Below are 144,179 nucleotides of genomic sequence, written 5' to 3' on the forward strand. Positions count from 1 at the left end.
TCAACTTTTTTTTCGATATTTATTGATCTAGAGAGTCCAGAGAAATGTCCTAGACTGGTTTGGTTCCGATCTGGTGAAAAACCTAGGACTAGTTTGCAAAAGTAGGTTTCGGACAAAATTCGACATAGCAGAAAATTTTTCTGGCCTAAATCGAAATTGGAGATAGCCATTTTGTCCGCCTTGAGCCAGGGATCACAGTGGTGTGAGACACTTGAGTCTAGGACAAACGGACTCTAGGAGTTATGGGCGATGTAGTACTTTTGCACTAAATCTGTAGCTGTAGCACAACGTAAAATTTGTTTGCGCGGTATTTGAGAACGGTTTGACGAATCAACACGAATTCCATAACTTTTTGTCGGTACAGTGTGGAGATGATACGATTCGATTTTGGTGAAAATCGGACAAACGGTCTAGGAGGAGTTCGACAAAGTAGGTTTTGACTGAAAATCAAGATGGCGGACAGGAAGTTCGGCCAAATATGGCAAACTTGGTATCTATGTTCTCAGCGTGACCCAGCGAATCTATTGAGACCAGTGGCATTTCAATAGGCAGATGTATTCAAAGGTTATTAGCCTTTTTGGAAATGTTGTTATAACTTTTGACCACAAGGTGGCGCTGTTTCGAAACTTCTCACGCTCCTTCAGGGCATCGTGCTGATGACCCATACCATGTTTCGTAACAATCCATTCATGCGTTCTTAAAATACAGCATTTTAGCACAAAATTCAAAATGGCCGACAGCCAAAATGGCCGACATGGTAAAATTGGATATCAGTCGACTCAGCATGTTGGCCTGAATCTAACGAGACCAATTTGATGATTTTTGGGCAAACTGTTCAGAAGTTATAAGCAAAAATAGCCATTTTTCATATCTCCGGACCAGTAGGTGGCGCTGCGCCGAAACGCAGCATGTAGCCTCAAGTCATGCTTGTGATGACATGTGGCAAATTTGGTCTGAATCCAACAAAGCGTTGCGGAGATACAGCCTTACGTCTGTTTTCGCAAGCGCTACGTAAAATTTGTTTGTGGGTTTTTTCGAAAATTGCTAAGCGAATCAACTTGAATTCCATAACTTTTTGTCGGCATGGTCTGTAGATGATCTGATTCAATTTTCATGGAAATTGGAGCAACGGCCTAGGAGGAGTTCGAAAAAGTAGCTTTTTCGGAAAATTCAAAATGGCGGAAAACTTTTCATGGCGCAAAATGACGTCATTGGGTGCAATCGAATCGTCACGAGGTCAGGAATCAGAGGAAAAAAGAATTTTGTTTCTAGCCCTTGTGGTTCAAAAGTTATTAGAATAAACATGAGTGAAACTTTGGACAGTTGGTGGCGCTAGAGGGAATGACTTAGACACACCAAAATTGGTGTATTTAATGTTGGGACTGTCCTCTATCCGAATGTCAAACCATTACAACTTTCCCGCGATCGGTTCTATGGGCTGCCATAGACTCCCAGAGCGGAAGAAGAAGAAGAATTATTTTTGGTACGGGAACAGATACAATAGGTGCCCGCACCTTCAGTGCTTGGCCCCTAATAATAATAAGAACCGGAACGAAAACAATAGGTGCCTCCGCACTTTCAGTGCTTGGCCCCTAATAAGAACGCCAACAAAAACAATAGGTGCCTCCGCACTTTCAGTGCTTGGCCCCTAATAAAATTTAATTGATAAAAGCATCATTGCACTCCGTGTTAAAAATAAGTATTATCTCTGTAAACACTGCTGGGTCATCTGACCAATCAACGCAGATTAGCGTCGCGCAAAGGAGGGGTTTGAAAAACGAGTCGTTGAACGATTCATTTGGGAGTCGGTGAGCAAATCAGGTAAAAATAAATGCATATTATACGAAAACAAAAGTGTTTTTTGTCATTGCATGCATGTAAAACTGTTATTGGGGACTCCCACAACAACATTAGGAACATTTTAAATGTCATAATAGGTGCCCTTTAAGATGATTTTTAAACCTGTTTAGTTGCAACTAACTTGGAACAGCTTATAATGTCCTTTGTATCTAAAATAAGTGTCTAAACTCTTATACATATTTATAATACACTTTACCCCGGTTTCACAGACAAGGCTTAAGCCTAGTCCCAGACTAAAATGCATGTTTGAGCTGTTTTAACTAAACGCAAGTTGCACTGACATAGGCTATCTTAAATATATCATGGCCATTGTTTTGTCTCAAGATGCACACCAGTAATGTTTTTTTTTTTTCTAAGCCACATTAATAAAAGCTACGTAAATGTCATAATTGAACTAAGGCCTAATGATGACTTTATCTAAGCCCTGTCTGTGAAACTGGGCCTTTAAGTCACAATAATATGAATTAAAATTGATGAATGGCATTAGGCTACATAAAATATTACTTAGCATTTATGTTTAAAAAGCATGCCAAACATTTCACACAAAAAAAAATGGTGTATTGTTTTATGTGATAAAACATTAAATATACAATTCAAAACTGAGCCAAAAGGCATTTGAACTTTTGGACGAAAGTGAAACGTGATGAACTACACGTGATTAGCACACCTGTGGGAATTTAAACGGAACTGACATCTAGGCGTAAAAAGTCGCCTTGAAACTACATACATTCACTGAAAATGCCTGAAAACGTTATTTCTGATAAAAGCTATAGCAAAAACTGTTTGCAGATGGGAACTGATTAGGTGTTTAATATAATACAGTGACATTCAGACGTGTATTTAAATGTGAAATACTGTATAAATAAGCAATAGTATCGTATTTATTAGCTTATTATTTCTACTTTATTAGATAATTCGTTCGCCCTCTGTCAGTGGCCCCAGTGAACTCTGAATCTGTCTCCGAGTTAAAATTAAACTGCATTGCCCAAGAGCGCGCGCCGCTCACACACACCGACTCCCTCTCGCGCGCCAGGAGTCAAGACGCCGCGTGTCAGAACAGCGCTGCATCTCCGTAACGCGAGGAACTACAATAAACAATCTTTCCTGATATCCCAAACTAAAGTAAGGTTTAAACACACACATGTGTAGTCCGCAGCACTATAAGATGCGGAGTATGACCACATTAACGTACTAACTAATTCCTATAGGCCTTTTCAATTTAATTACGCATTACATTTCACTGAGAAACTCTTAATAATGATACAATAACAATTCGGTTTAAAATGCGGCAACGCTGCTATAACATTTTTTTCCTTCTCGACATAGGCCCGGAAACAGAAAATGACATCTAAAAAGCAAAGTTTATTGAGAGAGGCGTCTCATCAGATCATTGCGGGTGGATCAGCAGGTAAGACGCCCTTCAACTTATATTTCACACAATCCGCAACTTTGTGTTTACCAACTCGTTCAGTCTCGCGCGCGGCTCGTGCACATTCGGCTGTTAGCAGACACTCCAAACCGCCATGAGGTGCGTGTGAAAGACTTTTCGTCAGGCATTTTGTAGTATAAATCTGTTTACGTTAAATAAATGTGTTTTGATTTGTAATTTTAAAGTTGACTAACGGACGAATCCTTCAACCGGATGTCTGTCTGGAGATGTACGCGGGATACACGCGCACTTCAGTTAGTTCCGTTTACAAATCGTTCCCTCAGTTTAAGACGCTTTCTCCACGGATTTATCTGTGCAATAATAACATATTTAGTTCAACAGCCAACAATGCCCAAATGACTCTTGCGTACATAGAACACAAATTGTTTTATTGATTGTTTTATGTAATATACATAGAGCAGACGGAAGGTCTGCACATTTGTAAAAAGCAATGATGCCAACTAGCCTTCTTTGCAAAAGGCTTCATTATTTTGAGCTGGTCAAATGTATTGGCAGAGAAATAGGAAAATCTACTCATTAGCTAACTTAACTTCTTTAATAAGAAAGAACCGGTGTAGTGGCGCATTATTTTGTGTGCCATAATTTGCCATTGCAGAAATTAAGTTTGTGTTCATCAAATTCTTGATGTCACAAGGTTTAAATAATCTCAATTGTGGAATAATTGTACTCTCTGGAATCTGGCAGACTGCAAAGTTTGAGCTTATATTGCTTGTATGATGATCTACCAGGCTATCTTAGCAGTGACAATGAAGGATTTACTTAAGGTACCGGGTTCTAAAATTAATCAATAACAACTTGCCCTTTTCATTTAATGAACTTTGCTTCATATTTAGCAAAACTCTTTCTTTCTTTCTTTCTTTCTTTCTTTCTTTCTTTCTTTCTTTCTTTCTTTCTTTCTTTCTTTCTTTCTTTCTTTCTTTCTTTCTTTCTTTCTTTCTTTCTTTCTTTCTTTCTTTCTTTCTTTTCTTTCACAGTGTTATAATAACCCAGTGTTATATTAGCTCGCACCTCCGGCACTTGTCATATTCCCTCCAGCTCCCTGTTAACGAGGCTGGGGAGCGAGAAAAGTTAATTTGTGTGTGACCTGGTCACAGGGATTGGGTCTGTGCTTGGCTTCTCTCAGACTTGGACTGACTCTCCAAAATTGCTTTTTTCCCCCCTTAAGGACACAAGAGTTAATGTCACTGCAGTGCGTTTTATATATCCTACCAGGACTCATTTTACAGCCTTTCCATCCAAGCATATATGGAGAAATTGGGGCATGTGTTAAAGTCTGAAATTGGGGAGAGTTAGGCTGTATTTAATAATAACCCAGTAATCCTGATGTCAAGTTTTTAATCTACCACAAGGGGGAAGCATTGTACTTGGCATTGATTGTAGTCTCAGAGCATTTCAAAATTTTTGCTTGTTTTTCATGGCTTATGGAAATGTAGCAAATGTGACTATCATTCTGTGACAGTCCATCTGTTGTAAAACCGACACATAAAAAATAATAATACACAAAAGCATGTGAGAGAAGGTCATTATGCGACAGAATTAATTGAAAATGTGTATACCATTTCATCAATTTGACTCAGATTTGAGTCTTTAAAAACACACATTTTAAATATCCACTCCGTCCTTTAAGTTTTGCCTCTTTAATGAGTCAATTAATTAATCAAATCTGTGTTTTACTAAATCAGGTTTTGTTTCTTGCAGTATATGACAGTATATTTATAAGTACATTACTGACGTGCCTTTTATTTAGGAAATATTCCATCTATATGGAGCTATTCATAAGACAATACACAGTGCACAGTTCAATCCAGCTTTAATTGTGAAAAATGGACCTGAATTAGTTTAGCCGGATATTGCGATCTTTGCATTTGCCCAATTATATAAAAAATTCTCTTTCATAAGTGTTCTTAATGGGAACTTATTTTCCTTTCATCATTTATCTTAGTATTATCCAGAAGGTCCGGAAGAACGGTCAGATGTTACCTTAAGTGTTTTTGGTATTGATTTCCTCTCCCTGCCCCTGTTATGCAGAGTAATTTGGTAAGATTTACACAAAAATGTTTTAGTTATGATTAGTTTCTGTGTAAACGTATCCGCCGACTGCAAATGGAGTGTGACGGGAAAAGACAGACAGCCTAAGTATAATTGAACTCAGTCCACAGCAGACCCTCACTTAAAACACACTCAGACCTCTACGGTTTTAACTGGTGCATAAGTGTGAAATAAAGTCTAGGAGCATCAGACGAATCAATCCATGTAGCCTCAATCGAGAAGAAGAAAGGAGTAAAGCGAGATCAAATAAATACAGGTAATTAAAATGAGGACTCTGGGAGAGATATTCACATTAGATCGTTTCCTCTCCGGCCCCACGACTGGCCGCTACAATCAGAGCTGAATTAGGCCTAATATTTATTTCCAGAAACAATTGTACATGCCTCAGCAGGGCAATGATTGGACATGTTGTGGACAGATGTTTAGATGAGCTCATGTTTGAATGTTGATTTTGGAGGGTTCTTCTAGTCTCCAAATCGCCGCCTTACACCCACTTCTGTGTCGTTTTAAGACGTTTGTCTTTTTGTCACTGGACACAGTGAATTCTGTGAGCAAGCCATATAATCAGAGTTCTAATGATATTTGTGTAATTATGCAGAAAGTTTGACTGCATTTTGTAGTTCGCTCCTCGATGTGTAGAAAACCGTTTTTGAAATGGGGCAAAAACGCAATTAAACCATAATAAACATTACAAAAACAAACAGAGGAGATTTATTGACTGCTACGACTAATTACCTCTAGAGGAAATGTGCAGGATCATAATGTCACAAGAAATCAGTTGACTGCAACCAGGCATGAAGTATAATGGTAACATATGCAGCAAGGAGCTCAGACTCTCCAAACAGATCATATACCTCCCACAGGTACCCGAAGTAGATGGGAGCAAGCCTTAAAAGAGCAAACACCACAAATGTGCGCAATATGCGTTTGTTTACATCGTGGATTACTTTCCACTGGTGATAAAACATCACTCCCTCTAAGTCTGACCCATACGCCTGCAAGAACTACTGTCGAACTACTGTTTGCATGAGCCGCATGTGGGTTGTCGCTGTTGTGTCAGCTGTTTATCAGAGAGCCGGGTCTTGAACGGATGGAGTTTAGTCTGCCGGGGTAATGTACGAGCCAGCCAGGGGCCGCCGACGTTATCTTAATGGTATGATTTATGGAGGTCGCGCGCTGAACTGAGCAGAGGATCCGCGACAGATGGGGACGTGCGTGGGAGACGTTTCTACTGTAGACGCGCACACACATACGCTCATCCATCATGCATTTTGTGTTGCTGTAAGCAATGAGGATAATTGCGGTGTTATGGTAAGAGTAGCGTGATTATGATTGTTCGACATGGGAGGCTGTGTCTGGGCGAGCGCTCGTGCTCGTGCTCGTGCTCGCGCTCGTGCTTTTTTTCCGGGGGGACATTTTTCAAATGAGGCCTTTGGAGCGAACTGAAAAGACTGAAAGGAACTGGCTGGCTACAATAAGTTCTATCGCCCGATAACGATGGTGATCTAATCAGTGATGTTAATGTTAACCACAATAATCTTTGATAAAACATAGGCCTATCCTTGGTGTTTGAATGACGTATGTGCCATTGGCATTTGAAATGCCTTTAAATGTTCTGAAATGATTTTTCTATGAAGAAATCTTGGCATATCTCTCGTGAGTGGGTAAACGCTGCATGTAAAGTCTGTTTACGGTTTAAGAATTGTTTTTTCTTTTGTGTTATTTTATTAAATGGTAACTAGCCTACTTCTGGCTCGGAGCTATTATTAATCAGTAGTGAATAAAGCTATTAAGGCAGTGTTTAAGATTAATGTTGTAGATAATTCAGCCTTTCTGAAATCTTGACCATAGTTAATGAAGTAATTGGATGCCTGTAAATGTAATAAAGTTTACAGCAATAATTGCAACTAATGATAACAACTAAAAAGAAGTGTTTCCATTGGGATACATCAAGATGCTCAGGGTGAACTTGACCTTCACCCTTCATGTTTATGGTCAAAAAAATTCATCAACAGTGTTTGAGGAGGGGAATGGTTTTCCACAATCCAATGCAAACTTGTATTCAATCAATTTTGGTAGGCTACGAATACAGTAACACCCACTTTTCTCAATGTAGTCTATTTCCAATGTATAACGCACAACATTTTTCATCAAATTTGCTGTCACTGTGTCACCTGAAAATATGTCATATTGCGGAAGTAAAATGGGTTGCGAAAACAATCATGTTGATTTTTTAAACCTTTTACACAGTCCCTCAAACAACCAAAAACAGGTGGTCTGACATAACATGAGAGTCAAGGGAGGAAAAAAAAGAGTCTGAGATGTCAGAGATTTCCAAAGGAATGAATATATTAGAACATGCAGTCATATTGGCCGAACACACTGTATTACATACAGTACCGTAATACAGCACATGGCAGCAATAACATAGCTGGAAAGGAAACTGGCTAACAAGCTATGCTTAATTGAGCACTTAGTCTAAGTAGTCAAGGGCCATAGTTTGAATGACCCTGTAGGAAAATGAAACTGCACGGTAGATGATACACTGTGTGTGTGCATGCATTTGCGTGTAAGCATTCACTTTTTCTTGGACCGCTGTCCAGTTGGCTGTTGTTCTACCTTGTAATTAGCACAGAATGCTGATATGTCTTTTGGCTGGAGAAGAGCTTTTGATGGAGCGATCACAACATTGCATTGATCGTAAAGTCTTGTATGAACGTATTCCCATAAAGGCTAAAAATAATCTTCTAAGGAGCTCTCCTTAAATTCACTTTAAATTCGTAATTGTTTCTCAATTTACCATGCTGTAATTTGCAATGACTTAACTGTGGTGAAAAACTTGTGTTTTGCTCTGTTTGAGAGACAAATCATTGTCCCGTTTCAGCTTTATATTGTCTGGAAACGTCGGGTGAATCTCTGCCCAGAGTTACAGTTCTGTTGTCGGCCTAGTTTGTCATTTGAAGGAGAACCAAACATGTCAGAATTTTTGGTCAAGTACAAATGTCAGATGAAACAAGGTCAAAAAGTAATGTATACATCTTAACTGAATCTAATTTGAGAAGCTAAATTGTAGAGAATTACAAACCTAGTCTTTTTATAGTAGAAATGTATGACTTATAATTAAACACATGTACGGTCAAAAACAACAAAAGCCCAAAAAGATTTAAGAACCGTTTTCTTGATTGTTGGTGTTTATGAATGTTTAGGTTCTTTGCACTTGTGTACAGTGGCTAAATATTAATGTCAATGCATTACATTATAATTACATCTTTAAAATAAATTATATTTGTAATGTATTATTTACACTACCATATAAAAGTGGGGTCAATATGATTTTTTTTTTTTTTTTTTTTAAGAACTTGGGCTAATAGTTTTATTAATTTCTGGAAGCATGAAATTGATAAAAAATGACAGTCAAGACAGTTAAATTATTGCTGTTCTTTTAAACATTCTTCATCAGAGAATCCTGAAAGAAATGTATCACGATTTCCACAAAAAATATTAAATAGTACAGTTGGTTTCAGCATTGATATTAATAAAAAATTATTTTTGGCCACCAATTCCGCATATTACAACGATTTCTGAAGGATCATGTGACACTGAAGTAATGATGCTGAAAATTCAGCTTTAGATATTTTTTTAAATAAATTATTATAAATGATTCAAATAGTTATTTTACTGTTTTTTCTGTATTTATGTTAACTGTATTTTTGATAAAAGAAATGCAATAGTAAGCATAAGACATTTTTCAAAAACACAAACCTTAGTGTTCAAAGTAAATGCAGAAATTACTAGGGAAGTTACTTCTGATTAAAAGTCTGATGTCATTTGATGCAGATGACACTTGCTTAATATTTTTAATGTAATGCAATGACATTACATTTTAAGTGCAGCGACGTATAAGTGTCCAAAATGTCCAAATCGTTTGGGGGAGCCGATATAAATATGAAGTTATGTGGACATCAATGTGTTTATATATATGTGTGTGTGTGTGTGAGAGAGAGAGTGTTAATGTTAATAGTTTCTAGAGTCAGAGCACAGGTCTTCAGCAGGGAGATGGCCTCTTCTGCTGGGTTAACCGACTCAAGATGAGCGCTGTGCGGGCAAGAGCTCAAATCATAATGTGATTTGTTGTGCTTGGGAGCCAATTTGAGTCTTTTCGGGAGAGATCCCTGCCCGGTCGCCGCTTGTGCGCTTGGCGAGGAGACTTTAATTAGAGAAGCTCAAATTTATAGACACTTTTGATTATGGCTGATCTTGAGTTGTAAAAGGATGACATTGCCTAGGAGGGGGAAGTTGGCAAAGGAAGCCGCACAATTTGATAATGAGAACCAAAGCTTAGGAGAAAGGCTTGTTTTGAATTTGTTTACACATTTATTATCCTTTCAAAAGGAGCGCTTCATCCAATAAAATCAGGACAGACACAGATGTCACAATCAAGAGGCAATAAGAAGGGATGGGGGGAGAAATGAAGCGGTTTCCATTATTATGTTTGAAATAAGGGCAATTATACAATGGAATAAAGATATAAAAAATGATGTTGGGTCATGGAAAAGTGCCCCTAGTTTTACGTTTTGAATTCCTGTTTTCTCATGTTACCAAGTGGCACTGGGTGGGCAATGGCAAGAAAGAAGGAGGGATTATTGCACAATTGTGATGCTGACTGGTTTATAAATTAGTTCTGAATGATTGACAGGATCTTAATCCAATAGGGGATTTGGCCAGAGAAGCTGTTTAAGGCCGAATCATAAAACAGTGCTGCAAGTGTTGTTTCAGAATGATCTGATCTGTGATTATATCCTCACTTTGATTGGGGTAATTTTTTTCCAGTCTGTGAAAAAGGCTGCATCATACCCAAATAACATGTCCACTAACATTTTTGGTCAGCCTCTAAATCTTAAGCTGTCATAATGTTGCAATAATCACTTCACTCTTCTGGTTTGTCTCCCCCTGTTTTCTGTCATCATGGAACTGTTGTAGTCGGCTGTCTTGCTTGCAGTTGCCAAACTTTGTGATAGGTGGCAGTAAAGAGCTATTTTGAAGTTTCACTTCCAGCCTTTATACATTTTTCACCAAGTGATGACGTTCAATGTTAAAGTTCAAGCTGAAAATGTAAAGCTTTTTATAGTCATAGAGAAGATTTATTCAGTTATAATTATGTAGGAGAATCGTATTGAACGAATGATAGTAAACCCTTTAATCTAGAAGCTGTTTGCATTGTGTACAATTGAGGAAAAATCCACATATAGGTTTTTTTTCCATCCAATGCAATGGACTGATTTTCTCTAGTGCTGTTATGAATTTTCAGTCACCTCACAAAAATGAAGCACAACTTCCTGTTTCGTTTTTCCTCTCTCTCCTGCTGTGATTCCTACGATGGTTTTAGCCTCATCAGTAATGAGTCTCAGGACTTCAAAGTCCCTCTGGACTTCATATGACGTGATCAAATAGTGCCGATTTCATTTCCCACAAAAGCAATGGCTACTAGCCAGTGGCTTAGCTAACATTCCAAGAACACTGCAATCTGTCATTTGCCCATCACTGTCCAACGCTCGGGCAACTCCACGGCAGGTGGCACTGCTCACCCTGACCGCGGCCTGACGTAGTTGACCAGCTCGTTCTCTTCCAGACGCTGAAGTCCTGAGAACATGTTCGTACCAACGTCAAGACGCTGGATGTTTGATAGAGAAATAAATGAGCTCAGAAGGGAAAAGGCATCTTCATCCTCGAGCGGTGTCTCGTACAGAATGAGACGTGCATGCAGAAGTCAGTGGAGCAGAGAGAAGACCACACATTCTGAGGGATCCTAGGGGCTCTCTGCTCGTTTTGAAGTGCAGTATGGTGGAAAGGTTAAGCTATCAGTCTGCCGACTGTGGCAGCAGCCTCTGATGAGAGATGACAGATGCTTTCTCCAGATAAAACCTTCCGGAAGGACACAACGACTGCTTTGCCGTAGAGGGTTGTGGATTAGGATCATATACGCATATGTAAAAGCAATCCACAGAAATTGTGCACTTTTTGTTGTTGTTGTTATTTGTGTTTTATACCATGGCCATTTATTCATAGATGCAGTGGACACATCACACTTAAATTTGTCATTCCTATAACAAAATGTCAAACCACGTTGAGTGCATGTCAGTGTACTCATTTTAATCAAAAGTTTTAAGAATACTTTATGGATTTTTTTTTTGATGATGATGATTTGCACGATTTTGAATGATTCTTTTTAAAAATATCACGTTTGGAGGTTGTTACAGCATGATATTTGACAAATCTTGCCTAATTAAAAAGTTTGAACTTAAAAGCAAACATTTTAAGAAACTTGCACCGCATAACTTTTTCAAAAGTTTTGTAAAAATATATATAATAATGTTATTATTTTATTAATAAATATAATATATATCAAATATAAAAAAGCAGTGAAGCAGTTTTGTGAAAATATTTTCAGAATAATAATAATTATAATAAAGGTTTATGCCAAACTACTTAAGCTTTTCTTTATTTCATTCAAAATATAATTTCTTAGAAATTAAAAAGTTCATAATTGAAAAGGTGTAAAAAAAAACAGTTCATTGACCCCAAGGTGTAAAAAAGATGAAAAATTCTGATTAAAGCTCTAGAATAATTTGTTTGCAAATGCCACTTAATGTTTTATGTAATAAATTATGTAATTTTGAGGCCACTGTAAATTCGACTAAAAGGATACATTTAAAACTCATATTTGATTCTTTATTCTACCTAACTGCATGAGCAGTATATTATACAGAAGCGTGTAATGTTCATAATCGGATGGCTCAGCAGGTGTGTGTTAGTATGAGGGTAGAAGCAAAGCTGATGAGATGGGAGATATATCTCCTCTGTAAGCACTTGTTCCTTCCCAGGAGCCCATTGCCGCCCATGTAGAAAGGAATCTAGTATGGCTCTGGTGTCAGGCTCTGTCATGCATGGCCAGGCTCTGGGGTGCTTTTGAAAACGGCCCTTTCCGCCTCAGTCGGCTGAATAGATGGAGCCCAAGGGGCACTTTCTCCACAGCCACCAATTTATCAGCTCATATCCAGACCGATATGGCCTGTCATTGCCTGCGCTTTCCCTGTTTGTCCCTCTCAATGTTTATAAATGGCAGTGAGTGAATGGCAATGCCTGGCGTAGAGGAAATGTCTCACTGTGATTATGTGCAGGTCGCTGCCGTTTTTGTGGGTCTGTTTGTGTTTTGATTGCTTAGGGAAATGTTTTGTTTGGTAATTTTTTTCCAACCCACCCGTGCATTCTCAGATTGAATTACATTTATGATACGTACTTGTAAGTATCCTGAAAGAAACGGGCACATTACACACACTACTAACACTAATAGTTATGAAAAATATGTAATGCAATCCACAGTTACATTATGGCTTTAATTTAAAATGTTCCCCCAAAATGGCTGGTCAGAGGGCTACAATAATTGTCCCGGGGGCAATTAGGTAGAATGGCTGCGGGAGCTGCAAAGTCATTTTGTAAGCCAAACATCCTGGTGCTGGGCTGCAGAATCCAGTCAGCTTGCGGGAAGCTGTTTGTGGGGAAGTGGATCAGGGTTTGTTTTCTTTCTCTGAGAACTCTGCCAGATGAGCAGCACCTGAATTTCAGCACCATTCTTTTCTCCTTCATCTTCATGTGACCAAAGCGATAAATTATGGGAAAACCATGTCTAATTTTAATCTGAATCCCACAAATTATTTTATGGTGAAATAAAATAACATTAAACATATTATGACTTTAAAACCCGATTGAATGAGCCACATTTGAAGCCTTTATAATGCAACAGTCGGGTTCCAGAAGATTAATTCCAGATTAATTTTCTACCTAATGGAATTTATTTAAAAAAAATAACAATGTATAAACCTTTATAGACAGACCTACTGTGAGCTACGAGATTGTTGATTGGTGGTACAGTATATGCTTTTGTTAAAGCCATCAGCCTGCTTATTTGTTTAAATAACTGTTAAAATTATTTAGCATTCTTTAGTGGTCTTTTGTTCTCACAAAGCAATGCGAATGACATAATAGAGTCAGTCTTTCTACGGTCTCAAAATATTTAGATATTTGCAATAAACTTGCAATAAATTTGTTGTTTGAATGTATTTACACAGTAAACAGTGTTTACCTTTTGTCTTTTTGTCAGATTTTTAAATACTGGTAAAAATGAACGGATATAAATAGTTCCACAACCAAGACTGGTGAAAAAGTGGGTGGACACTGTTTCACTCAATCGACCTAAATTATGATGTGATGAATGTGAGATGGACTGAGACTCTTAACTCTGCATTTAACTTTAAAATGTACAAAATCTAGTGGTAAACATTGAATTCTATATATATTCTATATTAATGCAAACATATGTGATTGCTGTAATTATTGGCCTAAAATATTAGTGCCATATTATTATTATCTTAAATTGTTTTTATCAGTTATATTTATAGGCTACCTTTTTTTTCTCCACAACATTACCAGAAAAAAATACCAGAAATATGTAAATAATAATAATAATATTACAATAGATTAATCTATTGCTTAAATGTGTCCCTGTACCTATACACATTACTATATCTATATATGTATGTATTTGACTGCCCCCCCCCCCCCCCCCCCCCACACACACACACACAATGTGTGTATATGTCATTGGTTCCTTCCTTTGTATAAGCTATTATGTCATGTTGTCATGCTTTGTTCAATAAAAAAGTTTAAATGTTGCTTAGCAACAGAAAATACATTTATTTCGATTTTTTATGTACTTATTTATTTATGTGGTAAAAAAAAAAACTAATGTTACCATGGCTGACATTGTGTAAATGCTTGAACTGTGATAAAATGCACAGTTATTGCTTCATTGCAGGGTTCCTCAAATCCAGCCATGGAGGGCCAATACCCAGCAGAGTTTTGCTCCATCCCTAATCAAAGACACATGAAGCTAATAATCAAGGTCTTCAGAGTTACTAGAAAAATTGCAGGTAGGTGAGTTTGATAAGTTTTTGGGCTAAACTCTGCAGGACAGCTGGATTTGAGAAACCCTCCTTTATTTGCAATGATATTGAGTAAACGTAAGAGTGGAAAATGTGATGAACGCATTCAATTAGTGATGCTGAAAATCTCAAGAAAACAATGCAGAAAAATGTGACCTGGTCAGACAGAAAGCAGGCACAAATGTGGAAATTTGTTGTATCTCAGCGCTCTGTTAGGTCACACACCTGATATAAAGCGGGCCAGCTTTAGCAGTCTGAATAAGTCTATGCTTTATAAACCAGAAGCTGAGCAGCTCATAAGTGATATCCATCATCACAAGGGGCAGAGCCGACAGACCTGTCTTTGAAAATGGAAAAAAAAAAACAGTGGTGTGGGAAAAATGAGTGTAATGTGCATTTTGCATGTGGATAAATTAAGTGTCATTCTGTCATAGGCACTGAGCTGCCTGAATGGAAGACACAGTCCATTTATTAGTCATGCTAGAGGACCTTATTATTTTCCTTAACTTCACTTAAAAACTAAAATATGAGAAAATGAGCAAAAGAACAAGGCTTATAATTGCCTTCACAAATGAACAAAAATTAGTTTAGGCCCAGATCCAGGAATTGCTAATGAACAAACCATGACATCATTCTAGTGTTGTCAGAGAATTAACTTGTTTAGTATAACCCCTCTCTGTCACCTTGGCAAGGAATCTCACTTTTGCATAAAACGGCCATTTTTCCAACTTAAAGTGGTATGTTTAATGTGGAATAAAGGCACTTTAAGAAGCGCATGAAAAATGAACAGCACTCTGTCATTTTGTTTGGTTCTCTTGAATTTTTGTTTAGTTTTCTTACATTTGGGGGAGGAGCAATGGGATATTTGTCACTCTTGAGTTAGCACAGTCTCTTTTGGCCGAGATGAGTGAGGTTTGCCATCGCTCCCCTAAAAACAACAAGGCACTCCTGCCAAGCTTCCTAGTTAATTAGCGAAGCATTTCACACGCTGCATAACATCAAAAAGGAAATGGAAAAGTGACAAATTTGGAGAGTTTGGCAGGGTGTGAGAGAGTGTCAGGCTGAGCTTGGGAGCTTGAGGTTTCCCAAGCAGTCCTGTTACCTGGACAGGTTCTACACTGTTCGGGTCTTTTGCTCATTATATTCAGAGCGTATCAGAGGCATTTGTTTCCATCAGAAATATTTCCCCCTAAAGTCATCATTAGCCTTGATTAGTTTTGTTTTATTTACAAGCTCTTCCCCAAACTGAATTTGAAAGCTAAGAGAAGAACAAAAGGAATGTGTCGAATTAAAGTTTAATGTACCCACGGAGTGAAGTCTGTGCGGAAAGACGAGTTGAAATATTTTGTTTTTAGCTTTTTTTTCCCAGCTATACGTAGATCGGATTGTGTTTTATGTTGAATTAAATCGTTCTGGCTAGAAAACAGTTGCCGACTCATTAAAGGATGATTAGTTTGTTCATTTGCAATTTTTTTTAAATGAGGTGAAAGCTAGTACATTCATATTGTGCTATTGTCTGTATTGCAACGACACTTGTTTTATTAATCTCCTCCAATCAAATATTCACTAAGAGCCTCACTTCTTTGCAGAAAATTATAAGAGCTATCCTATAAATTACAGAATGTTAAAAAAGAAAAACTGATCCCTCTATTCCATGCCTGACTTTTATAGGCTGGTAGGCGTCCATATCCATGTAATGATAACTGCCAAATGTTACAAGAAAAAAATAGCAATGCTTTATTTCCCAGCACTCTCAGCATTTTCAAAAATGTCAACCAGAGAATTCTACAGCTTGAAACGGCAGCTCACATAAAGCATGATTGACATACATCACACCTGTTCTTAACCTGATCATATCTTCATCCAGAATCTTCCCTCCTGCAACAGACTGCTCAATCCCCACCCAACTCCGCTATAAGCCTGGGCAAACTGTCACCGCATCAGCCGCAACAGTCTGGGGAGTTGAACTTGACTGGAACATATGTCTTCAATTTTAATAGCCCTTCATTCCCCCAGATGGCCTGGAGGGGGGAAGGTTGCCTGAGAAGCTGCGTTTCATGTAAGAATAATTTGTGTTAAGTAGCTGGGCGATCTGTTTGTTACGCTAGAGCTGACAGTTTGTTTATGTTTCTTGAGGAGTATGATGGATGGGGCAGGAGTTGATGCTAATTAGGCTAAATTGTTGCTAAGAATGCAGTGGGCCTGCGCCACACTGCATAGGCCAGCTCCCATTGTTCCTGTCTCTTCGCACTCGAGGCGTAATTGAATGGAGCTTGCAGCCATTCATCATTGTAGCGAGAGGCAGGAACAGGAAGTTAGAGTCTGAGGCACTATGGACAGGGAGGGCTGGGGTACGAACTGGTTGGGCATGGGTGACGGTGATGGGACACGTCACAGCGATCTCTCATGTTGTCTTTAAATCTGTATTGACAGACACACTCAGAGTCTGTTCCAAAACCCTAGGGAGCTACCTCGCTGCCTAATAATGCTTACATTGCCAAATTGTATCATCCTAACAGAGATGGAACCTCATAGATGGGCTATTTCAAACACTACGCTCCACATTGATTAAAGGTGCAATAGGTGATCTGGGAAATGCTAACTTTAGCCTGCTAGCATTGAAAGCATACGATCCGTGCAAATCACCATCCGAAGAAACGCCTCCTCCAAAACAGGAACGCGCACGGACCAGAAGAGAGACGACCAGAGACAACGTTATTGGATTACATCATGTGTCATTCACCGTTGAGAAAACTTTACGTCGTTATTGTGTTTCTCACTGGACTGTAAACAACAAATTGCCATTCTCGCTCTGTCCGCACAGCATACGTGAACGAGCTGATGATGTATGATGTCTGCGTGAACCGGCTGCACAGTGGTATACAAACACACATAGTGATTGCTATCAGGATATGAGGAGACTTTCAACCAGCATTACAAAAATTCTGTAGAGAATCACCTATTGCACCTTTAAATGGTATAATTTATTATGAATTATTTTAACTTTTTTTAAATCAATTGTTGTTGGTATATAATGAATTCTAAGTACATGTTTGACTAAATGGTAAGTTGGCATACATTCTGGTTAATCCTCCATCTTGAATTTACTTTTTTCACTGAGCTTGTTGCAGTTTATTCTTGGATTACATTGTCTTTGAAGAATACATGCCATTCTGCCTGAAAACAAATTATCTTAAGAGGCAGCTTCTTTTTTTTTATCTTTTGGAATAGACTTTGCATTGGGAGCGTTCCTGTGATGCTTTAAATGTCTCACTAAAAAACCCACTAGGTTTTGAAACGGCTGAATTCTCACAGTCTGTAAATTGAATGTGTCCTAAGTGAATAAGCAGTAAGCAGAGGAATATTTGCATTAATAATGCTAATAACGTAATGCTGGATCTCTAGAAATGATTTCTTTACATAGAATGGTGGCTTCAACTTTCTTGCATCATATAATGTGAGACACTTCCTCTGTACCACTTCCTCTGTTCTTATACCTATCCCTCCATGCGTCCTGTTCCTTAATTTCACCCATACATTGCTAGTGGCACCTTCTCAATGTTCACCTTAATTTGTTTTCTCCCCTTTCCCCCTTCATTTATTTTCTTTGGTCTGCCCTTTTCCTGAAGCAGGAAAGTGAGGAAATGACCATTACAAATCTGTAGACTTGTGGTCCACAGCCCAGCAGGCCAAGACCCCCAATCATCCACCCCATCCACACGTGCCCCTGACAGCCATGGTAATGACCTCCACTCAGATTGCCGTGCCTCTCACTGTAAGGGTGTTACAGGGTGACTTCCGCCTTACTGTAACTTTGCTAAACGAAGACACGTGAGGACCACACTCAGAACCCTCGTCTCACATCAGCTCTGTATTACGTTGCAAACGGACAGAACCTGGCACCAGTCAGCACCCTTGACCTTCCAAGTCCGATCTCCTTAAGTCGGAGAAAGCATTGTTTACTGTGCCCTACAAATGTTTGTGTAGAAACGTGTGTTAGCAATTAGCCTCAAATACGTACATTCACCATACAGCAATGCCATCTGCAAACAACAGCATTATGACAGGGTGGAGGGGATGGGTTGGCTTGTGAAAGAGAGCAGAGCATGCTCAAGATGGGTTCAACTTCAGAGAGGTACACTTAAATTGTTCTGGATGACTGTTACTTAACTAGCTCCTAGCTAGCATGGGATAGGTTAGCATTGTCTCTAGTCATGAGCTAAACAAACAATGTCCTTTCAACAGTGCTTCAATCGACTAATTATGTTGGCAAATGTAAGACAACCTCTTGACATGTTAGAGATCTTGCAAACCTACAACAAAATGTCTGAACAAAGGCCTAGCATCAAATATGCTTTGACACTTCGATGTTCCCTTGTGTGCTTGATGTGCTTGAAGTTTGATTGAGCTAGGGTTGCCAACTTTCACTTTCTTTCTTTTAGAGAAATAGGGGGCACTCTTCATTTCTTTGTACCACATATGCACTTTGAGATTTCAATCAGATTAATACTACATGCAAAACTCAACAAATAAAAGTTATTTTGATCCTTCCCCTTGTTAGCACTCTTCCACCATTCACAAAGTGTTTTGTGTTTCACATCCATCTTTTATGATTTGGTTTCCATTTTTGCATGTTAAATCAAATTTCAATTTCACCCTTTCATGTCAATAAAGAATCTCTAGTCTCACTAATACGATACTCCTTACTAACACGTGTTGCTACTAATTATACAACTCTGTCCAGAGTTGTACATCCAATATTGTTATAATAACCCATGACCAAGCTTTTCTGGCAAACACAAATGCTTTCAACCTGAGCAGTTTATTCGTGACCTTGCTAGATACTCTGGGCAAAGTCTTATTATCATATAATCCATCTATCAAGGTATGTGTCAGATGATTGGTGGGACACATTTCTGCAGGCTTAAAAGCTGCATATACATGTTTGGTTGTAGGTTACGGACTTGATGGGGGAGGTCAGAAGAAGGAAGTGAGTGTGTTCGGATGGGCGAGAGTGAAACCTGAGCATGATTGAGTTAGGGAAAGGAGAAGAAGCCCTCCGGCTCAGAGTCGGATGTTGTGTGTATACATAGGAGTCCTGTCATGCTACCCTTTACGCAAGCGGAGACCGACTTACAAATTGCAATGGGACTTTTTTGAATGCCAGAGGTAGTTTTGCGTCCATTGCGGTGCACATAAGGAGGTCGTGTAAGTGTGTGTGGTAGTGTGCAATTGTACCTGTACATCCTCATTTTGTATGAGCACTGACAATGCAAATGCACACAGATGTTTGCATTCGTTATTTAAGGCCGTTCTTGATCCGAGATCACACAAGACCACATAAATGGATTCTGATTCTTTATATTTTTCCCAAATTATCTGCACTTTCTTGTGGATTTTGTAAAACGCAAATAATGAAGAATCGATTCAATTAACTAATCAAATTCTCAGCCTCCACAAAAAAATCTTGTGCTTCCTTTTCTTGTTTTCCTTGCTTGTTTTTTTTAACTAGGAATTTGTTCTTGCTGCTTGCTCCACCGTTCTTTGTCTTTGATTTGGCACAGCTTGTGAGGTGCTTTTTTAACTGTGGGAAAAAATGTCCCGAACGAAGAGCGGAGTGGAGGCGCCGTTCAGCGCTGAAGAAACGTTAAGCAAAAGCAGATGTTATAAAGTTTACAGAAATCAGAACATTATTTTCCTGTTTCCATCGCATTCTTCTAAACACTTAGTGAACAAGCTTTGAAGTCACCCAAGAAATCTAGTCTGCGGGAGGAACGATAGTATCTCGTAGGGGAACAGCATGAGGGAGGGGCAGAGGCGTCTCTCCTCCAGCATTGCTCTGTCAGAACCAGTTTTGCACTGATGCAGACAGAGCCATTCAAGGCCATGGCAGACACCGCCCCCTGCACACGCCAACACCACTGTGGTCCTCGACGTAGATGGCTGTGTGTATAGGTCCATGTATCCAAGAGAGATCAGAAAAATCCCGAATCTCTTAGAGGCACACCACAGGACGTGAGCAATAGGGCAAGGGACCACTTTGCTTTTATTTCAGTGAAGCAAGGCAATCAAAGAGTCTTCGAGTGTCTCTAACCTGAAGCAGCTTGTTGGCCTCTACTCTATTGTTTCAAAGTCGAAATTCATTTCATGTACACTTGTTTTTGATTTAGCAAGGCAAATCACTCTTATTATCTTGAATTAGGAGGAAAGGAGACAAACAAGTGTGTTTTCCTGTTTCAGCTCTGCAAGTTGAGCTCTGGGTCAGCTCAGCGCTTGTAGCATGGTGATTTGTTGTGGCATGGGAATGGGACAGATGGCCATGTGTCTCTGACACACAAAAAGATCTCAGTGTCACCGTCACTTCCTGCAGTCAGGATGCCTTCAAACCTCATCATAATATATACTGTACATAGATGTTGTTTCTGATCTTAATTCAGCCCTCCCAACCCTACATATATTGCATTCAGTCTTTTCCCCCTTCTCTATGTTTATTGTGAGCCTTTGTTTATGTTTGGATAAGGGACTGGTACAGGCCCAAAGCGAGGTGAGCTGTTTCTCTTCTCTTCTTTGTATATCCTTTGTGGTCAATGTTAATGTTTAGGTGAATTCTTTCTTTTAAGGGATGGCATCTGCGCCCAAGGTTATTTTTTCAAATGTTTCCTTCAATTTTCTTTTTTCAAAAAGTCAGAACCTTGCTCAACTAAACAAGACCTACTGTAGTATAAACCCCACAAAAGATGGCGTGAAAGCTTTAGTTACTGTTAGACTTTTCAATTTCTGTAGAAAACACGAATGGTACCCACCACCATCATTCTGGCCATTTTGGGTGGTTTTCAAGTTGTTTCTAGGATGTTCTGGCTGTGAGTTAAATTACCACTTAAAATTCACAGAGCTTCCTCCTAAAAGGGTAGCCATCCTTGCTTCTGGAGGGTTTCCTTCCTGCAGACATCAGTTACATCCTTGCTCCAATGCACCTTCTGTTCCTGAAGATCTTATTAGTTGTGTTTCAGGTGTGTTTGGCTGTGTCTGAATCACCACCTATACCCTTAAATAGGGAACTATTTGAACGGACAGCCATTTGTAGTGGTGTCCAAAACCATTGTGGACATTATCGAGTGCAGTCATTCAATCCCACAATGCACCGCAACAACGAGTGTACAACCATTTACACTCAATGGCTAGAGTATACCCTTAATGCACTGTGACGGTCATGCCGAATTCATTTCTGTTTCTCACAAATATTGCAGGACTAGTTCCACACTAAAGTTCAATACTTAGGTTTGAGTTGTTTTTTTTAAAAACGACAACTCATGTATGAGCAATATTAATTGAGATGGTTCCCGTAGGAAACACCACGAATTAGTGCTGTAAGTCATTAGTGGATAGCTCAGGGGTTCCTTGAGTGTGAGTTAATGTCCAAGTCCTGGAAGGCCCCTGGAAAGAAATGACGTTGAGGAAAGATGGCTGCAGGCATTTCTGCAGCAGAGAGCTTCTCCTTATGTGTTTAGATTGCTTCTCCACGCACATCAAACTGTTATCATTGGCTGGACGGCTGGTGATGCTGCTCCACTGGAAAGGCTCTGGTGTGAATTTTACTGGAGGACAGGGAACACAGATCATAAAAGCTGCCTGAGTTTGAGTCGTGAGCCCAGACGAGCTGATGTGGCCCTTGCCTTCACTTCCCACCATCTGCTCAAGCGCCCACAAACTGGAATGGAATCGGAGTGTGTGAATGGAAGACCAGAGGGAGCCAAATAGAGAGAAGCTGAGTGAGAGAAGGAGAATCTTACCTCACACATGTGGGCACAGGGCTGTATTTTGACAGTAAGTGCCATAAAAGCAAAACCAAAAAAAGTGTTTTTCCCTACCTGTGGCTCATGACATCATGAGCCAAATATGTTTTGAGTGAAATCCATTTATTGCCCAGTGTAAACGGCCGGTGGGGGAATCACAGGGGAAGATAAAACAACAGCCTGTCTTTGCTCTTTAATGGAAGCACTGCTCATTGCCTCCCCTTGCGCCATGGCATTAGGGCTCCAGATGCATTGGCCACCCTGCAAGCTCATCCATCTATCTAGTTTTTTCCGTAGCTCCTTTCTTTCCCATCACATGCTTTTTCCAGCGTGCAGACCTGCAGCAATGCTGCCTGGCTGAACAACAGAGGCCCAAGGTAGATGGACGTTCCTGTCCACCGTCCCAACCTCTAACCTCCTCTGGACTCTGAGACTGTCCATGGTGCCCAGGAGGGGTCAGGACCCCGATGTGACCGAGGGCCTGGGGTCAGCTGGAGGAAGAGGCTTCCGCTGCCCGCTGGCTTTGGGTGTGAAAGAGCAGAAAACAAGGAGTGAAAGATGGCCCAGGAGAGCATGAGCCAAGCCATGAAAGTTTAAACAAATACAAGGAGGAAAAAAGTTACCTTGGTGGTCTTGCACTCTTTCCCCAGCTGATGTTTTGTTTTTTTGACAGGCCTTATTTTGAGAATCAGAATTGAGCCAGAGACAGTACTCTTCGTTGCCAGTGTGGGGCGTAATTAGTGATGTTCAGAGACATCATTAATATGTCTCTAGGTCTTCTGCCGTACCCAATTAGTTTATTACTATAATTGCAAATTGTTGTAAATAATAACAAATAGTAGTCATGATTAAGATTTTAAATAATATATAATGATAATAAGTACTTTTTCCCCAAAAAAATTACCATTACATTTCATGCAGGATCGTGTGGGGAAAGCATGTTGCCCAAGCTTTTTCTTTGTTTATGAGAGTGTAGGGCATATAATATTTATCTCAGGGAGAATGTTTATATGTATTTTTGATCACAGAGGATTATACGGATGTAGCTCTGATATTTTGTGCGTGCGTGTGTGTGTGCACGTTCGTGTTCGTGTTCTTACATACCATATGGTTTGTGTGATGTTATTAATTTGACACAATAATTTTAGAAACACTGATAGAAGGTGTTTATGAAATTTACAAAATCTGAAATAGAAATATGATAATATTATAGCTTTATGGTTTAGATTTTATATATTGCGTTCTATCACAACATTCTGGTTGGTCAAATACTGTATTTCTGAATATTGACTTGTGAATAATATGGGCCGTTTAGTCTATTGGTGGCCTTAACAAGAATGCTCATAGAATTATTTGAACTCAAATTAATATTTCTTGTCCAAGTATTTTTTTTTTTTTATTTGATATCATAAAAATTGCAGTAAAATACATGGGATTAGCAGGTATTAACACAAAATAAACTATTCAAGGTGATACAAGCCATGATCAATCTGTCAAGATTGCATTCAGAGATTTACAGATTTGTATGACTTTTTTTATTTTTATTTATTCTTTAGAGACTGTATAACTGTAATATAAAAAAAATAGTGCTGGTCTCCAAACCCTTGAAATGAAAACAATATGAACTAACAAAACATGGCACATCTCCTCTGCAGGTTATCAAAGAAAGGTTATCAAAGCCTTTTTTCCTTGATATTTTCAGTCATTTGCCTTTTGCAAATAAAAAGATAACACTTAATGAAATGTATTTCTTTTTTCAAATTCGGGCCAATTAAGCAAATTAACAAAGTAATTCAGTAATGTGAGGTATACAAATTAATGTAATATTTTCTTTCTGTATGCTGTGTGTTTGCTGTGTTTGCCTTAAGGCAATGTGGTACTGCCAATAGTCTAATTTGCAGACACTGTATTTCTTTATGTCACTTACCCATAAATAACACTGTAAATGATTTGAGAAGTAGTTTGTGTGACCTTAGTCGTCACTAGATAAACTCCCTCTGGCTTCAGGCAAGTTAATTTATGTCTGTATCAAACTGAGGTGAGTCACGTGAAGAAATCAGCTGTCCTACTAAGAAATTGTTTGAGCAGAAAATACGTTTATTGGTTTGCAGTGAACTGTGTTGTATCTTTTTGGGGGACTCTGCTGGGCTGAAGTCGAGGTGTTTCTTACATGCCTCCCTATGGAAGCGATGAAATGTGTGCTTTAAATCTACTCAGTTTATCTATGGAGTGGAGGATGGAAGAATAACACATCATGCACTTTGTTCACCCCAGCCTGCAGTAAAAAATTAAGAATTACACAGTGAAAGACAGTTTAACTTGTGGTCGTAAATAACTTTTACTCTTCTCTGGCTCAGTGATAGTGACTTTGGTGACGAAGAAGCTGCTCTGGTCAAGTCCCGTCATTACCAACACAATAGTTGGTATAAAAGATTATTTTATGGGAAACGCACCCCAGAGCGGTATAAAGCCATCACAGGCAGCACTGTCTCGGGTTTAACGTGTACAGTAGATTTGACTAAAGATACACACCCTCTGAGGATCTGTGCAGTTATCCTCAGAGTTTTGCTAACGTCTGACCACAAATACAGTAAATGAAAGAAGAAACACAAGCATCTGCATGCAATTTTCATTTTTTTTATTAAAGTGAACTAATATTTAATAATCAGCAGCAGGTCTACTACCTTGTTTATTCATCTGCATGTTAATAGTGTTGTGCAATTTATTTTCTGCTTTAATGTTTATTTACTTTGGCAAAGACTACTTTCACTATGAACAGTTCATTAATGATCATCCAACTAAAAACTTTGGCTTTCTCAGTGAATGTTCTTTTATCATACTTTCTGAAGTACATATGTTGTATGATAAGCTTAATATCATAAATTAAGCTTGAATATTTTGAGGATTTAGAAATACTCAATATACTATTTTTTTGTATACTCTGTTTGACAAATGTGTGTAAACGGGAGTTGTCAAAAGTTTGTATAGTATATTATATTATATTATATTATATTATATTATATTATATATTATTTTTCCACATTTCACTATTATAGTTAAGTCAACAAAACACAAATGGAGTATGGGAATTATGCATTGGCCAAATGTATCTTTTAATTTTAGCTTTTTTAAAGTAGCCAACTTTTGTCTAATTTAGGGGTTTCCAAAGCTTGGAAAGGTGCTGTGAAAAGTAATTTAAAGCTAGGGTAGGTAATCCTGTTCAGAAACTTTTTTTTTTATACTGGGTGAAATGGTCCTTCCATCCTGATAGTAGTCAATACATTATGTGTTCAGAAAAAGGAATGAAAAAAATCTGACCTCTGTAGCAGCTGTAGGACAGTAAAAACTCTGACCAATCACTGCCATTCGGTGCGAATGTAAAGTAAAGAACCAATTAGATGCCTTCATGTCTCGTGCCCGAGCACCACTGCGTGCACAGCAGTGATGCGCGGGTCAATAAACAACCCACACCCGACCGACGTTTTCAACTAACCCGCCCGCAACTCGGACCGCAAAAAAAAAGAAAGAAAATATTGTACCCGACCCGCTTCCTGACCCGCGTTTTTTAAAAGTAGCTATAGTAAATGCTCATCGTAGCGTCATTGGGCCATAGACGGAGGAACTAGGGGTGCGCATTTTTCAGAATGCTGTATGATATAGCCTAGTGTTATGTAATAAAGGCTTGATTTATTCATTTATTTCGTTTCATTTTCTTAACAATTAAAATGCTGCATGTGTTTATCCAGTCTAATCGAAGTGTGTGTCTCTCCCCGACTTTCCCAACAAAAATCCCCCCTGCCCCCTCTCAGCAAATACATAAAACTGACATTACTGAGCTATATGCGTTTAAAAGTAGCCTATTAAAATGGCACAATGGCATGGCTCAGTTCAACGTGTTGGGAAATCGAGCATTTTGTCCCACGTCAGCTTTTATTCAAAAGTTAATAACGCGCTCAACATTCAGGTAAATAAGGATTTCCCACTGCCATCTGCAGACTGAGCTCGTGCGTCATCCTCGCGCAGTTATTCAGCCAATAAAGCGTAGGCCTATGTATTTCATAGAACATTGTCTAGTACTAGGCTATATAAATTTGCAAAGGTTTAATTGGCATCTTTATTTCAAACGACCCGACCGACCGCGACCCGAATATCATTAAAAATATTTTTTGGATGACTCGTAACCGCAGGTAACCGCTCATTTTGGATCAACCTGCGCATCACTGGTAGGTACATGCAGCTGACTCCAAATGTGGATGTGCGTTCATGTTTGTGGGGGGGCGTAGCTTTGGACGGAGCACTGACAGGAGGGGGCGGAGCTTAGAAGAGGTGCCACTTTCAAATCTGGCTAGCTCTCCAACATTACCTACCCTAGCTTTAAGTAGACATAAAAAATGAACACGCTTTCACAAAATTATATACATACGAGTAGTTTGTATTTGTGTTGTATCTTTCTTTTGCACAGTTTTCTGTAAAGCTGCTTTATAATTATATGTAATAATGAAAAGTGTCATACAAATTAATTTAAACGGAATTGAAAATGCTTTTTTTGATGTAATGGGTAGAAAAAAGATTAGCTGTTAATACTTGCTCTTAACTGTCAAAGTAAATATTTTCCATATAATATTGTAATAATTGACAAATTGATGTAAACATGTTGTTTTTAATATAATGATTAGTATTAATCGCATATTAAAAACATAAAGTTATCGTAATATAAACGTAAATATAAAATTAGGCATATATTAAATTTATGCCTAATTTAATATTTTAAGAAGGGGGTCCCTCATTAGTGGATTGTCATTTATCATATAAAGAATTTTGTAAACCCATATACATAACACTGGGAATTCATAGAAACAACTTAATGAGGTGCTTAAATTAATGTTAGTTTTGTATATAAATAAATACTTTTGATTCTGAATACTATTGATTTTTTCTATATAAACGCTTAAATTCTTGAAGGTCATGAATATGTTTTAATTTCCTTAAAGATTTCATTGCTAATTGGCATTTATTATTCCACCACTGAAAATGGCTAAAATACCGCTGCTCAAATATAGTAACAGGTTTAGCCCTGTATTAGCCCAAAACATTCAGATGGTTGCTGTATTTGACTACACTCGTTTGAAGCAGAGAAAGAAGGTTTGTTTCCAGCCTGTAGACTGTCCCCTCCCATACCACAGGGGGGTAATAATCACTTAACCCAAATCAGAGGCAATCAGACCATGGTCCACAGCTGGGAGAACACACATCCCTGGTTGGGAGGAGAGCCACAGGAAGGAGAAATGAGAGGGGGACGAAGATGAAGATGAGGGTCGGAAAAGAAAATAGCTTTTTGAGACTGCTGGGTCTGCTTCACATGAAATAGTTTGGCACATTTGGGCTTACACATGCATGTCTTGCTTGAAACGGCATGAGTTGCATTACATTACACTTTACATTCCCGGTCTTTGTAATTGGTATAGATCTGTTTTACTAGAACTAACTAAACATACATTTGTACTATTAATATTTGAAGGATGTTTATATAGGCCTATATAATTTTTTAGAGTCAAAATTCACAACTGCAACAGATAATGATCAATATTAATTGAGTTGGGTCATGAAAGATTATTTAGTTGATGCACTCCCAATTTACAAAGTTACACCCAAAGAAAATCCTGAGATTTCCTAGAGTTCACTCATCTCGCAAATATGATAATTCCTATGTGACCTGAAAGCAGCCCCCCCACACACACACACACACACAAGTGGTTCCTAGCTCTACTCCAATACAAGATTGATATTTTGGTCCCTTACATGAATTCGCTTCCCAAGCCCTCATTGCTTTCGTTTATCCCGGACGAGCCCCCAACAACCCGTATCTGTGGGTAGTGACGTGCCATGGTCTTCTCTGTACTGTACTGTGATGTTCTGTAGTGATCATGTCGAGGCAGAGATTCTCTCTACGTCCAGAGTTAACACATGCCCCTGTGGCAGCGTTCTTTCACCGGGCTTTGCCACAGCCAAGACCTCCAGCGTTTCAGCTCGACTCAGGAGTCTGAGTCCTTCCGCTCTGCACGGCTTATCTTAGCGCACTCGCCGCTTAGCAGCCTGGTCTGCTCTTAATCAACTGGAGATTGCAGCAATAAGATATCAGGAACATAAATCTGTGTGTGTGAGAGTGTGTATGTGTGTGTTCTCTCTACTGCCATCATCTCAGGGCCATTCAGAAAGGCCTCGCTGTTGCTCACAGCATCTGCCATTCATTTGGAGAGGAAGACAAACACACTGATGAAAATGTAAGGGAGCGCAACATTGCCTCTACTTTCTCTCTTTGTGTCGCTTTTTGGTGTGGAGAGCAAGAGGTATTTCCACTCATTTGTGCACATTTATGCTAACCTACAGATGGGCCACATTTTAAATTAAATATAGTGAATTGAATTTTAGGTTGTTTAAATACAAGCTCATGAGAACGTGGAGTTTAGTCTCCGCTTGGATCCCGAGTCCTGTGTGTGTTTAAGGACATCTATGCATGTTAATTCCTCCTGATGATCTGTGATTGAGATGATGATATTGAGTTGGGATGAGGTTCATAAAATGTTTAGACCGCTTGGAACGAAACACTGACAGCATGTTGTGAAATGTTGTCAACCATCAAGATTACATGACGGATCATGGAGATATGGTGCTCTACTTTTTCCATCCAAACCTTGCATTTTTTCTGAACTTCTCATCTCTCAACGTAGAGTTTGCTGTTATTCACCAGGGCTGTCATGAACTTATTTTCTTGTGCTTTTTGCCTTCTTGACAGGACAAAGCTATGGCTTCGAACACATTTTGACTTTTTAACTAAATGTATAATATATAGTTTTTTTTCCACCTGGCCCATTAAATAAACCCAACCAAAGAGGAGAGATGTTGACTTCTGGAATATTATGAAAGATAATGTTTAACTCCCTTTGTTAATTTTATGTTTACTACTACAAGAAGCAACGGCACAATCACAGACAATTAGGAGATATTTGGTGTTTATAATATAGGCTATTTATATTATATTACTTTTAATACTTCAGTATTAATTAAAGTCGGTGCCTATCATATTAAGATTTATCATTAGCAATTCCTGAAGGATAAAATCAGGTATTGGCCTATTTTTATATCCCATTTAATTTGGAAACGCATCATATTATGGAAGTAAAATGGGTTGTGGATGCTATATCATATTGACTTTAATCTCATGAATGTTAGTGCACACATATGGACAAACACACTCTCATAGTGGCCGCTAAAGTTACGCCGTAATTTTCTCCAGTTAAATGAACATGTGGGATTCCTTCCTCAACCTCCTCAACGTTGTTATTGTAGGTGCTTGTAATAGCTATTCATGTTTGTTAGGATTTTCTTTCTAAAAAAAAAAAAAAGTAGCTACGGCAGAATCTTCAAGGCAGAACATAAAACATGTTAGTTGAGTTGGGGGACGGTGCATGTGCGTGCGTGTCTGTTTAATGATGAGGTGTTGAAGTGGAACTGCACATAGATCAGTGAGGGACACCTGCTTCCCGCTCTCTGTGACCCAGAACCCCCTAAATCGTCTCACACACACGTTAATGCCCGGCTAATGGGTGAGCACCCCCCCCCCACACACACACACACACACACACATTCAATATAGGTGTGTGTCTCATTCTCTTTCGTTCATCTGACAGGCATGTGTTGTGCACACCGTCTAGACTGAGAGCGAGTGACACGACAACAACACTAAAATACCCCTGAAACCAAGCTTTATAGAATTATTGTTTTGATAATTTTGATAAAACACCAATGTTCAATAAATACATTTATTAATAGTAATCATCTCAACCGTTAATTTAACTCAAATATATTTGAATGCTGTCAAAATTAAATTGCTATTAATATTGTTATATTATTATTATTTATTATCTTGAAAGTTATTGAATTATTCATAAGTTAACTTATTAGTTCTACATTTTTAAAATAATTATTAGAAAACATGGTGTGTTTTTTATTATATTGCTTTTATTAAAGGGAAAGTTCATCCAAAAATGAAGAACTGTCATCGTTCACTCACCCTCATTTTGTTCCAAACCAGTATTACTGTCTTTCTTCTGTGTAACATAAAAGAATATATTTTGAGAAGTGCATTCAGTGGATGTAAGTTGTAAAACTGGTTACCAAAATTCTTCAAAATATAATCTTTTGTGTTCTGCAGAAAGTCATACAGGTTTGGAAGGCTTAAAACTATCCCTTTAAGCTTTCACCATGCACGTTCTAACCACATGTCACATGACACATTTCTAACTGCTAAAACTACAGCATAATGTGACAAAATCACACAGCCAATCAGTAAATATTTGATGTTACATTTTGATATTTGATATGGATGGTTGATGGTTTACACTTTTAGATGTTTGCGTTGCTTTTAAGCAACAAACTTCTCAAATATGTCATGTATTTTACATCTGCATCGCTGGGCGTCTTGTGTCAGCCAAGGAACTACCATTGAGATGAATGATAACAGCTTTATGTAGACCTCCTTGGTGTAGAGCTCACATGATCCACCTCATGAAACAGTGGATACTGCAACGCCTACTAGCAACCAACAGTTCTGGAGCGACTGGAAGGCCTCTAGTCATTTTTGTCACAACGCATTGTGTCGTTCGCTTGTAGCGCAGAGTTTCTCCAGCACACTGCTCTGCTGCGAGGTGTTTTTGATAAGATAATGGTGAGGGCTGTCATTCCTCTGAGACTGCTGACCTCTAAATGGGTGCTGAGTGGAGTCTCGGTGTGGTTTCATTTGCTCGGGACAGCCTGGACGTGCTCATGCACTGTTGACTTAAGCGTTCCGCCTGAGCCATCAATCATCGGCCGGGTGACAGGCGGCTTCTGAACCCTGCAGAACTTCTGCCAGCAAATATTCCCTTCTCTCCCCATTCCCTGCATGTAGCAACCAGCTCTCTGAAACAACAATGAAAACAGCCCTGTTTCTCTCACACGCACATTACAGCACACACACACACCGTATTTAACCTCACGGACCCCCACCACCACACATACAGCTCGCCCCACTCTTTCAAAGACTAAGAATTGCTCCTAAATCCTTCCTTCCCATTTTTTTCAAAACCGCCAAGGCATTTGGAAGAGGTTTTTTTGCAATTATATTTAATCATACGCGGCCGCCCCAATCAGTGGGAGCGGGAGTGATCACATTTGCATGGGTTTCAGGTTCTACCCCTCACGTCAGATCACTGCCCAGCGGCCACAGTACACAGGACCACCTGGGCGATCTTTCTCTCGGTCTCGCTCTCGTTCTTTCTATCTCTCCGACGGTCACTCTTTCCATCCCGTTCCCTCGCTCTCTCACTGTTTCCTGACTTCAAATGTTTAGTGACTGGGTAATGTGGATGTGTACACACACACACACACACACACACACACACACACACACACACACACACACACACACACACATGCTGTGGTGTGAACTGTGGTTGATCTGACTGGAAAATCTGCATCAAAGTTACATGTGGTCAGTCTGAAATTGGTCAAGTTATATTTTTACTTGGATTTATTTCAATTCTTTCTGTCAGAATCTATATTTAAGGGGTAGTTCACCCAAAAATTAAAATGTTATCATTATCAAATTCTAAATCACTTTCAAATCAAATTTTGGTTTTGACCAAGTTTGATGTCAATGACATTTTTTAAATAATTAAAATTACATTTATGTAAATAAATCAATAATGGAAACAATGGTTCCAAGTGCATCACAACAATTGCAATGTACAGTATAAAAAATGTAATATTAATTTTGACATTTACTAAAGATTACATTTAACAGTGTTATTAAATTGGTGTTTTTGAAGACAAACTTTAAGTGAGCCTTAAATGGTGGCAAAGATAGTAATATAAATGTAAAAATGTAGAAAAATATTGGTATTTACGTATACATTTTTTTAAATATATAGTTTATTTAATTATTTATTAGGAAAGTATAAAATCTCGTTATCCCTGAAATATTTCCATTTTATAAGCGGTCTAATTATACATTTTATAAAAATGAAATTAAAATGATCTAAATAAATTAATAACTTAAAAACTAAAATAAATGGTTTCAAATGGTACAAGTGAATCACATTATGATGTATGATGGAAAAAAAAGCATATTCATTTTGAGGTTTGCTAAAGATACCATTTAACAGTTTTAAGTATAATATAAACAACAACAAAAAATAGAGAATTAGCATGCATATCAGCAAAATATATATACTGTAGTGTATATATATATATATATTTAGAAAACTCAGTATATCAATACCAATATAGTGCATCCCTAGAACGTTTTTGGTGATTATTTAAAAAAATTTTAAGCTTGACAGTAGAGGTCATTAGTGACTGTTGTTTTATGTGAAACCGTGAAAGAGCTGTGCAGTGTACTTTTTGTGCTGCACAGAAAAAAAAAATTACAGCATGCGGATTTGGAATGACATAGTCAATCAATAATGATAAATGGCCCCTTTAAATGGAGACAGTTGAAGTCATGAATATGCTTTACGGTTAATTATGAGTCTCTTTGCTATGTCTGTGTGTGATTGTCAGTTTTGTCTGTAGGGTTAATTTTTAAACTCCCTGATTCTCATCACAGAGCACAACAGTCAATCGGCCCACCCAGTCTGTGTGAGAGCATTCCATCATTCCTACAGATGTGCGTCCGTGTTTGTGTGTATGGACATTCTGACCATTGTATGCATGAGTGTGCATTTGTACATATGTGTGTGCGCGAGGAAAGCCGGTCCTCCTCTAATTTTCCCCAGTGAAAGGCTGCATTATAACCCATTTCCATGACCTCAAGCCAAGCCCTTCCAGTCTTCTCCGTGGCCTCCGTGTGTGTGTGTGTGTGTGTGTTTGTGTATCTGTTGCGCATGTGCACGTGGACGTCCTCTATAACTGCTTTCCATGTCCTGGAGCCAGGGCTCTCCTCTGTAGCCTGCCTTACAGCGCTTGTTTAGACAACAGTGGCGCACATGTTGGCTGAAATACGGCCGCTGAGCTCCTTCGCTCGGGTGAATTAAGCTACGGCATGTGTGCTTAAATCCAGACAGCTCGCTGATTTAGCCATAGATTTAAATGATTGATTTAAGAACCCAACAGCCCACACTTGTTGAAGCGATGACCTTTCGGAGCTTAGGTGGGTCTCGGCGATGGGAAATAAGGGGGGATGAGGGTGAATTTACAGCTGAAAACATACAGCTTCCTTACAGGCCGATATGTTTACATTGTCCACGCAATAATATTTGTTTTACATTTTATGATATATGAAAAAGAAATTAGGTGTCGCTTCTATTCCCTTTACCCAACTAAAAAGATGGACTCTTAATGTTATTTATTAATTAGATATATCAAAGTGGGTCTAAAGTGGTGGCCAAAATTATTAGATCATGAGTGTGCATAAGATTTTTTAATGTTTTAAAAGTAGTCTCTTCTGCTCACCAAAGCTTCATTTATTTGATCCAAAAACAGTAATATTGTGAAATATTTGACAATTTAAAATAACTGTTTTCTATTTGAATATATATTTAATTTATTCCTGTGATCAAAGCTGAATTTTCTGCATCATTACTCCAGTCTTCAGTGTCACATGATCCTTTAGAAATCATTCTAATATGTGATTTGCTGCTCAAGAAACATTTTGGCTTTTGCAACATAATAGATGTCTATACTGTCACTTATACTATGTAAGTGACATTATACTATAATAAATGTCTATACGGTCAAATCATCATATCAGAATGATTTCTAAAGGATCATGTGACACTGAAGACTGGAGTAATGATGCAAAAAAATTCACCTTTGCCAACACAGAAATAAATTACATTTTAAAATATATTCTAATAGAAAACAGTTATTTTAAATTGTAAAAAAATCACACTATTACTGTTTTTGCTGTTTTTTGGGTCAAATGAATGAAGCCTTGGTGAGCAGGAGAATTATTTTTCTTTATTCTTTTGTTCATGTTCTTTTAAAACATCACTATTCATCACTATTCTAATAATAATAATAACTCTTTAAATTTAAAGCGTTCTGCATACAGAATAAAGTGGATTGATTGCTTAACCAGTGAAATGCTGACTCAACTGCCTTCAAATATGTGAAATCTGGACTAAGTAACATGTTATTTCCTAATTCTGTCAATGAAGAAATGACTAAAAGAGGAAAACATTTAATTCAGTGAAAAAGGCAGTCTAGTCATAAATACTCTCTCTCTCTATCTCTCTCTCTCTCTCTCTCTCTCTCCCTCTCTCCCTCTCTCCCGCTCTCTCTCTCTCTCTCTCTCTCCTCTGTGTCAGCGTACGGGACTAAGTTAGGCATAAGCGAATAATTAGGTAATTGCCCTCCTGATTGAGCCCAATAGGAAACGTTTCAATTAGGCTAAAACTGCACGAGGAGGAAGTAGGCTCTTACAAAGGGAAACATTTCTTGTCATGCAACTGTCAGCTCCTCAAGCCCACACCACAAGCAAGGATTTACTGGATACGAGGAGGAAACGCTCAGAACGAAGGGAGCTCGCTTTTTAAAAAGCAAGGAAGAGAAATGGGGAGGGGGAGTGAGGGCTAGAGGAAGAGAGAAAAAAGGACAGCAACAAATGATTGCAGTAATTAGGGCTATATTTAAACAGGCCTCTTCTCTGATATGATTTGCCAGTGATCCTCTGTCCAGATAAGAGGAGGGTTTCTCAGCCCGCTGAGTCGCCGGTTACAAATTACAACCTTCCAGCCATGGAAGAGACATAGTTCCTGGAAAGAGAAAAAAAGAGTTGGGGGAGCGAAAGGGCTTCGGCTATAGACTGAGAGAAAGATATCAGAGCACAAGTGGCAAGAGAACGCAGATGGGATTGCATCCTGGTGGACATTATCAGATGTTAGCTGTATAATTTGTTATCTTGCCTCAGCTCATCTCAATAGCACCATAGTTGCATCTCTTTTTTTGTGATTTCTCTTATTCTATGTTATTTTTATTAGCTATATTTACTGTTTTAGTGGTACCTTATCTTCTTTTTAAAACTAGTCACGCTAATTAGAATTATTATAACAGTAATTGTTTGGCTGCAAGAGTGAGGTTCATTTTGATTAAAGATTAAGAGCACATGAATTTAAAAAAGAAAATCGTGATGTGCACGAATAAATCAATTATAATAAATACTGCAATATTCCATAAAAAAGCAAGAATTGCCCATTTTGATTTCATGGTGACTTTGAAAGCATTAACACTACCATTCCAAAGTTTAAGGGTTGATGTTTTTAAGTCTCTTATATAATTTATTTGAGTAATAAAACAGTAATATTTTAAATTATTATTACAGTTTACAATAACTGTTTTCTATTCTATTTCTTCCTCTTCCTCCTCAGCTTCCAGGAAAAGGATTAAATTTGGCACAGAAATAGAGGACAGTCTAAGCATTAACCACAGCAATTTTGCAATCTCTAACTCAATCCCTCTAGCGCCACCAACTGTCCAAATTTGCACTCATGTTTATGCTAATAACAATAACTGTAGGCTCGAGGGCTCGAAACTTTTTTTTTCTTCTGATGTTTTTTCTTTCTTTTTCTAAACAACTTTTTTTAACTTGTCCTGGACCAGGGATAGGCAAGTTCCGTCCTAGAGAGCAACTGTCCTGCAGAGTCCAGCTCCCCTCACCTGCCTGCAGCCTCAGTAATCCTGAAGACTTTGATTAGCTTGTTCAGGTGTGTTTGATTAGGGTTGAAGGTAAACTCTGCAGGACAGCGGCTCGACTGAACTTGACTGTTCTAGACTGTTCGTCTGATTTTAACCGGCTTGCATATTCAGACCATGCTGGGGAAAAAAAAGTTATTAAAAGCTATAAAACTATTATCACAAGCATGACCTGAGGCCATTTGCAGCTGATTCTGAGTCGGTAACTCTGCAACACTTTGGCATATTGACCCCAAACTTGTCATTGTCACCTCACACTGATCACACAACATAAATCCAGTAACCACTATTAGCCAAAAGTGGTCAAAAGTGATAAGCAATTAAATCATATTATCATCTGTTTAAAATAATCTAAAAACAAGTCTTTAATTACTCATTGTTGGTCTGATGTTCCCAGCGATGCTTGCATAACCTTTTGTGTGTGTGTGTGTGTGTGTGTGTGTGTGTGTGCTTGGCCCCTGTATTGCTGCTTCCAGCTATATGTTATTATGGTTTAAACCATTTAAATATACACTACTACTTATGGAAAAACTCTTTATAATAAAGTGACTCTTTTTACATTACAAAACAATAGTCAGAGCCATCAAATAATGAAATCCAGTACCCTGTTAATGATGTCAGAAGTGTAAGCGGACACACAGCACACACATGGCATTTTTTGTTTTACTCCTGTCATAGTTATTGATGGTGAGAACTACCTGTCCTGATGTGTAAATAAACGAGACCTCATACAGTGGCTCAAACTGTACCCTCAGCAGAGGAATGTGCCTGTGCTCGATGTTTGCACAGGCTTGAATCCTTTCGGTGGGAAGCCAGTCAGACTGTGTGCTCACTGCAAGCTCTCTCTGAAATATGAACTCACACAGAGCATATATTTGACGGCCACGTTCCACAAATAATTGTTTACGACCAGCCATAGGCAAGGCAGCGGTTTATCGGGGTGTTAATTGATCGTCTATGGATGTTTACATGAATAAAAACTGATGTACGAGAAGTTGGGTAGTGTTCTGGGGTGTGTGCGCTCTTGTGTTTTTTGTATATGTAAACAGACGCTGCCCTGCAGGCATGTCCCACAGGGCCACAGTGTGGTTAACAGAGTAAACTGTGGTCAATGTTAATACATTTCCTGTGTCTGACGGACTTACCTGAACGCTTCACACACGCTGCTTAAAGAGAGTTTCAGTCTGATTTTCTCGTTCTGTTAGTCACTCGTTCCATCTCCTTCTCGTTCACTCTCAAAATCACTTTTTCTTACTCTCAAAATATGAATGTGCATCTACGGGCAGTGGTCTGTCAATTGTGGCCAACCGTGGTGTTCCTGTGGTCAGGCTTGGCACTTCACTGTTCGTTGCTGGGCTCCCAAAGTGGGCTGAATTGGGCACATGCTTATACATCTCTCTCGTTCATTCATTTGTGTTGGGCTTCACGTGACAGCTGTGATGAATGAGAGCCCTGCAGTCACATGCCAGCCTGAGTCCTCTTGCTGCCTCTTGCTCAAGTGGATTCTGTGGATTTATAACCAGCTTATACTTGCTTTATCATGTATACCTCTGGATTTAAAGGGTTAGTTTAGTCTTTTTATTTTTTTTGTGGGACACAGAAGATGTTTATCAGAGTGGGATTTTTTCTTTAAAAGTAAATTGGGACAGACATTGTTAAACTCGAAAAATTACAAAATGACAAAAAAAAAGTACAATAGGGAACACAAAAGATTATATATTTTTTAAATAATATATTGGCTGCTCTATTTAATATGATTGAAGTGAATGAGATATTGGGAGACTGTCAATAACTGCAAATGTCTCAGAAAAACACTATGATTGTGCGCTATATTTCAAGTCTTCTGATTCAATTTGATAGCTTTAGAAGACACATAGTTATATTTGGAGATCGGCATCATCTGCCCTCATTCAATTTCATTTGATGGAATATATTGCACAAGTTCACATATACAGCAACCATTTAAAAGTTTGCTAACAGTATTTGAGTTCTTTTTTACTGTATTTTTTTATGAATTACTGTAATACTTTTATTTTGCATGAAATTGACTAAACGTGATGAAGACATTTCTAGTGTTATAAAAGATTTATATTGAAAATAAATTCCGTGCTTTTGAACTGTCTATCCATCAAAATATATCACATTTACACAAAAAAATTAAGCATCACAACGGTTTTCAACATTGAATGTTTTAAATGAATGTCATTTCATGATTTCTGAAAGATCATGTGATGCTGAAGACTGGAGTAATGATGCTCAAAATTTAGCTTTGATTCAAAGGACTAGATTACATTTTATATATAATTTTTTTTTACATAAAATATATTCAAATAGAAAACAGTAATTTTTAAATTGTACTAATATTTCACAATTGTTACTGTATTTTTGATAAAATAATGCCTCGGTGGGCATAAGAGACTTCTTTTTAAAATAGTTAAAAAATCTAACCACCTCAAATTTTTTGAATGGTTTTTGTATGCATGTATATAATGTGAATGTGTCTAAAATGTCCTTGTTTAATGGAAGATAGAAAACACGATTTTGGAACTACATGAGTCAATTACAATGAGACAAATGATGACATGCCTAAATGGCAAACATGCAGTTTTCCCAGCTTTCACAGCAAAGATAGTGCCATGGCACTAATGTCCGCACACGTTCACTGCCACAATTTCTGCATTTTCCAACCTTGACCTTAACATCCTCCTGGGCATTTTTCATCTTAAGCGTATTCTGTCGTCAGGGTGGGGGAGGGAGTGAAGGGCAGCGAGCTCATTACCGGGATGGGAGAGGAGCAGCGCTGGTAATGTTGTAACCCCAAAATGAGTTCCATTCCTGAGGAGTCCCGTGTGGAGTCAGGGATGTAATGCTCATATGGAGCAGTTTATGAGGATTAAGAGCTTTTATTTAGTCTACAGGGCCAGGCCTGCTCTCAGCGTCTCTCTCTCCTCTGACTGTAGGCTCAGGCTGTGGGTATTGTGTGGCTGAGCTTGGGGGCAAAGACTCTAATTTTAATCATTCATGCACAACACGATCCCCATTTATGTAACACGCCACACTAGTAATAGGCACAAATCTATTCAGCATTTAACAACCATCACCATATTATATATGATAATGTAGAAGGATGTTCTGTATTGTATTGTTTGTGCGTGAATATACACTGTTCAAAGGTTTAAGTTATTGTTTTTTTTATCAAAAGTGACTGTCAGTGAAAATATTTTGATCACACTTTAGTTTAGGGTCCAATTCTCACTTATTAACTACGAGTTTTGCCTCAAACTCCTAATTAAAGTTTTAAACAGTTTATTAATAGTTGGTAAAGTAGTTATTACGTTTAAGGATGTAGAATATGGTCATGCAGAATAAGGCATTAATACTGTGCTTTTATAAGTACAAATAAACAGCCAATGTCCTAGTAATATGCATGCTAAGCAACTAGTTAATAGTGAGAATTGGACCCTTAACTAATGTTACCAATCCTTTTTATAATAATATAATATAAATAATGCTGTTCTTTTGAACTTTCTATTCAAGGATTCCTGAACCAAAATCACAGTTTGAAATTCACAATTTGTTTTCATGACTGGTCAACCTTTAATATGAACTTTATTGAAACTTTCTATAATATTTATAATAATGTTATTATGCATATATGTTCTTATATTTAGGTTAGTATAATTGTATCATGATTTGTTAATGGAAGTTCTAACGTGTGCAAAACATGTAATAAGGTTTTTTTGGGTGTTGATAGAGATTTAATTATGTTTGGCCAGAATTTTTCTGTTAAGTTTCACAAATTTAAGTGATTCAGATAATTCAAATAACCCCAATCTTTCCATATACAGTACATCAACCTTTCATTACCTGCTAGGGTTTCCAATGTTCTATAGTGTTAAATGTCTGACAGGATTATGTGTTTACTGTGGGTTACTGTGATTTCACCACATCCAGTGCCGTTTACTGTGTGTGAGTTTTATGTTCTCTCCTGGTAGTGGCCTCTCTTGTAACGGCAAAGGCAAAATAGGCTTCTTGTGATGATAACTTCCAAAGATTTGCCACCGTTTACAGCTGAAAAATTATTGCACATTCTAATACAAACTTCATGTTTATTAAAATGATCTGTGTTCATATAGTTCTCTGGTAGCTTGATGTCTATGCTTCTTCTCTGTGATGTTATTTAGTGCGTGTGTGTAGTTTTTGTTTGTGGGGGTCTGTTTCCTCATTTGCATGTGTGCTTGCGTGTTTGAGCTTGCAGTATGTGTGTGGCTTTCCCCTCCTTCTCTCTCCCAAAAGGAAAAGTTTCATGTTCGCTCACTAACTCGTCCCTGTAGAGGGTCAATTGCAACCAGTTGGCCACCAGTCTGGTCCAAAATAAACATTTGGAGAGAGGAGACTATATAGGCAGGTACCGGGGGCCTCTCTCTCTCTCTCTCTCTCTCTCTCTCTCTCTCTCTCTCTCTCTCTCTCTCTCTCTCTCTCTCTCTCTCTCTCTCTCTATCTCTCTATCTCTCTATCTCTCTATCTCTCTATCTCTCTCTCTCTCTCTCTCTCTCTCTCTCTCTCTCTCTCTCTCTCTCTCTCTCTCTCTCTCTCTTCAGCTGTGTTTCCTTGGGAAACTCTCTCTCTATGCATGTATATATATATATATATATGTGTGTGACTGTGCTATACTAGATGGCATTATATAGTGCTCTGCAACCTTTGATATGCCTATCATTTGATTTGCACAAAGAAAACAAAAGCTTTCCTCCTTTTAATCATCTTGTGAAATGTGCTTTTTATTTCTCAGGCTCTCCCGTGTGTGACGCATTCATTATAAACGCAAAGCTGTAGGGTGTCGCATGGCTCGACGTCATGTATGTGATGCTTGATGTGGGCAGGTGTGTGTAATTCATGGGTACAGTGTGGCGGTTTGAGGCTGATGACCAGGGACTGGTTTAACTGGGACGGGGGCTCAGCAAACGTGGCTCAATTTAGGCCACATTAATCACACTGCCATTTCCTCACATCAGCCGGTGTGTGTTTGGCCAGCGAGTGCTTTCAGCGTAATGAGCTCCGGTGACTGAGCAGAGAGGGCCGCTCTGTTCTCCTCTTCTCTAGAGGACTGCAGCGACTCACTGCCACAGACAAACACTGAGGTTATAATTCAGGAACAGTGTTAAAAATACATTTTGGCAGCCCAGTTTCCAAGGTTTGTGATGTCACCAACTCGGGAAGAAGCTCGTTGTAGTCCCTACCAGCCGTTTGTTGTAGTCCTTAAAAAAGCGATTTCTGTAAAAGAAAATATCTCCCTTTGCATTAAACTTTAAACGTCGTAACTTTGCAGATCTTGTTAATGCTTAAACGGCAACATTACATAACAAAGTTAAAAAAGTGAAACCATAATCAATGACCCCTTTAAATTGAACAAATCCTTTATAGGCATGATTGTATTCCTTTTTATATTTAAATTCCATATCATTTTTATAGTTATTTCAGTATTTATAACTTGTATTGTCTTCATCATTTATTGCGTTAAATTCATGTTTTAAGCTCTTGAAGTACTTTTTGTATTTTATACTATACACAAACTCTTACTTTTTATTATATTTAATGAATTACTATAGTAATTGTTGGGTTAACCTAGACTATAATTACAACATTATTAGGATTTTAACATTTCTTATATTGTCAAAAACAGGCATTGTAAAATAGTATATTCAAAAACATGGTTTAAATACTAACAGAAATACATTTAAGCTGGATATTGTCAATAACCTGCTAACAAAGATACATGACATAATGAGTTTACAAAAAAGTCGGTCATGTTTTTTATGGTTTTGATTTATTTACTTTCCCTTCCCTTCCCTGAGGATTTTTCCTCTTTGCTCAGTCGCCGCACTAATTCTTTGCTTATACGTTCTTGTTCTGAACTTGACATTTTCTTTTGCTGAAAGAAATTTTGATTTGAGAATTGCAGTCAGTTTGGCTGAGAGATAATGAATGTGAAATGGCTCATAATGTCCAAAAAAGAAGATTAGTGTTCAAATCTGAATGGAGAATGATATTTAAAAAGCAGAACAGAAGTTTTATGCAGATTGGACATTCGTGATGAAATCAGCTAATACTCCCACAACATGCTATGTTTAGTTTTACACGAATGATGAGGGTTAGACTTCTGTTCTATGAGTTTCTCATTTTATTTGGTGTAAAATGAAATGCATATTGATACGGATTAAGAAATAATGATGATTCAGTATTTACACAAAAACAACTATTTAATAGTGGTATAAAAGCAAAACTCACTTCTTGACCTTCAGATGTTGTTTAAAGATCTATTTTTCGTTGCTGACCCGCTTCTTTAAAACAAAACAAAAACAGTTTTCTCTTAAAACAAGAATGAAATTAATCAAATTACATTTTTGAAACAAAATATTTTTTTAAATACATAATTAAAAGTTAGAAATAAGTAGTAAAAAAAGATTTGCTTAGTTTGAAGAGAGAAACATGTCAGACCATAATTTTGAGTTATTAGATGCTTTATGGCTGAATGGAATTACAGTGTAACAATATTTAATTAAAGACCCGTTCACACCTAGAACAATAACTGTAAAGATAACTATAACAATATCAGCGTCCACATTGAAGCACAATATCGTTCTGTTTCTTCTAAGCTCGTGCTGCAGTTTTGTCCTCTGCAACTTTAAATGCTTGAGCTCTTAAAAGCTGGATTCTGATTGGCTGTTTTTATCATTCATTCGCTCAAAACAAATATCGTCCTGAAAGTGATTCAAACAATATTGTTTCTCTGTGCCGTTATAGTTAACGTTGTGGTGTGAAACATTTTTAGAACTATCGTTATCTTTATAGTTATGGTCCTTGGTGTGAACTGGTATCATGTAAATGATTTGGTTTTTGCATATCATGGCATCATGGACAGATATACAGAGATTTTAACTATGTGAAGTATTTAAAGATCATTTACATTTCAACCACTTAAAAAAAACTAGCATTAAAAAACCCTGTGTAAACTATTGGCACTATTAGATGGCTATATGTACGTTGTTATGTACGTGTGTCGTCAGCCGAAAGAGAGACGCAGTGGAGTGTGTGTGGAAGGCGATCTGTAGCCTGTCGTACAGGTGCTTATAATTTGCAGTGATTAATCATTGTTGTGTTTGGGGGTGACATGTTGTTTAATACATCTGTCTGTCTTCCCTCTCTCCATCCTGGGCCAGCAGGCCACGGCATGCTGGGTGTCACTGAGGGGTTAATGTGCAGAAACACACCAACACACTCTGATTTACACATCTCACATTTAGCATTGTAATAGAGACGCAGAGTAGCAGAGTAAGCAGAATCCCAGTTTAATGTATGCTTTCTCAAAGCCTTTGGTAACACTTTATTTTACAGTGTGCTTGTTACATGTTACATGTACTTACTACAGTAAATTATGCATAATTACATGCAACTAACCCTCAACCAAATCCTACCCTAATCCTATAGTAAGTACATGTAGTTCATTAATATAACTCAGTACTTAAATATATAATTACAATGTAACAATGACACCTTAAAGTGTCAAATAAAGTGTAAACAAACCTTTATACAAAGTGTGTGTGTGTGTCCGTGTGTGTGTCCGTGTGTGTGTCCGTGTGTGTGTCCGTGTGTGTGTCCCCGTGTGTGTCCCCGTGTGTGTCCCCGTGTGTGTCCCCGTGTGTGTCCCCGTGTGTGTCCCCGTGTGTGTGTGTCTGTCCGTGTGTGTGTGCATGTGCGTGTGTGTGTGTGTGTCCGTCCGTGTGTGTGTGTGTGTCCGTCCGTGTGTGTGTGTGTGTGTGTGTGTCCGTCCGTGTGTGTGTGTGTGTGTGTGTGTGTGTGTTTGCTTTGGGTACAGGGCAGGCAGCCTGGTCAGCGCAGGCTGTAAATCAGCTGGTCTCTGATGGAATTCTGACAGACAGGAAGCTAATCTGTCCCTCGTGTGTCATTACGGCCAACCTCCCAGATTGCCACATATCCTGCTGCTACGCTCATCTTCTGCGCACACACACACACACACACACACACACACACATTCAGCCCGGCTGCCAGAGACAGTAACAAACACACATGTTGAACATAAAGTGGCTTTGGCTGTGTCAAGAGTTCATTGTCCACATCTGCCAGAGGCTGAAACAAGCGTTCTCTCTCTCTCTGGCTCCATCCACATCTCCAAACCCGCTTTCCCTCATTTATTGTTGATGGTCATCATTCATTCATTTTAGAGATGTTACAGTACGTTCAGCGTGTTGCTTCTCCTCCTGCCTAAAGGGATGGTTCACCCAAACGAACATTCTGTCATACTAATCCAACCTCATATCGTTTCAAACCTGTATGACTGCCTTCTGTGCGAGATATGTTTTGAAGAATGTCCGGCCTGCTTTTTTATATAACGAAAGCAAATCGGGACTAGAGACGCACACACACACACAAAAAAAACTTAAAAGCACCATAAAAGTAGTTAATTTGACTTCTGTGCTATATTTGAAGCCTGTGTGAAGTCATACAGATTTGTATGAGGAACGGATTAATAACCTTTTCTTTGCTAATCTTTCTGTAACTATCAAGTATGAATATACAGAAGTTAAATTGAGATTTAAGAGCGTATAGCAACTTCACTTGTGATCTGTTACTCATTTAAGATTATCTTCAGAAGACTTCTAAAACACATAATTGGTATGGACCAGTTATGGTGCTTTTTTGTCATTTAGTAAGCTTTGGTTATGTGGAAAAGAGCAGCTTAGCAATTCTTTAAAATATATACCGGTATTTTAATATTTTGTTAAATATATTCTACCACTCAAAAGTGTGGATCTGTACGTTTTTTTTATACTTTATGCTTTTAAGAAATTAATACTTTTAATCAGCCAGGAAACATTACATTGATTGAAAGTGAAAGATTTTTACACAATTTCTCATACTTAATTCCTACTTCAAATAATTCTCGTTCTTTTGAACTTTCTTATCAAAGAATGCTGAGAGAAAATATCACGGTTTCCACCAAAATATTAAAATATACCACCCCATCTTCACGTTTCATATCTCAACCCACCGCTTGCTTTACAGCTCTGCTATAATACCACAAGCTCATGAGCAATTTCAGTCTGACAGTTTGAAATATTTTTTTTAATACTTTGACAAATTGCTGTATGAAAAAAGCCCAAAGCATAATCGGCTGGTTTGGAAAGTGTCCAGTATTAGGATCCTGACCCTTCAATTATGGAGTTATGGTGCTTGTTTTCATGCATGGTGCTGAATTTCATTAGTGGTTATAGCACTTTTCTGTAGCATGAATACTGCTGCTCAGCAATAACAATGCTACAGTATATGAAAGTCAGCTATGTTTTAGTCTTTATGTATATGAAATATTATTGAGGCTGTTTTAAGGGAAATCTTTAGAATTGTGTTTCTCCTCCTTGTCATGTTAATGGAGTCAATTCTTAAGTATGTTGACTTATTCAACAATACATTTTTAAAATGCACTTTATACAAACAGTGGAATAGATACCTCTTCTATGATGAGTATATTTTTAATTTCGAAATTAGTTAAAAAAAAATGCAGGTTTATATAAATATGTCTGATGAAGCTTGCTCGAAACATCACCTTTGTAAGAGTCTGTCAATACATTTAATATTTTTGGAGTTATGCTGTGGCAACATTTTTTTTGATATATATATATATATATATATCATAATTTGTATTATTGTTATTGATTTATTGATTTTTTGTGGAATGAATAAAAAAAAATGTCCGGTTGATACAACTGTCCTGATATCATAATGAAAAGGTATTACGTAGTTTGGCATCTTATATTATTTCCTAAAATATTTTTGGAAAAAAACTGCTTCATTGTTTAAAATAAAATTAATAAAAAAAATAAAAAAAGCTTAACATTTGGAAAAACCTTTGTATGCCAAATCATGTCATGAGATGTTACCAATATCCTTATTTGTATCCGGAGAAATTCTTTAAAATGTAACGCTATTTATAAATTAATAATTTAAGATATTGGGAAAAAAAGTGTTTTTTAATGAAAAATATTTATAAAACCTTAAATAGCCTAAATAAGGAAATAAATTAATAACAAAAAATAACTGATTAGTATGTATACATTCACATGAATTAAAGGTGTAATGAAAATGTAAAGTTTTACTTGATGGTTATACCACAAGACATTTTTAGTCATTCAATTTAAACTTTTCTTGAAAACGGTATAAAAGTTTTTCAAAACCATATGAAACCAACATGAATACAAAGAGTACGTTTCAACTTGGCACATTAAACGATTTTTCTTTTCTTTTTTAGTCACAGACATCATTTTTCCTTACCTTTAATGCATTTTCTGTGTATGTGTACCTGTGTGCACACACATGTGTAATAGTGTGCATTTATATGCCAACCACGGTTTATGATGACAAGTTAGATTTTCCCCAGTGCGCGTGGAATCACTCGCGTCGCTCTTGCCAGGTTACCCGGTGCCAGCCGCTGTCAGGGCTGCCATGTCATCAGATCGGACAGGTTACTCGCTCTACGGATCAGGATCATTCATTGCACCGCCTCCAATAATGACAATACATCACACAACACACAAAAAAGCATGGCTGATTTCATAATTACTGCCGTATGTAACACAATCACACGCTCTCATCAGACCCAAACCGCCACCATGGCTGGCCAGCACCGCTTATGTAACGTTTGGAAAGAAAGAGTCCGTGTGAGATTGTATGAACTTTATAAAAGCGAGACTTTTAGAGACAGTTTAGAGATGCTTCATGTGTTTTTACTTGTGTGTGTGTGTGTGTGTGTTTCTGTCGTTGGTTTTCTCTGAGGCTGGGTGGTGAAACATGTTTCTCTTGTGTTTGGCCAGTGCTGGCTGAGTGCGTTTACACTTCAGTAATGGCTTCCTGCTTCAGTCTCTCACGCTAAACTCGAGGAGGGGACACACACATTACAGCACACACACATTTTTAATCTACAAGGCAGACAAACACACTCACACAAACACACATACTGTAAACCCTAAATTGGCAGAATTAAAAAAAATTGAGGTAATCATTTATCAAATTTAAGACTCAAAGTTTCAAATGATTTTGTACAACACAAGCATGTTCATTGTGATATAATTAAAATATTGTCTAAACAGTTTGATACCATTAATGTCGTATCGTTTGCGGTTAGCCACAAAAAACAGCAACATAAGAAAAAACCCTGGTGTCCTTGTTACTGTGTAATTATGGATTTAAGTACTGAGTGATATTCATTTACATGTAATTACTATATGGTTAGGATTAGAGTTTGGTTTAGGGTTAGTTGCATGTAATTATGCATAATTTATTGTTATTATTACAATACATGTAACATATATCAAGGACACTGTTAAATAAAGTTTCCGAAACCCCTATAACTCCCAACATAACATAACAACTAAGACATCTTAAGCTTGTGCAAAATGACACAAAATAACACCTACTTTTAACATTTATTCTGACGCAAAGTATGCTGGGATCTACAAACCTGCTGCAACTTATTCAGTTTAAGTTCATCTTAATTAGTTATTGAATTCTTGTAACTTTTTCAGTAACACTTTACAATAAGGTCCCATTAGTTAACAGTAGTTAATGTTTTAAAAGGGCTATATAGAATTCAGAAAACCGTGTTATTAGTGGCTATTAAGGGGATACTTCACCCAAAAATCATCATTTACTCGCCCTCAAGTTAGTCCAAACCTGTATGAGTTTCTCTTCTGCTGAACACAAATCAAGATATTTTGGAGAATGTTGGTAAACAAGCAGTTGACTTCCATAGTATTTCTTTTTTTTTTTTTTGAGGTAATTGAATTACACTATTATGATAGTTTGATTATTAAGTTTGAGACTGTAGTACAGATCTGGCTATATTCGAATGAATCCCTTTTCTTTGCAGGACACATTGACTGTACAGAATATCTCCTTTGGCATTATTCTGAACATAAGCATTGGTTTCATGTGTCATGAAGTCATGTGGCTCTCGTAAACGTCACATCCTTTTGTTTTTCCCGGTAAAACGAGTCCATTTTTCGAAAAATCAGTCTACAGGCTTTCATAGACAACCTAGGAAATCTGGGAAGTTTTTTTTAATTTTCAAAACAGGCTGTTCATACATTGGCAATAAAAATGCTATTAATGCATGTAAATTCGTACACAGCCCTTTTATAGCATTAACTAACAATGAATTAGCATGTTACATTTGTTAATGTATGTATAGATCTGTTAAAGTAATAGTTCATATAAAATGTTCATTGTTAGTTCATGTTAGCTCAGGTCCATTCAATAAAATGAACAGATGTAACTTTTGATTTTAATAATGTATTAGTTAATGTTGAAATTAACATGAACTAAAATTAATGAATGATTTAGAAGTATTTTTCATTGTTAGTTCATGTTAACTAATGCAGTAAACTAATCTTAACAAATACAACCTTATTGTAAAGTGTTTTTGTCTATTAAGTTCAATGAGCTTTAAGTAATATTTCAGTGAAATGAACTCATTTGGTTTTGTAGTGGAACTTGGCAGCTCTACCTTACTAACATCAGCTGTGTTGGATATATTTAATATGCAAGCACACAAATGTGTTTGTTATAGATCTTTATTTCACTCGAATATTTTCATTGTTTCCTTAAAAAGACCTTCTGGGGAAAGGAAAGATCATATCACTCCCTAAGAATGTCCGTTGTTCTTTCCCATAATTTTCTGCTTGTGCACCTTGCAGGCAGAGGGCTGTTTTTCGACCTATCTTGCTCCTCCGTCTGTCTGTTCGTTTAGTGAGGAACATCAAGCTTATTATTGAGTGATGGGACGGCAGAGATGAGTCTTCACTCACAGAAACTCCCCCCTGCGGCGCCTCTGGCCGACACAGATCCAGGGCCCCCTTTCCTGCACTTGTCCAAAGAGACACAGGGTGTTAACAGGTAATTAAAGAATTTACTGCCCCACTAAAACTCTATTATTGCTGTTCCCGGCCCATAATTGGGTTCATTATCAGCTTTTATGGACTATAGGTGAGCGTTTCTGAAGCAGTGGACAAAGCGCCCTGCAGCCGCTGTCCTGGTCATACACGGTGCGTGAGTTTGAAGAGGTCACATGTTGTCTGCAGCTCTCGTGTTTTCACGACCAGAGACAATCTTACCGAAAATAATGCAATTTCACATTAGGTAATCAATAATTACTGAATGAGTTTAGCCTCATTTAGAACTATTAACTAACTAAAACATATTAAATAATAATTATAACATGTGAAGCCCTCACTTTTCAAGTGCTACTAGTCACTCTTCAGGTCTGGTCCATTATTTGAAAGTGAGTGGCCCTGATAGTAGTTCACACAGAGTAACTAGGTAACACTTATTAGCGATGCATTTTATTACCATGTTCATTAATGTTGTGATTAGTAGTTAATTGGTCATCCTTTATAATTTGTTACCAATAGTTCAATTTGTTAATAGTATAATTTGTTAATAGTTCCAAATAAGGCTAATCTCATTCAGTAATTATTGATTACCTAATAAGGAACTATTTCCGTTCTAAATTTCCTATTACTTGGTGATTAGTTCATCTTGTTTCCATATTAGTTATTAGCAAATGACAGTGTTACTGTAGTATTAACGTTTTTTTGTTATCTATCTAAATAATAAAAAGGTATTTTGAACAACCATGCGTGGAAAACCATTTCAGAAACGTTTGAGTTTGATTGATGAATTGTGATAATCGTTCATTGTGTGATGTATTATTTATTTTATTTATTGTATTATTTTTATTGAACATATTAAAATATTTATACCACCAAATCTTGTGGTAGAAATAGGGCAAATCTATTTCCACCAAATTGTTTTGTTTTTGTAACTTTTTAGTTGCAAGAGAACTGATTTCTTGTCAAAAATCTAATTTATTATGGCAGTACATCTAATTTATAATCGGATTATCAACTATGGCCAGTTGTGCAGCCCACCAGTAATGTTTAGACAATCTAGCGGCACAAACAGTACAGCAAGTTGGAACATGAAACTGGTAGTTAGAACTTTTAAAAAAAAATCTGTATTGCTATGTTAACACTATTTATAAAAGTTTTACTGCAACATAGGCTACTGTAATTGAACAAACAGTTCTTTAAGTTTCTTTTTTCGCCCAATTAAAGCAGATTCAAGGCGCTTTACTTGATTGCATAGAAATTAGCTGTGTGGAGACGTTATCAAGATGGCCACCGAGTGCACTCGCTTTCTTTTTAAGGGACTTTGGTGAACGCCCATTGGGAGTGCAGAACTAATATAGCGTGAAGCGTGTCATTTGTATTCTCTTTCATTCTTCAAACTCTCATTTGTTTGTCTCCATGCCACCGTAACTTCCCAAAACACTTTCACGTCTCTCTAGCTTTCATGGTAGGTGAAGATGGCCAAGGTTGTTTTGCAAAATATAGCAACTCCTGGATGTGTATGTGCGTACACTATCACAAGTCGTGTGTGCGTGTGTGCGTGTGTGTGTGTGTGTGTGTGTGTGTGTGTGTGTGTGTGTGTGTGTGTGTGTGTGTGTGTGTGTGTGTGTGTGTGTGTGTGTGTGTGTGTGTGTGTGTCCATCTCTCTCCTTCCTCTCACTCTCTCATGACTGTCCACTAGGTGACAGTAATGACACAGCTCATCCTCTGGGGTGATTGACATGGGAAATATCATGTTTTACACATAATACGGGGCACAGCTTGACTAGTGTGCCAATAGCCCGTTTGTGCGCTTAATTTGATGGACATTATTTACAGATAAACACTAACTACCTTAGACATATCACATGTTAAATTGGCTACATGACATCAGCTACATTAGTTTAAAATATCACTAGACTGTTTGTACTTGACTTTGTATTGAGAGATGAACACATTAAAGTGTGTTCTTTGAGGCTGCAACTGCACGCCCAACTAACATGAAAAACAGCGAACTGGCTTAAATAAACAAAAACCCAGACAAACAGTTCAAACACATAAAAGAGCCATGAAACTGACACCCACACACACACAGGGCCGTGTAGCCGGCGGCCCCAACCACCCTTATTTGACGGTGATGGGTTTATCAGATTGCACCGAGATTGTGCGTGGCTAGGCTAGTTTGAGGAAACGGTGCATTAATTTCAACAGCTCCTTCCGTGTATTTTCTGTGGAAATGTTAATGTAAATGTGGGCAGCGTTTTTTGCATATGTTGGTTTTAGTTTTGTGTTAACTTATTCAGGTGTTGGAGTTCTCTGGAGTGCAGAAACAAAGTGAGCTGTTTGTCTGTTCAGCTACAGTGATCTAAGAAGGAAATCTTTCAGCAACAAAGTTTCGTTTGGGATTAGGGTTAATTGTATTGGTTTCACTTTTGCTGTATTGTTTATGTTCCACATTTGTTAGCAGAATATGCTGCCATTGTTCAATGGAGCGCTGCAGTGTTGACGTATTTTTAAGGCCAACCCGGAAGTTTGCATCACCCTGTTTCCCTCGACAAAAACCCAAGGTTTTTTCCATTGGCTTTTGGATGAATGCAGAAAATGAGCTCTGTGACCAACAAAAGTTTATGATTCTTACACATTTTGTTTTATCATGATAACAAAAGGATCAGTACCGTAAGGTGTCTTAGTGATAACGCTGAAGATGAGGTCGTTCGCCAGCTTAGTGGAATGCAATGCACTAGTTTATGATCGAATCAGAAAAAAAAATTAACAAGCATGGTTTATTGAGAGAGAAATTGCAAGATCATAAACAAACTTAAGATGCTGCAGACACACACATTACACATCACATCAATGTCAGGTGTCTTTACAGGATCTTTACGAGATGTGTGTGAACGCATGCACAGATTTCAGAAAATCACCAGCAGTGTGAATGAACCAAAATCATCGATCAACGATTGTCCTAGGACAAATCCTAATTTTAGGCATTTAACCAAAAAACCCATTGACTTTCTGTCTTCTGAACTTGTTCTTATGAGTTTTATTCTACCACCAAGACCTTTGTGGTTCCCTTATTTGCTTATAACTTTTCCAGAGAATGGACTACAACTCCAAATATATTTCCAGTATCCTGGTTTTCATCAGTTAACGCAAGATTTGCATTTAATATCCAGCCTTTCGGCTGTATCTCTTGTATGTTTATATGTAGTCCTCAGGGTATTTGCATAATGTCTTACAAATGTTATCATCTGTGAAATTCGATCTCAGGTATTTTTCATCTGCAGGAACTTAAATGCATGATTGTGTAAGGTCGTGTCAGGTCAAGAAGCTTGTCAATGACAAATAGGAATGTGATGATAAATCATTTTTTAAAATCTAGTTCTGAAAGGAAATGAAAGTTTATGTGTTTTTAATAGTATTATTTTTTATAACTCCAGAAATGCCAAGTGATGTAAAAGTACAAAGTATAAAGTTCAGAAAATGTTTTACACATTTGGATAATGTGCACTCTCTATATATATTTGTGATTATTATTATAATTTTATAATTTTTTTGCTTTTAACATTTTTGGCATTGAAAAGGTGCATTAACTGTCTCTATGAATTGGATTTTTTTAATGTATGTTTTTAAATAACACAAGATTTTCCAAGGAAAAAAAGTGTCAACTCATTGACCCATTTGTAACCTCTGTTAGCCTACCTTAAAGAAAGGTACTGTGGCAGGACCATGTTACAGTGATTATCAGATGGTAAAACAATAGGCTATTACTTTGACGTTCACTGTGTTACTAAATGATTTCCATATTCATGTTCCATGGTATTACCAGAACGCCTTTGGTGTAATAGCATATTTTGAGACTAACTTCCATAAAACCTCACTAACCATGATTTGAATAGATGCAGGACAATAATGTAATTTCTCCATGAAGAAATGTTTCAGAAGTGCTAAAAAAATCTTTAGACCTGTGCAGTAGTAGACAGATAAAAGCTGTCCATTGAAAGAAAAAAAATAACTAGGGAGTGAATATGTTTGACAAATTACTTACACTTTCATTCTTCCTCCTATTACCGGTAAACAATTTCACCCCAGGTTACCATATTTGAACAGTGTTGATCATTTTGTTCTGTTTGTTTTCTGTTTGATGTTCTCATTCATGTTTTTAATTGCTTTCCATATTTAGGCATATATATTTGTACAGCTTTCCTTCTAAAATGATTTTTTTAAGCTATAAAACGAAACTTCTACATTATGAATATAGTCCCGACTAAGGGCCGTACACATAATAAAAATACACATTTTATCATAAAAGCCCAGAAATGTTAATTAAAACATTTTGTTAGGCAAAAGTATGAGAAAAAAGTTATACTACAACATATAGTCCATGGCATGCAAACTAGGTTAAAAGTGAAACGCACACTGGCAACGTGTTTTGTGTAAGAGCTATTGACCAATTAGAATCCAGGAGCAAAACTATACATTTTATTACTTGCTTTATGGTGATCCCTACATGAGAATTATCATTTAAAATAATTTGAATCATAAGTCAGGTTTGGCTAAATGTGTACATACTTGTATGCATATAAGCACAGACAGATAGTAGTGAATGACTTATCTGCTCAGTGAGCCAGCGGTGGAATCTGGTGCTGGTGTGAGGTTTCGAGCCTCTGATGGCTAATCAGATGTTCATTGTTAGTCAGGATGACAAATAGTGCAATGCGGTCGTGCCGCCTGTATGTTTGGCATTCCTGTGTCTGTGTGTTTTGAGAAGCCGTATTCACAAGGTTTAGTGTGGAGGTGTCACCGATGATGAGGGTGTGCTCGATTAGCTACTGGTGGAAGCGGGAACGAGGCCAAACCTGGCTTTCACAGACTCATGTGAAAAGGAATGCCTGATACGCTTCTCCCTGATTGCCAACCTATAAAGAACGCTCGAAAGCCATCTCAGGGAAAAAAGGTTCAGAGGTGTCCTAATATTGTTGTCAACAAGATTTATACCCGGCAAGGAAACATTTAGTGAATTATCTGCTGAGAGAATTTTTGAGAAGTGTCATGAACGGCGATATGTCGAAACCATCACTACTATTTCACGCATGGTTGCACAACTTGACTTTTCCACCATGTCAAGCCAGACCATTTCAAATGATTGATGTGTCAACAAGAAGGATTAGCACTTGTGAAATTATTTAGATATGTAAAAGAACTATAATACAAAGTAACGGGGAGTGCTTTATCTCAGTAACACTTAGACAGAGCCAAGAGCATTTTCTGCCTTGTTTGAAGTAACTCAAGTGTGACTGTAACCCATGTAGCTGAAGAGCCAATGCCAACAGCTGTCTTACTCAGCTAACACTATAGTTATAGTGCTGGTAGTTAGCTTCAGTTACAACCACAACTTCAGACAGTCCAGCCCCTCGACACTGTACTTCCCTCACCCGCTAACCTTTTCTTATAGGCTTTTAGGGGAAATCTGCTCACTCAGTCACTGTCTCTTGATGATTGATGACACCTGTGCATGTTGAGCAATCATTTACTGTCACTGCGCTATTTTCCTTTGCGTGGGAGCAAGACTCGGGTACTTGCCTGAGCCAAGACCAACTGCAAGATAGCGATCTCAACTGTGGTGATGAATGGCCTTCTATCAGGGAAGATATCAGACTATTATGAATGCATGCTGAGGAACAGTTGCCTGGAGTCCATGTGTTATCACCTCCATGGACTGTTCTTATCTTACTCTTAACTGTTCTATTAACATTTCCTAGTTAGGCGACAAAAGATCAATGCTTGAGGCAACGCGTAATATAACAGTGCCTATTTTAAGGTGTGTGCTATAGGGTGACGCTGACCGTCTAGTCATCCAGCTGTGAGATTGTGTAATATATATATCTATATCTATATATATATATATTCTCTGTATGTGCCATATCTCACATTTCTCTCTGACTGAGAATGTTACCCACCGGCCTCGTGTGACTTCCTATACAGTTCGGTTTTACCACTCTTCATTTGGGAAAGCCTTACGTCAGACTTTCCATGTATGAAAAAAGTTCACCATGAAACAGGCATATTGTTAAAATGGATAAAGCCACCAATGATAAACTCACAAACATGCATTGGTTTCATTGTTGCAGAGTGTAATTTGAGAAAACGTCTTGAGGGCAATGGCCTCTCCTTGTCAGTCTGTTTCAGTGCGCGTGTGGCTGTTCTCTCGCATGTAACTGCGGGTGTAGACGCCTCAGTTGACAGAAACTGTCAGTGCTATTGTGATTCAGAGACAAAAGACACGGCAAATAATGGAACTCAATGATATGTCACTCACTAAGGCGGAACTAAGCCTAAAACACCAACCAGATGGCAGGTCAATTTCTGCCTGAACTTTGACTAAATGACAATTTTACATTGGGGTTCAGAGAGAGACTTTCTATTTCTCCACTTTCTCCATGCACTTAAAGCACATGATCAAACAGTAGCATGTGCTGACAGCTACAGAAATCCCATAGTGCAACTCAACATTTGGATGGGAAAGCCTAGAGTTTAGGATCAGAATGGAGCAGACTCTTGATCATGTTTGATTATGCTCCTCTTGATGGATTACCTGAGACTTAGACGTCGTTGTCTCCAGCTGATCATATCGATTCTGTGGTTGCATTTAAAGGTTGTCATTTGCATTGCTTTTTTAGGTATAGTGGATAATTCCTTCACCAGGAAGTACTGTAAAAAAAACAAAACCTGGATCATGTTTTCTATCCAATTGAATTCAGTAAATATTCCTCAATCGTGAAGCTATGCCTGGCTTAAGATCTGATAAGGTGTCTAATCATATGCCTTGCATACATAATAAGAGTTTGTTCGTTTGTATTCAGCTGTCAAGGAAAGCATGCAAATAGTGAACACATGCCCTCCTCCACAACCCCCACACATGGCTGTCTTATTCTGTTCTTATGCCCCAGTGAAAATTATTTTGTTGGGTAAACAACATTATTGAACCTTGCAATGAAGTAGGAACACAGAAGAGAGTAGAAACTGCTGAGTTTAACTTTATCCAATAGGACTTTTTTCATATAATATTATTTTTTTATATTGGCTTTATTTTAATGAACAAAAACGATTTTTAATAGTTTTAGTTAATAAAACGACAATACACATTTCCTTTTTTATTATAATTATTTATTTATATTTATTTGTTTACAAATTTCCTGATAAATTTTTTGAATGGGATTTGATTCAATTTCAGTTTATTAAAGTATTAATTTATGATGTCCATTTTGCTTACATTTGATGCTCTCTAAATTGTACTGGTAATGTAACATTGTGTGTATATACCAGTTTATACAGTTTATGTGAATATACACACGAGTGTGTAATATACAGTATATATATATATATATATATATATATATATATATATATATATAATATACCTTAGCTTTATATTCAGTCAAACAATTCAACATAAAGTTTTCTTATTTTTATTATTTTGCGTTATGTTCCCTTTTTATCTCATTAGATTACTTTCGGACAGCAAACTGTGGTAAAATATGGATCATTTGACTTCAGACTATAGATTTAGCGGTGCAGGATACACTGGCAAAGAGTAAAACAATGACATTTAAAAGTTCGATATCGAGAGCAAAGGATGTTTTCAATTAATCGGCTACTACCCAGCCCTAGATTTTTACAAAAAAAGATATTGTTCCCATCCAGGGTCGTCGTAAAATTCACAGAACCAGGGACAAATGTTTTATGGGTGGATCATCTCTCCTCTGGGTCCAATGAGTAAGCTGCATGGGCCCACTGACAACAGCCCTGTTCCCTTCATGGTCCCCATTTCTACCAATACGTTCTTGGCAACATCACCATTATGCAACTTCTTCATGTAGTGGCTTTCTTTTTTCAAGAGCACAGATTGCATCCGCCTTAACCCTTTTAGGTACTTGCTAGTGTTGTGTAGAGAAAGTTTTGCTTACCCTTTCAGTCCCTCCATCTCTTGCCTCCCTCCTGGCGTCTTTTTCCTGCTCCCTTAAATCCCCCCATATGGAATATGGCAACGATGGATGTGGTTTATTCTTTGGCCCTCTCACCTTGTTTGTGCATTTTCCCCTCTTTGGAAGCTCTTAGACGATAACTCTTAAGTGTTGCTGCTTAACTAGGGTGTTCTTTTCTTTTCCGCCAAACATGGAGTTCATTAGACTCAAATGAGTGACAGGCTTTCTCAACTACTCACTGCTTCCTACCTTTGATCCTCTACGAGCCCCTCTTGTACAGTCCAGAGTAGCAACAGGGTTCACACGGATCCAGGCTTCCTCCACGTTTACCTCAACTTTTGAAACTGCTTGTTTCATAAATGCACATAGGGCTACATTAATTATTCTGTTAAAACTTGATGTAAAGTCAGTTTTGTCATTTGTCGTATTAGCTGTTTTAGTTGTTTTATTGTCATGGCAAAAAAGTTAAGCACTTATTTTAAAAGAAAAATGTAAAAAAAAACAAAAAAAACATTTGTCAACAACAGATTTTTTTTCCCGATTGACTATTTTAACATTTGTGGATTTGACCCCATATGTGCCTCACTGTATTTGTTTTCTTTTCTTTTTTTTAAGAGAAAAGGAAGGACAAATGGAAATTAATTTGTGGTAATATTATGCCACAAGTGTTGTCAATTGAGCTTAACTTGTGCTGAACCCTGCTAATATTCCTGTAATAAAAATTATTCCTATTTATTCATCAGTTGGAGTTTGAATTGAACTGGCCGAACCCACCGGAACTTGAAATGGAATTACAGGAAGTAGGAGAAATTCAACAGTTACTGGCATTCTGGAAAATGAAATGTTATTTTACCTTGGTTTGAAATGTGTGCTTAATATACATTTATACTTATTTGTATTTAACAAATATATATAGGTTGCATTTTAAACAGATCAATCTGTTTGTCTAGGCCTAAAACCTTTTACTTTCAAACATAGCTTTGTCATGCATTCAAAGTTTGTTTATACAAACCTTCCTATAGTTGAAAAAAAATTTAATTAATTTATTTTCTGCCTAAATTCCAATTTGAAGTGCAGTTTTTCATTCTATATCCTTCCACACATTAATTTCAAAATCAGGAATTAAATTGAAATTTGAAACACACTCAATTCAATTATGAACAATAAACTATACTTATAAAATATGAAGCAAATAATAGCTTGATAACAATGTTGTTGGCACGCTTTAAAGTCCAATGAAGATGAAAAGAGTCCAAAATGATTCTTATAACAAAAGGTATTCTATAAAAAAAAAAAAAGGTTCTAATCCACAGAAGAAAGGCAACAAAACAAAACTGAAAAAACTGTGGGGCTTAATACACATGGTTCATACAGACAGGTGTGTTTGTTAAATGAATGTCTCTGGCAACTAATGACTGGCGGGAAACTAGAACAAAGGAAACGATGATGAGCAAATTAAAAGTCCATGAAAATGAAACAAAGACAAACTGAACTGAATGTTATTGTGACAGCTGTTACAGGACCATGTGCTACTTGATAAAATTACTGTAATTAATTCCCTGAAATGAAAACGTTTATCAAGTGGTGTGGAATTTTAAGAAGACACATCCCTTTACATGACTTTACCGCTCCACCTCCGCGTCAAGTATAGATGTGTCTATTCCTCCAGCTGTCTCTCTGCTGAGATGACTCTCCCAGGCCTCCTTCTCTTTTATTTCCTCAGGATGGATAGAGTGCTGAAATGGAAAACATATGTCTCCTGAGTACGTAACATTATTTTCCCCTGTGATGCCCTGGCAGCCGTGATTAATTAATGATAAACGTTATTGCGTTATAACACCTTGGGCGACAGGGAGACTATGACATGCCTAATTTCTGCATTTTCGTCTGACTGATGCATCTTCCACAAACTCATATCTGACATGAAATGAATCAGCATGTCCTACTGCTAGTATTTGTTTATGAATATGCCACATTCTCTGTTCAAAAGACTTTTGTTTTCTGACAGGTAACATGCAAAAAGACAACACAAGCCTGTTTCCATCACCTTTGTATGTATCTTTTGCTAAGTCACAATGGTGGACTGCAATCCCTCTGTTGGAATTTCTCTTGATTATTACTTTCCTGGAAAATCCCCAAGGAGGCAATGTCTTGTTTATTATGGACAATACTTTTAATGGAAGAAATTAGAATAGGACCATATTTCTCAACAGCTGTGTACACAAAGAGGAATCTGTGAGGGAAACCATTAAAGTAAACGCCCAAACGGAGCTGAGAATTGCGATAAAGATGCATAATTGCGCAAAAGTGCCTCTAAGATCACGTTCACTGTAAAAAATGATTTTCATAATTTGTTATCACAACTTTTTATCTTATATCTTACGTAGATAATAAATGTGGTTCAGATAACATCATATTTTGAGTTTCTATTTATTAAACCAATCTCCCTCGTTGTATTCACTAAAATTTTTAATTTCAATTAACTCAAAACTTTAATGCAACTTTTAAGTTAAATCAACGATCATTTTTAGTTTTGCGACAAATTTCACTCGTAAGACACCCCATCAATATGTTTATTTACAGCAACCTTGAATTTAAAAAAATTGTTCTGTGAACTGTCTAGCGCGAAACAGATGCTGAATTGTGCTGTTAACTATTTACATAACTTGTAGCCCAACACAGATAAGGTTTCAGCTGTTGTTCACGGTCTCTGTTAAATGGAACCCAATCTGTGTGGTAACAACATACAAACTATTCGGCATGTTTTGTGGTGTGAAATCACCTATATTCAGCATGTTAAACAGCCCTCACCCTTTCTGTCATGGCTCGAGCGCATATGAACTGGAATCCTGGCATTAGGAAGGCCATTACGGCAGCCTTACTGTGGGCCGGTCCAGATAAAATAGGATTCGAAAATACTTTGGGATTTTACGTCCATCAGCACATTGGAACCGAATAAAATGGATGATGGTAATGACTTGCAGGCCAGGCGAGCGCAAGGTCCCACATCTCTGCATGGAGGCCATTTTGTTGCCAGATCCCTTACCGCACGCTTGTCAGTTGCAGTGGAGTGCCAAGGAGGCAAAAACAAGATCAGAGTGACGAATGTGGCTGCTGGCCAAGCAGCTCCTGTCGGATGCGAGTTCAGGGGACTGTTACATAGGGATTTTGAGGGGAAAACCCTCTGTCTACCAAATACAGACACGCAAACCACACGCATGCACCCAGACAGACAGTGAACGGAATCACACAAACATCTGTCTTTTTATTTGTATTTACAAATATATGGATCGTGGTGTATAATACATTGCCATTTTAACGTGGTGAAATATTTGTGGATTAGGTCTCGAGAGACTTTGCACTTGGCAGGATCCTGAAGTGTTTGAAATGAAGCTGTGTTTGGGATGATTATGCAGTTAAAAAATCACTGTACAATGCAATAAGGCTTGAATGGTCTTGAATGAAATCGGATTATACTGAAATATTTCTTAAAAAGCTCAGTGAAATATGACAAGAGAGAGTGGAAGAGAAGGAAAGAAAGCTTGGCATTTGGTAATGACAGCTTAATGGCCTGTGAGCGAATAATAACATGTTCAGTTGTGCTCGTGTCCTGTTTTAATGACTGATTTATGTCGGTTTAGCAGGGCAGTGTTATAATTACTTGTGATTTTTTTTTTGTCCTCTGGTAGGTCTTGTGGAGATTTGCTTGATGCACCCATTGGATGTTATGAAGACCAGGTAAAAAATTATTCATCATGTAATTGTCTTTCCTTTCTGTTCTTAATACCGGACTAGGAATTCTCTGGCAGTAGCGTAATATTTCTGTGGAAAATGAAATGCATCATTTACTTATTCTCCCATAATGTTTAAGTAATACTTTTTAATGTTCTCAAATTGCTCACATAGTTACCTCATTATTTCACTTAATTACATCCATTGTTTTGATGTGGTTCTGAAACTGAAGTAGTATATGTGAATACCAATTGTGAGTTGTGAACCAAGGTTGCACTAACAAAATGGTGTTCGTTTCCAGTAACGGCTCTTGCATGTTCATTCTACTACATACTATGACAGTTTTCTTGACCTTAAGAAGCCTAATATTTTATGTCTACAGCCTCTAAATTATCAACATGATCAACTTGTTGCACACAATCTACTTCATGCCTCTTGCCCTCTGGTTGATATTCATAATGTGTTAGTAAAGTAAAAGGCCTTATGGCATAGTTCTAAAAATCAATTAATGATTTTCATAAAGTAAACATAAGTATAACTTTTAGATTGTTTCAAAATGAACATTTACTGGCCTGTGACAACTTGGGTTTACTTGATTATTCACACATAATTTTATTAGGGCTGTTAAACGAATAATCGCGATTAATCGCATCCAAAATAAAAGTTTGTGTTTACATAATAAATGTGTGTGTACTGTGTATAATTATTTTGTATATATAAAAACACACACGTGCATGTATATATTTAAGAAAATGTTGTTATTTATATATAAAATATACATTTTTATATATAATATAAATTATGTATAAATCTATATACAGTATACATGCAAATATTTCTTAAATGTATACAAGCATGTGTGTGTATTTATATATATACAAAATAATTATATACAGTACACACACATTTATTATGTAAACACAAACTTTTATTTTGGATGCGATTAATCGCGATTATTCGTTTCACAGCCCTAATAAAATTATGTGTGGATAATCAAGTAAACCCAAGTTGTCACAGTTTTTATACATTTTATAGAAATATCATGTTAAAATGTACGTTTCAAATATGATACAATTACAAGAAAATGTTTCACTCAGTCATCATTGCAGTGCACTATAATATGTTTTGCCCTCCACAATTAAAACTACAGAGCTTTGATCATATAAATAAGCATTTAAAAATCATCTTACTAAGATATCTGTTACAATATGTAAATAACATGCTATAGTGTTACAAACAGAAATACTTTTTGGCCATATAAATAACAGAAACTGCACTGAATATATTTGCTGTGTTTGGCTCTGACAAAAATGTGTGCCCCCTCCTCCAGTGCGAGCACAATATTCTCACTATTTTATATAATACAAAACATAAAACACTTTAAATCAATAAAAAAGAGATAGATTTCATATGTCTGTCTTTACAGGGTTAAACACTTTTTCAGTGACACTGCAACACCTCTTTTGAAGTTACATGTAGTGTGACCAGTGTAGTCTGATTCCCGAACGAATGACTCTAATGAGCTGGTTCTTTTTATTGAATCAAATAACTGAAAGTTAAATTTGGGGTTCCTTACTGTTTGTTCATGTCACAACAACATTATGCGTTTGTTTGGAGTATTTTATGAAAATAAGTTAATGAATGTTTTGTTCTTTTTTAGTATTGTTGTTTAATATTTAGTCATGGCCAATTATTGGATTGTATTTATGCACTAATAATAAAAATGTTAAAAAAAAAGAACTATGAATATATTTTAAAAAATCATTATATTTTAGAATTGGTTTAAATATATTTATTATTTAAATCAAATTTTTTGGCAACTTAATCAAATTTTTCCACCATTTTTTTTTCTTTATTATTAAAAGAAACGTTCATGGAATCATTACCAGGAACTAGAATGATTAAATTATTTAAATTTCTCATTCCTAATACCAATCAATTGTGAATATTTTGGGCAGCAGTACCTCTTTTCCTCAGTCATGCAAGAAAAAAAGGAATGTTGAAGAGAGGAAAAGAGCAAATGAATCAGGGCCCTCCCTCAGTGGAGTCGCTCAGTATGGAGTAAGCAGGTTGTGGGCCGGTACTAAACCTTTACAGCTTCTGGGTGCCCTGCCAAGACCTCTGGCTCTGTGACTAACACCCCTCACACATACACTATGAAGTTTCACATTTTCCGCTACCGTTTTCTGGTAAATAAACTTCTTGAGATGATAATTAGATATTTGTACTTTAAGGAGGAAGTGTTTCAATGTGGCTTGTTTGTGTTTCTTTGTGTCTATTTGCATGCGTTTGTTTGCGGCTGTGTGTCGGTGTGTACACTTGTATGAAGCGACACTCGATACTCTAGAGTCATGTAGAGTGATTTAAGATCTAGTGCTGCTAGAGGGTTTATTACAGGTAAGGCCACAGTTAGGCCGCTCTCTCCTCACACAGGGTCAGGGTTAAAAGTGCACTCTCTATTTTCTTTGTAATGCTCTTCCTCAAGAAGTGATAAAAGCCCCTGTGTAAAGAGTGCCAGTTTTATTTATTTGTTTTCTGTGGGTTTTTCTGTTAGTGTGAGTGCAAACAGTCAACTGCTTAACGTATGTGAGTGTGGCTCACATATGTGCCCTGTTTTTTCATGGGCTCAGATTGAGAGATTCGGTCAATCAGATGTCTGCTCAATTTCTGTTCAAATTCTATAACCCATAATGCAATAGCATAATAGCTACTTTCTTTGATATCCATCCATCCATCCATCCATCCATCCATCCATCCATCCATCCATCCATCCATCCATCCATCCATCCATCCATCCATCCATCCATCCATCCATCCATCCATCCATCCATCCATCCATCCATCCATCCATCCATCCATCCATCCATCCATCCATCTACTGTATCGTTCTGTCTTACTTTCATTCTACCAATTGCCAATCTGTGATTCTCTTTCTGTCATTCTATCATTCTGTTGATCTGCAGGTCTATCCATCTACAAACTTTGAAACTTTTTTTTATTTATTTATTGTTTTTGAACTTTGAAATAAAGCTTTTGTAGAGGTTGCGTGTTTCGAACAGGCCAGCACTACTAACTAGTTGTTGTACTTGTGTACCGCTTTCTCCCTCCCTCTTTCTTTCTTTCTCTCTCTCTCTTGGACTTTCAGTCACACTAAAGCAGGCTAATTGGGAGAATGAAGGGTTAGTAGAGCTGAAATCTATTAGCATAGGTCTCAGAGAGTTGCTAAAGCACAAATGCCCAGCACACCTCCTCTCTGACGCTAGCTGCAGGAATGGCTCCTATTAGTGACTGGCTGCCGCTTTAATGTCCGCTGCTCCAAATTAGATGCCAACTGGAGAGAACAGTTTTTTTTTTCCTCTCTCTTTTTCAACAAGCCGCCTTAGTTGAATCAAAGGCTTTTTTTCTGAGTGGAACCTGACAAAAATGTATAGTTGGGAATACATATTTACCCTGTGCAAATGAGGGTACTGGAGCCATGTAGAGGCGGAGACAGGAATTAGACGACTGAGGGGGCCGTCGATCTCAGACACACACACACACAAACTCACAAACAAACATCTGGAAGCAGATCAGGAGAACATTAAGAGGATGTATTTCAAGGCCATGCTTGTTTGTAAGGTTAAATCAATGTTTACTTTAAACTCTTACTACCATTCTTCATACGTGTTTATATTCAAGATCAAGCACTTCCAGCTGAAAGCAAAATTATGGGTCCTCCTCTGACCGTCATAAGTCTCCGCCGTATATTCAGATGTGAACAGTCCTTCACAAATAAATGTCTCTTAGAAGAGGACAGGTCTATGTGCCACTTATATTCATTTGCGTTCAACGGTGCTCATTTCTTGGTTGGAATGTTGACGTTTTTTTCAAAGGGGGCTTGCTAGGGTGAAAGTAGGGGGATTGGGGGGTTAGTTAGACTTCTAAGGAGACAGTGAGACTGGAGTTACAGCTTTTCATTAACCTGGAAACCACCTAGTTACATGGTTCATGGGCTGGTCTCAGCTCACTTGGAGGTAACAAAGGGTGTCAGGCGGCACTTTCGGCAGGGGGCGGCTGCTCGGGGCACCCCATCTGACTCTGATCATCATGCCGGCCGCCCTGCCGCACTCATTAGAGACCAGAAATGAGCTCGCATTGCTCTTGTTGAAGAGCTCCGGTTACGCCTCCTCACCCCACCCCGAACACGCCCTTAGCCCCTCCTACAGTCTCCGCTGTTGTTCTTTTTTGAAAGGGGGAGGAAAGTGGAAAGTTTGTTTTGAAAAATAAAATGTAATACGTGTTTGCTGTATTGATTTAGGACTGTACATACTGGAAAACTAATAAATTTGTAATATTGTGTAATAATTTAAATAGTTATATTGAAAAGTAGTTCTTTGCATGATATATTTGAATAGTGCCATTTTAATGATTGATTAATTGACCCTAGTATATTTACCTAGGCATATATATACAAAAATCAATAATTATTATTTTTTCTTTTTTTAAAACCTTTCATATTTTAATTTCAAGATAATATGAACATTATGAATTAACTATAAACATAATATAAATTAATGTAAACAATATTTCATATTAGATGTTTTATTTTATATAAATATAAGAAGGAAATGTTGGGGTAAGACAGTTTTTCAAACATTCAAAAATAAAGTTAAATGTATTGTTTCATGTCTGTATAAATGGATTCAGATTTAAATATCTATAATAAGTAATTAATATTCTTTTGATATAATATTAAAATATAACAACTATAATATTAAATAGAAATTTAAAGACCTATTTCAGTAAAATAATACACCAGCACTGAGCCTGTCACTGCATCTGTCCATGTTGAGCGATCTAACATGACACTTGGCCATCAGTCCACATGCTTATCTATGTACCTCCACTACTGGTGATTAAGAAATCCTGGAGTTTCCTCCTCATGGGAGTCGCTATGATGAGACGACCTTCGTCAGGTCCCAGCATGCTTGAAAGCGAGCTTCGCCAAGGAGGGGGGCTGGAAAGGGATGTTTGACGAGGACAGTGAGAGATGACGTCCTGTCCCAACACACGGGTGACGCTGAGAGAGGAGCCCACAAGCTTCCACCCCCGACTGGTGGCTGAACCCTGGTGCACTCTTCATGGAATCCCTCAAGCAGCCCTTAAACAGCAGGGCTCAAAGCTCAGAGGACTAAGAGCCGATCCGGCCCAGTAAAGCAGCACGTCGCTCAGCTGTGCTCCAGTGATCTCTTAATCCTACCCTGCCTTGGCTGACGGCCCTGGCGACGTAAACTGAACGCAGGTATCCGACTGGGGCTATCTGTGCTTAGTAAGCCGGGAGTCCAATCACATCAGTGGTCGGACAGTAACTACTCACAATTCCAGTGAAAGAAGTCAGCAGAACATTGGTTGTGGCATGTTTCATTATAAAGGGGAAATCTGAAGCCAGTCCACAATAACTCAAGGCACTACTATTTGTGGTTTAGAAAGGGAATTAAAAAGCTTTTATATTCGTGGCTTACCACTGACATATTTTGGCCAAAGTCTTCACCACGGTGTATAGAGCACAATATTGACTGCTAAACAAATACACAGGAAATCAGGAGTAAGTCATTGGTATTGGTATTTATGGAGGAGTATAGATACTAACAGTAACGATTAGCTTGAGGTAATTAATGAAGACGTCATATCAAAAGTTCTGGCACCATATAATACAAACCACCAAAGTCCATTCCTTGACCGTGATCTCAAGTTCACTGAGACTAAATTACATTAAATGTGTGTTTATGTGGAATGAATGAAACTTGGCACCGACAAATTTTCATGAGAGAAAAGTTTACAAACCTTAACAAAAGCAAAATTCCCTCTGTTCATTTGTGGGCTTAAATATTTAAGGGATGTTTTTACTTTCCTGGAATGGAACAATGAAAGAATAGGAGTGTGATAGCGTGACATATTACAGTATGATGGTAATATTCTACTGTTAGTGATAATAATAATAGTTGTAATAGTAGAGCTTTTATAATACTTCTGCTGTTTGGTAGGTATAGTATGCCTATAATAAACACATTCTTGTTTTGTTAGCATATCACGTTTCATCCAAAAAATCAAAACCTATATGACTATATTTTTTCTTTTCTTTTTTGTGTACAGTGAAAGTGGGATACAGTGTTGTTTTAGACCCCTTTGGCTTTCATTGCACATAAATATTGTACAAAATATCTTTGTGTTCAGAAGAAAGTAAGTAATAGAGATTAAATTTTTACTAAACCTTTAAAGGAGGAACAAGAGTCATATAGAGACCAGTATATATACGGTATATATTTTTTTTGTACAGGCAAGCTCCACTCGCACCTCCTTCAGAAAATGCTTGACATCAGACTCTAGAATTGAACAACTAATGTGCTCATAGAACAAGTACCGGAGGTGTGACCTCCCGCTGATGTGACTGCCATTGCACATTATTACCTGGTATTAAACAGGTCTGCTTGAAGGAGTTGTCACAAACACCCAAATGCATTATGTTACAAACATACTAAATAAAGACAAAAATGTCCCAGTGTGCTGAAATGACCCGTTTTAGAGAAGCAGTAAAGTGCCCTGATGAAAACTCATTTGTCTCCTGTGTCTGTCAGACGCCTCGCAGCATCTGTGACCCACTCCTTCAGAGTTTGGTTTTGCAGCGGCCGTGTTCCTACGAGGCAGGGGGCGAGAGGCGCAAATGCAGAGTTGTAATTCAGAGACTCGGGTTTCTGTCGCTGAAGAGCCAGCGACTGCAGTATTGATGACCTCGCTCTGCACTGTCCTGATCGTCTGTGTAATACCTGCCAGTCTCCTGCTGTCTAAAGAGTCTCTACTGTCCTCAGCCAGCCATTTCCTTACTTCTAAGTAACCAAGAAACCTGACTGAGAAAGATTATACAATATCCCTATCTGATATTTCCAGTTCAGCGATGTTTGTTTGGATGACCAGAAATAGTAAACCTTAAATTTAAATCATTGCACTCAATAGGACTGACTAACCTATTGACTATTTTTTACACTAACACTTTAAAAAGGTTAACATTATGTTAATGTTATATTAACATAAGATAATGAAACTAACATAAACTTACAATGAGCAGCACTTTTAGACAATTTCAAGATTTATAAATCAATTAAAACATGAACAATGAATAATAGCTCAGTAATAAATTAAAGGGTTACTTCTCCCCAAATTGAAAATAAAAACAGAATTTCATCATTCTCATGTCGTTCAAAACTTGTATGCATTTCTTTCCTCTTTGAAACACAAAAGAACAGTGTACAAGAGGAGAAAAACAGAAAAGGTGATTTTCTGTCAGGACCTTTCCTTCAACTCTAAAACACAACACATTGAAACACGTGAAACATCAATACAGAAAATAATTTCATATTAACAATACATTGGTCTGTATTTTTACTTTTATTGGAGTGAAAATATTCTGAGGAATGTTGGTAACCAAACAGTTTTGGTTACCATTGAAACATTATTTTATAAAGTCATTCAAGTTTGGAATGGCATGGAGGTAAATAAATGATGACAGAAGTTAAATTCTTTAGGGTGAACTATCCTGTAAAAATTGCACAATGGTTTTTATTCTGATACCTAATATAATAACTAATGTTAGTGAAAAAATAGAGTTGACATTTTTAGTAGTGGTGCTTTACTAAGCTTTTACAGTAAATGCAGTACAGTGAACTTTTTTATACCGTGAACTTTAAAACACCGCTACAATTGGACATATTTGGCCATTGCATCATGTTTGGCCATCTCATCATTGAAGCATGTCAAGCTAGAAATAATGCAACTTTTATAAACACATTCTGTTCCATCTGTTGTACTCCATCTATCTGATGTCGTTTGAGATTATGTTTTATGGAAAAGCTTTGTAAGGTGTCCAATTGGGACAGTTGAACCCGAAACCTGAATCTTTATACAGAGCTTCCTTAGGACCATTCAGCTAACTAATTATGCAGATAACCAATTGTTTTTTTGTTGTTGTCGGTTTACACATTGTTGATCAATGCTTATTTTTGCTTGGAATGTCTTAAAATGTTGTGTCTCACTTTGTTCACAAGAGGTCAGCCAGAGTTTGGCAACCTGAGGGGCAAATCAGACTATGAGAGGAAAGCATTTGTGGGATGTCTAACTCGTCATCTTGAGGACGTGATCCCCCCCTTCCCGCCTCTCTCTCTCCTTGGGCCCCAGTCACAGTGGGTCCAGTTGGCCTGTGGTGCCGCTGAAACCCAAGCTGTCCTATCCCAGACTGAGACCTGGAAACATGTGGTGTCACAAGCGCCATGACTTTATCACTTCCCCTTTGCCCCATCTTCCATTTTCTCTTCTGCTTTATCTCCTTCCCTCCAAAGGCTCAGCTTTATAGGCCACCTCCAGTCACGGGCCCAGCGGTATTAGCCTGAAAAGCCAAAAGAACAGAGGAAAGTTGCTATGTATGTCTATCGAGAATTTAAGAGAGAAATGTTCCTGTGGTTTCCCAAAAGTATTGCATTTCATTGGTTTTACATTTATATTCACCCCGCTGCTCAAGTATGTGATGTTTTGCTTGCATTCAATCCGATTAATGTAGTCCCACAGATTTGTTTGATATTCATGAGTAGCTTGATCACAGACGGTCGATTGGTCCTTGCTGTTTGATTGGATGTCGGCATCTGCCATATTGGAGCATTTAGGTTAGAGAGGTTTTACCTCACGTACCATTGCAATGGACGTCTGCCATCTTTATGATCCTGCTCATTAAAATTAACTGTCTGGCTGTAAAAAATAGATTTCCTTTTAATGCTGCCTTCTGGATTCTCTTATGCACCACTGATTGTGTGTAAAAGAAACCTTGCTCACGTGCGTGTTTCGCTTTTTCTAATTTTTCTTTCATTTCAGCTCTTGATGAAAGTGTTGTTGGTTCAGAGGCAGCAAATGGAAAACATATTAACATGGCTAAGAATTAAAGACTGAATAATTGAAAGCAATAAATACCATTATTAAGAGATTAGCTATAGTGATATTTGTTCTACTACTATTCTTGTAATTGAAAAACAGTTAATTGTTCATTCGTTCGGTGATTTAAGCAAATATATTGCCAAAAATGTACTATTAAATGTAAAATCATTTTAGAGGTAATTTTTTGCCTTGCGTATACCACACAATTTTTGGTTATCATTGTACCAGACTGGAAACATAGACGTCAATATCAAATGCCAACCGTTTAAAATTGTCCCTGCCACAACTGCAGTCACACAGTTTCAGTTGTAAAAAAGAAAAGGAAGTCCTGCAAAAGTTATAAATTGCACATTTGCAGGATGGTTTTTCGCTTATGGGACCTTGTTTATCATAGGGTTGATATTCTAGTCATAAATGAAATAATGCAGTTCCCACTCCATGCTCCATTCTTTGGGGGAATACCCCTATATTTAACAAGGCAAATTTAAGAGACCTTTTTAAAAGTTTGGCCTGGCCCTTTAAAGGCAAACCCATCAGACTCAAGTCTTTTGATCAACCCAGTAACCTCCCGCCCTTCCCACAGGGCTTTTTTTAACACCATCATTATTAGGCCTCAACCCATCAAGCTTGTCTTCCAGCGGGGCACAGCCCCCCCTGTCGGACCTGGTGCGGGCCCATTCCATACGGGGTCTGAGAGGGGACAAGGCCCTAGCGCTCGGCCTGGACCTGAAACACTTCACTCCTCTCTATAAAAATACAAAGAGGAGGTGTTCTCCTGCTCTCTATTTTCATTTACCTTCCTGTCAGAGCGTTCAGAGTTCGCATTTTACGGGGAGTTTGGGGTCAGGTGGAGATGGTAGGGTTATTTACCCCCTGGTGCTCATTTCACCCGTAGAAGCTCCATGTTGGCCTTACCTTCACCCTCACCTGGCTATCCAAGATGGTGCTCTGGTCCTATTAAAACAGTACAGAAGGTCATTGGAGGTTTTTGATGAACTCACAGATATCGTCACCTGCAAGTATATCTTTACTTTAAGGTTTACTTTAAAAGGGATTCTTAGAGCTGGATCTTTTAACAAAACCCTTGGGCTTTTCGCAGTTCCTCTGTTTGTTGACTTTACACCCGGGAGCCTGGCTCCAAGGCCGACTGAATTAGCCCTTGACTCTTCTTCTCTAGCCTGTGAACTCTTTCGATATAGGTCTCCAAATATGTCTCTAATGTGCACTCCTAATTTTCTGGGTAGAGAGCTCATTCAAAGACAGGAAGGTTTACCTTATCTACAGCTCTTTTTCCATTCCAAACTTCTTTCAGAATCCGGTGACTCTTTCTGAGAATAGAGAGGCATCTTCTGCTGCCAAATCTTCCCCATTATCTCTCACTCCCCAGGCCGTGATGTTAGGTCCAAGGCTTTTATGGCAGGGTAGGCAAGGGGCATGAGGAAATGAGGTGACCCCAAGGTCAACAGCGGAGTCAGGCAGCTGAAAGCGGACCGTGGCCCTGCCACCTCTGGGCTAGCGTGGGTTGGGCCGTCCCAGTGTACTGCAGAAATTGAAACTCTGGCATTGGTGGGACAAGCCTGTATTCATTCCTTGACCTTACTCTCATGTGCCTTTAATTAAGACTGATTTAAATTTGTTTACAAGCTCCACTGATCTTAAATCTTTTGGTTCGGTGCCCCATCCTTTTGCGTGCCCCAATCCCTGCATTCTCCCTCACTTGACTGCCTGCCGTTTCAGAGACCCTCTTTTCTTCTTTCTCTTTAATATGGTGTTGGACGTTCATTTATGATGCTTTTTTAACTGGTTCTTAGGCACGGGTTACAAGCTATTTGGGAATCTACAAAATTGGATGCTGGGGACACCCCTCTAAGATGTTAATCTGTTGCCGATATGAAAGGCTGCTCACCTCAGTAAACCCCCTCATCCGATGGAACCAGGGCACTTTTATGGTCCCATCAGGCACCCGCCTGGATGACTTACTGCTGACCTCTTGACCTGGCAGTCAAAGCCATATGAGGAGAATCTTTCTCATTCTGTGTCTTCCACTCTGAGTTTGGTCTGGGTTCATCTATTTACACTTGGAGGGCAAAGGTTGGTTTATTTATCGTCTCCGTGTGCCCAAAAAGATACCCAACCTGAAACACTGTAAATTGTCGTGGCATGTCGGCCTATAAACAAATAATAGTATGTGGTGTCAAAGTACCAAATGTCCTACAGTTGCTTTGTCCATTTCTTCCCGCTAAAACATCTATATTGCATGGAGGGGGGGCGGGGGGCGGGGGGGTACTGCTGCATTTACTGAAGCAGTAAATCCTTTTTTCCCCCAAACTTACGCTCAGCGCTGGTACCGCGTTAAACATTTACATGGTTCAGTATGGCCTTTATTAGGGTGTTACTAGCATGCTTGTTGCTACAAAAACATCTTTTGACCATTTGTATCGTATAAAACATTTACACAGAACTGCAGAACTGTTACCAGCAGGTTACTAGCATGTTAGCGACAAAGTTAGCACCTACAAGGTCTATGGCTATAGAAGAAGCAAAGCTAATTGGTAAGGATGGGTTAAGTAAATGTTTGACTTCTCCGCTGTGCTAAAGGGACCGAGAAAGTCAGTTCCGCCTCTGAAAGAACAGAAGGTAAGAGCAGGAGAAAGGAGCGGTTTGGATTTTGACAGACGTCTGAGACTTGTGTCGACACTTTGCGCAGATTTGCCAGTGTCCCACATTTCTTGCACACAGATAATTGATAGCATATGGTGGTCATGCTCTATGATCTCTGTTATTTAAGCAGAGGAATGTTGAACATAATGTATGTGTGGTAGTGATGTTTTCCAGAATTTATGAATTCTTAATCATTATTTTCCTTGTGGACATTATTTTGGACAATCTCAAATGTGATGTGTAGCCATTAAAAACATGAAATATATTTTGTTTAGAGGGAGAATATGGTAAAATTATGTTTTGAAAAATAAGTTAAAAGACTTCTGATGTCCTAAAATGATGTCGATATTTATTGTTACTTATTTCATGGATGGATGGATGGAGATATTTAAATATATATATTTATAATTTTATTGTGCTGTCCTTGGAACAGTGCTCACTGGTTGGAAAAGTTAGTTTAATATTTCTGAATTAAATATTTATTGTGAATCTTGTCGTGGTTTTCAGGTTTCAAATCCAAAGAGGGAAGGGTGACCCAAATAGCTATAAAGGCCTTGGAGACTGTTTCAGAACTATATTTCGCACTGAGGGGTAAGTTATAAATGTCTGTCTGTCTGTCCATTTATCTTTCTGTATTGTATTGCCATCCCATTCAAATATCTGTCGTTCTCTGACGTCAACAATTTCATGTATAATTTCAATTTATATATATTCTATCAGCAGTAGCATGCACCAGTCCTGCCGCAATAATTTCAATGTGAAATAAAACATGACCAAAACAAAATATATATGTTTAGGAATATTTAGGAAGATGGTATAGTCTGAAAATGCATATTTTACTTCAAACTTGTAACTTTTAAAATGTTAAATTATTCCTATTACCGTTTTTAGCACATGGCACTTCTGGTTTGTAATGTTTTCTTTTCAGTAGGCTACTTGTCATCTACTGTTTTCAGCATTTATTTAGTGTAAACTATACGACTGTTGTATGCATGGTAACAACATACACCAGGTGACAGGGAATGTTTTGAGCTGTGTAAAATGAATAAACCTGGTGTACAAAAATCACAAACTTTAAACCTGCCCGGGAATACGCAGTATGTAAATCTCGGACAAGCAAGTGAAGTCATATTTTATAGGTTTATATATGCATTTGCAGTGGCATGCTCCACATGTGTCGTGTTAACTAGGAAATCACACATATGACGTAGTGTGCTTGAGGCAGAGATTTATCTTTTTCTGTCTGTCTCCTCTTTTTTTGTCTCTACCATCCAGACCCATCCCCCCCCCCCCACCCCCTCCTTTTAGTTTTTCCTCCGCTCCCTCCAGCACACAACATGAGGCACGTGTTAGATCCTAGACAGTGTGCAGACTTGAAAGAAAGCTCTGTTTATGGCTAGATGACAGCTTTACAGTGGATCTAAAGCTGATCCGCAGCAAGGTGTGAAAATATATCCGCGCGTGCGGTCCTAGGTGACGCTGACAGTGTGAGATCCTACACCAGCTTTCGCTCTCGGCGGAGCTGTCATCGGCTGCATCCCGCAGGCCTTCCCAGCAGATTATGGCTCTTCTTTCTTCTAAACCAATTATCACCCTCCGTCTGTTTGTGCTGTGGCTGGAATCGCCACACAGTAGCCGGTAGCATGATCAGCCCCAGGCTGAACCACTTAGTTTTAATTTACACAAATGGTGGTGGGAGTTACTGTTGTGGAATTATTATTGAAAATAAACATGCTCTTGCTGTATGGGCCAGCATTGCACTTTCACTCTCGGCCCGTATTTTACTTTGGTCTTCCCCTCTGTGCGGTAGAAACCCGAGCCCTTCGGCTTCCACACACCAATTAGTTCAGAGCTGGAGATCCATCTGTGAATTGGCTCGGAGTCTATTTGAAATGTTATGAACGTTCACTTGCGTCATAATGTAGCATGTGTGAATCATCATGGAAAGACAGTACTAATAGTTTTAGATCACATATTTAACTAGCTTGATTGTGCAGAATTATTTTACAGTATGTTTTGGTCAGCGATTTATAGATTATTTTAGCAGGCCTCTTAAGTAAGTTTACACTATCGTTATGTAAGATTTTTGAAAGAAATCTCATTCTCACCTCGGCTGTATTTATTAAAAAACAATACAGTAAAAACATTAATATTGTGAAATATTATTACAATTTTACATTTAAATATATTATAAAATTTAATTTATTCCTGTGATGGCAGAGCTGAATTTTCAGCATCATTACTCCATAGTGTCACATGATCCTTCAGAAAGGATTCTAATATCCTGATTTGTTGCTGCTTTTAATATTTCACATTGTTATTGTCATTGTTGAAAACAGTTATGCTGTTTAATGTGTTTGTGGAAACAATGATACATGGGTGATTTTCAGGATTCTTTGATGAATAGAAAGTTTTTTGTCTGCTTAATCTATTAAAAATACAATACGTGTACATGAAATGCATAAAATATATATCTGGTGATTAATACATAGTCTTTATAGTATATCTGGTTATGTTCATACAGTTTCCAAACAGAAATGTTGTATCGAGGTTTCCTGTAAATGTAAAAAATAAAAGTAAAAGGCTTTTGTTCCTTTACATTACATTTCTCTTACAGTACCGGTCAAATAATGTCTGAAGGATCATGTGACACCGAAGACTGGAGTAATGGCTGATGAAAATTCAGCTTTGCATCACAGAAATAAATTATATTTTAAAGTATATTAGAATAGAAAACCATTTTTTAAAATTGTAATACTAGTTCACAATATTACAGTTTTTTTCTGTATTTTTGATCAAATAAATGCAGGCTTGATTAGCATTAGATAATTATTTTAAAAACATAAAAAATGTCTCAAAACGTTTATATGATTCATACAGACCAATATTTATCTTATGGTTTTAAGCATACCCTGAAATGATGCACATTCACTTGACAAAAACAGTAACGTATGGCAGATTTGATATCCATTTTGTATTGATACTTTTGTGTATCAGACATAATGATGAACCCCTGTAAGAAACCAATATAGTCATTTTAAATAGTTCAGTGTTATTAGTCAGTAATCACTGGATCACTGGAGGCCATTTGCTGATTGTGGTCCTTTTACTCTGTCTGTCTTGTTCGGTTTCAAGCAAAAGCACTAGAAACATTCCCGCTTCTCATCTCCTCACTCATTGATTTACGACCCTGGATTTGTTGTGCCTTCCCGAACCAATGTCATGGGTAAAGTCTCGAGAGGCAAGTGACAATATTTGCAGATCAAGCATCAGGCTGTTGACAAGGGACAGAACCAGGAAGAGCTCAAAGTCACCCGGGCCACCGTATCCTCATCAGTATAAGATTACAACTGTGCACATTCTTAGACGGAAAAGTAAAGATTCCACACGTTTCCCCGTCAGCCCTGTGATTCATTGACGGTCGGCCCTATAACAGGGATGAAACATTTTGCCTCATTATCCAATTTGGTTAATGTATCATTTCCTTCCGCTCCTTTTGTTATGTTGAAGGATGTGGCTATGAGTTGAATGGAAGAAATGGGGTTTGATGCAAATAAAAGACAAATCACACCTATACAAACTCCAGCAGCTGGACCCACACGTACCTAAATGTGTGAGCATTTGCTTATGAGGTCCAACTGCGTGCTTACATTTAGAGTCAAATTGGTTATTCAGGCATAGTCAAACCAGGCGTAGTCAAATGGGGTCTTAAGTGCGTGTGTAACAAATTGGAGCTTTATCTCACCACCTGATGTTTCTTAGACTGACCACACCCGGAAAACACGCGGCCGGCCTTTGCATGCGACGGGAGGGGGGCTTCCGTTTCGGCCAGACAAAAGCCCACTCTGCCAGACACTTTCATTTGACACAATGCCTCTCTGTTGCCGTTTCACCCGACAAGTGAGGCTTGTGACACCTGACTCATCGTGATGCTGGTGAAATCGAGATTGTTTGTCATCCGATGAGATGTGTCGTAGTAATTAGCCGTGGGTCAGAGGTTTTGGAGTGGCGGTCACGGCGTGGGCAAATTTGCTCGCGCTAATCGCACCATCTCTGTTCGCAGAAACGATAATATTTACACCCCAACTAAATCAGCCGAGGACATCTCTGTTGACTACTGGGGCATGTTTTCACAATACAACGACAGAAGTTCGCATGCAGCTGTCACGCGACTCTGTCCACCCTGTCCACACACACGTGTGTTCAATATCAATACATGCTAGAACTGATACTGAGAAATCGGTTTCATTCTCGCCACCCCCTCTCGGGATGTATCAACACTCTTATACACACACACACACACACACACACACACACACACACACACACACACACACACCCATTTAATCTGTTTTTAGCAGCTTATATGTAATGACTTATTGTTTCAAAAAAGCTACAGTTAATTAATCCATTAAGTATCATGAACTAACATTCAACAACAATTTTTGCTGCATGTATTAATCTACACCAAAATGTTTGTTCAAATGTTTGCAGTCAGTAAAATTTGTTTTTGAAAATAATTTATTTTTGAAAGAAGTCTCTTATGCTCACCAAGGCTGCATTTATTTGAGCAATAATACAGTAAAAACAGTAATATTGTAAATATTACTACAATATAAAATAACTGTTTTCTGTTTTAATTATATTTATAAAATAGTTTATAGATTTAAGTTCAAGAGAAAAGTATTTATTTTAAATAAAAAAGCTTTACTGACACATTTGATCAATTTCTGATACATTTGATGGATCAATCCATCTTTGCTGAATAAAAGTATACATTTTTTAAACAAACAGAAACTTTTGAAACCCCAAACTTTTGAACTGTTTTGTAGATTCATTTATAATTGTTCAGTGTTTGTTTATTTTCATTCACAATATAGTAATGCCTTGTACTGTACTTTAAGCTTGAAATGTCAAAAATGAATTTGTACACGTAGAAATAAAATGAACAATAACCTAGATTAATAATTGCTGTTAAAGTATTGTTCATTATTAGTTTCTGGTTTCTGATGCATTGTTATTAATGTTAACAAACCGAACTGTGTTGTGGCTTAAGTGTTTCCAAATTATTGACATTGATAGCAGTTTAACTGGATTCATTTGAATGTTAAGCGTATCATGTTATTAATTTATTTAAAAAAATGTGACAGCCCTAAACATTGGATAAATGTGAGATATTGTATAGAATGTTTTCTAAATTATTAGTAAAAAAAAAATGTATACCATATTTAATCCTTCTTTTTTATGTTTCCAAGTTCTAAACAAAAGAGTATAGTCCTTATTCTTAATTTTAGTTCTTAAATGGACACTGTGTGGACTTCAAAGCATAAAAGCAAGTCTTTAATAACCAATACAGCTCTAAAAAGAGTGACCTGATGATTTCCAGCATCAACATTTACCGTCCTACTAACCTATTGTATCACCACACAATAAATCCAATGACTGACCTTTTCTTTTTGACATATACTGAAACTACACGCACAATTCTAGGTAAATGTTAGCTCTTTACCATACTGCAGAGTTTTTGTATGAGAGAATGAGAAGGGAAAAGAAAAGCTCAGGTGTTTCGCCTGCTCGGGCTTGTCCTGACTTTCAGATTGACAGAGAGCAAAACAGAGTCAGGTTTCAGCTTCAGAAAAAGTGCATGTGCTCTCCAAACAATGTCTGCTTCTCAAAGTGCACATGTCTGCGTTTAAGGGTGGTGAGAATGGCCCGAAGCATTGATCAGACTGGAATCTCAAAATACGGACTCTTCACTTGGACAGCGTTGGCTTCAGCAGGATGTCAATGTCCATCACATACTATATATTTAAAATAAAATATTGGATTGTCACACATAAAAAGTCATTTTATTCAAATTACACCATGGTTGGCCAACACATTTGGATCATCTTATATTTTATATACAATTGACCCTTCGCAGGGAGCTTGATTGACAGGTGATCTGACCAATTCTACATCGCCATCCGCCATTTTGTCCGACAAAGCAGTCAGGAGAGTTAGTAGATTAACATGGGAGGATTTGAACTTGAAAAACGGAGTGTACTGATGCCTTTCCGCGGTTAAAACAACATTCCTTCTTATGTTCATTCATGTTTATTTGATGCTATAAATTAACTAGAAGAAAGAGATGATCAGTTCACGAGCAGCTTTAACTGATGCTCTACAGCGATCTGTCACGACACATTAAAGAGCCACAAAACGGTATTTATTGTTTAAATTTATTTTTAAAAATTACCAAATTTGAAAGGTGAGACTTTGTTTAATGTTTAATTACAAAAGTAACCGAAAAGTAACCTGGTCTGTCAGCGTGTTGTCAGTCTCCTGTCAGTGTATTTTTCACTGCGTGAGAACATGGTGTGGTCGTGTGAGAGCGGCGTAGCTTGTCGGACATAGCGACAGTAACTAAGGGGGGTCTTTGCGAACGGTCAATTTGTTCCGTTAAAAAGGTGAACCTGTATCACGACAGTTATGCAAGTCTTGATATAAGTTATAGAGTAGATTCAAATGAGAAAAGATATTAGTGATGATGCTGTTGAAAGACAAAGACTGTTAATTTGCTTATCGTACAGAGACCTGTCGAGGGTTACAGTTCTATTTGCAGTTCTAACTCTAAAATCTGATAAGTATGCCTTTACGTTTTTTTTCTTTTTTCTTTTTTTTTTCTTTTTTTAAGCAATACTGTGACAGTTACACTTTCTTATGAACTCATTGTTAATTATATAGTACAAGCTAAAGAATCGCACCCATTTTGACACAATCACCTAAAGAGGATTTGACTGTCTCCAGCTTTTTAGACATTTGAAACCTAGAAATGTTGTTCCTTTGGTTCCTTTTGTTTTTCATTTATAAATGCTTGTTTGTGTGTTTAGACCAGTTTAACCTGTTCTGGTTTGGAAACAGTAGTGCATTACAACCGAAGCTGAGCTCAATACATGATAATGGGGGTGGATTTCCATAGAATTGGCACATCAAAGATTCAGCATTCCTATGTGTGGCACCATGGGTCAGGATGGGAAATAGTTGTAAATATAGTATTAGTCACATCTCTGTAACAGATTTAGGCTACTTGGGGTCAGTATCATGATGGTAGTTGGACAAGCTGGTTATGGGATCAGTTTTGAGCGCATGCACGTGAAAGTGTGACATCAGTGGCGAACAGCCAATCACATGCACTTCTCGCTAGAGAGACTCAAGCGATTCAATCTTCTCTTCTGCTGAAGATTAAGAAATTTAAAAATGTAAAGTATATAAATGCATTTACACAGCAAGAAGAAAAGTATATTGCTATCAATGCAGAGTTGTGTTTGAGATCTATTTTTTACATATTATGTATTATTCATGTTTTTTATTCCTCTATCTGCCTAGTCGTATTATATCTTGTTGCCTCTATTTTGGGTTTTACATAAAAAAACAGCATGTTGTGTCAACTAGGTAGGCTACTTTTATTTTTTATTGACATTCCCACAGATTGTAGGAAAAATTACAGTGCTCTACAGGACAGTTGTTAGCTGAATACATTAATAAATAACAATTGACATTGAACACGATATATGTAATGAAGACCAAGTTCCAGTAAAATATCTTCACAATCCTCTATGAAATATTTACGTCAATAAATATGAGTGGCAGTTTCTCGCTGCAGATGATGAGGTTATGGTACGTGACAGAATCTGAAATACACAGTTTAGAGTTACATCGTGTCTCTTCCATTTGATTACGGAAAAACAATTAGGCCTATGTTCATGAAGGCCAAAATTAGCAACAATTTACAGTATGAGCCCATGTTAAAAGGAAAAAGTGACAAAGTTATGGGATAGCTTTAATGTTTTTTGTGACTGGGTATGTTTAGGCATAAAGTCATAATAAATAAATAAACAATCTAACAAAATGGATCATAAATTCCATGTATGTTACTTTGTGGAGCAGAGAAGATGAGTATCCTTAACTGAACAGAGCTGCTCACACATATTTGTTAAACTAAAAAGAGAAATCATTTACCTGTTGAGATGTTGACAGTCTGTGTCGTTGCTGAGCTCCAGTAATGTCAGTAATGAAGAGGCTTTGACAGTTACAGATTTGAAAAACAAAAAGGCGGGAATAAAGAACCCTGAACTCTAACACACAGAACCATTTCAGCACGGGCTCTTCAGGATGATACGGTTCTAAATAGAACTGTTACTTCGAGTAAAGAACTTTTAAAGAAACATCTTTTTTTAGAGTTAAACCTATATTTAATTTAATCTCAGTTAGGGATTCATTTTTTTATGGACATGGGAAAAATATTCAATATTATTATTATAATAAAAATATTTGACCTACAATTACACACTGTGAGCATTATCTGTCCCACTGTCTTAATTACGCTTTCATATTGCTCCATTAATTAATGCAAACATTTTAAAGCAAACATGTTTCATTACTTTTAATGAAACTTGAAATTTAAACTGCGAACGCACTGCTCCAACATTTTTCACAGTGAGCTTTGTCAGCCTGTTATGCCAACGGTGAAAGTGAAAGTAGGTGCTTAACCTTTTCATTTTCTGTTCTTTTTATATGAGGTGACCATTTTTTGCTGACCTATTACCAACATGTCTAAATGTAGTTTGATTCTTTGTTTTGTTTGATTCAGTTTTTTTCATTGGTTAAAATGTAGTTAAGTTTGATGAATGCAGTCAGCACAACAATATTTGTAAAAAAAAAAAAAACACACACAAAAAATCCATTTGTTTCTTTACTCCATACATAATTAGACATTGAAATGTTGCTTGTCCATAAATGTTTATTTATTTATCATGTCTCAAACTCCAAAAGTGACGTCTTTTCCTCAACAGAGTGTATGGCTTCTACAAGGGAATCCTTCCCCCAATTTTGGCCGAGACCCCAAAGAGAGCAGTGAAGGTAACAGGAACCACATTTGACTCCGAGCTTAAACTCATCAGTTAAACCATACATGCTCTGATCTTTGCAACCTGGCCTTCCGAGTGTAAACATATACACACAGACCACATACGTTTGCCCTCAATGTACCGGCTCTATCCAGGAGGATCAAAAACACTCATCCCCTCTCTATGTTTGTATTCATGCCACATGTGTTTGCTGTTGAGAACTCCCAATATTGACCTACATGGCCAGAGATTGCTACCGGCCTCACTTTAGTATCATGTATAAACAGTACATATATACACACTTTGAGTAGATGAGTTCTTACTGTGGCTTTAGGCTGTTGCTGCACTCTTGAGTTTATATGAACACTTACTGTGGCTTTAGGCCGTTGGTTATGGGTGTCTGAAAGGAGGGCGAGCACATTAATGTCTCACTTTTCTAATCTAAAACAACATCTGGAAGGGGTTTAATTCCATTATTGGAAAGTCCTGGATTTGTAGACTCAACAAGCTTTAACAGTTTACGGGTTTGTCAACCTTAAAATTCACATGAAAATGTGAATGTCATCATGTAATCATTCTCATGTCATTTAACTCATTTGACTTTCTTTTATACGTGAAACACATAAAGAGACATTTTGAATAATATACTGGTAAAAAGCATCATAAAGGTAGACCATACAATTCACCTGGCTTCTGAGGCCATAGACCGAAATGTAAGCTGTTATCCACTGAAAATCTTTTCTCTTATACTGTAACTGCTACAGATCATTGACTCGGCTGACTCAACTTGTGAACAAATGATTCTGAGTGAACCATATCAACCTATTCAGGGAAAAAACCTTGGTCTGGTCTTCGCACAGAGCTATTGTATAACATGGGAAGATTTTTACGGTTTTTTTTAATGCTACATTTGTCATTTTGGAGCTTGACGGCCCCGTCCTCATTCACTTTATATTGAAAGAGTGGCCAGGATATTTTTCAAAAATCCTTTTGTGAGACGGATTTGTAACGACATGAGGGTGAGTAAATGATGACAGAATTTTCAATTCCTTGAACGCTGATCAATGAATTTACTTGACGCTCCACATTTGTTGATTTAAAGCTACCAAACAGGCTTGGTGTACTATACAGGCCCTGGCATCCATCAGTCTTACTCGATGTTTTATTATCTAATATCTGTCAAGCTGAGCAAAGCTTTACTAATATAAAGAATTATACGCCATCGTCTGTGTGTGCATTTATATTTGCGCAGTGTCATGTTGACAGCTTGAGTGTTCTCATTCACTACAGTTGAGCTGTGTTTGCTTTGGGTGTGAGCATTCATCTTGTCTGCGACTGCGTGCATGTTTGTGAATGCATGTAGCGTCTGAAAACACTTCCTGACAGGTTGTCCTGATCTTCTTTGCAGTTTTTTACCTTTGAGCAGTACAAGAAGCTGTTGGGCTTTACTCCTTTATCACCCGGCCTGGTAAGTCATCTGATACAACAAGCGAGATACACACACACACAGTCATTGATACTATACACACAATCACATTCACAGTCAAGCGAAGCGCTCTCCTCATTACATGGCGTGCTGGCAGCGGGAACGAGGTGTAATCGAGACAAATGCTGCTCAGCGAGGCGTATGAGAGATAGCCCATTACTTTGACAGCAGTCTATCAGTGTGGCAGCAGGCTTGACTACTGAGCCCGGGGGTTGAATCCCGAATCCACAGCCTCGTCGAGCAAAACATTCACCTGCCTTATCAATCACACCGGTCTCCGCCCACTAGCTAGAGATGTCAATCGACACAGAGCCCACAGGCGCTGAGAAGAGTGATGTATGGAGTGTGTGAGAGGCGGAGAGCATGAGTGAGAGCGTCTGCACACCTGTAAGTGAATTCAAGAAAGCGATTGAGCTGTGGCTACACCCCCCCCCCCCCCCCCCCCCCGACCGGGCCCAGGTGAAATGACTCGTATGATTGATTCAGATGTATGCAGCAATATGACAAATAAGAATCGAAAGAGCGGATGGCTGGCTCTGTAAACACGGTCAAGGAGATGTCCGGTTTTGAGACAGAAGTGAGTAATGAAGCTCTCACACCGTCTTGCAGTGTATGTATGCAGTGGCATATATACATGGCTACGCATACACAAACACAAAAAGACAAAATGTGCGAGTGTAATCATCACACACACATTTTAGAGGTATTAATCGAGGGTGTGGGTGTGTACTATCCCCAGCTCACCTTATACAAACACACTCAAAGATCTCCTTTGTCACTCTTAAAGTAGGCCTGAAGCCTGCTGACATACAGGTCAAGTGCTTGAATGGAAATCATAAGAGTAAAACACAACCGCACATTTATTATTTTTTTATAGCGACATTAATCTCTTCGATTTAATGATTATGTGTATCTGCATAAAACATATCTGCATGATTAATTATAATTAATTGCAAATTGATTCTATGATTCATTCAAACATTTATTTAAATTGATTTAGTTGATTAAATTGATTCAGATATTATATATAATATAAATAGAAAATGATATAATATATATATATTGTGTGTGTATTATTATATTGTATATTATTATTATTTTCAGAAATAAATTTTCCCCTCATTATCAATTCTTTTACCTACATTTTTTCAATTTCTTTTTACTAAAGATCAAAAGGATAAACAATGCAGATTTATTTTTACTGCCATATATGGTCATATTTACCAATAACTATGGCCATGTGTGTGCGTGTGTGTGTGTGTGTGTGTGTGTGTGTGTGTGTGTGTGTGTGTATATATACGATCAGAAATATTTTACATGTCTGATATGCCGACTAAAACGTTATTTTCATACATAAAAATTGTTCCATTTTAGTATAGATGGATGGATGGATGGATGGATGGATGGATGGATGGATGGATGGATGGATGGATGGATGGATGGATGGATGGATGGATGGATGGATGGATGGATGGATGGATGGATGGATGGATGGATGGATGGATGTGTGGGTGGTGTGGCAAAATATCGACTAAACTAAAATTACATTTTCATCAAAGTAGAAAATGTATGACTAAATCAAAACTATTTAAAAGTGAACACTGCTGTTAATTTTGGGTAGAGTCGATGCCTCTTAATTTTTGTATGAAAATATGAAACCATCTGCTCCATCATATAGTTGAGGTGATCTGTTATTGCAACATATGAAGTAATTTATCTTTGTCTCAGTCATTTTGTCTGAGCCGGTTCATTCATCTTTGATTCCTGTCTGCGTTTCCTTCCTAACCCCTTCGAATGATTGACGCTGGCAGTTTCATTCATTTATTTGTAGGTTAAAGTCGAGCTCTGCGTCTGGACAAACACGTTTCTGAAAGGCTAAGTGTCACAGTAGCATTGTTCCTTTGAGTTATGAGACTTGTGTGACATACCTTTCGTCTGTTCTGAATTAAACGCAAAACGACTTTCGCTATAGTCTTTGTGTCTTTCTCGTTTGTCATGTGGCGTCATGTTCTCTTGTGATGTAATTCTGCCTGCTTCAATATGCTAGGCTCTCTCTGTGGCTGGCCTGGGGTCAGGGTTAACCGAGGCACTGGTTGTAAATCCATTTGAAGTAGTGAAAGTGAGCCTACAGGCCAACAGGGATTCATTCAAAGTGGTAAGAGGCTACAGCTGTTAATTGTCGTTTTGGTATTGTTTTTGCCTTTGTCTTGACACAAAAGGTCTTGGTCATTCATTTTGAGGGTGCTAATGTTTTTGCTCTCTGTGTTTCTCCATGCAGCAACCCTCTACGTTTGAACAGGCCAGAACTATTATAAACGCAGACGGCTTTGGCCTCCGTGGACTTAATAAGGGCCTGACCTCCACGCTTGGACGGCATGGCATTTTCAACATGATCTACTTTGGTTTCTACTTCAACGTTAAAGATGCCATACCTGCCAGTCAGGTAAACAAAGTCAGATACAGTGTCCCCAAAAAACTATTTAGACACTTAAAGGGACAGTCCTCCCAAAAATGAAAAGTATGTCATTATTTACTGATCTTCATGTTGTTCCAAACCTGTGTAACTTTCTTTCTTCTGCACAACCTAAAAAAATATATGAAGACTTCAGATGCAGAAAATTCTGGAATTTTCTTCTAGAATGATAATTTTTGTCAAGCTTGTATGTTTATGTTCAGTTATTTCACTTTAATGGCAATGAAACTTACCTATTAATTGTCATTAAAGAGAATTTACTGAACTTAAATATACAAGCTTAATAAAAATGCTAATTTTAGAAGAAAATTTCAGATGAAGATGAAAGTCTTCATATATTGAGGAATGTTTCAATTATTTTTGCTCATACGGTGAAAGTCAATGGGGTCCAAAACAACTGATGTTAACTGTATTGACAAAAAATCAAAATCAAGTGGCATCTGCAGAGCTTTCCTTACAACAAAGAATGAGATATATGTTTGACCATATATTTTTGTAATACTGTGAAAGCAGCTTTTTACAAGTGACATGACAAAAGATAAATGCAGGCATATCTATTAAAAGAAATATGGATGTGATACAAAAGAAAATACATTTTTCCCTAAATGTGAAACATGCACACATTCATACAACATGCAAAAGTCCTGTTTGGCTACAAGTTGCCCTGCACATTATAAGTACAACATATTAAGGGGCGGTCACAATATTTGTGTAAATTAACTACAATTGATATGAATGCAAATTATCAAGTCTGGGAACGTAAGTTTACCTGAACTTTTGCATTTCGCTGCATTCCAAAAATCAAGTTTGGTGAACTCTGAGCTGTAAATTCATGTCAAGTTAAGACTTGTGATCATTAGAAGATTGATACATCACGATGTAAACTCTTAGCTGAATTAAAATAACAAAGTTTACATTTTTAAGTTATTTTAAATAAGTTAAACTTTATATTATATGCATATTATTACATATAGGCTACATAATAAATAAAGACCCATATTTATCTTTCTTGTGTGTTCACGTCACATGAATAAGTTGTTTTCATAGCTCGAAAACTACAGTGAGTGTAAATATGTTAATCTCAGAACTATTTAATTTAAGATTCAAGTCTAAAAGTAAGAGCTTTTTTTTATCACGCATCCACAGGCTGAAGACTGAACGTGTAGCTTGGCGAATTTAAGGAGGGATCAGTCATGCACATTAACAGAGTGAGAGGGAGGAGGAGAGAAGCTGCTAAGATAAACCTCACTAATACCTTCCCTGTTTGCTCTCCATCACATCCTCAAAGGTTCAGATTACACATCCGGCAGGGCTCAACTCCCAAACAAAAGTTAATTTTGTTTAATGGAAACGTTACCATACGCCTGCTCCACATGTATAAACTGGAGCATTAGATTTACTCAAATGAACTAATTGGAAGCAGACTGAGGTATTTGTTGGGGGGGAGAGTTACAGTTGAAGTCCTACTGAAGATTTGTATTCCCCCTTCGTCTGGTGCTAAGATCGTCATTGCCTGAGAAGCCAGAAACCTCCAGCGCTCAATCATGCGAGAGGGCAGAGCTCACCAACCCTGATTTGACTGTCTATTGCAAATAATCTCAGGGAAGCGTATGGCTTTTGGTATGAGCATCTACTTTTCCTATCTATTTTCAAAGAAGCCAGTCATTCTATTGGGATTAGGATCCAAATCAATGGTCCTTCTCCAGGGGTATCAATCCATCAACCCTCACAGACTTCAAGATTGAAGCAGCATTTGCTATGAAACCGACGACTCCTTTCTGTGAGCATTCGGGACAGTGTGCCGCAAATCTAATGTCGTTGAAGGGAGTGTTTGGTGTGAAGCTATACTTAAGGCGGAGCTCTGTTGTTGCACAGCCATGCTCCTCCCCTACAATGCGATGTTCGGGTTTAGTTGTCGATCTTGCGTGTCGCTGCTGGGCTTCTGTCATTTGTAAAAAATATCCTGGCCAATTAGATGTCAGAGCTGCGCTGGTTCGGGCTTCTTTTGGTACAGTAATACGCCGGTGTCGAGTCGCAGCCCAATTACCCAAATTGTCCCCATATGCCTCCCAGTCTGCCTGCATGAACTCTGTTTATAAATCCTCTCCCAAAGTTTGCCTTGGGTCACATGACCCACTTCAGCCAATTGTAGAGCCTCGCTCTTCTAATGAAACGCTAATCTGCGCCCCGCTACCATTAAATGGTCCGAGCTTATATTTCAGCTCTCGTATTCTCTCGCTGCTTTTTTTTTTTTTACACCTTCCTCGCTCGTTTTTTTTCCATCTCCATTTTCATATCTCTCTTTATTAGCTCTTTTATCTGCTTTACGTTTGTCTCTGTGTTTGTTCATTTGCATTTTCGTATCAACTGGAGTGTTATCTCAAAATTTTGAATTTTATGTCTCTACCTATAAAACTGTCATCAAACAGTTACTGTTTTATTTGTCATTAAAGGCAATTGACAACTCTTGTGGCATAATGTTGATACCACAAACACTTATTTTGACTTATACCTCGTCCCTTTCTTTAATAAAAGCAAACATTTTAGATACAGTGAGGCAATGGACAATGGAAGTCAATAGGGCCAATTTGGAGATGTTAAAAATACTCACTGTTTCAATAATATAGTGACAAGATGAAAACAATATGAATGTTAAAATAATTTAGTGTCAAAATCATGTATTAGCCTTTCTTGTGTAGTTATATCCAATTTTACAACCCTTTTTTAAGGGTCGAGTCCTTTTTTTGTGGTAATCAACATCGTCCCACAAGTGCAGTTTTAACTTGTAGAGTATTCCTCAAACTTTACTTCTAAAAGTCAACTTTTAGACCACAAAATGTGTGTTGATCATCATTATTCATTGAATTTATCTCTCTCTTTACCTTGAATTCATCTCTCTGTCCATATGCCAGGACCCTCGACTGGAATTCATGAGGAAATTTGCCATCGGTTTGGTTTCAGGAACAGTCTCGTCCTGTGTGAACATTCCTTTTGATGTCGCTAAAAGCCGTATACAGGGTCCTCAGCCTGTTCCAGGGGAGATCAAGTACCGTAGCTGCTTTCAGACCATGGGCCTTGTGTACCGTGAAGAAGGGTAAGGCCTGAGTCTACACCATCACCCAACAACTACAGGTGTCAGAATTACACCCGACAGGAGATACTGCTACGAGGTTCACATACAAGAAACATTACACAACATTTTGTGTTTATCCTCTGCCTACAGGGGACAAGAGGGCAAGTTTTGACAACCGGCATATTTAAGCACCCTGTAAATCTCAGTGTAATTATGTTGTCTTTTATTCTGAGATCGATGCAGGAAATAGACAAAATGTACTTTGTCACTTCTTTTGTCTATATGTATTTATATTACATAAACTTCTTTTTTTAGTGGATACTTGATATGAATCCATAAACTGGATATGGGTTATGTTTATTCCATTTCTCTATACCATGTGCATATCACACCCTAAAACTCAATACATGCAGTAATAATCGGGTCAATAATATAAGGCTCAATTATGATATAAGGTTTGATATGAGGCATGAAAAAAATATCAGGGAGCTACAATTATGCGGCATAACCTTTCATTATTATACATATATATGTGTTGTATTGATATTTGAAGATAAAAGAGTCAGAAAAAAGAATTAGAACAATTGCTTAAATTAGCATTTAAGGATTGTATGCAATAAGAGTGAGATCAGCTGACATTCTATAACTTGCATATAAAAAGCGTGTTGATTCTAACGTGAGCTGTTTTTTCTTATAGCGGCCATAGCGTCCTTCTGTCTCTCTCTCCTTCTGAATTGACAGGCCTCATGGGAAGCTGTGAGAGAATCAGTGGTTTTATGGCTCTTCGGGGCCTTGATTGGCCCCGTTCACCCTGTACAAAGGGAACGGCAACTCGTTTGTTATTAGAGGCAGGGAATTGAGGCCTGATCTTGTGTGTGTGTGTATTAAAGAGAGAGACACTGAAGCTGTTTTAGTTTTAGGGGTGCTGAGAGGGTACCCCATCCTGTCCAGCCCTCTAACACGACACAGTCCTGGCTAATTAGTGGTCCCTATGGGAGACGTCGTTAAGCAGGTCCTAACGAGGCGCGCGGCGCTCAGCGGGTCAGTCTAATCAGACAGCGGGGCAGAGAGGAAGTGGCTCAAGCCTTATTAACACCAGCACAAGCAGAGGACAGAGGCTGGGACAGGCCCACTGCCAGAACTCAGCTTGAACGCATTAGGGCAGGTACACAACTAGAACAGCTATTACTGCACTACCTGATCCAGCTTCACAGACAGACCGACCCTGAGAGAGAGAGTTGACTTACAGTACCGTAAAATGGATAGATTAGCTAAAAAAAATGTTTAATTCTGTAATCATTTATGCACTCTCATTTCATCTCGAATTTCTTCAGTGGAACACAAAAGAAAATGTTTATGCTGCTCTTTGCAAAGAAGTGAATTTCAAGCTCCAAACAGGAATCAAACATAAAAGTTCCAAAAAAGTCATCCATGTGACTCGATTCTTCTGAAGCCACGTGATAGATCTGTGTGAGAGAACAATCAAAACCACATAACTTTTTGTTCATCTTAAAAGCACAAATAAAGATATTTTTAATCAAACCTGAGAAATTTCCCTGCATTGAATGTCAATTCCACCAAAACTTTGACATTTCAAAAAGTTCATAAAAGGATTGTAAAAGTAATCAATATGCACATCAAATATGGTAAAGGGAAGTTCAAACGTGCTTGCTTGTGTCACACAACCACTTTTGAGCTTTCTCAAGACCTCGAGGTTTGTTCTCACGTGGCAAGCAAGTATGACTGAGCTTTTGTTTACCATATTGATGAGCTCTATGTAAATGTGTGTGAATAAAAGCCTAAATTATGCATTTTAAAACTTTCCTTGTGAGAACCAATTGCATTTGATGTTGTTGACATTTAAATAGCTATTAAAATTTTAGTCCATTACTTTAAATATAGTGCACAAGTAGTATAGATTATTTTTATGATGCTCTAATTTGCTTTTTGAAGTTACTGCGTTCTGTATGGAAAAGAGCAGCATTCACATTTTTCTGAATTTCTGTCATACAGGCTTATAACTACATCGTTCATTTATAGTAAATGTAACTGTCTAACATTTTATTTCTGCAGATATCTTGCCTTATACAAAGGACTGATACCCAAGATAATGAGGCTTGGACCAGGTAACATAAATTAGTGTAAAGTTTTCCTATATTAAAGGTATAGTTCACCCAAAAATGAAAATTCTATCATCATTTACTCACCCTCATGTCGTTCCAAATCTGTATGACTTCCTTTCTTCTGTGGAACATAAAAGAAAATATTTTTTTCCATTCAACTTGTTTAGCTACTAAAATTATTCAAAATACATTGTTCTGTGGAAAAAAATGAAGTCATACAGGTTTGGAATAAGGGTGAATAAATAATGAAATTTCATCTTTAGTGAACTATAACATTTGACATTTATCCATGACCATTAATTGACATGTACTTTCTGAATATAGGAGGCGCAGTTATGCTGCTGGTTTATGAATATGTATCTGGCTGGTTGCAGAAGAACTGGTGATAATCTGCACATCACCATCAGTCTTTACTCCGTCGTCCCCCAGGTCTCAAACAGAACGCCATGCCTGTTTCTCAGAAATCTCACTACCTCTATCAAAATCACAGTTCATCAGACAGGTGGCATGTAGACTCTCCACCATTAATGCTTTACAACAGCACAGTCACTCCCTGAATCTATACTTTCCAACACTTATAACAGAGCATATCTGAGAGTTACCTGTCAACATGCCAGCATATGTAATGGTTACCAACTCTACACACCCTAACTGAAAACACTAAATAGATACAGCACCTCATTTTTAACTTAAATTAAGACTTAATACTGAAGGTATGCCTGAGGGCTCCGTCTACTGTGTTTGGATGGCTAACTGAGGACTGTGACTTTATTAGATTTAGTTTGTAAATTTGTTCTATGTTGGTTTTCTGAGACCAGAATATCCAATACTCTCAAAGTCAAACTCTAGCAATGTTTCAAATTTGGAGAGTGAACATTATTTGCAATGACACTTGCAATGACACGGCATATCTTACCTAGGCAAAGTTAAATTGGCAAATTTAGACAAAAGCACTAATTGAATTATGGAAATTCTGTGATTTCAAAATAATTTTGTGATAAAAAATAATTGCAAAACAGCAATTATAAGGTCTTGTATCCCAAAGTGGTTAAAATTATTCATGTAATGGCTGTGTTTTGCTAATAAATGCTCCTACGATCAATCGGTGGAACTGTTTGTTGGTGCCTTGGAAATAAAACTCTTTCATTGTAAAATGACTAACTCCTGGAGGAAGATTGTAAAAACGAATAATCATTTGCTGGCAGATTTAATGTTTTTGCCTTATGAAAAAAAACAAAAACATAGCTTTTCAGGATTTTGTGCATTTCCATGACTTAGGCCTGGACTAGACAATTTTAAAATTCTCATATTTTTCAAGGGTTTCCATAACCATTGGCCCTCATTTGCTGTTGAATTTAAATCATCTGTATTTTGAGGTTTGTAACTTGTAATTCTTTGTTACTGGTAATAACAGATTACAGTGGGGGAAGGAATCTCTGTGGTGACAATCACTGATTTGTTTTTGTTTTTCTCTCTTTCTCTCTCTCACTCTCATTTTTTTCTTCCTTCATAATCCAGTATGTCATCATGTAGCATCAAGAGCCAAGACACTCACTCTCACTCATCTCTCCTGGCCTTCAGGCTGATTCATCATAGCTCAGCACAACTTGAAACAGCAAAACTGAAAAATGCAAATAAAATCTAAACAATCAGGATGGCCTTTCGATGCTGTCATGATAAAAATATGAAGCGCCTTGGCCTTGTCAGGAAAGACATTTCATATTGTTCACATACTCTTCTAGCTCTGTGTTGCATAAAGATAACTTGTTGGATAAGTTAAAACAATGTCATCCGTTAAAATCCACCCTGACCAGTTCACATTTCCCTCCTTACTTTAAAGGTCATGTTTTATCTAACTCTGTTGACTTAAAGACAGAGAAGGCATTTGTTACACTCCTCTTCAGTCTGGGTTGCACCTCAGGCTCTCGTCCGCCGCTTCAGCTCTTGATTGGTCGTTTGCTGTCAGTCCATTCAACGCTCTTTTAAAGCTTCTCTAGAACACCAAACGACACCAGACGCATTTTCAGACTATACTCATAGTTTCTCGCTAAATGTTTAAAATACCTTTTTCCGAACCATTTGAAGCGACATATCAGATAATTGAGTCTTTTGTTATATAATCCCCTAACCTTTCTCTCCATTTGCCGTTTTTGTTTGCCGTTTCTTTATCGTGAATGCAGAATGCGAGGTGTTGAGCAGAACCAGAAGAACGAGCAGAAACTGGTGCTTACCTTCGAGCGTTTAGAACACACTAGTTCTAGTACACGAAGGAAAACAGTCTGCTTATGGTCAGCCGGCCTTTAAAGTGAGGCTCGCACCTCGGCCCGGTCCACCCGCAGCCCCTGTGCAGTGTTACCGTGCGCCGTGCTCCTGTCTTCAGCCTGATTGCACACAGTCAGCTTAAGATAACCATGTGACATTTGACTTGACTTTCCATAGGAATTAATTCTAAACAGATGTGGGCGCGTGAGCAAGTGTGTTTTCACTTTCCTCCGTTTCAATGGTGGCTTTAAGATTAAGGTGTTTGTCATGTTTCCTCCTGTCACGACTGTACGTGTGCAGCACCACCTTAAAATATACACTTTTTCTATTTAATTTCCCGTCATAGTGCTTTTAAAATTCGATTAATCGCCATGTTTTGACTGTACGGTTCTGTACGTGTCAAACTCCCAATTGGAATGGACCAAAGTGCCATGTTTTCCTTGAATAGGCTGGTCTCGCCGTGTTCTCTGTGTGTTCGCCCTTGTTTTGTGAGCTTTTTTTACGTCTGTTAAACCCTGCATTAAATGAACGGCTGTGATATGTCCGTCCAGTCGATGCATTTGTATTGTCAGCAAAGCCAACGTCCGTATCAATGGCATCAGAATAGGAAAATGGCATTCAAAGCTGTTCATTTGAATAGAATAGGGTCTTGGGGAGTTTGTCTGGCTCATTGTGACATGTGATGGCCTCTATGTGTGGTGGTTTCTTGTCTGCCTTTTTGGTGGTTTATATGTGCTCAAAACAGCACCTCGATCCGAAGCAACGGTCCGTGACCACGGGGTTGGGGTGAAAGTGTTTTCCAAGTCAAATCAGCAGCAGTGCCTGCCAGAAGGACTGTTTGCACTGCAACATGTGGGGACTGCGTGTATCGTATGTTAGGGACTGAGAGCGTGTGTTTGTGGATTTTCGGCACGGAGGTGGTGTGTTTGTATTGGTTGGGGTCCTGAATATGAAGTATTTTGTTGTGTTTGTAACATTTGAAAGAAATTACATGGCGTTCAATACACTGCCTTTCATTTGTTTCTGTTTTGGCCCACCAGAAAAGGGAGGCAATGGGTGTTTAAAAAGCTTTGTCCCAGTATGACATGCTGGCCACAGTTATATATTTTTTTCGTTTCTTTTTTAACATTATCGTTTCACATCAACTCTGACTTTAGACAAAGCTCAGGGGAAAGAGCACTCAGGAATGTGTGGCCATTCATGTAACACCTGAGTGAAAGGCCTTGCAATGGAGTTTGTGCATTCATGTTGCTGCACGTGTGTGTGTGTGTGTGTGTGTGCGTGCATGCGTGTGTTCAGGCATAACCAAAGTTACGGGGACAAATTGATGGCAATACCAGAAATATGTGACTTTGTGGGCACCTTTTTAGGTCCCCATGGGGAAAACAGCTTATAATTTATACTGTGTGATGTTTTTTGAAAATGTAAAAATACAGAAAGTTTTCTAGGGGTTTATGGGTAGTGTTAGTGTAAGGGGATAGAAAATGCAGTTTGTACAGTATAAAAATTATTATGTCTATGGAAAGTCCCCATAAAACATAAAAACCCAGTGTGTGTCATCAGGTAAAACCTATATTATGGGGACAATATGTTCCGACAAATATGGCAATATCCAAAATCCTTGACCTTGTTGGGACATTTTTCGGTCCGCATGAGGAAAACAGCTTCTAAATCTTACTAAGTGATTTTTAAATGTCAAAATGCAGAAAGTTTTCTGTGGGATAGAATATGCAGTTTGTACAGTATAAAAATCATTATGTCTATAGAACGTCCCCATAAAACTTTAAAAAACCCATCGTGCGTGTGCGTGTGTGTGCATGTGTTTCTCTTGGTGGGTATATAGAACTTCAAATAAATTATATGCAAATCTAATAAATTAAAAGCAAGTTAATTAAAACAAATAAATTAAGGTATTTTGTCTGCCCCATTCTTCAAAGAATGGCATTTATTTTTGGTAGATGAATAATTCGAACACATGACACATTTAGACTTTTTGTAAAACCAGGGGCTTTTTTTCTTCACTATCTGGCTGCTCGCCAATCATTTTTATGTAACATAAGAATTAATACTGTTTGTTAATACTGTTATCATCTGCATGTAAATAACATTCATCTACTAAAATAATAACAATTGTCTGAAGCATTATTTTTAAATGGAATCAAGAATTTGATGAGCTCTAATCTTTAGTTTTATTATTTCATCATAGCAGAAATTAGTGTTAACAATATAATAATTAAACGAATGGATATATTTAACTGTAAAATTATTATTTACAGTAGTTATAATTAGTACACTTAATTTGTATTATTTGTTCAGGTAGTAATAATAGAGGCCGTTAATATTTATATTATCATTAAGAACTTCATCAATTTCTGATAAATAAAATGGGTGGCAAATAAATAATGAAAGAAAGTTATATTGAACAGGGGTTTTTACACATGTCTCTTTTAATAAGATACATTCAATTTCATTGTGCAATGTCTGGAGGTGTGCAGCTTCACTGATCATTAATGTTGCATGAATGAATGCTCCTGTCCCACATAATGCCTCGTCTCCCCGCAGCCGTGCCAACTGCACTTCATTCAACGTACCTTTACAATCTAATAAATAAATGTAATAACTTTTCCCCAGAGCTCTGGCATACATTATTAGAGAAGTGAAACTGGTATCCAAAAAGACAAAAATGTGATTTTTATCAAAAACATTTAACAAAAAAAAGGAACAAAGCAGAAAATCTAGCAATTTTGAACACCCTGAAAAAAAAACATTTAAATGCAAACTGGTCGGATGTTTTACATGAGATTTGCTTATTCAATCATTTTCTTGAAAACATACAAGAACAATATATTCACAGAGACGAGCACCAAAATTTAACTCGGGCTAGTGATGCAATTTCATGAGGAATAGCCACCACTATCAGACCAAGTGCACTGCACACCACTGGTGCTGTTCGGATCGGATGGGAAGGCCTTTGCATATCCTCACTGTTGCTCTTTTTTTATCCTGTGCAGACAAGTGCGAGATGCTGATATGGTGCGAGAGAATGTGGGCATTCAGAACAGTACATGGCTCGTCCGACAAGTCTTTCATAAATATCGTAAAGCGATAAGATTGGTCCATCTAGAGAGAGCCAGGATGAAAAGGTCCGTGTTGTTGTGCTCCGTTATTGTCTTGTATTCTCTCTTTGACCCCCCCACGCTCCTTGTACAGTCACAGAGCCGAGTGGGCGGAGTCTCGCGTGGCAGCCGTGCTCTTGAAGGTGATGATGTCACAGCTGTGGGGAGAGAGAGCACTGCCACTGGGCGGCTGCCATGTGTGGCCGGTCACATAGGCCGACGTGGTGCCGCTGGACCCCATGTAGGGTGACACTTGGGTGGGAGGGTGGGAAGGATGGATGCTGAGAGCTGTGACATAACTGTTCACTGTGGGCAATCCATTCAGCGTCTGAAAACAGAGAGCAGTGAGCGTAAGACTTCTGGCCATAAACCACACACGGCCATAGAGATGAACATAAAGATACCATGATAGCGAGGATAAGACTGTGGCGGGTGAACGTTAAAAATAGAAATGATGACTGGAGAGTCTATGAATAGAAACAACAGAAATGGATAAGATATGAAAAGATTTGCCGGAAATGGAAAAGCTATATCGAGGGAAATGCAAAAACAGGAATGTCTGTAACCCTTTGGCAGAATGTCAATATCAGTTCAGGGAAATTCACCAAGGCTTTTCGACATAAAGGGAAGAGATTCTGACGCAGGGTGGTCTTTGACTACTGGAAATGTTTTTCACAGATGACATCCTTTGTTGCAGAGTTAGGATTTGCCCATGATTTACTCATTATGACATGCTTGACCCCTATACACACATGAACGTACATGCATACATACATGTATATGGTATTCATTCAACTTTAATTCATTACTTAAATAGTAAACAGCATAAAAAAAGCCTGGGAGCACTTTATTTTACAGTTATGTTCCGCATGGTACATACTATGTACTTCTTATAGCATTTAAAATAACTGGGTTATAACAGGTAACCCTTAATCTATCCCTAAACTATAAACTTAACCCATGTAGTTACCTTATATTTCCCAGTACTTTCTTGGGTAACTGTAAGTACAAGTACTGTAAAATAAAGTAACCAAAAACCCTCATCTGCATTTGCAAAAAAAATATATATATATATATATATATATAGCCTATATATAAATGTATCTTTCGTTGTATGATTCAAGTCATGCACTAACTGATAAAAACGAAGTGAAGTTAACACCGTGGAAAGCATAACGTCAAATCTGACAAAAAAAAAAAATCTTACACATCTATAATGAAGAATTCACAAAGATTTAAAATTATTTCAAGAAAAGTTGTATGAGTCGGACAATCAAAAGTATGTGGCATACATATGAACATCTCGAGGCGGAAAGTTTAGTCGATTTATCTTGTTTTATAATGATTTTGACCTAAATAATCTGATGTACTTTTTGCAGATCGTTAATAAAGTGTTATGGTTTACCGAGCTCAAATCTAATCATTGGAGTTCATTAGATATAAAACACCGCGCGAAATAGAAAAAGGAAAGTAGGCCTATGAAAAGTGCTAAAATGTAGCCCTATTTGTGCTTATACTTTATATATTGCACCCGCAACTCTGCGCGTTATTGTTGCTGTTGTTTTGGGTGTAGAATAATGTATATAATCTATTTTCAAATAAATCTATAGCCTATGTGTGTGTGTAAAAGCAGCAGTTTCCACGAGAAGTTGACGAAAATAAGCCGTGACAGCCCTTTTAGTCACAAAACAAAATAGCAATATTATTTATTTTCTTCAGTCGTTAACTGTAGTTGTGGGTGTGTCGCTATAATGAACAGAACAGTAATTTTCAATTTTCAATTTTTGATAACTTCCCACATCGTAGATTATATATTTAATATTTAACTTGATTTAAGTCCCAACCTCTAAAAGATGTTTCTGCGTGATGTGTTTGGTAATGAAGCATGTTATCACGCTGTGCCCAGAGAATTCAAAAAATGGACATATAACTTCTAAAATATTGCGTTGTGCTTTATTCTGTAACCTTATAAAATGTAGAGGTTAAGATAGTTAAATATTTGCAATTGGTGTAAAACAAAGGTTTTCTGGGAAATAAGATTAATGATGTTCAGTAGGCCTATCATTAATAGCTTTGAATATTTTATTATTAGTCTTTAGGCAACCTAAATTCACTGCACATTAAATGTTAATCGGGTTAATTTCGTTATAAGAGATGCGTAACATAATGTGTATTCATTAAAATCGTGTGAATGACGATACATTTTCCGTGACCCCTCTTGGTTTTTAATAATATTTTTTTGGTTTCAAGCTATCTGGCGTTCTGACAGATACAAACTTATTTAAACCACAGCGATGTATCTATTTATTGTCCTCGTTTATTGCGTGATGCAGTCTGACTCGTGGTATTTGATCATTTATCCAAGATGACAGACTCAATCATTCGGTAGTCTGTGATATTCATCGTCTTTCTGAATGTTACAATTTTTATTTCTTAAGCAAGCTACTCTGATTTTTACGTTTCATTCAGTACAGGCATAATTTACGCTAAAACAACGTTTCATAGTCGGTAATGAAGATTTATTCCATCTTATTCTTTCAACGACACATAAATCTCCAAGACCCACAATAAACGATTAGTCAGTCTGTTTGTTGCTGCCCAGCAGTGCGCGAATAAATAATTCGACTGCACCACCGGATGGCACGCGCGTTATCCGCGCGCACTCTCCTTTCTCATTCCAGCACATGAGCAGGCAGAAACCGGTGCGCGAGCTTCTTGACAAATAGAAGAGCATTTGTCTTTCACATGTCGGCACGGCACTTAACTGTACAATACTAGTACTATGCAGAACAACCAGCCATGAGCCAAAGACTTTTCCATAATAGCCTCTTAATAATAACAAGAATGATAATAATGATGATATAATATCTATCTAGTATTACCCTTATGTAAAACATATGGAGGTAAGAGGTTTAGCATTCCAAAAGATTCTGGCGAATATTAAATTGGGCGAATAGAAATTATTTGAATAATGTATAACACGTGTTTATTGAAGAATAATAGAATGCATATTTGTTGAATGAGATCGATGGCTTCAAGTGGAAAGGTGTATTTAAAAAAAACAAAGAAAGCCACTTTAATATTTATTTATTTATTATTATATTTTACATCTGAATGTAAAGCAATGGTTTGAACTTATATTTAAAGATACGAGATAATTCGTACACAAAATGTTTACAGTTTTAAATGGAGCTGTAGAACAATTAAGAATAAACTGATAGCCTATATATTTAAAAAATAATAATATTTAACTTTAATATTGTTGTATTTTTTTATCTTTGGCTCATGCACGTGTTACATATCAATTGTAAATCATTTACCTCGACAAAACAATTTTCTTAAGAAAAAAATTCGTTAAATCCTAAATAAATGTATTTTGTATTTCAAATAAACGTTTGTGGCAAAGTACACTTAAGAGTTGCTTAATAAGTAGAGCACGATAAAGATATTGATTAAATGTTTAAAAACTATGCAAAATAGTGGATCAAAACATTTATTACAATTTTATTTGTCAAAGAATTCCACTCAGTATCACGCTTAAATAAAAAGTATTGAGGAATACTAATACATTTCGATTCATTACACGCATAACTTTTGCATTGTACAAAAAGCCTCCAATAGTCATGCCTACACATTAACAGCTGTGCGAATACAGACAGGTAAATATCTTCGTTCGTTTTATTTCAAACGTGCGATAGGCTACTTCATTTGTAAATACTTGTAAAAAAAAAAAAATGAAACCCAGTGACAAGGCCTCATGCCTGCCCACGCCAAAGAACACACACACACACACACACACACACACACACACACACACACACACACACACACACACCGAATTGCCCAAAAAATTGTTATGGATTTTATGTCTTCTTTAAGATGACTATTAATTAACTGAATAAGCTTTTCTGTTTCTTCCAGATTGGGTTTGATTGTTTTTATGGTTAACATAGGTGGCTTCTTTACCTGTGTGTATTTTGCTTCAGGTTCTAAGTGAAGCTTATCCACATTGACTAGTGGAGAAATCGCTGGTGAAAAAGTAGGCTACTCTTGTTAATAGCTTTCCATTCTTCTATTTTGGCACTGGGAAAGGACAGACTGTCACTAACTGCAGGGCAAAACAGAGACATGAAGACTGGAGTCAGACAGGACAAGCGTGGGGAGTAGAACTGCCACATGAACAACTTATTCAGTAAAATCTGCTGCACTGCCATCCATCTCACCAGAAGAAACACAAAAAACTGCTATATCATCGTGTGTGTGTGTGTGTGTGTGTGTGTTTTATAATAGCGTGTTTAGTCTGTATCGTAAAAAAAACTAGTTTTTCATAATCAAATTATGATGATAATGACGTAATGTTAACATGTTTTTAAATTAATAAATAATATATATGTATATTGTAAAAAATATGATCAATAAGTTATGACAACATATGTTTTTACATTGCGTTAACTCATCAAAATAAGTTGAGCAATTTTCTACTTTTTTTAGTTTTAGAAGATTCAACTAATTTTTTTAAGTCCGTTGTAAGTTGAAATGAACTTGAAATGAAATAAAAAAAATTAAGGCAGCAACTTTTTTTACAGTGATCACATCACATATATGCCCTATTTCTATTCAAACGAAGATGCAGAAAAAAACTGAATGTGTGTGGTTAATTCATCAGATGAAGCGCACAGTGTCAGGGAGTCCTTCGGAACATTTACCCAGCGTCTTCCTGGGAGGACAAATTAGATTTACTTTAACCGTTTCCCCTTTGTGCCTGATGGATATTATATTATACACGGTTCCTAAAGTTTGAAATTGGAAAAGCAAGCCCACCAGTGTTGAAACCTGAGAGGGCCACAAAGCCTTCACGGAATCTTTGCATTGTTTCACAACGTATAAACAGGAATAGGCTACACCATAACGATGCCATACTTTCAGTATCTAGCCTAATTTTGAGTTTTGTTTATGCAATTATGCAATCGATTGTGCAATCTTTTATTTTAAAAAGGTCGATTAGGGTAAACAAATCTACAGTTACATAGACCAAATTTAATTAAAGTGCATGCTTAGCATGAAGACCAGATGATGTCTGAGCATGAACAGCCATTACTCAGTGTCTATGTGTGTGTGTGTGTGTGAGAGAGAGAGAGAGAGAGAGAGAGAGAGTGTCTATGTGTGTGTGTGTGTGTGAGAGAGAGAGAGAGAGAGAGAGAGAGAGAGAGAGAGAGAGAGAGAGAGAGAGAGAGAGAGAGAGAGAGAGAGAGAGAGAGAGAGAGAGAGAGAGAGAGCGCGCGCGCTAAATGATAACAATCTGTCCAAAAATTTGCGGCACACATTCTTCCTGTCAAGCCATCCTCGAAAGTAGCCTATGTGTTCGGGGAAGTTTTTCGGTGGAGAAACGGTTGCACGCTACACCTTTTTGAGTGTAGCCAACATCATGTTGAAACGTCTGCTAATAATTTGGAAATGCATTAATGATTTATAAAGGCCTCCTAAATGCAATATCCTCTGCGTTTGAAGCATTAATGTCAACACTGCCTTTGAAAATAGGCAATGAACTAGGCTACCATTAAATAGGACAGGCTGTGGCCTTCACACGTTACTGTAGGCCTACTGAAACACACCACATATGAACAGACAAATGGATTTGAACGAGATTTTTAACATCCACGTCTCTTAGATTAATTTTAAGTTCCTTGAAAGAAATTATGATAATAATTGAATTCAAGTGATGCGTCGCCTAGCATTTACTGGAAAGCATTGCTGTGGCATTCGCATCATGTCGAATCGCATGTAGGCTATAGCTAAATTGTTTTTGTGATGAGTTCAAATGAGCTGGGAAAATCATGTAAAGTGTGTCCTATGTTGTAACTGCTAGCTTTGAACATCAATCAATTTTTATTTTTTTTATTTTTTGCGCCACCTCCAAAATATTCCACATCCGCCGCCTAATTATTACCAAAAGCACTAAACCATGTGTTTCAATGCAAACGTGTAGCTTCTGCACAAATTCCAGCACACTGTTTGCATCGTGCCACTCGCTGTAAAAAATGATCATCCTTTTTTTCTTGCGGACCTGCCGATATGCGATAAATATTAGGCCTAATAGCCTAATAATTGAGTCCAATAAAATGATAGACGTTTGAATAGCTTAACGGCCTTCCATCACTACCAAAACGTCTCTTTTCATTTTCTCTGTTACACACACAGACATACACAAAATCTCAGACACGCTTTGACAGGCCTTGGTGTCTTTTGACAGGATGCCCCCACACACACACACACACGAACAAGGACTTTCTTTTACCAAAAACTGAGAGGATGCTTACTTTGCTGCTCCGTTATTGATCGAATGCCCAGAATATCTGTTACAGAATGAGAAGAAGGCCATATCCTATGCATTGCCATGTGTGCAGGAAGAGTGGGCATGCCAGGCGGAGTCGGTACTTTAGTCCCAGTGGCGGAGATCGGAGTGGGATACGAGTACAGGTGGTTGTAAGGGAGGGTGGGTTGAGGCTGAGGATGAGCGCCCTGTTTGCTCGACTCGTACTGGTTCTGTTGAGACAGATTTCCGATCTTGTTGCGGAGAATCCTACTGATCGAGCTGACGGAGGGCAGATTGAATTTATCACACACACCGTCCGCAAGCAGTCTGTCTCGAATCTCCCAAGCGAAAATGCCAGGGTCCCGTTGCTTGTAAGTCCTAATGTGCTTGACTACGGTTGGGGTCGTGACCCTCGGTTTACTGCCGCCAATAGCGCCGGGAAGTATTGAGCCGGTTTCGTTGTACCGAGCCAGAATCTTGCTCACACACCCGTGAGAGACGCGGAGCTGCCTGCTGATGTCGCAGGGCCTGATGCCCAGCTGGGCCAGCTCTACTATCCTGAGCCGGATGGCATTGGGTAGGGGTCTTCCGTTCACAAAAACGCCGCCTAGCTGGTTCACTTCCCCAAAGGCTGGCTCTAGTGATGCAGATATATGAAGAAAAAAAGAATTGCAAAAATCATCAGATTTTACCAGGCCCTGAACTGCGTCTGAAACAGAAAACCTACGGATAAATGTTTCAGTAAAACTTTCGATTATTCTTTCTGCTGTTCATATTTGCATTGAAGTTTCTTGTTTCATTTTAATGCAATGAGTTGAACAAAAAGTCATTCTATAAATTCTGCAAATAGAAGGGGGGGAAAACAACGTTACTACATTCTTTAACACGTATGTCATATAATAAACGAAATTGCACATTCAGTAGGGTAGTTTTGGACGCGATCAAGCTCATTCGCGGCAAAGTGCCATTCTGTTCCCCGAAAGGACGGTCAAAGCATCAGTCAGTTAAACAGTTTGTGTCGAGAACTAAACCATATATGACTAAATTGTCTAACCGTTCCCCCCCGAATTTTTTTTTATGCATGCCCGTTCCCATGTGGGAAAACATGAAATATGGACCTTACCCATTGCGTTTAGCCTCCCGAGGAAAAAGGAAACTTCTGTGTGCTGTCCTGTTCTGACCTGTTCCGAGTCCAGTTTAGCTGATTTTTATCGCACCGAAGACGATGTGGATGAAAAGTAAGCGTCCGAGACGGATGCGATACCGATTAGTTGCAAGAGAGGAAAATTCGCCTTCTGTTTCCTGATGGCAGGGAGCGCAAGCTTACATTTCAATCCCAGTAACTGATGGGCTGGCCCTTTACACATGTCTCGAAAGCGAGGTGCTGCCAGCCAATGAAACCGCGCGTTTTTCCCCATGTTGTTTTTCTATTGGCTGACAGATTTGACATGACAGGCGTTTGCACCGGCGCAAGCTTGCTTTTGAGAGTTACCCGAGTGTTGGTTTTCTATTTAGACAGATCTAAGAATGGTAAGTGTTTGCAACATTGCACTGTAATTTTGTTTCATAAGCATAATTCTAATTATTTCGTTGACTTGAACAAATTTGCGGGGGAGTAGGCTATTTTTTCTAAACAGGGGCCCTGTGATTTATCCTGATGCCATTTAAATTGCACTTAAAATGCGTCCGACTTATTCATTAATTTATTAGGCTACTTTATTATTCCTATTTTTTTACAAATGCATTTTTAGTTTGTGATATAGTTCCAAACCAATGGTTAGACGTGCTGTTTAAAAAAATGCTATAAAACGGGTTAAATAGGCTATGTGACAATGAACAGTCATTTTATGTCCATGTTATTTATTTAGCTTTATTTTACGTTCAACTGTAAAGAGCTGATGCTTTACATACCCCAGACGTTTTGTATGAACTCTTCATTAGACGTTGACTTGTCTGTCACAATGTAGTGACTCGTACGAAAATACGAGATTGAATGAGATTCTTTTACGCTTTTATTTTCATTGGATTATGATTCCATGGCAAAGCATCATGGACCAATGAAGTCTTAGTGACGACGACGTAGGCTATAACAAACTAGTCCGGTGTTTGTTTGATGCTGTGGATATAAATAATTGTGAGTAATCGGGTAACAAATGTAGGCTACCTTATGTTTAAGTAATATATAGGCTATTTAATCAATAACCTCTTTGTTTTCTAATTGGTCAGTATATTCAACGTTTATCTTTTTTTTAAAAATGTATTGTTTAGATGCGCTCGGGCCTGTTTGAACAATAACAGCCACTGCATATATAGTGGCAAGTTATTTGTATCGTCGTTTAGGCTACTGTTTACTCGAGACTTGAGCCCTTTCATGGTTTCGACTATTTCTAACTTTCAGAGTATTTCAAATCTCAAAGTAGCCTATCTCAAACCTCAAGGCTTTACTCTTTACCTATAATCTCGAAGGTGATGGAATTTTTGTGGTCATTTTTTTAAAATCCCTTTCACAATATTGTGTGTGGCTAAAGAACGAAGTAGCGTTCAATTGTGCTTTTTATGTGCATTTGAATGGTGTCTCAAAAAGTAATTAATTTCATGATGCTTCTATTGCATGTATTTGGACATTCTCTTACTACTAAACATGTTCTTACCCATAGCAGTATGTTTACATCTGGGCTGATGTTAAGGCCCGTCTCCTCTGTTCCACCACTCACTAAAACGTTTTATATTTGCTAAGATTCTTTAAATCACCCAAATACCCAATGTTTCTGATCGATCTATGGACGGAGATTCAAAACATGCAGTATTATTACTTTTTGAAGAACTACCACCAAACCAGGTGTGGCTAGTTTGTGGCTTCACCCGGGTGAGGGGACAAAACAAACGAGGGAACTCCGAAAGAAAATGGATTAAACATGATCGCATCCATGTATCCTATAGCTGGCAAAAATACAACAACATCCCAACTGTTAATCTGGAGGATAGTCAGAGCATTGTAATGTAGGATTAGTTCACTCTAATACACCACTGTATTAAATGTTCTCTTGCGTGTTTTGCTGTGATGGCAGAAAGAGAGCATAAATCCAGCGCACTAACTGACCACCGAAAGATAGAGAAAGGGCTTCGTTAATGAGGTGTAAAGACTGATGGGCTTCTGTCACACTTTCTGCTTTTGCGTGGGAAGAAGGGCCCAGATGATATTATACTTACAGTGGCTGTACCCAAGACAACATGAACTTAGGAAATAGTCCACGAGTGAATTATAAAACAAAATATATAATTAGAAACGTAGTATTTCGTGAGAGCAGCAGTGACAATAATATTAGCATACATAGGCCTACAAAAACTAAACGTATTGTGTTTAAAGAAACTCGATTAAAGTATAGGCGCAAGATTAGAGTATGTAGCCTACTATTCAGCTATGTTTTGGAATAGGAAATAACGTGATACTTTGGCGTTTGAATAATATGCTACCCGATTAAACCCAAATAAGAAAAGCCTTCAACCACTTTGAAAGCTTTTTTAGAGTTTTAAATAGCCTATAGGCTAGTCTACGATACGAAAGCGCACATGTTTATTTAATGATAGCCTATATGAAGTTCATTGTATAGGCTAAATGCATGATTTCTGCCATCGGCTTTTATTTGTAATTTATTGGTAACTTGTTATAATTTATTAGACATGAACATCATGAATATGTTCTACATCGTAAATATTGCTTGATTGTCTCCGGTGTTGCTGGAAGGGAGCCTGATGAAGGATGAGAGTATACACACATGCAGTTTACTTTCAGCTCGAGCTGCACATGACTTTCTATCTTTCTTTTAAAGATTTAAATGGATAGTTCACCCAAAGATAAAAAAAAATCCTGTCATCATTTACTCACTATTATGTCAACATAAGAATAGCCCATATATTAAAGAATGGTGGTGACTAAACAATTTTGGTATATAATTGACCATATTCATTTGAATGGTCAAACATAACACCGAGACATTTCGCAAAGATGTCTTCTTTTCTGTTACACGGAGGATATAAAGGCATGCAGGTTTGGAACGACATAGAAGATGTTTTTTAGTCAGTTTAAGTAAAACGATTTCAACACTAATGACGCATCACACCAGCACGAAACATTAACAAATATAATTATTTTCTGTGTTGTGTTCAGTATTTCGATGATGTTAAATGTGATTACATGTATTGGGAGTATCTTTGATACAAATGATTAATCGTGTCGTTTATATTTCTCACTCACAGAACTCGTTTTCGTTTGGAAATGTGCGAAATAGCTTACTTAATATTTTAATATTTAAATATTTTATATTGTATATTTGTCGCAAGAGAAATCAATCATCCTGTCATACTTGGAGAAAAAAAACCATTCCATAAAATGAATATTGAAATTAAATAATATTATACATAGGCTAGTGTTAAATAATCACTTGTGTGTTCGACAGAAAACAGCGGATTGATTTCAAACACTTTAATATAATAATAATAATAACAACAATAATATATTATTATTATTTAATACAAATTGTGAAGTTGATGAGACTAAAAATAAGGGTTACACTGTATTTTAAGGTGACGCATACATTGTATTTAAATAGCCTATGTAATATTAATTTTCTACTTGCATAGAGTTAGGGTTTTGTTTAGGTTTATTTACTTGTAATTATGCATAATTTACTGTTACTATAGTAAGTACATGTAGTAACGTGTCACTACGTCACCTTAAAATAAAATGCTACCAAAACAAGCAAAGTTGAACTGATACGCTTCATCTTAAGAGCACACATGACACATGGTCCGAGAGGGTGTTTATTTGGACTCATTACACACATCTCAGCTGCCATGCGCTCGTTACTCTTGAAAGCATCTGACCCTCTGATAGTAATGACTTTGTACATTAAGAGTAGTTCATCTCGTTTTAAGAAGCACGCTCAAAGAATTTCAGGACTAAATCAGGAGAAGGCTGAATGTGTGAATGATTTCAATCATCTCCTCTTCTCTGTGTTCTTTAGAGACGATGCCATCAGTCAATATACAGCCGACTGTGGGGGGGGCATGATCAGCAGGTATTTCGATATTTCTAAAACGTGACGGATGAACGCAAAAGAAAATATGTGATTCTACGACGAGCATGCGCAGTATTTACCATAGCTGATAAAATTATCAAAAAGAGACATTTTTGAGCTTACTTGAGGGCTACGACTGTGTTTTGATACGGTCTTGAAAATGTATGCTTTGGGCTTCTTATTCATAAACATACGGAGCGGAAAGTGTATGGTTCGAGTCAGTGTCATCCACTCTTTAAGCATTAGACCAAAGTTGTTACTGTGTATCAAGATACCAATTGAGACTCAAAAGTGTTAAAAGCATTCGCAGCGGTCTCTCGAGAAAGCATTATTTATTCACTCGTCTCTTGTTGTGTCTGCCTGGAGCATTAGTTCGGGTGTGTGATGAAAATAGCTTTCAAAGACAGTCCAGAAATATTAAATAGCCTGCTATTTCACTAAGGGAAAATTGACATGGTTTTGCATGTTCATTTGACAAAAGCAATTGTTACAGGGCCATGTTTACAATTGCTTGGCCTTCTGAAGTTTAGAACATTCAAATGTGAGAGTTGCACAAAAACTTCCAAATATTGCTGGGAAAAAACAACGAGTTGCAATTTGCTAAACGGTCAAAAAAGAAACGCATTTTAAATCCAACAATAATGTACCATAATTTACCAAAATATTCATGTAAGTATATTTAAACCACTGATTTGAAATCACATGGCCTACTATTTCTTACGTGATTCCTTGAATCAAATTAAAACTACAATGCATTTTGTTGCATTGTCTAAACGTGACATCAAGACATTTGGTGTAGCTATTCGGGCCGACAGAAGAGTCTGATCGGTTGATTCTATTAATGGAAAGTGAAGCGAACCGTCGAGTAGCCTATGATTCCGCTAAGAATGTCCAAAACGTCGTAATATTTCATATTAAAGTTAAAGAAAGAGAAAATTATATAAAACAAGCTCTACTTTGAAGCAATAACCTTCAGTTATTTCATATGATCCGATTAACTGATGTAGCCTATAATCGTCGCTTTAAATAACATATAGGCCTACAGGGGAAAGGGATTTTGATTTGACAATATCCAATTTTATTTAGGCTAAATTTCTTATGGAAATTACTTTTTTCTTTATAAAAGAAAAGGAATTTAACCATTCCAGCTTAGTTCGTATGAATTTGTTGCAAATAATCTATTCCCCGTAAAGACAAATTATTGCGTATCTTCATAATTTGTTCCTGTTTATCATTATTGCAGCATCAATCTAATGTCATTCATAACTCATCTCATCGTAATAATTGTATGGCTTATAATTAGGTTATATGTAGCCTAATTGTGTCGTTTTAACTATTAATTCTGGTGGCAATGTTACTGCTTACATCAAAACATTGGGCTTCGGGGTCTACCGAAACATAAAAAGATATCTCGAGAGAAAAACAGATTTATCAAACTGTTAGCTATATCCCAACCGTGGTAGGACTTTCCAGATGAGTCACAACACTGAGAAAGGTAGGCCCTTTTTTCTAGCATGTCACAAGAAGCACCAACAATGCGGTTTTGAACGAATTTTTTAAAAGTGCTAAATGAAACTGGTCACATGAATTAATATAATAATAATAAAAACAAAAACAAAGTAAGATAGGCCTACATTAAACCCTCCTATTACTGGACGACCGCGGTGGTCGTATATCAAATAATCTAAAGCCTAGCTAAGACTAAAAAACAACTTAAATTAGCCTACGTATGGATAACAGTTTTATTATTCTGTCTTCTATAATGATTAGTAGTGGAGAGCTGACTGTGACAGATCAGGCGTGATTAAGTTGTTGCATAAAATATCCGCTAAACTATTATTATTATTATTTTTTACAAATAGTCTGGATTATTAGGCTAGTCAATTAACAGTTATCATTTACAGTTTGAAAGGATCTACTGATAACCATAACTTTTATCTACCAAGTGGAAATGACACAATTAAACTGCTTTGCATGTTAACACCTCTAAAAGGTTGACTGGTCCTGTAACTTAAATCCGGCAGTAATGAGGACTTTCGCAGATTAACGGGTTGTGTTTTGGGGCCAGTTCGGGATTTAGAGGGACAAACCAACTATATTTACGATGGTTTTAAGCGTCCATCACATCGACAGCTAGTTTCTTCACCTGCATTTGATTAGCATGAAATATTAGGCTACATTTCAGTAGAGTTCAATTATGTCTTTATTTTTATCAAGAACGAACTCTAAAGTTTTAATGTCATATTCCAAAATAATTCTTTATTAAGATGAATTGTACACGAGTATGGACTACTGTTAAATCCAACTGCTATAATGCTGCACACCACGCACAATCAATTTTAAATATTTTAATTTCCATCTCTTTACGTGTCTGCCATTGTAGAGAGTAAATTATGGTTTGAATTTGTTTTTCAAAGGCATGATAGTGTCATTTTGACATTCTTAAAAAAAACTAGATGTCATGCCTCGGTTTCTACTCTATTCAACTTCTGTCGCATAGAAAAAAACTTTCCAATGCAATCTCAAGATTTAATGTTCATTTCATCCTTGAGAAAATGATGGAGAAGCAGCTCCTCCTGCTGTTTACTTCTCGCTAGTACATGGCTGAGAAAAAGAGGATGCGCACACAGAGATAGGCCCACGTTTAACTTGTAGGCCTACGTTGTTTAACACATGTTCACATGCGGTCATATTATAATATATACACAAGGTTTACCAAAAACTTAAAAAACGAAAAATAACACTCAGGCCTATAAACAAACAAGCAAATGCCAAACTGAAATCTGAAATGTCCATGTCTTACCACAGGGTTATACAGAAGAAAATCTCTGACCGTAAAACACGTCGTGCGTGTTTTGATCTACAGTAGAAGATCACAAAAGAGAAGATCCCATTTCTGTTAGATGCAGTGTTTCCCAATCATGGTCCTGGAGCACCCCCAACAGGTGATTCGTTTTACCATAAACCGTAAAATGTACATGTTGAAAATGATTGGAGATAATGGGGGAAGATGCCACATTTAAGAACAATGTGCATTTACTATTCAATTGTAACACATTTAGATCAACTTTAGCATGCGCAGGATGTTGATGCATCAGCCAATGTGGTGTTATAAGAAGAAGAAACAAATAATTTTGTTGAATTATTTCAATATTATTTTTATTATTTTTATATCAATTTTAGTTGAACCAAATGTAAAATTATTTGAAGATGCCATCTTACCCGACTATGAAGACCCCCCCCCCCCCCCTCTACAGAATTCTTATTAATATTTATATATATTTTAGAGTTTCGTTAAAGTAAAATTCTGAATCAACTATTCTATTTAAATTTTTATTATGACAATTTGGTTGAATAAATTAATAACCAATGACAGACAAAGGCAAAGCAGAAAATTGATTAATTTGAAAGGAAATTTTTAGGTGTGGTATGACTTTATAACTTTTAATTGAAGATATGTCATAAAGAATGTACATTTTAAGATTTCACTCAACTAACCAGTAGGTTTTAATAAAAGTGAAGATGTCTGAAATGTAGGCTACATCTAATTCATGGAAATACTGATTATATTTAGATACTGATACAGATACTGAACAATTATTACATTTACAAATAATAACATACAACATGCCACTTGGGGCTTTCTGTGCCAATTCTGTGGGGTCATCTTACCCCGACTTACCCTGTAGTTTTTCATCTATAAAGCTAATTTACTAATAACTAATTAGCACTGTTTTTGTTTTATTGTAGTAGGCCTACGATGCGTTTTTCCATCAAACTACAATTTTTTTTTTTTTTTTTTTTTTTTTATCATTACCAAATAGAGCGCGTCCTGTTGTCTTCATGAAAGTGCGTATCTGTACCACGTATGTTATTTCTCGTGCCATTTATACGCCAAAAATAGTTTTGTGTGCATATGATATGCAGTTTCCGCGTGCATAGGCCTATGGTACGCACTTTATGGCGTGTACGCACGCACTCCCCACCCCTAATCCTAACCAAGGGTTTTCAGTGCGTAGCATATTCACGCAAAAACATTGTTTGCGTATAAATGGCACAATAAATAACATTCGTGGTATAGATACGCACTTTCATGAGATCGTGTTGGGGGGAAATGAGCGGAATTTCTTAACTTATAACTATAACTCGCTTAAAAACTGAGATCCATTGGTCTCGGGAAATTTTCCGAAGCATCCTAACTTGTTGTAGAACATTGTAGATAAGTGCTCTGAGTACAGTGTTGTGAATCTTGCTGAATCATCGTTATTTAAGGTCCACGTAAACTTTGAGGACAAGCATAAGTCATTGATGTGTTAATTCAACTCGAAAAATTCAACGAAAATGATTTGTTTTATAAATGATTTAAAGGTAGGGTTGGTAATCCTGTTCAGAAACATTTTTTATTATACTGGGTGAAATGGTCCTTCCATTCTGATAGTAGTCAATACATTATGTGTTCAGAAAAAGGAATGAAACAAATCTGACCTCTGTAGCAGCTGTAGGACAGTAAAAACTCTGACCAATCACTGCCATTCGGTGCGAATGTAAAGAACCAATCAGATGCCTTCATGTCTCGTGCCCGAGCACCACTGCGTGCACAGCAGTGATGCGCGGGTCAATGTATAAACAACCCGCACCCGACCGACGTTTTCAACTAACCCGCCCGCAACTCGGACCGCAAAAAAAAGAAAGAAAATATTGTACCCGACCCGCGTTTTTTAAAGTAGCTATAGTAAATGCTCATCGTAGCGTCATGGGCCATAGACGGAGGAACTAGGGGTGCGCATTTTTCAGAATGCTGTATGATATCGCCTAGTGTTTTGTAATAAAGGCTTGATTTATTCATTTATTTCGTTTCATTTTCTTAACAATTAAGATGCTGCATGTGTTTATCCAGTCTAATCGAAGTGTGTCTCCCCCGACTTTCCCAACAAAAATCCCCCCCGCCCCCTCTCAGCAAATAGGCTACATAAAACTGACATTACTGAGCTATATGCGTTTAAAAGTAGCCTATTAAAATGGCACAATGGCATTGCTCAGTTCAACGCGTTGGGAAATCGGGCATTTTGTCCCGCGTCAGCTTTTATTCAAAAGTTAATAACGCGCTCAACATTCAAAAGGTAAATAAGGATTTCCCACTGTCATCTGCAGACTGCTCGTGCGTCATCCTCGCGCATTCAGACAATAAAGTGTAGACCTATGTATTTCATAGAACATTGTGTCTAGTACTATATAAATTACAAAGGTAAACGACCCGACCGACCGCGACCCGAATATCATTAAAAATATTTTTGGATGACTCGTAACCGCGGGCGCAGGCACCCGCTCATTTTGGATCAACCCGCGCATCACTGGTAGGTACATGCAGCTGACTCCAAATGTGGACGCGCGTTCATGTTTGTGGGGGGGCGTAGCTTTGGACGGAGCACTGATAGGAGGGGGCGGAGCTTAGAAGAGGTGCCACTTTCAAATCTGGCTAGCTCTCCAACATTACCTACTCTAGCTTTAACCCTGGTAGCTAGGCCTACTGTTCAGGTTTCGGTCAAAAAGACGAAACACACACCGCCCACTGCACAAGAACCGACCCACTGTCTGTCAACTTGTGCACATCTCTGAAATTGTGCAACCTCATTTCCTGATGGGTGTCGAAGCAATGTTGATTTGTAAAATATAATGTCTTTGCTCACTCAAGCGCTGTAGGCAGGTGCACCTGAGTGTTCAAGAGATTATTTAAAATATGCGTAGGCTTTAATCTGAATAAAGCTGGTGAAGTAGTGTGATGCACATTTAAACTGCATGCAAATGTAAATATGTTGTTCCAGATGTGAAAGGGGAGGAGAATGTATGCTTCAGGTGTTCCAAAAAATAGGCTACATATGTATCCTCTCTCAAGTCTCATGATATGTCTACTTACTCTGTCCTTCCTGTTCGTGGTGCAGAATCCAGACCGATTATAATTTTTAATATTAACTATATTTCAGCCCCAACTGCCAGATCTGTAACAATCAAATATTTAAAGCAAGTTTTGTTTGAGACATTGTATCAAGACCTATCTACACGAGACTTACCCGTCAGTTGCAGGTGGAATCACGGAGGTCGCACAGTGACTGGACTAAAAGCGTCGCGTCACAGGTACTGTAAAAAAAATTGCTGCGATTATTTAGCACAACTTAGAATCCAACATTGTTTCAACTTTAAAAAGTATGTGTTCAAGCTTGACTTAAAATATTAAGTTTAGTTAACTTTAGTTTAGTTTGGTTAAGTTGGATATTTAAGTTATCTCAACAAATTTTAACTAATCGCAGCCACATTTTTTACAGTGATTTCACATTGAATTTAAGGCTTGTGTTCTAAGTCAGCTTCTAATATGATTCAATATTGTAGAACTTTAATTTAGTCATTGTACATACTTTACATAGCCTACAAAATTGTTTCTAAAATGAACAAAATGGCGTCCATTGTTTGTATAGGGAAACCTGTGAAACTGGGCAAACTGAAAGATTAAAAAGGTTGATGTTAATTATTCCACTCCCTTTAAGCCCTAGATTTGATCAAAGTTGTCAAATCACATAAAAGCTAAACTGGTAACTGAAAAGTAGGAAGGTCCTTTAGGAGGAGGGACATGATCAATCTGAATTAGCATTTGATTGGACAAAAGACTGTAGTTCAGTAAAAGTCGTCAATATTTTTGGTCTGTTTTCACTCAAGAGCTAGAAAATACCCGAGCTATAATTGTTTTTACTGTATAATTCAGGAATGTTTAATAACTTTCAATAGCTCAACAACGCAGCATTTTCAAGCTGTTTTCATGTTGGGAGGACAAACTAAGGAGCTCTCCACCTGCTGCTGGTTTGGGAAATAGTTCAGGATGAGTCATCAATGTTTTGGTCTGTTTCTACTGAAGATCATGACTGTTTATCAAATTACCATAATTGTTTCTTCTGCACAAATCACGAGTTACTATGTCAAGACTTAATTCTAAAAGTTAGCATGAAATGGAAGTTATAGTCTATATCCCTATCGTGAAGTATAGTCTATATCCGAGTGAAACGGCTTCTCGAACAAGAAACAATATAGGTCGGGATTTGATGTTGTCCATCGGGAAATATATTGTTGACTCCTATTTTGAAAAGGAAGTCTGAACTGTTGCACTTTTGTGTTCTGACGTAGTGTGTGTGATAACTTAAGTGATGGGTAAAGAAGATGGGTAAAGATGTCTTGTGTGCTTTATTGCTGTCTAATAACTCCTGATACCATGGATTGGTGACATCGCTATTGTTGGTCCCGAAGATGGCTGTTGTTAACATGCCTTTCCCTACATGACCACTCAGTTCCTGCTATGTTCTTCATTGTGGACAAAGGGACAATTAGGCTTCATCTGTGCCAGTCTTTCAGTGAACTGTTGCGAAGTCAACTGAGATTGGATGGGCTAAAAACGTTATATCAGAGGAATTAAATCGCTTGCAAGCAGCTGGGATGATAGAATGCATCGATCGATACCTCTGCATGGGTGTTACCAATTGTTACGTGGAAAAAGTCAGTTAAAATTATGTGCGTTGATCTCAGATAACCTATAAAGCAGTGATCATGGACTCTTTTCCATTGGCACACATGGATGAACTATCTGCTCTTAAAGGTTATACTGTTTTCTTTACCATCAACCTGACAAATGCTTACTATCAAGTGCTGCTGCATGAAGGCAGTCGTGACCTCAAGTTGACTGTTCCGTTTTTTTGTTGTTTTCCATTCCTAAAGGATTGGCTTCAGTACCTGTAGAATTTCATAAGATGATCACCATCATCCTGACTGGCTTGTTAGGGGTTTGAAAATGACCTGGACAACATTATCATCCGCAGACGTGACATGTCTATGCATGACAAAGCACTTCAAGCGGTCTTACAACGACTAGAAGCTGCTGGCTTGCAGCTCAATAAAGACAAGTGTCGCTTTCAGCAAACCAGCCTGCAGTTCTTGGGTCGTACTGTTTCAGCAGAGGGTCTTCTTCCTGAAGAATCACGTGTACAGGCAATTCTCCAAAAACCTTGGATTTATGTCGTGGTACAGTACGTTTATTCCTGGTTTTGCCACTGTTGTTGTGCATATGCATGCCTACAAGATCCAAATGGATTCAGCTGGTCAAAAGAGGCTGAACATAGTTTGACCAAAGTTAAATGACTGCTAGCTAACAACCCTACTTTGGCAGTATTCAACCCCACATTACACACGATTGTCTCCACAGACGCTTCTGACTATGGTCTGGGACCCATACTTTCTCAGGTCAGCCCGGATGGCATTGAACGACCTGTGACTTTTGCATCACGTTCGCTGTCTACCGCTGAGCATAAAAAAAAGCACTGTAGAAAAGGACGTGTTAGCATGTGTGTGGACCGTTTAGGGGTGGCGTACATATCGGTGCGGCTGTTACCACTTTCTGTAGCAAGGTGGTCTGCATGTCTCGTGTAATTTTATTTATGATGTGGTTTATGCCCATGTTCTTAAAATGCTCCTGCTGGTTATCTGTCTCTTTTGACCTTACCTGCTTCTCCTGCAGATAATTCTGTTGCTCCAGCTCCCGATGAGGAGTTTGTTGCTTTTCAATCTGCCGCCCGTAATTCGCTGTCGGCTGCTGATGTTGATGCTGCATGTGCTTCTTGCCCTGCTATAACCAAACTTCGTATATATACATTTCCAATGGTCCTTCACCTGGACGTTGAGTTGTTGTTGCCTTACTATAAACTGCGACTGTGACTGTCTGTTAAGGACAACTTTGTCTTTCGGGACTCACGGCTGATTTCACCTGCTTCTCTTCGATCTGTGCTGGTTTTGTAAGTCGCGCTATTTTGGTCCAATGGGGGTTTCCAGTAGCACGGGGAAGGAAACGCGTGTTCGAGTCTCTCCAGCGTTTTAAAGGAATTTTGGTTAAATAAGACACAGGTTCTCATATGCAATTATCTCGTTTTAATCTGACTCCATGAATTAAATAAAAGTTCAATGTGCAATAAGGTTATGTTTACACTTAAATAGTTACAACATGATGTAATGAGAATTTAAATCATTTGTACCCAACATAAATGTTACCTGAGAGAGAGAGAGAAAGAGAGAGAGAGAGGGAGAGAAAGAGAAAGAGAGAGAGGGAGAGGGAGAGGGAGAGAGCCCTCTCCCCAGCTTCGCATCCAAAGACAAGAGAGTGAAGAACATTTGCCGTCCTGTTTTGTCATCTCTCCCCCGACCATCTCCCAACACCTAGGTGTGAAATATTCAAACTGACCAATCAGACCATCACAATTTCGTCCATTGTTCCCAACCTCCGGCCCACAGGCCCATATCACCGCTATGCTGGAAATGTCTTAATGAAAAGCAGTGTCTTTGTTGCATTGAAATAATCTTGGATTATTTCCAGCCTTACAGTTTCCATAGCGCATGAAGGTCACCAGGGAGAGGTAAGAACCAAAAAACGCCATTGTGATGTCTACTAGTGGCCAAGGATGGATGCTTAGGTTCATGATGCTGTCTGCCCCTACCATGTGTGTCAGCTCAACGACAAAACTGTCAAGACACGTTCTGCTCCTCTCCAGCTGGTGTCACTGCCAGATGGACCATGTCAGAGAGTGGCTGTGGATATAGACACTGCTGCATCTCATTGAAGGTTTGCGATAACATTCATTGACTGTTACAGCATATGGCCTGAGGTCTCTTTTGGTCACTACGGATTTTGTGGTTTCGTTTCTGTCATCAGTCTTTCACCGCCATGGAAATCCTTTAAGTATAGTTACTGATAATGGTGTTCAGCTTACATCTGCTGCTTTCTCTGCTTTTCTGGAAGGAAGGAATATTCGGCAGATAATGGTAGTGTAGAGAGTTTTAACCGTGTGCTCAAACACACTGTCCAAATGACCATCCAGCAACATCAACCATGGAAACCTGCGGTAACTGCCTTCTTGTAGGTGTACGTGCCACTCCACATGCTGGAACTGGTACTTCACCATTTCAGCTCTGTCTATTTTTCATCTGCTCCTGTGCAACCACCAACTGACATGACTGTTCGCCGAAGGGTTACACAGCTGCTACACAAAAAGAAAAGTACACTGATGCTAAGTGGGTGCTCATACTGCTTGTTTCCAGGAGGGGGATAAAGTGAGGGTATGGAACCCCTTGTAAGGGACACAGAAAGTTTACTGATCCTCTCACGGTTACTGAAAGACTGGGGGTGGGTACATGAGTTCTTAGTGATGGAAAGACATGGAATGCTTTACATCTCACTGCATTTCCATGTACGCCAACAACTCCAACTGAGAACACTGCTCACTACACAAACGCTCATACCACTAGACCTAAACGTTATGTTCAGAAGCCTAGTTGGTTAAAGGACTATGTCACTTAAACTGGTGTAATATTATGTTCTTTAAAAAGGGGGAAAATTTAGTTTTTTACAAGTGAATATTGTTGACTCCTATTTTAAAAATGAAGTCTGAACTGTTTTAGTGTTTATAATAAAGAAGATGGATGAAATTTACTACTCCTGTTTTGTGTGCTTTATTGCTGTTTAATAACCGCTGACAAATACCGAACTTACATCAGAGAAACAAAGTTATTTTGATTAAAGATTACGGGATACATGCATTTAAAAAAAATAATGTGCCCGGATAAATTATTTGTAACAAATACTGCAATATTTTATATTTTATATAAAAATAAGAATTGTCCATTTTTATTTTGTGGGGACTAAGCCTGAGAAGGTTAGAATACATTTTTAAAATGTAAATTTTTATTGTATTTCAATGAATTTTATTGTATTTCAAAAAATTCTCAATGTATTTATGTCTTATATTTTTAAATTGAATCTTTCTTGTGTGGGTTTTATGTTGTTTGGTTTACTTCTTTTTGGCCCGAAAATGTGAGGTGGGGTTATTGGTTATGAGTTTCAGATCGAGTTCACAGGCATGCCTTCTGGTTTTATTGTTGAGCTCTTGAGTCAAGCTCTGTGTTGCAACTTGTGGTAGGCCTACTTGATTTTAGATGCATCTACAATATTGGAGATAATTTTTGAACGTGTAAGATTATTGGATTTTCTTTGTGTGTGCACGCGCGCACGTGTATGGATGTAACAGTGGTGACACTTGATCCACATTTAAGAATACTTTTTTTTTTTTTTTATAAATAAAAAAATACTGCTATTTTTGTACTGCTCCAAAAAAAAATTATTTATAGGTGTGTGCGATCTGTATCAAGTCCGTTACACTCAATATCACAGGTGCCATTTTGTCTTGATGTAATTAGCCTATGTTCATACATCTTTGAATATTTCTTAAAGGGATAGTTCACCCAAAAATAAAAATAAATTGTCATGATTTACACTTTTTGTTGTTTTACAATTTTTCAATACAATTATCTGTATTAATCAAAGCAACCTGAGCAACAAACAATTGAGGATATTAGGATATGCTGCAATTCACAGAACAATCTCTGTTTTCTTAACAGTGTGTAAAGTGTTTTAACATACAGTATAATGGTTTTAAATAAGATCTGGTAAGAGTCTAATGTGTTTACCCACATCTATGTAAATCCCATGAAACGATCTTTTTTATTAGGCTATTGTAAATATAAAAAATGTGTATTGGTTGGTCTTCGCGCGGAAATGTTTGTTTCTGTATTTATTCTCTGTTTCCCGTTGTCTGACTCCTTGGGTTTGAGAAGTCAAACAACAAGGGTAAATATTTGACACTGGAGAGCTCTTGGGTGCTTGAGAGTGCACACTTTTCCTGAAGCATACTTCTATCCGTGGGTGTCTAATAGATTAAGGAGATACGAGAGGTCATTAGAAACTAAACTGTGTGCCTACACGGGTCTTTATTGATTCTCTGAGAGCGTGCGCCTAAATTCAAAGAGCTTGGCAAATATTTTAATTTACTTTATACAGTTTAACAACATACATAGAATGCAGCATGTCGCAGTTACTAACCGGAAAACGCTATTTAGAATTAAAGCTGATACAACGAAAATAATTATTATTAGCCTATAAAACCTTTTTTTTTTTTTTTTTAATATTCATCTCGTCCTTATTTTTTGACAATCGTAAAATTTAGGAAAATTATAAATATATATTTTTTTATCAAATAGCCTAAAATAAAATCTAATTTTTAAAAGACTTTGATTAATCAGGAGACAACTTGAAATTTGATGGAAACGAAAAGTCTTTTAATTCCGTTTGGAAACGCATAACTAATAATTCAGTTTAGACGTAAGCAGCTAGACGTGTAGCAGTAGATAGTTGCCCAGATCCCGTTCATCCCTATTCAAAACCATGACAACATGAAACAAGCTCGGATTTATTCGTGAAAGTTAAAGGACATTGTGCGGGGGCGTCAATCAAGCATTATTTCAGGACTGAACAAATGCAAAATCTTGACTGGAACAAATGCTTCCAACGGGTCTCGGACGCGGGGCTACATTTCCCTCTTTTGTTCCTGGTCGCTGGTTGGCATGTATTTGTGTTCCTTTTTTCGGCCGACCACCCAGGACGACTAGACGAGAACGGATACCCACTCTGTTTGGGAGGGTCTCTGCAGTCATCCAGAGCGCGCTCTCTCAGGAATCATCCGAACCCAGTGATGCCTCGTGCACTTTCTGGTGAGGTGAAGGAGTAAGCAATAGTCCATAACGACATTTTACAGGTTCCCTGATGTCTGGATCTTTTCCCAAATTGGAAGTTCTTCATTCCTGTGGTGGTTATCTCGGATTTTTAGGAAGAAATAACCTGTTAAGTTAAATAAAACTAATATACAATCATAAATAAGAAAATTGAACGTTGAAGATGCATGAGTAGATGCTACTTTAGAACATAAACAGCTAATTTCATATCTCAAAAATCTATTTGATGGAGACATTTTAGTTATTTTTACAGTAGCCTACACAAAGGGCAGGATAGGCCTACTTTTCCATGAGCCCACGAATATATAGATTTCATGAATTACCATGAAATATCACACTACATTTAACCCGTGTTTGTGCAATAACACCTGCAATAAACGACATTACCCCAATAAACGAATTAGGAAAACCAACTCTGGACGCTAATGGATCACTTTGTATGCAAATATCCGATATGTTATTTGAGCGGGGGGGAAGAAGGGAGGGGTCTTGTTGTCACTTGCCACCCAAGACGTGATTCAGCCTCAACAATTACCATTATCTGTTTCCCACTTTTCACGAATTCGGACGAATCAGTAATGATGAAGAGTGTTACCCTCCATCATTGTGAAAGTAACGGGCTATTCTTTGCCGAGTTCACACCTACCATTACAGGGATTTAAGTACACGAGTCATTGAGGTACTTAGAACCCATAAGTAGGAGAGGCCTGAAAGCAGCCAGCAAGTGCTGTTTATATAAACACCGCGACATCAGTGTACACATTGTCACTTGGATGCGCGACTTGAAAACGCACACATCACTTCAGCACTGCGACTGAGGATAGCTCTTCAACACCGAGAACCAGTCCTGGAACTAACAGCACTCCGGCGCTACAGATGGCTATTTCGAACAAGTTCAGTTTCACTGTGAGAAGTATTTTGGATTTGCCAGAAAACGACTCCGAAAGCATCGCGCGCCATTCTCCAGTGGACACGTTTTCCGTTTCACCTTACTCGTCTTGGACTGAAACCGACAGAGGACATATATGTAAGTTCCTAAAAAAAACACACATTTCCAAATCAATTTTAAGAAAATGTTTCAAACGTCAATTTTTTAATGTCCTATTAATTAATGTTAGTTATACGTGTTGCCACTTGGTAACTGTAAAGTGCATACAGATGTTTTTCCCCCAGAGATAAATAATGGCTAATCGATTTTTTCTTCTTCTTCTTTAGCATCAGACGAGAGCAACCTTGAGGCTTCACCAGACTCCACGGGCCAAGATGTGCTTTCAGTGGATACAGAGCATGAAAAGAGGAAGAAGCGACGCGTGTTATTCTCCAAGGCTCAGACTTATGAACTGGAGAGACGCTTTCGTCAGCAGCGGTACCTGTCCGCTCCAGAACGAGAGCAGCTCGCGCACCTGCTACGTCTCACGCCCACGCAGGTCAAGATCTGGTTCCAAAACCACAGATACAAAATGAAGAGGGCGCGGATAGAGTGCGCTCAGGACCTCAATCAGCCTCCGGTTTTGCGCAGGGTCGTGGTGCCCATTTTGGTCCGAGATGGCAAACCGTATCAGAACTGCTCAATCGATGCAGAAAAAGGAAGATGCATCGTTCCACCAACAGTGCCATCCTCATCCTTCAGCGTTCAAGGTTTCCAGTCTTTACAGCAGCAGACGCCCTTTGCGCTTTTCCCCACATACCAGCACTTTACCAACACAGCGGCCTCCCGTCACCACTTCTGTGTTTGGTGAGACTCACTTGAACTAACCACACGAACTATTTCGAGACTTACCCCACAGGACAGCGCATGGATTCAAGTTCATTCAAGTTGTTTTTAATTAAATAAAGTATTAGGTCTATTAAAGTAGAAACTTTCAGCGTTGATACATAATTAATAAATAAATGCTGTTTGCACATTATGTGATCTATTTAGTTTTGTTTTGGCCAGTTGCGTTTTGCAAATTGTTTGTGTATTAATTGATGCTGTGTATAATTGCTTAGATTGTGTATTTTTGAACAGTTTGTATTTGTTTTAAACCAAAAGTTTATATATCAGTGAGAAAAATATATATGTTTTATACAGTGAACAGTGTAGCATGATCTGGATGAAATTGGATCATCTTAAAATGTTACACGTTTTCGTTCTTTATTCTTCTATGTATATATATAAAAAAGAAAAACTGAGAATAAAAAAAAAACTTTTTTAGCAGTTCTGTTTGAATTTTCCATACAAATTGTACAGATCATAATAAATATTCTTTCAGCATGAAATCACTCCTTTTAACCATACATATTTTAAAATATATTCCCCCTTTATTGTTTGTCATTTGTTTCGTATAATTCGTTCACCTTTCTGTTAATCCTCGCGATTGTTAGATAGTGTTTGTATAAAAGATCTCAGATTGAACTGAAAAGAGTACGAGAATCAGCGCACAGCAAGAGGTGAGTGCTTTTGTAATGTTAAGACGTCCACTTTCACCCAACAGAGCAAATAACCAGCTTAAAGAAAGAATCCTTATTTAAGACTCAACAGTGAACACTGAGGAAGAAATGTAAGATGCACAATGGATTTAGATTTTTGTGTGATTCTGGGATTTGCGCATTTATTTATAGGCCTAATACCGCGTACAAGCATTTTTGTTTGTATTAAGCGGTGATTTGATTTGAGTGGTGACAAAATTATAAAATCGAAGTTGTTAAAAATGATTTCTCCAACACCCCCCCCCCCCCCCCAAAAAAAAAAAAGAAAAAGAAAAAAAAAGAGCAGCAGCGGTTTGTGACAAATTGCACTGAGACTTTAGAAAGTTCAAGCAACTCACTGCCTCCTCCATATTTTAAAAGAGGGTGATCTTTGTTGTAAGTAACATTAATGAAAGAGGCGTGCTTTCTCGTGCTTTCTCAATCCCGAGCTTGTCCCAATGAATTCAGCGACCCAGTTAGTATCATCCTTGTCACCTGGTCTTTTGTCCCCTCTCTCAGGCCACCTTGTTCTACATATGGAGGGGACTGACCGCAGCGCTCTCTTCGCTACATCTTCCCTAAAACACTTTTTTTGTGTCGTCCTCTGAAAGGACCATTGTGTGGCTTCCAAAGGGACCTAGACAAAATCCGCAGTGTCTCAATTCTCGTGATGTTTAATCAGTCCCGGGTGACAAATTTATGGGCTTTAACAAGACAATGGAGTTTTAAAAGTCGTTGGGTTTGGGGAGTGACAAAGACAGGCTTTAAGAGGTCTTCCCTGGTTTATGGCTAGACTTGGCCACATCAACTTGGTAGTAACATAGTAAAACTCAACAATTACTCTTATGGAGTTGTGTTTTTCTCTTAAATAGGACCTACTTAAATAAATCGTGTGATTTGAGTAAACATGGGTTAATGCACTAAAAGAAATTAAAATCATATACAACTGATACATTGAAATCTCTACCAAAAACTGATTCATTGAGCAGACCAGATAATCTGAACATAAACATTTGTGTTTTATTCAGTCGAAACTGTTTTGAGGGTAATTGATGACATTGTATTATGTTGAATATCAAACGTTTTTTGTGCCTTTGTTAATGAGGCATTTGTGGACACATTAATATTTTTAGATTTGTGGAGTAAAAGTTATATTCTTTATTTTAAAGTAAAAAGATCAAATAAGACTCTTGGGGCATAAGATAATTTAGCACAGAAGGCCCCAAGTGCTGCTGTTATTAATTATAAATTTGATAATTATGGTTATTATTCAGTAGCCTATTCCCATTAATTAGATGTACATTTCAGAAATATTTGCTTGCAAATAAAAACCATACTTTAGTTTAGAAATCATTGATTCTGTTGCTATTATGACATATCTTCAAATAAAATATGGAAAATTACAAATGAATAAACAGAATAATTTTACCTTTCAGATCAATCTCTTTTACTGGGGTTCTGCTTACTGTGGTTATTCAATTATTCACATTTTGATTTAGTATTTTACAATAACAGCTCTTTGAATTTAATATTTTGTGTATACATTTTACTAATTTTGCAAATGTTTCTATTTATCCTGAACGTATCTAAATGGGCCTATGTTAGGCTACAATTTAAAAGTAAATGCACATTGTTCCCCGATCTTATATGTAAGTCCAAATGCGTTTTTATGCCTCCAGTTGGTCTGTCAGACTTTACTTTTTAATAAAGTGAAACAAGGGAGGGAGAGCGTGTTGCTGCCTGGCTGTGCGCAGTGCCACTCTGCCACCTTGAGGTTCACAGCTTCCGGTGGGCCTGATCAGGGGTGCGTTCCCCGTAGGCTACGTAAATAATACCATAGTAGGCTACGATCATGTAGCCTATCAATGTATCGTTAAAGAAATCAAGTCACGACTGTTTCCCAAAACTCCACTGTCGCAAATTAGTCGTTCAACCGCGATGGTTAATGATGTCAGTAATAACTTATTTTAATGAATCCGTTTGAGATCAAATAATTGCTGGTTTGCGATAAATTACGGACATGTCATCTGAGGACCTATTCTCGGTTTCGCCAGTTATTTTGCTTTATTAGATTCAATCGTCTTTCTTACGTAGCCTAGGAGCACGTTCGCACATGCGCACTCTTCAAAAACGGTGCTTTAAATTTCTTGACAAACTAAAAGACGTACATTTATGCGAAATAAAATATGTGGATTTCACTGAATGTCAGCTTTTTTTTTCTTTTTTTCTCTCTCAAGATAATGATTTATAAAGTCCACATGTCAGGCAAACAAGACATTATGCTTCTAACCACAGGTCGAGCATAGTTCCAACCAGAGACTTTGCGATGCTGTTTTCCAATGTTCGTTTGGTTTCGGGAAACACCGACTCGTTGAACTAGCTGAACATAGTTGGCTAACGATGCTTTCGGGATAAGCACTCCTGATTTGGCTCAGAAGGAAACCAATATTCTCACACACCTCTCTCCCATGAGTGCTCTCTGTACAAACATGGCTGCTACTCTCCACTAGATGTCACAATAGCATCGTGGAGTCTAAAGTTTGCGTACTCTGCTCTGCTGTCAATATTTACTGCACCTGCAGCGTCAACAACACTCCCGTCCCACCGTAAACAAACGTTCAATAAAACACATTAGAAGAAATAAGCCAAATATATAGGCCTAATATAATAAAGGCCTAAAGGCCAAATATAATATAATCACAATAGAATAGAATAGAATAGAATAGAATAGAATAGAATAGAATAGAATAGAATAGAATATAAACGCATTTGACTTCATATTTTTATCTAGGCTATATATGCATATTGAAAACGTAAGCCACCCAGGTAGCGCTGAACAAAACTCCGGTTTGTCAATAGAAAAAGATGTTAAAAACAACACAAATCGTACCAGTAATTGCCGTTAATTGACCATGATAGCCGTACTCCAGTAGAGAGCAGCGAGCCTGATTAAGATAATTAAGAGAGCCTTTTGTAAACTGGATCAAGTAGGCCGAACACCTTGAAAGCAACGTTGGACGCTGCATAGTTTTGACACTAATTGTTATAATTGCACGCGCGATTATCATCTCTGGTGCACAAACTACGCCCACCTGGGCTAACTTCAAACTACGGAGATGCGCAGTTGTCTGCTTGTTTAAGGAGGTTCGCGTATTTTATTTCACTGAAACGACAAGCTGACTATCACGATCGTTTTCACTAAGCTTGAGCAAAGATGTGAACTGAACGCTCGCTGGATATTATGTAAACATTTGTAAGGTTGAAAAGAATGTGTTTCTCATAATCCTGTAAAAAGTTCCGAATGTGTTGGCATTATATTAAAACTATTAGCCTTACTTTGCACATTGGATTGTCTTTATTGATAGTGCTTTTTGTCTTGCCATTTGAAAATATTCTTGCTGTGACCACCAGACGACGCTGTATTCCCTCGGCTAATCCTAATAGATAGGCTATGGTTTGCTATGTTATTTTGTTTCTTTTTTTGGTCTTCTTCTTATTATGGCGTAAGAGCAATTTGACAGATCTATCAGGGATATACTATTAGGTATAGCTAGGCCTATGTATGGGATGACCAATGTGTGTTACCCTTCAGGGCAGCTCGTTATTTCAGATTTGAAACACTTGAAGTGTTCCACAAGATCGCAAAGAAACAAAGAAATGCATAGCGATTTTTTTTTTTCGAAAATGATAACATTTGAATTCAGGTAGAACGCATAATAGCAAAATAGTGCAAATTTGTATTTCCTGTTTTAACAAGGTGATTTTATACTCGTAATTATTTAATCAGAATCCGACTGATTTTTAGCATTTCTTGGTCTTAGGTTGAGCTGTTTTGGGCTCTATATATATCCAGAAATGGATATCTTAAAAAAAAAAAAAAAAAACACAGTTGTTTATGTAGCCAAAACTCTATATATATATATAAAAAAAAAAAACTTAAATCATAAACAGGGTCTCTGGTATTCCTAATTGCTGAATCCATAAGATGATCTTTCATCTAAATCTTTTTTTCTTTTTAGTTTTTTACTTGCCGATTTTGTTTAGAAGCTTGCAGCGCTGATACACTCTCGATGAACCCAAGTCTTGACAAAAACGAAAGTTTAAACCAAACATCTAAGTCTACAACAATATTAGAATCTTACCCACTCACTTGTTATTTATGTTTTGTTCAACCAAAAGACATGAACTCTTGGTGTCCCAAAAGGTGTGTTTCTCTATTGGCAGTTTTAAATTTGACACGATAAATGGGTGTAATTGTCTGTAAATTAAAGATAGATCCACATATATGAAATATGTGTTTTCATAATATATGTGAAACCCTGTAGGCTAATGGCATCCTATTATTAGTTGTAGCCTAATGTTAGACATTAGAGTAAAAGATTAGCATAAGACAACGCGTTGTTTTGAAAATAGCAACAAATTAAATTGTTATATTTGTTCAAATAGAATAGGATGAAATAGCTAATAATAACAATAAAGAATATAAAAAAAAATGAAAATAGTCTGCTTAATTTGTCAAATTAATCGATTTTGTAAAGTCTACGGTCTAATCATACATAATTTCTGTAAAATAGTTTTTCTGTCCAGAACTAGGGCGTCGGGGCGCGCTGGTAGCTATGCATTATTGAACTCACACGGAGTTACTTCAGGACTTACTCAGGTTATTTCAGCGTCGTTAAATTTACCTGAGAGCCTCTCCTCCTCCCGAGTTCATTTTCTTCAACACCGCGTGTCTGAGCCGAGTGCATGGATGGGAATTTGGACGACACGCTGCCTATGTCCAATAATATCAAACGGAAACGGGCTTAATCATTTACTTGGCCTCTTAACACGCGCATATGTATTTATTTATTTGTCAGTCAGTGTTCCTGAGTCGTCGCAAGGGCCCTTTGCATGTTTGAGTACGATGGAGCATAATACAAACACGCCTGCAATCACCAGAAGCCTCTTGTGGCCATTAAAAGTCAGTAGTTCAACTCAAGTTTTTTTTTTTTTTTTTTTTCAGAAACTGAGTGGTTCTCAAAGTCTGAAGTCCGCATATGCTCTCACATCAAGGGGCCCTTATAAACATCACTCCAACTGTCAATATTTCATCCTTTGCTGTGTTCCTTGTCGTTCTTGCAAGCACCACCGCGAAATAAACAGCCTCGCGCGCAAAATGAATTATGGACGAATTAAATTTACGCACAGGTGTTGTTACATGCGCAAATGTTTTCGGGGTTGGGGGATGGCATGGGTAGCTGAAGACCGCGTAATAGAAATTGTGCGTGGGTGCACAGATGATAGCGCTGCTTTGTATTGTTGCCCTGGCTGCTGATGCCCCGCCTCTGATGGAAGCCTTAAACCTGGCACCAAGCTAAAACAAACGAAAGTCAGCTTCGAGCTCCCACTCAAACCAATTAAGGCGGACTCCAGTGCACACTCATACGTTTCCATCCTGCTGCAGCGACGGTGAAACAACAGGAACAGAGGAGCTGGCCAAAAAAAAGAAGGAGAGATTGCCTTGCCTTCTAATTTCTCCCTTTCCAACACAGAACAATGTCGATGAGCCCTAAGCATACGACTCCTTTTTCTGTATCCGATATCTTAAGTCCTCTTGAAGAGAGCTACAAAAAAGTGAGTATGGAGGGGAACAACTTGGGGGCTCCACTTGCATCGTACAGACAACCCCAAGTCACGCAAGCGGCGATGCAGCAGCACCACATGGGCCACAATGGAACAGTACCCGCTGCCTACCACATGACTGCAGCTGGAGTTTCCCAGCTGTCACACTCAGCCATGGGGGGCTACTGTAACGGGAATTTGGGCAACATGAGCGACCTGCCGGCCTATCAAGACGGGATGAGAGGCAGCACGACGGCCACCAGCTGGTACGGGACGAATCCGGACCCGCGCTTCTCTACAAGTACGTGAGACTGAGTTGTATTTGCAAGAACTGTTTGTGGATTTGTATGAAAAAATATTTTAAAATAGCTATACTGAGTGTATTAAACATGTCAGCTATAAAATGTACAATTTTGAATTTGGTTGTAGCCGTTTAGTAAACTTTATAGTTTGAAAATGGGGCTTTTGCCAGTATTAAGGGGAAATATGTTAAGCCAACCACACTTTAAACGTGCCAGGTGCTTTATCTAAACCCAAACAAACTATATCAGTTAACAGACTCTTAACCGCAGTTTTAGTGTGTGTCCAAAGCTGGGAACAGTCTTACAAGATGCGATTGCGTAATAGTGCACAATCGCAATATTTGCTCTTTTTACTGTGCTGTTATAACTCACTGAGCTGAGCGTTTGTATTTTTTGTGGTCATTATTAATATGAATTATTGTACTGTTTGCTGTTAAATTGCAAAGCTAAATCAGACTGTTCTGTTTTTGTTTTTTTGTTTTTTTTTGCAGTCTCTCGTTTCATGGGTTCCTCGTCTGGTATGAATATGGGCAGTATGGGCACTCTGGGTTCTTTGGCGGATGTTGGTAAAAGCATGGGTCCGCTGACCAGCACACCTCGCAGGAAGAGACGGGTACTCTTCTCCCAGGCGCAGGTGTACGAGCTCGAGCGACGGTTCAAGCAGCAGAAGTACCTCTCCGCGCCGGAAAGGGAACATCTGGCCAGCATGATTCACTTGACTCCGACTCAAGTTAAAATTTGGTTTCAAAACCACCGATATAAAATGAAAAGGCAGGCCAAGGACAAAGTGTCCCAGCAGCAAATGCAACAAGACAATGGCTCCTGTCAGCAGCAGCAACAGTCTCCACGGCGGGTGGCCGTGCCAGTGTTGGTGAAAGACGGAAAGCCATGTCAAGGCAGCAGCCACACACCCAACACCGGTGTACAAAACCACCATCACCAGGGAGGAAACGTCATGATTATGTCCAATAACAGTTCTTCAATGGGTCAGCATCAAAGTCAGCAGGTAGGCAGCGCCGGCCAGTCCCCAGATCTGGGTCAACATGCTGCCAGCCCTCCATCTCTCCAAACCCAGGTATCCGGCCTGTCACACCTGAACTCTTCTGGTTCCGAGTATGGAGCGGCCTTGCCCTGCTCTGCTCTGCTTTATGGCAGGACGTGGTGACACCGGAACAGACAATGACACAATAACAAAATGACAGGTGGATGCAGATGATCTGCACACTCTGCTCAAAAAAAGACCATGCGAACAGTGGTTGCGCTCTGAAATCCTTGTCTCCTTTCTGGAGGGAGAAGTGACAAGGCTGCACGCGACACGAGGATTGCCAAATGCCAAAAGGTATCAAATCTTTTATTGTGAGGATGAGCGCCAAAACCCCATTAAGAAGATGGAATTATTTATATATACACTAGATTTTAAACGGAGACTGGTTGAAAAGCTAAAATCACAAATATACTGTCATCCTGTTGGATTTTAAAAATGAAGACGTACCCCTCACAGTTAGACTGCTAAATACCTTTCATGATTTCTTATAGATTTCACTGTAAAACGTAGCTTGTATATTTCTGTAAAAGGTTTGGACTTATTACATAGTTTTTAGCGATATGTATATTGTACAAAATTTTTATCGATATTAAGGGTCACATGTTTTTTCAGTTCCATTGTTATTTGTACGTTTAATTTTCTTGTAACTTATATAGATATTTGACTTAAACGCAGTCATACAATCATATTAATAAATTATGACAATAATAACAGTAGCCTAACAATACGTTTATTCTAGATTTTGGGTGTAAGAATCTTTCACTCGGCGGTGCTAAAAAGTGGGACCTGACTAACTGAACATTTTTCTTCAAGATGAATACAATTAAAACTAGTTTAAAAGTCAACAGACTTCCACACAATTAGCCTTACATTTAAAGGCTAGGCTACACGCTTTTGCTGCAGTCGCACATTGTTCGCAATCGTCAATTTCTACTGTTTGTAATGGATATTCCTTCAGGATTGTGGAGCTGGACAGGCCTCCTAGTAAAGTGTTCATTCTGCAAATAGTTATGTAGTTTTCTGTGTGTCGCAACACTCATGAAGTCACAGACAGTAGTAGCCTAAATATGTCGGAAGTGAATTAAATGCTGACTTTGTGCCGTGTTTTTAACATTTTAATACCTTTACATTTACGTGCAAAATGACGACGCAAAGCAATCATTAGCCTAAATATTTTTTAAATGCTTAGGCTATAAAACTTACACATTTTTTATACCAATTGGATACCGAACTCGATCCTAAGGTAATTGCATTTAGTGAATAATTAAATGAGTTGTAGCCTATGCCTTTGATAAGTAAACGAAGTTTCTCTGGAGATTTCTTTTTGTAACTCTTTGTCGTATGAAGAATGAGTCAGAGCAGGTGAGGTCTCCACTCCTTGAGAGAAACTCACATCAAACAAACGCTCCTAAAAGCTAACCTATCAATCACATCGCTGTGCAAACTACAACATTCTGCTAAACAACTTTGCAAGACGAAATAAACACACTTATCAGAGCGCCGTCCATCAATACCGTGTTTGTGAAGATCAAAATCAAATGGCCCGTGTTTACCACTGATAGAGACCGTGCACATCAGAGGCTGAGGTGAGTGTGTGCCGTGTGTTTCTCTGTGAGAGATGTAGTCTAGTCCACACAAGCAAATCATTGAATTAAATTTGATATTTCTACTTGACATTTCTTTTACACGTTTTGACCAAATAAAAATTAATTCACATAAATTGCCCACGTCAGATTCGATTGTGTATTGACATACAAAGGCCGCGGTCCATTAAAGAGTCAGACTTTTTCTTTTTCTTTCTTTCTTTCTTTCTTTCTTTCTTTCTTTCTTTCTTTCTTTCTTTCTTTCTTTCTTTCTTTCTTTCTATTTGTTTATTTCTTTCTTCTTTTTTTCTTTCCTAATTATTTATGTCTTATTTTTTTCTGAGCTGGACTTGATTGTTTTCAAACAACATTTTGGACTTCTGTGATTTAAAAACTCTATGACATGCAGATATTAATTATATAATTATCGAGTATGTTGTGCAAAACATTCATTTAACTTTTCAATTATATTTCAATCTTAAACTTCACTAGTTTCGACCATGTTATTGTTATTTCAAAGATTTTAAGAACCCCTTGATTGAATGTGCCCCCCCCCCCCAAAAAAAAACCCCTAAACAAATGTTAATATTGTAGCTTTTATGACAATTACACAATTATCTTACACTTATAATTGCACAAAATATATTTCATAAATTGATCAAAAATATTTCCAGAAGAATATCGTTGTGAGGGAATCTTTTTTTTCTTGGTCTTGACTGGTCTTTTAGTATTTATAACCCTCTGTTATATGTGGAAAAAATTGTAATAAACGATGTACTGATCAACTTGATATTTTATAGGCTATACGAACCATCAGCGATAGTCAAGTCACCTTTATTTCTATACCGCTTTATACAATGCAGATGGTTTCAAAGCAAAAGTTGTACAATAGGCCATTAGGCCGAATGGTCGGTGAGGTTCTTGTTGCTGTCCACGCCTGGGTTTTACACCTTTTATTCGCAAATAAAACCCTCTGCATGTAGTAAACCTTCAACTGATGAAGGCATTTATGTGAAGCTCTCGCGCCAGTGCGGGCAGTGGGGCGCGAGCGTTTTAATGACTCACTGATTGTAATGGCGCTCTTCTTTTCTGTGAAGGGTCGTTAAATCAACAGATCATTTTTGTCGATTATGTCCGAAATTATACTTTCGAAGGCCTACAGATGCTTCTTTTACTTGCACTGATACTCAATTATATGTAACCTACACCTAAAACTTCAAGCAATGTCCATAACGTGTCTAAAAAGATCAGATCAATGGGCGACTATGAGTATTATGATTGTTTTTTGCGATTTAAAAAAAAATCCAAAAAATGTGTAGCCTACTTTCCAGTCATGAGAGTACTCGTGTTTAAGAATTTAAATATTCGTTTGTCAGTTTCTCATGACAAGATATAAGCTCAAACGTATAGTTAATTTGGATTAAGGAGCGAAATTAAATTTTAAAAGTATAGGGCTTTATTATTACAATATTGCCTCTATTTGAGTATGTCTGCTATCACTTTCCTCGCAAGACTGCATAAATTGATTAACCAAATACATGAAATAAACGTTCATTTTATAGGCAAGTAAGATTTTCTCTTTTATCCGTTGTGCAAATTCAATCATTTTCCACAGCAATCTAGCAGCGCCGAAAGAGTCTATTAGGTTTTTCGGGGATTCGTTTTGTTAGAGCTCCTCTGAAAGACTCCAGATTACATTAACATGTCTGAGGCTCGGTGTGTGGTCTTTATGTGGAGCTTGTAGCTGTTGAAAATGACTTGTTGGAAGCGTGTATGCTCTCATCACTCTCACTCAACACACGTTGCACAACTGCGGACTGTCCTCGAGGCTTTGGGTGCAAAGGTCCCAGTCACCTCTCTGCAATTACACCCCAATCCCAATGCAATCAGGGTTTCCGAGGTCCGTTCCCTGGTTTATTCTCAAATGTCCTCTCAAATGTCCTTCGGAGAAGTGATTGATTTACACTATCTGCATTTATAGCACAAACGTTGTGCTCATCTCGACAAAAATAACCATTGGCATTAATTGTGTATCTAAGATTTTCGACATAAATAAAACTGGATTTTAAGAGCATTCCTGCAGAGATTTTTAAAGAGCAGAAAGAAAGTATAGGTTATGTAAAGTAACGTGTCAAGACAAATAGCCTAATCATGCCAGTTGATTTAACTAAAATTACCATATTTTGTTCACTGACTTTAAACATGTCCACACAAAACAAACTTGGTTTGGCCACACCTTCGAAAAGTAAGGTTATGCAATGATTTGCCACAGTGTATCTTTATTGCATTATGTAATTTGCTATGGAGCTGTCCGGGGTGCTGAAATGTCTTTCACCAGCATTGCCATGCACACTATACTTAATAATAACTTCATTTATTTTAAAAACAAATATTTGTTCAAGTAAAATATATGCAAATATAGGCTTATAACTTAAAAGCACAAACAAAAGTAGTTTTAAATGAAATGCTTAACTGGAAAATGTATAGTCCGCAACAAAGTCAGGCGAGAGTGGTCCATATAAATTACAAAATATAATCCTAATATATTTCAACATGACTCAAACTCTATTCTTAACACACCACAAGCACAGACGCAGCATGTACGTGGAATAAGAAAGCAACAACTACAAACGAAGTATCGAGAGAGGTTTAACAGACTTAAAACTGACATCAAATTTGTCTGGATCGTTTACAGTTGAGCAAAAAGGCAAATCTGTTTTTGTCGGTACTTCTGCACTGAATTACTTGAGTTTTTAAAACGTGAGAACTCTAATGAAGTAAGCCCTTGATTAAAAAGGACAGACATTTTCTTCATACCTCATCTTTCAAGTTTAATCTAAACACATTTTAAATGGGGATTGTAAAAGCAAAGTAACAAAGAAAAAAGACTGGTTTTCGTCTACGGCTTCCAACTCTTTCTTAAACCAGCTTCAGTATGTACATGACAAATGGCACAATTACACATTAACTGCAATCACCTCCTTTAGTCAATCTTATTGTCAACTAGTAGCAAAAATATATTTAATTGTCCAGTATTTATCTGCTTCTTGAGGCCATTGTGCTGCGTACGCAGACGAGGGTCATTTGCAAGAAGAAATACTTAGCATGCAGCGCGGAACACAAGATGCAGCAATACTTGACCTTTCAGTGTAATTGAGGCACCAGTGAAATGCAGCGCATTCAGCCTTATGTGAATGCAGTCTTTCTCGTCCATTGAACAAAAACTGCATTTTCATACCTTCTCGTTTCTTTACTGTTTTTATTATTTTGCTTCTCATCAAAGAAAATTACTCTTTTAATGGCAGTGTCTTTTAGAATCCCGCCGTTTAAATTGTCAAATTTACAAAGAGGCAAATTATCATAAACTGCTGAAACGTCCCGATAAGAAAACACCTCGTTTCTTCTTGGATGTAAGAAAATATTAAATCGATTTTCACGCATGTTTTGAAACAATGAATCAGCCGAGTCATGATCATTTGATTTATTTTTCATGTGTAACATTCTTGAGGACAGCCCTCATGTTACTGTATTGGGCAGTCGTAGAGTAAAACGGGGGAAGATGTCCCCTTTAAGAAAATGTGCATTTACTTTTAAATTGTAACATAGATAGAAGTATAGCATGCGCCGGATGATGATGCATCAACCAATATGTGTTGTTAAAGGAAATAAATATAAACATTTCCTAGATGTTTTAATTGAATAACCGATGACAAAGCAGAATCACAGTAAAAGAGATTGATCTGAAAGGTATAAGATTCAGGCATTTCATTATTTAAGCCATACAGCCGAATTTTAATGGAAGATATAATAACACTAATCAAATTGAATGATTTCACTCAAGTACTCTAGGCTATGTTTTAATGAAAAGTAATGATGTCTGCAATGTACATCTAATTCATGAAATTACTGAATAATAACCCAATGAATTACAATAATTCAATAAAAAAACAACACTAGTAACAACACGCCACTTTGGGTCTTCTGTGCCAATTCTGTGGGCCTTCTCTGTGCTCTAATCCTTTCACTTCAAAATAAAAAAACTATAATTTTTACTCTACAAATCTAAAAATACGAATGTGTCCACAAATTAGACCACAAGTTGCATATGCAAGGAGAGAGAAGACACGTGTTTCTAAATAATAAGCATGTTCTGAAATGTCCGGGTGGCTCGTGCGACAGACAGCGCGCGGGTCATGACTCCATAATGCAATAGTGAGCAGACAAGAGGCGCTCTATCGCGGTCTTGTACTGTACCAGCGGGAGTCCTTTGGTGATCAGCGAACCATTACTAACCGTGTTAACACTTCCTCGCCAGCTAAATAACATGTAATCACCTCACCCCACTGCTATTTTCATCAACTTTTTGTCACTTAAAGACTATCTGATTACTTAAGCGTGGTACAACAAAAACGATTAAAACTGCATCAATATTAAACATAGCGGATCCAAACCGTAAGTCTGCAGTCACCACCAGCCATCATTGTTAGGACTAAACAACCCATCTAGAAATAACTAAATGGATTAACAATAATCAGCAACAAAGGAATTATATATTAAAACCATAATAAGCTAATGCAAGTGAACATCTGAACAAGACACATGACGATGCCATGAACTAGTTTTAAAATAAGTTTTATGTCGGTAATATAGATATAACTGGATTATTCACTTTAAAAGGGTGACCCATTTCTTTCAGGGTCAAAGTTTCCACAGTGTTTGTGGAGTAGGGCCTAATTAGCATGCAATTGCAATCTAGCGTGAAGAATATAAATAAGAAGCATTCTAAATAATCTTCTACATTAAACACTATTCTAGGAGGAAAGCAACAAAATACAGTCACTAATATCTTAAAAATAAAGGTTCCAAAATGTGTGTTTTTTTCACAGCAGTGCTATAGAACCACAACTTTTGGTTCCCCAAAGAAACTTTTAGTGATCATTTATTAAAAGAACCATTTTCTTTCTTAGTGTGAAGAACATTTAAATAATCTAATAACCTTTTTTATAGAAAGAACCTTGGTTCCATGGATGTTAAAAGTTCTTCATGGAACCATCGATGCCAATAAAGAAAGTGTATATTTGGAATTTGCCTAATAATTGAGTAGAATAACCATCTTTCAATATAATTTTTTAGTAGTTGTAAGAAATGAATAAAAAAATGTGTCTCACGTATAGCCTATATCAAAATGACAACTAGCCTATAGCCTACAAGATTGTGCATAAACTATTAGCATTGCTTGTCCCAATAAATCAAATATGCCGAAAGGCAATTCTAGTGAACAATAAGAATCATTGTTATATCTCAAACCATTGCATTCTGCTATGTCAGGCCTAAATGCGGGCGACCGTGGAGTGGGCGGAACACAATAACCAGGCCTGTGAAAAATCAGCCTATAGAGGAGTGCGGTCATGGATTAAACATTAAGACCTGTTGAGATTATGGCTTTTTTTCTGTAGAACCGGAAGGAGGGATGCTATTTGCCCCTTTATAAAATATGTCATTAGGAAGAATTCATGTCACACAAAGGGACGGCAGTAAAAAATTGCCCCACCACTGTTCAGTAATTATATAGTTTGCCCAGGCTGCGAGCTGTCATGCGTCGAGGCAGGTGGCAAGTCCATCATGCAAATGGCTTGGCGGTGCCGCCATAATTAGCCAGCGCGAGTCGCCCAAATTAACAATTAGCTAACATGCAATTCTCTCTGTGAGCGCAGCGGCTCGCCGTTGTGTGACCATTGTATTACTCAGCCATTTGCACGTATGGCGTATCATTTATTATTTCTATGCTCAATTTACAATTCTATGGCAAAGAAAATCAGGGTAAACGTCTGTGACGATTATAATTTCTGTGACTGGTTGTTTAGTTTCCGGAGTAAGCTATAGGCCTATGCACAATATAAATCACATAGCTACATTAGGCCTATTTTACCAGTCTGAAAGACACCAACACTCCCCCATGCAGTCCAACTTGCCTTAGTAATCTTAGGGAATTCTTTCTTGGCTATACAGTTATTAAGTTTTATTATTAAGCTATGGAACAAAAAAGGCTAGGCTACTTAAATTTAACTGTATTGTTTACTATTGCCTTTTTATACCGAGACTACACTGTAAAAAAAAAAAAAAAATCAATGTTATATTTTTACATTGCTTTAAATCATCAAAATAAGTGAAGCCATTTTCAACTTTTTTTTTATAAGATTCAACAAAAATGTTACGTCAGTTTATTGTGATTTAAGTTAAATTGACTTAAATATCAAAGTTGATAGTAGGCCTACTTAAAAAAATAAGGCAGTAGTTTCTTCTTTTTTTTTTTTTACAGTGTATTTAGACTAAGTAGGATTTATTAGGCCTTTGGTAAATTATACATGAACAACCAACCCGATCTCACGGCAATTCGTACGTATTTTACGAGGTGGCTAATTCATTCGACCCCACTCTCGTACGAATTCGCACGATTTTTTGCTAAATCGTACAAATTGTAGGCTACGAGTTGCCCAATTCGTCTGAATGGACCCCGCCCCTAAACATTTAGACAAATCCTACGAATTCGCTACATCGTGGCTACTCACTCGTACTCATTGGTCGTTAGTGTTGACTGCTATTGCAATAGCTCTTTGCCATTACATAACTAATATTTCGTTGAAAGGTCTCGGGGAATTGCTGAATTAACAAAACTGCAGCTATTGCACCCTATATGCAGCTATAGCTATGGTGCCTTGTTGGTAGGCCTACGCGGCAACCAAAAAAAAATAAAAAAATGTTGGTACGCTGCAACCTATGCTCCACCACAGCATCATGCAGGTGTTAATGAATTTCTAACTATTTGTTTAAAGTTAATTTTATAGTGTGATATAGAGTTTGGAGTCTATCACTAATCGAGCCCGGAGCCCAAGTGATCGCTTCAGGTTGTTGGTTAAAATGGAAGAGGGACCCACGCTGTGCAGCAGTTAACAGTAATCCAGACCTAAGAGGTGCTGCTTTTTTAACCCCTCCAGTGATCTCCTTGCACCCGGCAGACTAAACGCCTCCCCAGCAGATAGCCCCAAACACAGCCCACCCACTTACTCATTATTCCGGGCTGCCCTCCGACATGACACGGGAACAAAGTAGGCGTTAAGCCACATTAGAGCCGGGATGGGAGTCATCAGTAACCCGTTATCAGTTAATGAAGGGAAACACATGCGGGGCGATACACAGTAGCCGATCAATAGCGCGCTCGGACAATGAGCGCCTGCTCTCTCTCACACACAAAAAAGAAGAAGAGAGAAATGCAAATCAATTAGAAACCTTGTTTGCTTCTGGTCCGCTCAGTCTATTCCCAGCAATTACATGCTCATTAAATCTAATTTAAACGGGATGCTGCCGCAGGGACAACAACAGTTGTTTGTTGCTCCATCGTTTTCAAAGGCAGAGAATGACAGCATAATGCGTTATAGCTTAATGGCGACTGTCCACATGGACATTTCCCATTATGTGGCTCATTCATTTCGGGAGATTTAAGCCGAAACTCTTAAAAAACCCAACTTCAAAGCAGGGTTTTTTGAAGACACGGAATGCATGCCAAAAATAGACTATCAAGATGTCAAGTTTAAATTTTCTTGCCGAAATGTCTGATCATAAGCCTTTCACTATAAACTGCTAGTGGTTATCAGTCTGGAATTACCCACTGTCTCTGTTATTGAACAGGATTGTGTTTGTAGAGGCTCCAATACCTGATTGTCATACAAAGTGTGCCATGGTTGTGCCAGATCTTCTGCTCTATCTATAGCATCAACCATTATTGAGGATGACATTGCTTTTTTACTTTCTGCATATCACTGCTGGCATGGCATCCACACATGGCACCAAACCACAGCTTCAATATGTATCCAAAACAGGGAATGGAAAGGGCTCCATGACTCGGCTAATGAAGTTCCTCTGCCCGATAAGACAACAAACACTTCAGACACCTTCAGATTCACCAGTTTGGCAGTGAACACGTGTAAGTTTGAATCAGCTCTTTCATATTATAAGAAGATCTTTGCCAAATCGACTGCCGATTGAGAGCCATTTCGAGTAAGCATACTTGACATGAGCTATGTATAGTGACACGCTGAAGTTTATCTGATGAATGGTAAATGAAAGGGGTTAAAGCTAAAATCATCCACATGATTGCACGGCTGTTCTTTCCAGGAAAAAAGTCTGCATGGGGTGGATTCATGGTGGCAACAAAATGCATTTATGAATTAGAATGACTTCAATCAGGAGGAAATATAAAAGAGCATTGATATCATAGATGTGAACGCTTTTGTTCATAAGTACGTTTTATTGTTTGAGATATTTCCATTTATTTCAGACTATCCCCCTATAGGATATTCAATTTATTGGTTAAACAGTTTCGCCTTTACACACTCTAAAAAATGCTGGGTTGTTTCAACCCAAGTTTGGGTAAAATATGGACAAACCCAGCCATTTTAACATTACATTTTTAACCCAAACTTTGGGTTTGTCCATATTTGACCCAAAATTGGGTTGAAACAACCCAGCATTTTTTAGAGTGATTATATTTAGAGTGATCAATATTGTTATATAGAAAACATTTTGTTTTTGCAAAATGTCCAAAACAGCATCGGACCACATTGACTTATAGACAAAACAATTATAGAGTGAAAGTCGTACAGGTTTAGAATGACATGAAGATGAGTTCATGAAGAATTTTAAGCAATAATGTTATGGCAAAATGTTAGCAATTTCATACACTTGGATTTTTCCTAAATGTTTTCTTAAAAGAGATCTAATTCGTGAGAACAATATCATGATGATGTGAATAGCTGTGTAATGTTATACAGTGTGTCGAAACATTATAATATCTAATAAAGCCCAACATGCTCACTTGATTTTATTTCCTACTTCATTTATATCGTTTCAGTGCTGCTTAAGAAGGAAACGCATTCGCTTGCTGGTAATGTTGACGTTGCTCTTTTTGTGCTCGATGAATGGTCACCTGGGGAAACATGTAACTTAATATTTTAAGCTTCTCATTAATCTCTCATTCACAGCCTCGTGTTTGCCATCTTGCAATTTCATCATATACAGTATTACGGCGGTGGTGTGCAAAGACTTTTTGCCACGTGATCCATAGACCCCTGCCCTCGTCTCAAGCTTTTGCCCCCCTCTCCCGAGTCGAGTTAGCTTCCTAGTGCAGGACCGTGGCATGCTGTGTTTTGGCAGAAAATCAATAAAGGGGAAAATCTGCTCTAATCATCCGCACATTTACCATCACAATCAACAATCAAAGCCAAGACCTGAGTCTTTATTTGTAGGCCTGAGCTGCCCAATTTTCCCACTGTGAAAGGCAGGCTAAATTAGAACCCTTGGTTCCTGTTAGCAGCTCTTAATGGCTCTGATTTGTGAACTGCTAAATGAGGTTATGTAAATGTATCCTGAGTGCAGGCAGGGGCCCCCAGGTGACAGGTGCAGCTTCCTGTGAGCGGGGGCCGAGGGGGAGTTATGAGACAAGGAGCGAGAAAACTTAGCAAGGCTGTAGGAGCAAATCCCCTCGATAAAAGGCACAACGGTATTAGATGGATTTTCAATTAAACTCTTTAAAAAGTACAGTTGACTTTCATTAGTCAAGGAATAATTGTAATGTTCGCTAATTGTCTGTGTGTTGACTACAAGATAATAGCTAAGACGCTTCTACAAAATTGACTCGTCACACAAGAGAGGAAAATGGCATTAAATCCCTTGTTTTTTCATGTCTTCGTTTTTTTTTTTTTTTTTGATGATGATCAAATGGTGTTTATCTACAGCACATACAGAATACCTAGTGTTGTAAAATAGTATTGAAGATGTTTCTCATAATAATGTAAATAGGTATACAGGAGCAACATTTTGTTAATGTTAAAAATGTTAAACCTGGTGGGGAACGACCCAGAAATAACATGTCTGGTATGATAAGGTTGGCAAAACCGATGATAAATTCAAAGATGCTTACTCATAATAAATAAACAAATATTAGGCCTATTAGACTTAAGGGAGGGGAAAAATATTCTAATTTTGAAGTCAAATGTTGTGTCCAGACAAACTCTGTATTTTGTCACAGATTCATCTCTTACTGGAGAAAGAAATTGGATTTTCTTTAGTTTCCTAGTAGCTCCAATACTCGAACATTGTGCTAGCCACACAATGCAATGTAAGTCTATTTGGATAAAAAAATGGTTGTCAAATGCATAAATGTTTTGAATAATCCTCTCGTTTGACAGGATGATGTTACAACATCATAACAATACAACATTAAGATATTGGTAAGATAATCTCTAAGCTGTTCTGTAAACAAGAAATTATGAAATATCAAAGCATATACAAGTTATGATTTAGTATACTGTGACTTTTTGCATCATTATAATCCAATAAATCCATCAAATAAATTCACAATAGAAACTCCGTTCTGTCACTCCTGTTTTCATTTCACATTGAGGTATTATGTCAGTAGCATTTCCATTATTTTAATAGAAAATACCAATTCTTCTGGAGAAAATACCAATTCTTCTATTTCATAAATAGAAATTATGCACAAACTGTCACACGCTTCTAGAACAACATCAGATACGTATGTTCAGTGCATTGATTCTTATAGATTTGAACGGGAAGATGTGGTGTACCTTTATATAGGTTGCTTTGAAGAAATAAAAACATGGCAAATACTTCCTTTCTACAAAATCTGATCACTATATATATTTGTACAGCAAATAGATGAAAGCACCTGAGGTCACTATTACATATTAGGTGGGTCTTAGATATTTCTAAATTGAATGGTCTTCTTCCTCTCTCTTTCAGGTTCTTTCAGACTCCCCACTGACTTCATTTTTTTCTTCATGTACTCCTTTGTGTCTCATCCTTTCTTTCCCTCTGGAGCGTAAAGGCAAAGGCATTTTACTAAGAGATGCAGTTGAACAGGAAGTAGGTGAAACAATAATGTAGATCTGCCCTTCACTCTGCTCACAGTTGCTGGGTATAGAATATAACTGGAAACTGGTGACTACTGACCTGACCACCAATAATGTTTTTCTCAAACAAGAGATCAAAATCCTGCTCCATAAACGTCATGCCTGTAATTGGTCACTTAGCATAAGAAACTTTCCATGTTTTTCCAGTGTAAATGAGACGCAGAGGAGCCGCTTATCTCATTGAATACACATTAACACAACCAGATATTTAGAGAGTATAAGAATTGTTTGTAGTATGCTTTTAAAGTACTTGGTGTTATTTGAATGTCAATAAGGGTCATTTTTGAGTGCCTTGAGAGCAATGTAAACAGTGTTGCTCACAGTGTAAAGTATGTTAAGTGAATGTTAGGCCATGATCAATGATAGAGTATTATTGAAAACAAAGGATATGAAAGAAAAAAAGCAATCGGCTGTTAATCACTTGACGAACGACATGTCTGCAGCTGAGAAGTTAAGAGATGGGTGGATAAAGTCAAATAAAGTCCCCATGTAGTCAGTCATTGTATCCTTTAAAACGCATCTTTGATCACCAAAATGACATATTTAAAAAAAATTTCCTTGAAAAAAAATTCCACTCGTCGACGATCACACATTGACGTGATTGGTTACAAGGTTTGTGACGTCAGAAACACCAGCGATTTCAAACCGCGTTTTTGAGACTTTCTTTGGTTCACTGCAGTTTTAAGGGGAAATTACTCAGCAATGATTTTGACTTATGAATTTGCACATGGTTTGTCTTAAAGCAAATTAAAAACCACATAGATGTATAAACAACATTAAAAGCTTGATTTACACCTCAGGGGGACATTAAGCGAAAGTTAGACCATGTTTAATGATAAAGTATTATAGAAACAAAAGATATAATAAAATAATTCAGCTGAGAAGTGGATGGATGGATGGATGGATGGATGGATGGATGGATGGATGGATGGATGGATGGATGGATGGATGGATGGATGGATGGATGGAGAGATTTGGTGCTCAAGAAACATTTCTTATTATTATCAATGTTGAAAACAGTTGTGCTGCTTTATGTATTTGTGGAAATGGTGGTACTTTTTTCAGGATTCTTTGAATAGATAGAAAGTTCAATGAACAACATTTATTTGCCTATTTATTAAAGCATTTATTAGGCAAAAACTGTTTTCAACATTGATAATATTAATAATGAAGGATTCTGGAGCATCAATGATTTCTGAAGGGTCATGTGACTCCAAGACTGGAGTAATGATGCTGAAAATCCAGCTGTCATCACAAGAATAAATTACATTTGTAAATGCATGAAATATATTATGTGTACAGTAGATACATTAGCAAGTTTCTACATGTATTAAACTAAAAAGCTGGCTTCTCTTAGTGGCCGACCCAAGCCACTGTCTTCATGTGTCCTGCTGCGTGGGAATATGCTCAAACAGCACAGAGTGTAAGAGGATGTCAAGTGTTACAGTTCTCTTCCAACTGGAGGAATTAAAGAGCGCCACAGAAAGGACTGGAGCTGAAAGGTTTGTCTCCAAAACCCTTCCTAAAATGATTAACCCTTCCAGAAGACATTACAGGGTTCAGCGTCGAGCACTTCTGCTTTGTCGTTGATGGCAATTGTTCTTTTTCTCAGTTGTTGCGTTCATCAGTCTCCTCATTATATGGAAAAAAAGAAGAAAAAATGGATGAATAGACGAGGGAGATTTTCCCACACTTTCTCGGGACAGAAAAGAGCTCCATTGTGAGCAGCTTCCCATCCCTGTTGCCCTTACACTATTGTTTGACAGTCAGTATTGCTATAAACGGGCAGCCTGCCTTTCAAAACGCTCCCTGGAAGAAAAACTTTGAGTGCTGAGCACAATCTGACAATATCCCCTAAAGAGTGAAACGTCTGACGTTGAATATGAGGGATACTGAACCAATGTCAAAACCCTTCAATTTGTCTTAAAGGTCACATTTTTGGCCACAATATACAAGCTCAGCCGAGTTGACACTACTTTGATTGACAGGGGATGTGATTAACAAGAAGAGTAATGTCCTTATGACTCAAAACAAACCAGACCTCGGCTACATTGACCAATAAAGAAAAGGTATATTATGAATAATATGAACTGGCTACCCAGAAAACTGTTGTCTTTACAGATGCATAATCATTAGTCATTGTACACTTAAAATATATGTGGATTGCAGTAAATGTTAATATATAGCATATATAGTTAATATATAATATACAGTAGGCTATATATAATATTTGACACTGCAAAAAAAGCAATAAAAAGTAAATTACACTATTTTAAGGTGTTTTGTTACAGTGCAATAACTCAAATAAATGGCTGTTTGAGGTCCATGTTTTTTTATTTTTTTATTTTATTAAAGGGTTATTAGTTCACCCAAAAAATTACAATTATCCCATAATTTACTCACCCTCAAGCCATCCTGTAGGTGTATAGGACTTTCTTCTTTCAGCCAAACAGAGTTCACTCTTTCGTCAGAACTAGACTCGCGTACGGCCGTTACCGGAAGCCATTGATTATAGTTTATAAAGTTATAAATAAAGTGGATATTTTTTCCTACAAAAACACAGAATGCCTTTATT

The 144,179-nt window shown here is 37.8% G+C and overlaps 4 protein-coding genes across 7 annotated transcripts; 3 read left to right on the top strand and 1 right to left on the bottom strand.

Moving 5' to 3' along the window:
* The first annotated feature begins 2,523 nt into the window (after window positions 1-2,523).
* On the top strand, window positions 2,524-91,667 carry slc25a21 (solute carrier family 25 member 21). 3 transcript variants are annotated; one of them, XM_079632089.1, is made up of 12 exons: window positions 2,927-2,982; window positions 3,187-3,268; window positions 14,232-14,346; window positions 60,516-60,564; window positions 72,682-72,765; window positions 81,009-81,075; window positions 82,471-82,530; window positions 84,596-84,703; window positions 84,827-84,991; window positions 87,934-88,115; window positions 90,168-90,220; window positions 90,542-91,443. In XM_079632089.1, the coding sequence occupies exons 3-12, from the start codon at window positions 14,250-14,252 to the stop codon at window positions 90,601-90,603; spliced, it is 927 nt and encodes a 308-aa protein (XP_079488215.1). In that variant the 5' UTR covers window positions 2,927-2,982; window positions 3,187-3,268; window positions 14,232-14,249; the 3' UTR covers window positions 90,604-91,443. The 3 variants fall into 3 exon arrangements, with proteins under 3 accessions (XP_079488216.1, XP_079488215.1, XP_079488217.1); XM_079632091.1 differs by lacking the exon at window positions 14,232-14,346 and adding an exon at window positions 48,650-48,848 and having other exon boundaries at window positions 2,942-2,982; XM_079632090.1 differs by lacking the exon at window positions 14,232-14,346 and having other exon boundaries at window positions 2,524-2,982; window positions 90,542-91,667.
* Window positions 91,668-95,167: 3,500 nt separating this feature from the next.
* pax9 (paired box 9) lies at window positions 95,168-103,261 on the bottom strand. 2 transcript variants are annotated; one of them, XM_079632958.1, is made up of 3 exons: window positions 103,032-103,261; window positions 101,913-102,545; window positions 95,168-95,923 (listed from the first exon to the last, which is right to left on the bottom strand). In XM_079632958.1, exons 1-3 carry the CDS (start codon window positions 103,033-103,035, stop codon window positions 95,748-95,750), a joined length of 813 nt encoding a protein of 270 aa, XP_079489084.1. In that variant the 5' UTR covers window positions 103,036-103,261; the 3' UTR covers window positions 95,168-95,747. The 2 variants fall into 2 exon arrangements, with proteins under 2 accessions (XP_079489084.1, XP_079489083.1); XM_079632957.1 differs by having other exon boundaries at window positions 101,913-102,617; window positions 103,032-103,243.
* Window positions 103,262-120,510: 17,249 nt separating this feature from the next.
* nkx2.9 (NK2 transcription factor related, locus 9) lies at window positions 120,511-121,373 on the top strand (the record flags this gene model as incomplete). Its single annotated transcript, XM_079633018.1, has 2 exons — window positions 120,511-120,661; window positions 120,850-121,373. The coding sequence occupies 2 exons, from the start codon at window positions 120,511-120,513 to the stop codon at window positions 121,371-121,373; spliced, it is 675 nt and encodes a 224-aa protein (XP_079489144.1).
* Window positions 121,374-127,541: 6,168 nt separating this feature from the next.
* On the top strand, window positions 127,542-129,153 carry nkx2.1 (NK2 homeobox 1; the record flags this gene model as incomplete). The annotated part of the gene is made up of 2 exons (XM_079632812.1): window positions 127,542-127,987; window positions 128,480-129,153. The coding sequence occupies exons 1-2, from the start codon at window positions 127,621-127,623 to the stop codon at window positions 129,151-129,153; spliced, it is 1,041 nt and encodes a 346-aa protein (XP_079488938.1). The 5' UTR covers window positions 127,542-127,620.
* Window positions 129,154-144,179: the final 15,026 nt, after the last annotated feature.

Source organism: Phoxinus phoxinus (genome assembly GCF_949152265.1).
Source record: "Phoxinus phoxinus genome assembly, chromosome: 13".
Lineage (NCBI taxonomy): Eukaryota > Metazoa > Chordata > Actinopteri > Cypriniformes > Leuciscidae > Phoxinus > Phoxinus phoxinus.

Coding starts and splice junctions, on each gene's coding strand:
- slc25a21 (XM_079632089.1), top strand. CDS start 14,250: ATGGAGGGCCAATACCCAGCAGAGTTTTGCTCCATCCCTAATCAAAGA. Junction 60,565..72,681: donor TTGGATGTTATGAAGACCAG/GTAAAAAATTAT, acceptor CGTGGTTTTCAG/GTTTCAAATCCAAAGAGGGA. Junction 72,766..81,008: donor ACTATATTTCGCACTGAGGG/GTAAGTTATAAA, acceptor TTTCCTCAACAG/AGTGTATGGCTTCTACAAGG.
- pax9 (XM_079632957.1), bottom strand. Junction 95,924..101,912: donor ATCAATAACGGAGCAGCAAA/GTAAGCATCCTC, acceptor CTCTGTTTTCAG/ACGCTGAATGGATTGCCCAC.